At 35.8% G+C, this 144179-nt stretch overlaps 3 protein-coding genes across 3 annotated transcripts; all 3 read left to right on the plus strand.

The window, feature by feature from the left end:
* Positions 1-69290: 69290 nt before the first annotated feature.
* LOC132293933 (probable acyl-CoA dehydrogenase IBR3) lies at positions 69291-104602 on the plus strand. Its single transcript, XM_059791603.1, has 17 exons — positions 69291-69549; positions 69862-69996; positions 70175-70315; positions 70470-70601; positions 86346-86531; positions 86778-86855; positions 87108-87227; positions 90038-90136; positions 90238-90355; positions 91444-91709; positions 91864-92055; positions 92426-92568; positions 102841-102925; positions 103013-103222; positions 103507-103659; positions 103857-103961; positions 104075-104602. The coding sequence occupies exons 1-17, from the start codon at positions 69415-69417 to the stop codon at positions 104264-104266; spliced, it is 2490 nt and encodes an 829-aa protein (XP_059647586.1). The 5' UTR covers positions 69291-69414; the 3' UTR covers positions 104267-104602.
* Positions 104603-109893: 5291 nt separating this feature from the next.
* Positions 109894-113418, plus strand: LOC132270108 (probable pectinesterase/pectinesterase inhibitor 58). Its single transcript, XM_059771316.1, has 3 exons — positions 109894-110917; positions 111488-112163; positions 113160-113418. Exons 1-3 carry the CDS (start codon positions 109894-109896, stop codon positions 113416-113418), a joined length of 1959 nt encoding a protein of 652 aa, XP_059627299.1.
* Positions 113419-132577: 19159 nt separating this feature from the next.
* Positions 132578-133237, plus strand: LOC132270117 (probable pectinesterase/pectinesterase inhibitor 58). The gene has a single exon (XM_059771326.1). It carries the CDS (start codon positions 132578-132580, stop codon positions 133235-133237), a length of 660 nt encoding a protein of 219 aa, XP_059627309.1.
* Positions 133238-144179: the final 10942 nt, after the last annotated feature.

Consider the following 144179-nt stretch of genomic DNA (forward strand, 5'->3'; position numbering starts at 1 on the left):
ACTTTCAAAAATTATTGATCTTAAGTCTGTCCTTCATGTCCCTAAGCTTGCTTGTAACCTTTTATCAGTTAGTAAATTGTCCAAAGACTCTAATTGTCGTGTTATCTTTTTTGAATCCTATTGTGAATTTCAGGACCAGAGCTTGGGGAAGACGATTGGCAGTGCTAAGATGATAGATGGTCTCTACTATTTTGAAGATGATATTTCAAGTAATAAAAAGGCTCAAGGTTTGAGTAGTTTTCGTTCTATCCCTGTTAGAGAACAAATAATGCTATGGCATTTTAGACTAGGGCATCCTAGTTTCCCTTATCTTAAAAAATTATTTCCTTCTTTGTTTAAAGGATTGGATTGTTCATCTTTTTATTGTGAGAATTGTTTTTTATCAAAGAGTCATCGTACTACGTATTCTCCTAAACCTTACCAAACATCAAAACCATTTTATTTAATCCATAGCGATGTTTGGGGCCCTTCTAGGATCACAACTCTTTCTGGAAAAAAATGGTTTGTGACTTTTATTGATGATCATACACGTTTGTGTTGGGTGTATTTAATGAATGAAAAATCTGAAGTTGAAAAATTATTCAAGGATTTTTATATGATGATTGAAAATCAATTTCAAACAAAAATTGGCATTCTTCATACTGATAACGGCACCGAATACTTTAATGAAGTTTTAGGAAGTTTTTTAACAGAAAAAGGAATTTTTCACCAATCCACTTGTGTTGACACACCCCAACAAAACGGAATTGCTGAAAGAAAGAATAAACATTTACTTGAAGTTTCTCGTGCCATCATGTTTTCAATGAATGTTCCTAAGTATTTGTGGGGTGAAGCCGTTTTAACAGCAACATATTTGATTAACAGGATGCCTACTCGTGTTCTTAACTATTTTACACCCCTTGAAAGCCTTAAAAAATCTTTTCCTGAAACTCGGATTTATTCGAACCTGCATTTGAAAGTATTTGGATGCACTGTCTTTGTCCATTTACCTAGTAGACTTCGATCTAAATTGGATCCTCGGGCTGAAAAATGTGTATTTGTTGGGTATGCCCCGAATAAAAAGGGGTACAAATGCTTCAATCCGACAACAAAAAAAATGTTTATCAGTATGGATGTTTTTTTTCTAGAAAATCATCCTTATTTTCAGAAAACTTTTCTTCAGGGGGAGAAAGAGAGTGAAGAAAATTTTTGGGAGATTTCTACTAATATTCCCTTACCTAAAACTATTGTCTCACACTCTACTCCAAACACTGATCTTTTTAAACAAGAAAATGATGTTCTAGAATCAGGAAACCCGGGGCCTCCTAGTCCTAATCTGCCGAGCCTTACTGTATCTCCAACAGGGGGAGAAATCCTACCAACGGTTCCAAAAAAATCGAATCCTGAGCTTCTGGTTTATAACAGAAAAAAGACTCATCAAAAGAGTAGAGAGCCTACTATTGTACCTGAGCAAGGCCAATCAGAGGTCCCGAGCAATGACTCCCTGAACACTCAAGGTACTCTAAATCCTAACTTGTCTACAGTTGTCCCTACTATTTCTAATCGTACAGAGACACCTAGCCAAGTTCCTGTAGACCTTGATATCCCTATAGCTGTTAGAAAAGGAATCCGAACCTGTACCCAGCATCCCATTGCCAAATACTTGTCTTATGATAAACTTTCCCATAAACATAGGGCCTTTACTTCAAATATTTCTCACTTGTTTGTTCCAAGAAACATTCAGGAAGCACTAGATGATCCGAATTGGAAATCAGCAGTGTTAGAGGAGATAAATGCTCTTAAAAGGAGTGGAACGTGGGAAATAGTTGACTTACCCAAAGGAAAGAAAACTGTTGGGTGTAAATGGGTTTTCACTATTAAGTGTAAAGCTGATGGTAGTGTGGAAAGGTACAAGGCAAGACTTGTGGCGAAAGGTTTTACACAAACGTACGGCATTGATTACCAAGAGACGTTTGCTCCTGTAGCAAAAATAAATTCTATCCGAGTCTTATTGTCGTTGGCAGTCAATTCTAATTGGCCATTACATCAATTGGACATAAAAAATGCCTTTTTAAATGGAGACTTGGAAGAAGAAGTGTTTATGACCTTGCCACCTGGGTTCGAAGGAAAACACAGTCAGAGCAAAGTCTGTAAACTCAAAAAATCCCTGTACGGTTTGAAACAGTCCCAAGAGCGTGGTTTGAACGTTTTGGAAAGGCTGTGAAGAGTCATGGGTATCATCAGAGTCAGGCAGACCATACCATGTTCTACAAACACGGTGAGGAAGGGAAAATTGCCATTTTAATTGTGTATGTGGATGATATAATTTTGACAGGTGATGACATTGAAGAGTTGACCAGACTGAAGAAGAAACTTGCTAAAGATTTTGAAGTCAAAGATCTGGGAGCATTAAAATACTTCCTTGGAATGGAATTTGCCAAGTCAAGAGAAGGAATTTTCGTGAATCAACGAAAATATGTACTTGATTTGCTTAATGAGACAGGACTACTCGGGTGTAAAGCTACTGACACTCCAATTGAAGTCAACCTGAAGTTAGAAGCTGCCGAACCCGAGAATATGGTTGATCGTGAAAGATATCAGAGATTGGTGGGAAGACTAATTTACTTATCTCACACACACCCAGATATAGCATTTGCAGTCAGTATGGTGAGTAAGTTCATGCACTCTCCTGGACAGGAACACTTTGAAGCAGTGTACAGGATTCTGAGGTACTTAAAGGGCTCACCAGGTAAATGACTTATGTTCAAGAAACAAGGTCATTTACAAGTAGAGGTGTACACAGATGCTGATTGGGCAGGCAGTATAGTTGATAGACGATCTACCTCAGGATATTGCACCTTCGTTGGAGGAAACTTAGTCACGTGGCGAAGCAAGAAACAAAATGTAGTAGCGAGGAGTAGTGCAGAAGCCGAGTTCAGAGCACTCGCCCATGGGATTTGCGAAGCTATATGGTTAAAAAGACTCCTTGAAGATTTGAAGGTTATTGTTTCTCCTCCAATGAGAGTCTACTGTGACAACAAAGCTGCCATTTCAATTGCTCATAATCCAGTCCTCCACGACAGAACCAAACATGTGGAAGTTGACAAACACTTTATCAAGGAAAAGCTTGACTGTGGTATGATTTGCATTCCTTATGTCTCTACTACTGAACAAGCTGCAGACATCCTTACCAAAGGACTACACAAGAAACAGTTTGAAGTTTTAAGAAGCAAGCTAGCTATGGAAGACATCTACAAGCCAGCTTGAGGGGGAGTGTTGAAAAAGAGATATTTGGTTTTAATAAGACCATATTTTAGGGGATATGATAGGCGTGTAAATATAGATAGTCAATGACCAGATTTTAGGGGATATTTTAGTGTATAACCTATAGCTTCTATTAGTGCACAGCCTGTAGCTTCTGTTAGTATACAGCCTGTAATTACAGCCTGTAGTTTGCTGTCACAGCTTGTAGTCAGCTTGTAGTTTCCTTTTTTTAGCCCCTTGTATGTCCTATTTAACTAAAGCATTGTAAACCATTCAAAGGAGGGCAATATACAGATTTTCTTTCAATCTTGAAATCGCCTATTTCTTCATTTTTGGTGCATAACAAGTTCATATGCACTTTCTCGAGCCATTTCGGTCGATCGAAATGCTAGTTCGGTCGACCGTTGCCCTTTTGATTTCATTTGAACAGTCAAATCACACATTCCAGTAGCCATTTTCGCTATTTTGGCCCAGTTCGGTTGACCGATGGCTTATTTCGGTCTACCGAAACATTCTCTCTTTAGAAACATGTTTTCAACAGAAATTTTGTGAGTTTCAGTTGTCTGAAACTCTATTTCAGCCGACCGAAATAGCCCACATTCAGCTACCCTTTGGATTTTGTAACAGCACTAATGTTCTGACTTCAAACGACCATAAATTCCTCATTTCTAACCCAAATGAGGTGATTCTTGAGCCTAAATTCATGAATTTTGAGTCAGATTTCCAATGGTATCAATTTCATTCTTAGATTTAAATCACAATGGGAGTTATTCAAGTTTTAGTGAAGTAGTGTCGGGATTTGGTTCGAACCGGGAAAGGGTTTCTTGTGGGATTCTTGTCCAAAGTTTTTAGAACCTCTTGGAATGTTGTGAAATGATTAGTTTAGGTTGTGTGGCCCTCATTTGACTTGTTTAGAGTCAAATCTATCATCTCATTGTAAATTGACTATTTTGCCATTGATTAACGGGTTTTGCTCGTTTTTCTTTATCCTGTCGTTTTATCTTCGATCGGATTCCAAATCATGCGATTCTTGAGTCTATCTTGATTAGTTTTTCGTTGTCTTTCCAGTGGTGTACTCAGTGGCATTTAAATTCATATGTTCGTAAATGACTACTTTGCTCCTGGGGGCTTAATTGTTATTTTTTCGATCTTTTGCCTTCACACTTTGTTCCTTTGAGTTCCGTGACCTCATGGAAGGTCATCTTAGGGTCTTAGAGGTGTGTTGTGCTTGGGAGACCATTGTCTTATTTCTTGCTTCCGCATCTGGATCCGTTATCAGGTCAATTTTTAGTTCATCACTGTTGCTCTGGGTTGACTAAAACTCGGGTCACGACAATAAACATACTAAGACATGAAATTAATATATAATATGATATAAAATTGAATTAAAGACCATGTATAAAGGAGGGCGATGGATAATGAATCAAGAATAGTAAAGTTACGTGCAATTTGAAAGATAAAGATGGAGGAGAGAGTTAATCCCGTGAGCAGAGTTGATTTAGAACATTGCTTTGTTACTGCAATGACTGATTTAAGTCGTCGATCGTCGTTAATGGCTTATTTCAGACTTAATAGTAATGGGTTTGAGTTGTGAGAGACAAAAAGTCACAGCCGATCACCATCAATGACAGATTTTGAAATCAAAAGTTATGGGTTTCAGTTACGGAGAGAAACGTTGAGACATAAGGAGGGTTTTTAATATATTGTTGGGTAAATTGCTTTCATACCTTCTGAGGTTTGGGTCAATGCCACTCAGCGAAGGGTCAACGCACAAGTTTACATTGACACCCCTAAGGTTTCAAAAGTCATATTTACCCCTGAACCTGTTAATTGACAAAAATAACCCTAATCAATATTATGTATTCCCCTCTCACCCACCACCGCAACACCCATACACCGCCACACACACAAGCCACTGCAACCTACACCACAACCGCCACATAACACACACAACGCCACCCACCAACACACCTGCACAACACCACCCACCGCCACACCCGCACACTGCCTCTGGGTGAAAGAAGATAATCAGTCACACCTACTGTAATACCCTTAATTTTAAAAGGATAGTTTCGGTATTTATTTATTTGTTTTAATTGTATTCTTAATTATTTAATTGATTATTTGACTAATTGCTTATGGGTTTAATTGAATGAAGTTTTACTTGAGTATTTGATTATATGTCTATGTGTTATTTGTATTTGTCTATGTGTTAATTGTTTAATTAGATTATGTGCTAAATGGTATTTTGATTAATTGTAAATTAAATGTTTTATTTTATTTTATTATTATTATTTTTATTTTTTTCTTTTATGGTTATGGTTAGTAGTAATGGGCCAACCAATTGGGTCCCATGGACTACTTGGATAGGAGGTTGGATGGGTATAGATTATTACCCATGGATAGTTGTGTGTGTGTGTGTATATATATATATATATATTATATACATATATAAAAGGGAAAGTAATTTATTGATTACTTTTATGGTATGGATTATTATCCATGGATAGTTGTATATATATATATATATATATATATATATATATATATATATATATATATTATACATATATAAAAGGGAAAGTAATTTATTAATTACTTTTATGGTAACTTGGATAGTAATATTTAATCTAATGTATATGTTTTATATTTAAATAATAAAAATATAAATAGATTTGATACGTGTTATGTTTTAAGTTACTTTATAATATTATGGTAACTTAAGTATTATTGGATAATGCATTAATAAATAATGGGTAATTTATTAATTACTTTAATGGTAACTTGGGTAGTAATATTTCATCTGATGTATATATTTTATATTTAAATAATAAAAATATACATAGATTTGATACGTGTTATGTTTTAAGTTACTTTATAATATTATGGTAACTTAGGTATTATTGGATAATCCATTAATAAATAATGGGATGTGTATAATTTATTTATTTAATAAAGATATACATAAATTATATACGTAACATATTTTACTTACCTTTTTAATATTTTAATTTTAATATTTTTTTAAATTGACTTGAATTGGGAAAAAAGTTAGGGTTATTTTATTTAGCCTATAAATATATAGTTATGGGTTGTAAAAGGGGGTTATAAATATTCATGTGATTTATTCTAGAGAGAGAGAGCTAGAGAGGGTAGGAGAAAAATGAAGGAAAGAGGAGAAAAACCCTGTAGAGAGAAGATCAAAGACGAAAAAGTTAAACTTTCGATCCGAAAGTTTAAGGCAAGTTCTTCTTGTATCTCTTTCCCTTTGATTCGTGTTTCTGTACTTGCCTAGGAAATTTCAGGATTTATTAAACATATAAAATTAAATAATTATGCATGTTTAATTGGATTAGAACATAGGTTTGGTTCTTATCTGTTCATGTGTTATGAATTGATAAATGCATGATTTTGATTTGATTTCCGGTGTGAATTTTTACATGTTTAAATTATATATTTTTCATATCTGTGGAATGATGGAATGTGGAAACATGTCTAGGATTCCTGAACATTAAATAGGAAATAGGTTTGGGTTTAAATAAATTTAAATAGGCTCAATCATAATGATGCTTGCTATTTGAATGTTTTAAACAAACGAATGGATTTAATCTTTTAAAATGTTTTAGCAATTGAGATTAAATGTGTAGAATGAATTGGATATGGAGAATGCTTATTTGATGGTATAATAAAATATCATCATGTATAAGATTCAGTTTGTGTACGACATATGATATAGGAAGCTTAAATAAATAATAAGTCATTCCTATTTTGTGATAACTTGATATTATATTATCATAGTTATTTCTGGATTGTTTGATGTATTTTCTTAATCATTACATCAATTGTTGGATTGTGTGGTTTAATGCACCGGTATGGGACGGTGGCATTCTAGAGACAGATTAACTTATCAGTTAAGTCCTACCTATTTTATATAAGGGAATGGATTAACTAAAATATTAAGTCCTACTTATATTCAAGTCAGGTTAGCTAAACAAATTGAATGACTTATGAATGATTAATTTATTTTATAACGGAATGGATTAACTAAAATGTTAAGTCCTACTTATATTCAAGTCAGGTCAGCTGAACAAGTTGAATGACTTATGGATGATTAATTTATACTGGATAGGATGGTTACTAGATTATATATATATAAGTATGGTGTCATGATATGAGCTTGAGTCTCAGGATCAGTGATTAGGGCGTGTATATCGCCAGGGATGTGTAGTTAGATATAGTGTAGTTGTGTACCCTAGTAAGTCTAGATACTCATGCCCACTATATGTGCGTTTTGTTTGTTGCTTACTATTCAGGTTGAGACAACCTTATAGTCTAGTGAGGTTCCTTTAGTGTGTATATATATATATATATATGGACTACTAGTTACTGTTGGATTGACTAGGATGTATACGTGTATCGGATCTCTGCTTGGACTGTAGTAGAGTAGAACTTGTTTGTAGGTCTAACCTACCATTATTTTTCAGGTGTTCATCAGGAGTAGAGGTTGTTCGTGCTGAGCGGGGATCAGTCTACTTCATTATTCTGATGCTACATAGGAGTTCCTTTATGATTCAGTTTCCTAATTTAGATAGTTATTGTTGTCATTTGTTTAATTTGGATTTTCTAGGGGTCCACACAGTATGGATTCCCGAGTTGTATTTTAGAGGATCAGTTGTATCAGAAGAGTTTATTAATTAATGAAAATATATTCTGAGGTTTATTATTAGATTATCATTTTAGTTTCTTATCAGCATTTTATTTATTCTTCTTTATTCTTTTGTACTCTGTGTTCGTTTATTGCCAATTTTGTTTTTGATATCCTCAGGTATTCGGGCGTGGGCCTGGCCAACCCGCATTCGGGAATCCGGAGGTATCACACCTACACACCCCACCACAACCACCACCATACCTACACACCCATACATTGCCCGATCTTAACCCTACCCACGGTGAGATTACCAGGATTGGTGGTGAGCGAGGGTGCCGCCTGAAGGAGGGTTGCATCATAATCGACGGTGTTACTCAAATTACCGGGCACGATAGACGGTTGTGATACCCCTTGATTCTAGAGCCACAAATGATAAAGTTCGAGCACAGAATCGAAGGATATCGAACAATTAAAGTATATAAACGAACATAGAATACAAAACGAATTAAGAATAAATAATTAACTGAAAAGAAACTAAATGATAAATCCTCAAATTAATAAATAAATAATCCTCCAATACAATCAAACTCCTCTAATATTAGTAACCGTCTAGATTACAACTTAGGAATCCATCATATGGACCCCTAATAAGATCCTAACTAAAACTGAAGTAAACAAATTCATCACTGAAATAAAAGAAGAATCCTACATAGATGAGTGATGAAGACCGTCTCTGCTCAGCACGATTAAAACCATTTAGCATCCATTATAGCTGTTATAATAATTAGCAACAGTATAAAATGCATTCAACAATATATAAGTTATTCAAAATCTCATTCTATCCAATTTATTAGCATATAAAGGTATATTATGCATTCTGGAACATTCCTAAGTCCATTAAACCCATTTAAATTAATTAAAACAGATTTAAAACAATTTTGGGCGATTAAAACGAAGTACCTAGGTCGCAGCCCAACCGAGTCGACTCTTTCACAAAAGGAGTTGGCTCAATTGTCAACCAAGTCGGCTCCTTCTCAACTGAGTCGACTCCCTTACCAATCGAGTCGACTCTTTCTCAATCGAATCGGCTTCTTTAACCCCGGAGTCGTCTTCTTCATCTCCAGTGACGCTGCCTGCTCCATTCTCCTCCGTTAAGGGTCCGAATTGGTTGTACTAAGTCCCAAATGATCTCCAATAGTTATTTTAATCCTTTATGCATAATTTAAACAAATTAAAACAACAAATCATGCAAAAAAAATCAAAAACAAACAAAGATATACATATCACCATATACACCATAATTCATTTTTTTAAGCATGCATACATGGTTGATTTTATAGATTAATTATCCTGGAATTGTCCTAAGCATGTATAGAACTCGAGATCTAAGGGAAAGAGTTAGAAGGAGAACTTACCTTAGATTTCGGATTGAAATCTTAACCTTCTTCTTCTTCCTAGTTCTTTCGGCGACTCATTGGCTGCCGTCAAAGCCCTCAGCTACTCAGTCCTAATCCACGAACAACCCTCTCTTCTTCTTCCCCCATGGTTCAACCCTCCTGGCTGAACTCCCTCTTCCTTCTCTTAGTTTCTCTCTCTCTCTTTACTCTTTGTAAAACTCTCTCTTTCTCTAGGTATACAATATATCACGTAACATTATATAAGTCTCCTTAGACTTATACTAGTATATATATAAGCTAAAGAAAACTAACCCTAATCCTAATTTCAATCCAAGTCTACTAAGGGAAAAATAAGGAAAAGGTAAAAATATAAGAAATAACTAATTATATACGTGTATATATATAATCTTATATATAACCTTTATTATATAAATATATATATCAAATTACACACAGATTCAACTATCCATGGGTAAATATCCATACCCATCAAATCTCCTATCCAAATAGTCCATGCGAACTGATTAGGTAGTCCATTACTACTATCCATATCCATCCTTTAAAATAAAATAAAATAAATATTTAAGCACACAATTTAGATAAACGAATAGCACAAATAACACATAAACAAACAGCTAATTAATTAAGTAACACTTAAATCAATTAAACACATAAGTAATTAGCCAAATAAACAATTAAAAATGCAATTAAAACAAACAAATAAATATCAAGACTGTCCTTTTAAAATTAGGGGTATTACATTCTTCCCCCCTAACAAAAGGAATTTCGTCCTAGGAATTCACCCTTACCTTATTACATAATTTCTGAAAACTGTAAGCGAATGGCATCCTCCCGTTCCCAAGTAGACTCAACCTCATTATGATGGCTCCATTTAACTCCAATGTATCAAATAGTATACATGGTTCATATATTTAAGAAACACAATAACCGTACTACTAATAGGTTGTATCTAACAACAACTCAATCTTACCCAATATTTATTCAAGGGTAACGATCCATAATCTGCTAATTTCCATAGAATATATGCATAAAACTCCTATACACCCAGCGTTAATGATTTGGTAATGCTAATTTATAGACTACTGCCTTAATTTATAAACAAAATCCGCGAAAAGTCACTAAAAATTAACCTACTTCCAAAAAACGCATTTCTTCCTATATGGAAGACATCACGAGCAAACTACTTCCTGATAGAAAATCTAGTGTACGAGTTCGACTATTTACAAAAATCTGTTGCCACCTCCAAACTGAACGCAAACCATTACAAAGGAGAGTATTTTTCTCCGCCGTGTCTTTAAATGAAATCAAAGTCTTATTGTACAACCCTAACTTCCATTTCAAACCAACCAATAAGAGGTTTACACTGTGTAATATACAAAACCTCAAACGTTGTCACACTAATCCTCCTTGTGCCAATAATATCACAGACAAAATTCTGAAAAGCAAAGTAATTACTCCCAATTGTCCATGAAAACCTAGGATATATGCCTCAAGCATATCCTCCACGATCTAAGTAAATTTCTCGATCAAACCCTCCGTCTAGAGATATGAAGCAAAGTTGTTGCTCCAAAATCTTCATAAAGCTCCTTCAAAATAGCACTTTTCATCTACTATAATGGACATCCATATGCTATAACACCACTATCAGTGTAATGTAGAACTGATATGAAGCTCTAAAGTGAACACTTCGAATTAATGTTCACAAGCAAACTTACTCAATTCACCACTCTTAATCCATATGGAATTAAAATTCCAAATCAATGTCGATAATTTCTACCAACCATCCACCCCTGATTAGTCTCACTTCCATTTTATATAGGAAGTGGTAAAAATCTCTAATGATATCCGATTATCAATATTCCACCTTTCTAACAAGTGTTACACTTAGAGACAATTTTGTACATGTCCCTACCCATTCCTATTCACCAAAATTGACATTTAATGTCTTGATGTACCTTATAACCATCTGAGTGCACCGAGAAAAATTTATGAATTTTACATCTCAGTAACTCCGACCTCTATAACATCTCTTACTGAATCTACTAATCATCCTCCAGTACCTTAAACTCTATTCAAGTAAGGTAACACCTCCTCTAGGGTCAGCCCCGACATTCTAAGTTGATCTCCTTAATTACCTTGGTAATATCAAGTGTTGTTATTACACATGCTATAAATTCAACTGATATCTCAACATCTAATCGAAAGATTTTAAATATCACATCGATTATTGAGAGCATCCACTTCCATATTTGCTTCCACCAGACGGAACTTGATGCAAAGAGAGAGTCATCACTTCTATCCATCTAAGATGTCTCATGATCTGTTCTATTCGTATGGACTAATATCCTACAAGTTCAAAATAAATAAGAATTAAACTGATTTAATTTATTAGTCAAACAATATCCCGACTAGAATCCTGACCCTTGGGTAAAATCAGCAATCCCTCAACTAAATTCGTAGAAAATGCTCTCTCATTTTCACTTTAGTATAGGAAATGGCTATAAGGATCTGGTGATCTCTGATGGTCCATCTCGACTATCTAATAAATATTAGGCTTGGAGACAAAATCACCATGTCCTTCCTCCTACCCATCTTCCAAACATTTGCTTCATATCGTGACGCATCGTATCTCCCACCTGGATGACTAAAGAACTAAAAGTTGTGAACCTCAGTCTTTGCATCCTCCTTCCAATTTGTCTTTAGAAAGTATCGTTAGTCTGGTATCACCAGCTTTCGTCTACACCCATTGTTTAAATTGGAGCATCTTCAAAAACTAACTCTGTAACTAAATCCATGCACCATTGATCTGTGATAATCCTACCAATATTGAAAGTCAACCAGTAATCCAATTCATCAAAATTCAACTAGCTATAATTTTTCCACACACACTGTGCACCTTTTCTTATTATATAGGCGATCAGTCTCACCATCATGTCTTTGACACACCCTGTTCTTTTACACAAGTAAATAAATGTCAATCTGACTTCTTGTTCAACATCAAATGAATATGGAACCTTTCCATCCTCCTAATAAGTCATCAATTTCTTAGCAATAGCTAATTGTTACAAATTGTGACCTAAGAAAAAAAATTTCCATACTATTTATGCAAGTGAAGAGACTTAGTTCCCTTTTCCATGTGCAACACCGGCAACTCCTCCTAATGACACCACCTTGAAAATAAATTCTTGATTAAGAATAGACTGATGAATATTTATGCAGTCTACTATCCTTACTTGGTGTCATTCTAATAGGTACCTAAACCAGTACGAAATTCTCTTTCTGACTTAGTAACAACTTCTGGAATTTCCAAGAAGATGTTCTATGAATTCCGGCACCTCTGATAAACCATCGTGGCGTTACAGTGGTCTTTATTTACCATAACCTCATGAATAACGAAAATATTAACAACCACCATTATCATGGCGTTGTAATCAAATACGTATCCAGACCTAGCATCAAATATCAAACTAATCATATTAGATTAGTTAACTCGTATAAATGGTTTAACTATCCCACCTCAAATCATACCATAATGGTACATATCGAGGACCAATAAATTGGCTATAAATTATGTATATGTACCAAATCCTATGACCACATGCTCACAATCCTAGCATAAAATAGCGTTTTTACCCCATGGCGAAAATAATAATAATAATAAATAAAAAAACACACACACACAGAGTAGTTGGCTGATCACATACTTGTGTCCCCAACTAAACCACATACTAAAAATCCGAAATAATTAACGAAAATAAAACATGTATGACAAACACAATACCACAAAATATACTCCTACTTAAGATATCATTCTTTCCAGGGACAATCTCTCTGAAATCAACTTGCAAAATTATTTCACATAATTTTTTTTTATAGTTTTGTATATAATCATCCAACCTTTAAACATAGCTTAAAAGCAACATATGTTTGCTTAAGCAAATACCAAGGGCTCAACCCTCAACCTCCTTATACGCGGAATGTAAACTGTCTAACTTGGCTTTTATAAAGCGAATAGAACGTCACAGCACAATACCAATGCTCTCCTGAATGTGATATAAAATGTGATGTCCATCACTTTTTTAATTTTTCGGGTATTTCTCATTTTGGCATAAGTGATTATTTCATTACATCGGGTTACGTGCCATGCTTGTGATTGTGTGTCACAAAGGTTTTACAATGATTTGGAATGTTTTGTTGAGTTCGGGATGCATCGATATGCTTCGGGAATCATTTAGACAGTTTTTGAATTTTTGGCCCGAACGACCTATGTCGGTCCTACGCTGGGATTTTTGGGTTTTGAATCAGTTTCTTAATTGAAAAATAATTATCTTGGATGTCATTTATTTTATTTATAAGGGTGGGATGGTCATTTGATGATGGGATGGTATTTTGGTAGTTTAATGAAGAGATAGGGGCATTTTGGTCTTTTGGCAAGGTCACACTTTTGACCCTTGGTGGGCTTGTCACTTGGTGCACACTTGGCAGCCATTACTAAGTTGTTTATGACTCATGTATGCAGAACTTAGGCTGTATATTGCTTCGGCATTTTTCCTTCCACCTTCATCCATCATTATCCTCCATTGGAGGATATGTTTTTAAGCCCAAAGTTGAGAGCTTTGTGGGGTGAATTAGAGGTTTCCATGTGAATGAAAAGTGAGCTAGAGAGAGTAAGCTTTCCATTGGTGTATTGGGAGTGTCCATTCTTTCATCACAGCATTTCAGAAGTTGGTTGAAAGGGAGGAGTTTCATTAATAGGAAATGGGTGTTTGTTCTTCATTTTGGTGATTTGATCTATCCTTGGGATAGCTTGGAGGTGTTTGTTCTAAGGTTTTGAACTCCCTTGAGGTAGGATTGTCTAACCCTCAATTCTTTTGCCTTTCATGAGTTAATCTCTTTCAATTTATGTTGTAAAGTCTATTAAAATTAAACTGAAGCATGCTAAAACTATTTGGCTGAAATTACATGCTACTGTTTTGCTCAAATTCTTATAAATTCGTAATTTATCATTTAGAGATGATTTGATATTATGATAATATAGTTAATTAGCTTTCATTGAGAATTGGTTTCACATAAATTGGTTGAGAAATGAATTTACTATGAATTTTTGAAGTTAGAGTGTTGCTGCTAGAAATTTTGGGTTGGGACAGATTTTGTTCGAGTCTTTCTCATCAAACCTGCTTTAAATGGTAAGGTATTTTGGTGAAGGGAAATTTTATGTTGAAAATATAGTCTTTAAAATTTCAATGACCTTTGGATTCACTCAATTTGGATGAGAATTGAATTTTTTATGATTTTTCAAAGATGGAAGCTACAGGCTGGAAATCAGTTTCTGGGCAGATTTTATTTCAAAATTTTGAGTCAAAACTGTTCCAATTGGAAAGGGATTTTGTTAAACTAAATTAACACTTTCAAAGTACATTGTTTAAGCTTTTATTAGGCTTTGGAATTACTCAATTTGACTTAGAATTGAAAATGTTATGAATTTTCAAAGATGGAGGTAATAAGCTGCGTATGAATTGTTAACAACTAGTAGGGTTAAATGTGTTTTATGGGAATAAACGAGAATGTCGTCATAACGACTTGTTATAGAATTGTCCCTCTAGTTGAGTATCTTATATGAGTACGTTATTGCCATAGCAATGTTGTAACATCTCGTTCATTATGCATGGTATTGTGAGGATGTGGTGAGTTTCTACTTGCCTTAGGGCAATGGTTAGAGTTTGTGTTGTATTTATTATACATAGTATCTTATCCCAGTGTTGTTGTGTGAGTTTCATTACACAGTTGACATGGTATGCTATTAGGAAATTCATTTAGCATGGGTTGCATTGCATGGTCATGGGGGTGGAGAATGGAAATATTTCATTAAATGGTTTTGAAAACTGGATAACAGGAAGTTACCTTGTATCCATGAATTTTAGAAAGTGAGATTGAATCAATTATTTTTAAAATCAGACAAAGGAGTTGCCTTATGTTTGTGCAGTTAATGGGAGTCTAGAGGAAACGTAAGGAGTGGCTCTACACGTAGTTGTGTCACTAGAGCCCTAAATAATCACAAGGAGTTACATTGTATCAAGGATAGATGACCAACTCTGTTCTTGTGGTACTGGAGAGCAGCCCTGGGTGGATTACATTAACTTTTTGTGATGAAACAAGGTATCGGGAAGTGAGAAGTGTCAGTGGAATTAGCATTGGCATTGGCATTGCATGTCACTTCATTTATCATATCATATTAATAGTTGAGAGGAGTCATTACATTTCATGACACTTCATTTCATTTCATCATGTATATGTTGTTATTCAAACCATCATGTTTCCTGTTCTCTTGTTATATGTTTACTCCTTATAGGTTTGGTATCTTTAGGAAGTGGTGTGAATCCTAGTATTTGAAAGAGAAGGAAAGAAAATGGTACAAGGGTCTAGGACCAGCTAAGATATTAATTGGGAAGAATGTGGTAATTATGGAGTAATAGAGATGGATATTCTCAGTTTGTGTTTATGATTAGACAAGAGTGATTATCCTTTTGTATAGGTTCAGTAAATCATTAATACTAAAGGGTTCCTTAGGTATTAATAGAGGGATAGTCTTTTCACGGTACAAGGGCATACCTTTAGACTGATGGTTATGATAATTAGAAATGTGATACTTTGTATAGAAGGTTGTAATAAGGGAAATGGATTAGACTATGTTTATATGACACTTCATATTCTTCTGTGTTGACTGTTTTGTGAGACAACATGATTATGTGATGATTATTTTTTTCCTAATTTGTATGACTCCCTTTCTGATTCCTATTCTTTGTTTGCATTCATGGGGGTATTAAGGAGTGACGGTTAGGCATTTCCCGCTGAGCTGTGGTTGCTCATTCCTATTATATATACATTTTTTTCAGGTTATGGACAAGAGGTCGTAGAGGGAGTTCCTCAATAGCCATGGACGGATGTTGGGTTTTATTTTGTTGTATATCTTTGTATAAATGGAAAATGTATATTTTGAGACCGGCATATATATTTGTAAATATTTTTCTAAACAGATTTTGTTTAATTATTGTAATTAAAGGATTATGAGATTTTAATTATGAAACCTACTTTTATATTTTCAGATAATGTGTGGACAGGGAAATGGACCTTGTGTATGCATGTTGGGATAGGGAATTTTATTTAAAATGATTTTGAACCAAGGGATTTTTCTATTATCACCCATGGGCATTAAAGTTTTATTTAAAAGTTTTAGACATTGTTCCAAGGCTCGATCAGACATTTATTTGTTCTGTTTTATGTTCACAACCTGGATTATGGTCTAGGGGGCGTGACATAAAATCATATGTTTCGTTCTGATAAGAACTCCATCAAATCCCCAAACTTCTGAAGAGTACTTCTTATATATCTCTTTTAGAGATGATAAGAAAGTTTAACTATATGTAGATTGATCAACACCAATTCCACTAGTATCATTCGTTATACTATTAGTAAATTAGATCACCCTTGCGCAATCATTCATCCATTCATCTTCAAGATTTAGTACCCTCTTTCTTGGATACTCTTAATTCTCCTCCATTAGGATCCTCTTCGCTTTTCTCCTTTTTGAGAATAATTGAAGTTGTGTTGGTCCCGATATGTGGTGACCTAACACACATACTTAAATCCTTCTTTGGCTTATACTTTAAAGTAACGCTAATCGGAACTAAACTTTTGATCCCTGATTCTGCCTTCTGGCAACGAAATTGATAACGTACTATTTTACTTCTTTGGATCTTTATCACTTTCACCTTGGACCCCATCATTTTCCTAGTGACAGCCATTCTGTGACTACAGAATATAATTGACATCAACTCCTCCTAACAAACCATAAATAGAGTACAATGAATCCTAATATGCGCTTTAAGTTTTAGGAGACGCAACGTGGAAGTCACACAATGAAAGACACTCCTAAAGACACTTGAACCTGGAGTGCTCTGATACCAACTGTGATACCCTCGATTCTAGAGCCACGGGTGATCAAGTTCGAGCACAAAACCGAAGGATATCGAACAATTAAAGTATATAAACGAACAGAGAATACAAAATAAATTAAGAATAAATAATTAACTGAAAAGAAACTAAATGATAAATCCTCAAATTAATAAATAAATAATCCTCCAATATAATCCAACACCTCTAATACCAGTAATCGTCTAGATTACAACTTGGAAATCCATCATGTGGACCCCTAATAAAATCCCAACTAAAACTGAAGTAAACAAATCCATCACTGAAATAAAAGAAGAATCCTACAGAGATGAGTGATGAAGACCGTCTCTGCTCAGCACGAACAACCACTAAGCCTGGAGCTGACGAACACCTGAAAAATAATGGTGGGTCAGGCCCACAAACAAGTACTACTTTACTATAGTCCAAACAGAGACCCGATACATGTATACATCATAGTCAATCCAACAATATCTACATAGTCTGTATATATATATAGATATACACTAAAAGGCTCCCACTGAACTATAGGGCGGCCTCAACATGAATAATAGGCAACATGCAAAACAAAACTATAGTGGGCATGAGTACTTAAACCTACCGGGGCACACCACAATCCATTATAGCCTACTAACCACCCCATGCAATATACGCACCCTAACTACTGATCCTAAGACTCAAGCTCATATCATGAAATATATCTATACATATATAAAAATCCATCATATCCAAACATAAAGTAAACTATCTAACCATATCATCCAACTGATTCAGTGGCTTCAAATGAAATAGGTAGGACTTAACTTTTTTTAGTTAATCTGTCCCTAAAATGCCCCTATCCCATAATTGTAATGACCCAGTTATTTTTCTTCCTTTCCTTTTTTTTTTTTGGTTCTTTTTTTTTTTATGGATTTTCTTTTTCCGTTGATTTTTCTTTTTTGAGTTCGGGTTTTCTCCCTTGGGTTGTCTTGAGTACTCGGAAATAGTTCCCGAGTCTCTTTCTTTTGGACTAATATCATCTTGGTAAGGACCGTGTCGTCTTCACAATTTCTTTTTCTGGAATTTTTCATTTTTCGTCATTTTCCCGGTTATCGTTTCATTTCATGTAACCTCACTTTTTGTGCTCAGATTGATCCCGACTTTGTATACATTAATAACATTTGATTTCTATAAAATACATAGTTTTACTTTTGTAGAAAAGCATGCTACTTATTTACTTTTTTGTAAAGGGTATGGATGCATAGTTTCTTCAGAAACATTATTTATTTTTGGAGTTTTTGTGTAATTAAATAATGTGATTATTTTTCGTCTTAAGGACTATTTTGTAATTTAATTTGCAAGATATTTGGGGGAAGGACCTTTTTGCAATTTTTGAAAAGTGTGACAAGTGTCACACTTTCATTGGTCCACTTATAGGCAATTGTATGGTGACACTTGGATGCCATGGATGTTGACAAGTGGAAGGCCTAGATTGCTTTGTGAGGAGGCATAGGATGTTGACAAGTGGAGGGCTTAGATTAGGCCTTAAGAGGAGGCATAAGATGATGACAAGTGTAGGCTTTAGATGAGATCTTGTGAGGGAGCTTAATTAGTTGGCAAATGGAGGGGTGAGATGAATTGTGTGTGTGTGAGAGGTAGTGCTAGTGCATATAGTGAGTGGAGAAATACACCAAAATCCACTAACTTCATCACTTTCCCCACTTTTGCTCTCTAACCCTAGGCTCTTCTCTATTGTTGTTCTTGAAACCCTAGGCTTACCACCTTGAAATTGAACCCCTTCCCTTCACTTTTTGGCTTAACCTTTGGAAGGTAAAAGCTTCCCATCACCTTCATCTTCAAAACACTTGAAAGGTTTCTTTAAAAACCTTTGCTTTCTTTGGATTCTAGAGAGACAATTCTCTAATGAGGTAGGGGGTGTTTATATGTTTATAATCTTAGTGTTTTAATTGTTTTTGGAGTTTATATAACTTGTATGCATGTCTATATATGAATTTTTGAATTGTATATAGTACCCTGCATAAAAATAAGTTTTGACAAGATATTATTAAAGGCCTTGACTCGATTTTTAATATATATAAACTTAGAATCAATTGGAGTTGTTTTAAAATCTAGAGAATTTAATTAAATTTTACTTAATTGTTCCAATGATTTAATTAAATTTTTGACTTGATATATGTGATGACCATGGCATGGTCTTTGATATATATATATAATCGAAGTCATTTGGATGAGTTTTGAAATCTAGATAAATTAATTATTTAGTTTAATTAATTTATATTTAATTACTCCATTGATTTAATTAAGTATTTAACTTGATATTAGTAATGATCTTAGCATGATCTTTGACATATCTTAATTTGAAGTCATTTGGGGTAGTTTTGAAATTTAAGGAATTTAATTATTCAATCTAATTAAATTCTATTTAATTGTCCCATTGATTTAATCAAGTGTTTGATATTGTTTCTGTGCTTAAATCATAGATTTGGACTTCTTGTATATTTATGTGATTATGATTTAAGAGCATGTTTAATATATATTTATATATTACATAACATGTAGTAAATTGTTTCATTTACTACCTTTCTAAATCTTAGAGATTTTGTTGTTGTATTGATGAAATCTTGTAAAATAACAATAAAGTTACCTTTAAGGCTTATTACTAGATTATTGTATCCCTAGTAATTGTAGCTTGCATGATAGTAACTTGGTTTAATTTATATTTAGAAATTCAAAGCATGTGTAGCTTATAAATGTTGTGTAGAGGTTATTTGATTTAATAACTTGTAAATTCCTAGAAACATATCTTTTTATGTACTACTATATTTACCTTGGAAGTTTGTTACTAAGTTGTAGAATATTTAGTACTTGTAGCTTACTTGATAGTAATTTGATTTAGTTAAATTATAACGTTACTATAGCGTGTAACGAATCGTACATTGAAGATTCGACATTATATATAGTTGCATGTGTAACGAATCGCACATTGAAGATTCAATATGGTGTATGCCATTGTACACTTGAATCCTTAGGACATGGTTTGTGTGGTTTCACCCTACTTGTGCTTGGTAGGTAGTTTCATGCATTGTAATTGTATATGTCATGAACTTGTTAATTTTAGGAAAGCTTGTAAGGACATTGAAATATGTTACAGCTAGGGCTCGGCTCTAGTACGGGAGATAGAGAGCTCCCTACAACATATAGTGCGCACTAGGTAGTACTTTGTGGGTCGTAATAACCCGGAATAACTTGTACAGTCTTGAGACCACATGTCCTTGTCTTTCCACTACTTGATTTGGCATTCAATTCCAAGTTGTTAATCATGGATTACTTTTAGCTTGTAATATGGTGCTTGCGTTTTCAAATCTCATTAATATACTTGCGCTTGTATACTTGTTTCATGTATTTAAATTTCATTTAGTATACTTGAGTCTTGTATACTTGCTTCTTACGATTTTAATTTCATTTAGTATACTTAAGTTTTGTATACATGCCTCTTGGGCTTTAAATTTCATTTAGTATACTTGAGCTTTGTGATAAGCGCTGAAAAGTGCGCATTTAAACCACTTACGCTCAAGTATTCTAGAACCTTTATCTATCTTATTTTTTTGTTTTAGACTAATTTCATATTATTGCCCTTTTCAGGCGCTTATCCCCAAAATAAGTCAATTCAGCCAAATTAGAGCATAAAAGAAGCAATCTCAAGCTAAATGGAAGAAAGGAGCAAAAAGAAGCAAAGTGGTGGAAAACAGCAAGTTTCGATCGATCTCACAGTGATCGATCCAGCCTCATCAAGATGGATCTAACCCCTTGTCCTTATCCTCAAGAATTTCCATCTTCAATCGATCTAGCTTTTCTTTCAATCGATCGAAATTCTTTAATCTTTATCCCCACCTACCACTTTTGTCTTTTTCCCAAAATATCCCGAAAATATCTCAGATTTGTCTTATTCTAAAAAGGCACCGCCAAGGTTTGATTGATCCGGCTATACTTTGATCGATCTGATTATACTTCGATCGATCTCATGAAAATTCGATCGATCGAACCTCCTCAAGTTTGGAAATAAAACAGAGTCCAGCTTATTAAAAGATGGCTCGTGGTGCAATCATTGAAGGGGCCCTAGTGTATGAAACCTGATCATTGGGTGTGACATTGGAGCTACTTATATAAGGATTTTGAGCCATTTTTACATAGATACAATAAGATACAACAATAGACAACAATAGACCTTGGAGAGAAAGGTTGGAGCAATACTAGAGATTAGATAGACACACACCATTTTTGGGAGTTCTTCCATTCATCTAGGGTTTCCATTAAGGAGAAGAAGATCAATCCTACCATAGAGATGGCCCTTGAGGGTTAGATGACTACATCAATGAGTGGCTAAACATCTTCTTGGGACTAGAGTAAGCCCTAAGCATGCCTTCTAGATCTTGATGTTTTGTATTTTGAGGGGATTTATGTTATAATTCTTGTCTTGACATTTGATTTATATATGAATCTTGTTTCTACAATGATTTGTGTAGTTTAATACTTTCAATTGATCATTTCATTCTATTCATATGTCTATGTATGCTAGAATAGATGTTAATATATTTATCTCTAGATTTTGTTACGTTGATGCATGTCTATGTGTGTTAATATCATGAATCTAGTGATGGTCATGGCATGGTGCTTTAATGAATACTCTTGTGGCTTATTTGATGGTTTATACTCATTTCCTGATGGATTGTGCCTCTTCCTTAGTCTAATTAGTTTAATTTTCATGTCCCTAATTTAGTTGTAGTGTAAATGCCTTACTTTCCTAGATGGGAGGACAATCCATGCTTGTTGTTTGATGTTCCATACTTACAAATGTAAGTAGTATATCTCTCTAACCTGTTGATGTGTCTTAATTGTGAACTTAAAGGAATGATTAATGGCTTGATTTGATATGCTGTACTATTCATTAACTTGTCTAAATAATGTATACTTAATTAGCCATCCATGCTTGTTGATTCAATCAATCACACACACTAGTATTGCAACATATAATCCCCCTTATTTGTAGCACATTGAGTGTCTAAGAAGGTGATGTTTAGTTGTGACCTCTAAATCCCAAGATCCCTCTCGCCGGTTTCTCTACCCTTTACTTACTTTAATTGTTTTGTATTGAATTTATTCACATTGTAGTTTAATTAACCAATCAAACCACTTTTTGATCACTCGACTTACTAGTCCGGCCTTGTTTCCATATTAACATTGTCCCCAATCTTTTGGGACAATCCCTACTCACCCTAGCTATATTAGTACTTAGAGGTAGTAGTAGCACTTTACAAATTTAAACTTGGCCACTCTTTAACACATTTCAACTTGTTGGTTCACGACAACACCACTTTGTATACTTGTTTCTTATGTTTCAGTTTCGTTTAGTATACTTGAATCTTGTATACTTACCTTTTGCATTTTCAATTACATTTAGTATACTTGTGCCATATATACTTGCTTCGTATGTTTTGAAATTCCATTTAGTATACTTGAACCTTGTATACTTGCTTCTTGTGTTTTTCAATTACATTTAGTATACTTGTGCCATGTGTATTTGCTTCGTAGATTTTGAAATTCCATTTAGTATACTTGTAACTTGTATACTTGCCTCACATGCATTTAAATTTCATTTAGCATACTTGTACATTGTATACTTGTATGTTGCGCATTTCATTTCAACCGCGTATGTAGTTTGAGATGATCTTTTAGTTCACCTTGGAACATAGACGTTAGGTGGCATGAATCACATGGATTGATTTATATCAACTTGTAAAACTATTAAAACTTTAGGTTATGCGCATGTTCATTTCCTACGAATAACTTGTTTACTCACCCTAATTGTTTAGGATATTTTCAGGTACAAAAACCTTGTTTTGGGGTGCACGACATCTTTAGGTTGGTGTGATACTCCTCGATTCTAAAGTCACGGGTGATCAAGTCCGAGCACATAATACAAGGAATATCAAATAATTAATATTTAAACAAGCATTTGAATACAAGATGAATTAAGAATAAATAAATAAGCTGACAATAAAACTAAATAAATAATCCTCAAATAAATAGTAATTAAATAATCTCATAATAAAATCCTCTAATCCTCTTATACAAGTAATTTTTTAAACTATAATTCGGGAATCCATACTATGGACCCCTAATAAAACAGATTGAAAATAAATAAATAATCTAAATCCATAACTAAAATATAACGAGGAATCCTGCATAGAATCGGAAGAGTGAATAGACTGTCTCTGCTCAGCACGAATAACCTCTAGGTCTGGAACTGCCTGAAAAATAATGGTGAGTCAGGCTCACAAACAAGTTCTAATCTACTACATCCCAAACAGAGACCCGATACACGTATACACCCTAGTTAATTCAACAATAACTAAATAGTCCATATATAAATATTTACACACTAAAAGAACCTCACTAAATTATAGAGTTGCCTCAATCTGAATAGTAGGCAAGATGCAAAACGCACATATAATGGTCATGAGTACCTAGACCTATCAGGTCACACAACTACACTATATCTAGCTACACATCCCTGGCAATATACGCACCCTAACCACTGATTTTGAGGTTCAAACTCATATCATGGCGTATAATTATGTATATAAAATCTGTCCTATCCAACCATCAAAATAACCTATCTAAATATTATTTTAATAATATGTCATCCAACTGTTCCGTTGACCTGACAGGAATAAGTAGGACTTAATTACATAGTTAATTTCGTTCCCTTATAAATATAAATAGGTTGGACTTAACTATTCCGTTAATTCACTTCTAAAGTGCCTCCATCCCATAATGGTGCAAACGTTGATATCAATCATATACACATCCTTTGCATTTAATTGAGCAAAAATAATAATTCTAGGTATCAGGCATTTAATTTATATCGTAAAGAATTACCATGCATCTCAATTAATTGTACTCCTCCATAACCTGATTAAATTAATTTAAAATCCAAATAATTGATTAAAACAATTTAATCCAACCATATTTAATTAATTTAACCTTTTAAATTAAATTTCATACTTAGTATGAGTACTTTAAATCATGAAATCCAATTCTTAAGAATCTATTTACATTAAATAAATATTTAATACTGATCCATCAATCAAAAACAACAAAATTAGTTTAATGTCCCATCATTAATCAGATTAACATTAAAAATATTTAATGTACAAAAAAAATTATCTAATCAAAATATAATAACAAACATACATAGACAATCTAAAGAATTATTTAAATATTCAATCCAATCCCATTAAATCAATTGGTTTCCTTCTTCCTTGTTCGACGTGCATATCTTAGAAAACAAATTCTAATTATATAACACAGTAATTCTTTCTTAAAGCCATTGACTTTTCTTTACTTTCTTGTTCGGCTTGTATATTTTATGAAGCAAACAAATTTTGATCACAACTTCATATAACAAACTGAATCATGTAAAAAAAAAAACATGCTTAAAAAAATAACAAATATCCAAGCCACCAAACAGTGCTAAGTTCGGCATAAAAGAATAATTAAACCCATTATTAAAACACCTAATAAATTAAAACACATGAAAATTCAATTTTATCAAAATATGAAATTTCATCACAAACCCATTATTAAAACACATGAACTTTAATTTTCAAATTAATCCATGTAATTAGATCCAATTAATTTATTTAAAGAACCTAGAATTAATCTAGCATGCATAGGGTATGAATCAAAGGAGAATAGAAGAATTAAAACTTGTCTTAATGGATTTGATAAAAGCCCTAGCCTCCTTCTTTCTCTTTATCTTTCTCTTCTTTCTTCTTCCTTCTTTCTCTCTCTAAAATATATTACGTGAGTTATTTTCTACCCCCTTTTACAACCATATAGTTATATATTTATAGGTAAATAAAATAATCCTAATCCCCTTTTCCCAATTCAAGTATAATTAAAAGAAAAAGAAAAAGAAAATATAAAAGTTAACTAAATTTAAAATATTTAAAAGGTCACTAAATATATATCCTTTATTACTAATAAAAATATTATAAATAATATTAATTAATAAATTACTTCCCTTATATATATGTAGATATATATATATATATATATATATATATATATATATATATATATATATATATATATATATATATATATATACACACACACACACACACACATAACTATTTATGGGTAATTATTCGTATCCATTTAACTACCTATCCAAGTAGTACATGAGACCCAATTGGTTGATCCATTACTACTATCCATATCCAATTCCTTTAAAAAAAATAAAAATATATAAAAATAAAATAAAACAATTAAATTCCTAAACAAATACACATCATCACATACAATTTAATTTAAACAAAGAAATCGAATACACAAAATTTTAGTACACAATTTAATTTAACAAATAATTCAATTAGCCAAGAAACAATTAAATTAATTAAACAAGTAAACAATTAGCCAAGAAATCAAATAAATAATTAAAAATATAATTAAAATAATTAAATAAATACCGAGAATATTCTTTTAAAATTAGGGGTATTACAGTTGGCGTGATTTTATTTATGTCCTTCATGTAATTTTGTACACATACAAATGTTAGCATGTTTAAATTTCACTTTTGAAGTTGTAACGCATAGCTAGGTTTCATAGGTTGTTTTGACCTTGCAATTCGTAAAGTGTGCCTAAGCACACTATAAGGGATCCTTTTTACATGTATGAGGTGTGGCCAAGGGCCAAACACCATTTTGTTCATGTCTATGCATTTTGGTATTGAAATTTACCTTTAAAGGCAATATTAAGAAATTAGAGATTTTAACGTGTCATTTTCAATTCGTATTATGTAAAGAGTGCATAAGCACACTCCTTATGACTCTTTGTATATGTGTGACGTGTGGCCAAGGGCCAAAATGTCTTTTGCTTCCATTTGTATACTTTTGGTTTCATGTTTTCTTTTAAAAGCAATATTTTGTAAATTTGAGGTTTGACATGTCACTTTTTGCATTAGGTGTATTTGGGGGCCGTGGACTATTGTAGCATGGTTTAATAGGCATATAGCATTTGCGTGCATGTTCACTTGGGCATACAATACCCTATTTCATGAAATAAGCATCCATTGGACTCATTTTCACTTTATTTTGCGAAATCTGGTTTAAGGGGTATTTTGGGTATTTCACTTCAGAAATAAGAATTTCTTTCAATATGGTCGTATAGAAAATATAATTTTAGAAGGGGTTACTTCACAAACTTTTTGCAAAAAGGCTCATCTTCACATAGTTTTCAAGGTTACAAAAAATTGCATTTTTAGAATTTAGGCCATTTTCACTATTCACCAGCAAGTCAGCTTTTTGGCGACTGGTTGCCGCTTGTCATGGGGTGTTCCTAGGGTGCTGGGCGACCGGTTGCCTAAACCGACTATTGATCGCACCCCTTTGCATTTTTTTTTTTTTTTTTTGTTTCAAAATTTCGGAATTTGATTTATTTGTCATCCGGACTCCAAATCAAGTGATTCTTGAGTCTAACTTTATTATTATTATTTTTTCCGTTGTCTTTCCAATGATGTACACGTAGGGATGGCAATTCGTGTTCGCGGGTCGTAATCGCATCGTGTCAACTTAAGGGTATTATACTAAACAACTCAATCCGAATACGACCCATTTCTTAATCGTGTTAAGAACTCTCAACACTAACACGACCTATTTATGAAACGGGTTACATATGTAACCCGTTTAATGACCTATTTACAAAAAAAAAAAAATTTATGTTATTTAAATTATTAATAATACTCAATAAAATAATAAATACTAAAAATAATATAAGTTTTAATCAACCAAATTACTAAATAGTTTATAGTTTACAAAAGATTAAATTATGAGACACAAGTTTATATAGTAATTTTAGAACTTAAACAGAAATTTATTTACGACATATATAGTTAAACGTGTTTAAACGGGTTACACGGGTTGAATCTCTCAACTCAAACACGACACGATTAACTAAACGGGTTAATCGTGTTAACCCGTTTATGACCCAAACCCATTTAACTCGTGTCGTGTTCGAGTTGTGTTGGCGGGGCGTGTCAACTTTTGCCACCCCTATGTGTACAGTAGCACCCCATCTGTGTTTTGAAAAGACCATTTTACCCCTAGGGTTGTACTTACCCATTTTTAAAACTTCGTTTCCGTTTTTATTCTTTTTGAGTTCCGTGACTTCATGAAAAGTGTAATACCCCTAATTTTAAAAGCATAGTCTCGGTATTTAATTAATTGTTTTAATTGAATTTTTAATTATTTATTTGATTTCTTGACTATTTGTTTAATTGTTTTAATGGTTTATTTGAATTAGTTGATAATGTGTTTATTTGAAATACTTGTTTAATTAAATTGTATGCTTGATGGTGTGTATTTGGTTTCTTAAATGTTAGTTATTTACTTGTAATTAATTGTTAGAATTAAATAATTTAAATGTTGTCTTATTTGTTTAATTCTATTTTATTTTAATGTTTATGGTTAGTAATAATGGACCAAACCCATGGGTCACATGGACTACTTGGGTAGGTTTAAATGGGTATGGATACTTCTCATGGATGATTATACATATATGTATGGGTATATATGTATATAGGGATGTTATTATAATTGTAGCTATTATTATTAATTACTGATTAATAATTATATAATTAACATATCATATGTAATATTATCACGTTGAGGCAAACAGAGTATATATGTATATATATAAATGGTTATATATATATAGTTAATAAATAAAGTAATAATATTAGTTTTATTTTATTTTTCCTCTTACTTATATTTCACGCCTGTTTTAGGAATTGTAATGGGATTGGGATTAGGGTTTTATTTTATGCCTATATATATACATATTACAAGTCTGCATAGGGTTGTTACAAACCATTAAGCAGACATAGAGAGAGAATGTGAGAAATAGAGAGAGAACGTGAGAAATAGAGAGGAGGAAGGAGATTCGGCTAAGGGAGTGCAAGGCTGAACCCAAGGGAAAGAAATGAAGGTCTGTGCATGGGCTAGCACAGAATAGCAAAGAGGTTTGATGGCAGAGCAAGTCGCCGAAAAAACAGAGAAGTAGGAGTTAAGGTTTTGATCCAAAAACCTTAGAGGCAAGTTCTTCTCTTACTCTCTCCCTTTGATCTATGTTTCTATACATGCCTAGGATATTCCAGGAGACTTAAACAATTAAAATTGAATAATTATGCACACTTAATTGGACTAAAACAGATGGTGTATGATTTTAGATTCATATTCTTGTTTTGAATGATTCTGGAATTTTTGATGCATAATTGATGTTTAAGTTTATTCTTTGCATGTTAAAACATCTAAAATAATTTAGTATGGACGTATGAGACTTAGGTTGAAGCTTAGAGGCCTTAACAATGAAGTTTTAGGGTTTACAGAGGTTGAACAGACGAAAAAGATGATTTCAGCACCAACCAAGCCGACTAAGTTGGAACTGAGCCGAATCGATTGGTAATCCAGCCGACTGAGTTGGCAACTGAGCCGACTCAGTTGGCAACTTAGCCTGCTCAGTTGTAACCGAGCCTGCTCAGTTGGACCGCGACCTGGATTTTTGGTTTTAATTACCCAGAATTATTTTTAAACTTATTTTAATTAATCTAAATGGGTTAAATTGACTTTAGAAGGTTCTAGAATGCATAATATACTTCATATGCTTAAGGAATTGGACAATACGAATTTATAAATAATTTTTATAAATTATTTAATGGATGGTTAGTTATTTAATTGTTTTAACAATTGAATTAAATGTTTAAATGACTTTATTCATGATTAGGAGTTTATACAATTTATCTGAGATGTAGGTTAATTACGTGGAATGTAAGTTAACTACCTGCTATTTAAATTATTGTATTTACTTAAATAAATGCAAATGGTTATGTGTATGATTTATATCATGCTAGGTATGGAGTAATTGGTGTACTATTTTATTTGTGCATCATTTATTATGGATTGTATGGTTTAATGCACCGGTAGACGGTGGCATTCTAAGGACGGATTAACCAAAGAAATTAAGTCTTACCTATTTTGTATAAGGGAATGGATCAACTAAAAATGTTAAGTCCTACTTATATTTAAGTCAGATTAGCTGAACAAAGTTGAATGACTATCTGGATTGCTTGCTATTGATACTTAAGTCAAATCAACTGAATAAGCTGGAAGACTTATTGGCATTTTTATGGATGGATATGATAGGATTTATATATATATGTTTATGGTACCTCGATATGAGCTTGAGTCTTAGGATCGACGGTTAGGGAGCATATATGCAGTAGGATGCGTAACTGGCTATGATGGTAGAGGTATACCTTGTTAGGCTTAAGTATTCATGCCCACTCAGGTGCGTTTTGCATGTTACCTTCTATTTAGGTTGAGACCCCCTTTATAGTCCAGTGAGAGTCCTTTAGTGTGGATATATCTATGTACGAACTATATAGCTATTGCTAAGTTGAATAGGGTGTATACGTGTATCGGGGCTCTGCTTGGATTGTAGTAGAATAGAATTTGTTCGTGGGCCTGACCCATTATTATTTTTCAAGTACTCGACAGTTCCAGTCTTAGAGGTTGATCGTGCCGAGCAGAGACAGTCATCATCACTCTACCGACCTCATGTAGGGTTCTATCTATGTTATCTTCTTTTCAGTTTTAGTTTTCTAGTTGGGATATTATTAGGGTCCACTGGATGGATTCCCAAGTTGTAATGATATCAGAGGTTATGGATATTATTCATTTAGAGGATTATTTATTATTTAGCTTAAGGATTTATTATTTAGTTTCTCTTTCCGCTCTTTTATTTATTCTTAGTTATTTGTCTTTTGTATTCAATGCTTGTTTATTACTTAATTGTTTGATATCCATCAAGTTTGGGCTTGGGCCTGATCAACCCGTGTCTTGGATTCAAGGGGTATCATAGAAAATCACTTTAGCATCTTAGGGATGACGTATGTCCTTAGTGACCTTGGTTTTATCTTTTGCTTTCGCATATAATATTTGTTATCAGGTCAACTAAGGACATACAATAATGGTACATTAATCCATAAAATCCATAATCCAACAATTGATAAAATAAATATAATTATACATCAAATAATCCATACATAGCATGATATAAATCATCCTAATAATCCTTGCATGTAATCAAGCAAAAATGACAATTTAAATAGCATGCAGTTAACTTACATCCAAAGTAATTAACCTACATCTCATTTAAAGTATATTAATCCTCCTAAGCATGATTAAGCCCATTCAACATCTATTACACTTGTTATAATAATTAACAACAGTATAAAATGCATTCAACAACATATAAGTTATTCAAAATATCATCTTATCCAATTCCTTAGCATATAAAGTTATATTATGCATTCTGTAACATTCCCAAGTCCATTAAACCCATTAACATTAATTAAAACAGATTTAAAACAATTCTGGGCAATTAAAACGAAATACCCAGGTCGCAGCCCAACCGAGTCGACTCTTTCACAGAAGGAGTCAGCTCAATTGCTAACCAAGTCGGCTCCTTCTCAACCGAGTCGGCTCTTTTGACCCTTGAGTCGTCTTCTTCGTCTCCGACAACCTCTGTCTTCTCCGTTCTCCTCCGTTAAGGGTCCTAATTGTAACGACCCGGTCATTTGCCTTCCTTTTCTTTTTCCTAAAATTTTACGAATGAAATTTTTTCGTTTAATTTTCTTTTTTAAGCTCTGTTTCGTGTCGCTTAGTGTCATCTCGAGTGCTCAGAATTGGTTTCTGAGACTCTTTCATGTGAATTGACAACTTCCTTTGAGGACCGAGTCATTTTCACATTTTTCGTTTTTCGGACACTATACGCTATTTCGTCTTTTCCCTATTCTGTCATTTTCCCTATTTCGTCTTATCTCCGTTTGTCAGTTTTTGGCACAACCTCACTTCTCATGCTCGGAGTTGGTTTTTGACTTCACGTGCATTCATCTTGAGTGGTTTCCTCGAAATACGTATCTTTACTTTTGCAAAAAAGTACTCTAGTTGCTCCCGGTGTCCACAGGAGCATAGATATACAATTCTTCAGAATCTTTTTTATTTCTTAGGGTGTTTTTCGTAAATATCTTTTGAAGATATTTTATTTCAGGGGCATCTAAGAAAATATCTGTTGGAAGATATTTTCATTCTGGACCAGTTTGGCAGTTAACCTTTTTGTAGGTGTCATTGTGCAATTGACGAAAGTTATTGTAAAATGTCTCGTCTAGAGCCTGGATCCTCGTACAGGATTCATTTTCACATTTCGTTGAGTCATGGACTCTTAGAATTTCCTTCTGGTCGTTTTCCCCAGTTTTAGGGATTTCTGGCCCCGGTTGCCGCCGAACTTGTTAGGAGCATAACTTTCTGTTCGGGACTCAGTTTTTGATGCCGTTTCTTACGTTGTTCATATTTTCTCATTTTCAATCTTTTTGGTCATGGAGTTTTTCCGTTTGAGCGCGTTTGCTCAAAATCCACTTTTCCGGACCCGGCGGGGCCCTTTCGGGGCAATTTTTAAGACTTTCTATAAATAGAACACTTAAAGAAGAAAAATCAGATTTTGGTCATCTTCCCCACCTCTCTTGGCCAGATCTCCTAACAGCCATGGCTGCCACTTTTTCTCTCCTCCTTTGGTCCACTTTTCCTTGGTAGAAATCATTCGGTCTTAGCATTTATTGTTTCCCTCGACGTGCTCTACCTTTTGCCCTTATTAGAATCCATTTCCGACGATTTTTCGAGTTTGGGTTTGGAGTTAAGTTAAGATTTTTATGGGGTTTCTTGCGGATTCTTATTCACGGTGTTGTCCCCGACAAAATCTCTCGGTATCGTCGAATTTGGAGCACTTTTATTTTGGTGGGTCTTTGAGATTTCATCTCAAATTGAGGTAAGGGATGTTCTGGGTTTAAATTCTTATTATATAGCATGTTTGTGATAATTATACAACTTGTTTGCATGATTAAATATAAAATCTAGAGATTTTATTATTTATTTTTCTTGTACGGGATCTAATTTTCCTGGTTGCTCGTGACTTCGTTTAAAAATGTAGCATGATATTATATTGCCCCATGATACGCTCATTGTCGTGTATTAAAATTAGAGCATTTAAATAAATACTAAAGCTTTTATTTAATATTTATCTTAGGTGAAAGATTAATTCACATGGCCTTAACTAACTTGAAATCAATATGTGTTAGCATATTATATTAGGCCCTAGCATGCTCATCAACATAGATTAAATTGGGAGTAATCGGAGTTGTTTAAAAATCTAGAAAATATTTAATTCATTGATTAATTAATTGCCCCGAGTGTACTATTCACTCCATTTGATTTTCGACTTGATATTCATGATGTACATGTCAACTAGTTTCATATATATTAAATTGGGATTAATTGCATGAGAATTGCAACTTTTATTTTATTTTTAACTTTAGTGAAAGTTTAATTCACATGGTCGTAAATCGAATGAAATAAACTTGTAATGTGATATTTCATTAGTCCATGGCATGTTCTCTAAGATATGTTGAATTGAGAGCATTTGGTTAAGTTTGAAAATCTAGGGATTTTAATTAAATGAATTAATTAAAATCTATTTAATGGTCCCCTTAGCTTAATTAAGTTTTTAACTTGATAATTGTATTGATCATGACTTGTTTACTAGCATATATTAATTTGGGACTATTAGAAGTTGTTTTAGAACCTTGGGATTTAAATTAGCATGATTTAATTAAAGTTCTACTTTGTTGTTCTAACAACCTAATTGAGTTTTAGAATAGATATAGGTGATGACCTTGCCATATCCTTTAATATGTATTAAATTGAGATTAATTGGAATTGAATCGGAATCTAGAGAATTTAATTGTACTTATCTATTTAAATTCTATCAATTTGCTCCATGATCTAGTTGTGTTTTAGAAGTGGTTTCTATATTTAAATCATGGACTTAGACTTGTTGTATATTTATTTGGTTATGTTTTGAACATTGTATAATATAGTTGCTATATTTGTACTCATAAGAATATGTTTTCCTTATTGAATATATTATTGTCTTGTGTAATGATTTGCACATTTCGTATTTAACATCTTTCATGCATAGTGTGTAACAAATCGCACACTGAAGATTCGACATTCATCATATCATATTAGTTGTGGATTTAGAGCATGTATTATATAGGTTTCCAAATTTGGTTGTGCTTGGTAGATAGTTGATTATCTTGCATATTCCTATTGATATATGCATTGTTGCACAACTTGTTGATTTTGGAAACTTGGGGATGTCGTTATTTGACTATGGCTAGGACGTGGTTCTAGTACGGGGGATAGTCCCTCTATATAGTCTAGTGCGCACGTAGGAAGGTTACCCATGGGCTAGTAACCCTAAAGTAACTATGTTGTCGGTCTGATCCGGCGTGACGTCCGAGTATCCACTTTGTTTGACTTCGCATTTCATTTTCAAGTTGATAACTAGATGATGTTGTAACTTGTTGTTCCTTATTTGTCGTTCCATTTTAAGTTACATGATGTTAACTTTGCGAAATTGTGCTTTATGCATTGTACTGGAAGTTCTAATGTTGGTTAAATTGCATCGATATTGAAAATTGTGTTTTGATGTTCTAATAAAGCTTAGGATTGATCATATTGATTCATTTAGAACTTAGACGTTAGGTGGCATGAACCACCACTGTTATTTTGTTCTTTAGATTCTTGTCGTGTTCTTTAGATTATCCCAACCATGATTCGTTTCATACACGTATGTATATCATGATTCTTGTTGCTTAGACTTTAAGGTAGCTTAGGATGCTCCCCGAGTCTCATTTGGATATAGACGTTAGGTGGCATGAGCCCCTTTAACATGTTTCACCTTAAGGTGATAAATTTGTAAAATGTTAGGTCGATGCATGCTCATTTCTTACGAGTAGCTTTATGTTACTCACCCCTACGATACTGGGACATATTTCAGGTACAAGAATCAAAGTTGAGGTATTCATTATGCTTGGATGGTTTGTGGACTTGGAGACTTCTATTTTCGTGAAGGTTGGCTTGGAATGCCAATTGTAGTCTTATATGTCAACATGTGTACATTTGATTTCTTATATGTAATGTGTACATGAGTACACTCTTTATGATGTATTTGACATGTATGAGATGAGGCCGGAGGCCAATGATATGTAATTTGTATCTTATGTAAAGTTTGACTTCATGGAATATTATGAAAGTATTGAAAAATATTGAGTTTTTGCTTCACCATATTTGCATTGGGTGTGGGAATTCCATTTTGATTCTTCTATTAGCATTCAATCACCATGTATGAAGTGTGGCCAAGGGCCAAACGGCATTTTGAAACCATCTCATGATTTTAAATTCCAAGTTTTTGTTCCAAACTTCGTTTTTGGCATTTTGGCCGTATTTTTGGGTCATATTTTGTATCATTTTGGCATTCATTTTGGTCATATTTTGTATTGGCCATATTTTTGGGCCATGGACTATTGTAGCACATCTTACTAGGTAAGTTACGATTGCATGCATGGTCGTTTTCGGGCAAAGCTTCTTCTTTGGTAAAATGAGCCTCCTACGGACTCATTTTACACTTTTGTTGCATAATCTGACCTAAGGGTATTTTGGGAATTTTATTTGAGAAATAAATTCTGTTCTTCACATGGTTGAATAGAAAACATGCTTTTGGAAGGGGGGGGGGTTTCTTTTTCGTGTTTTTCCGGAAAATGTCGTCTTGGCATCGGAAATCGCTTACGAAGTTCAGCTTTCAGTTTTTAAATTTAGCAGCTTTTTGGACCCTTTGGACTAGTTTTCTTGGAAGGGAATTTTGGGCATTTTACAGTGATTTTTTTTCAATTTTTTTCGCGAGTCACGTAGAAAACTCGATTTTGAGGGGGGTTTCTTCTTTGAGTTTTTCCAGAAAATGTCATCTTGGTCCTCAACTTTCCATTTTTCCCGGAAAAACCCCTGCTGCTAGGATTTCTTGCTGCCCATTCTGCCTCCTTCACATATAAACGTTTAGATAGGTCCTTGTAACCGGTTACATGTGCATGGGCAGTGTTTTGGTTGAATTTTTTGGTCTTCTAACCAGTTATGAAGGCTTGGTAACCGGTTAGATGATTTAGGGTTTGCACTTTTTGACCGTTTTGCCCCTTCTTCTTCCGTTAGCCATATCTTCTTCATCCGGACTCCGAATCAAGCGATTTTTTAGTCTAAATTCATTAATTTTTCGTTGTCTTTTCAATAGTGTGCTCGGTGGTACCCACTTTTAAGCTAAAAATAATGATTTTGCCCCTAGGTTCATTCTTGTTCTTTTTTGAAACGTTGCTTCCCCATTTGATTCCTTTAGGTTCCGTGACCTCATTGAATGTCATATTAGTGTCTTAGAGTCATGTTGTAACTCTAGAGACCGTTGTTTTATCTTTTGCTTCCGCATTTCGGATTCGTTTTCGGGTCTCATCATTGACGCACCGGGTTGAAAAACTTGGGCCGTCATACTAATTGATTGTACTAAGTCCCAAATGATCCCCAATAGTTATTTTAATCCTTTATGCATAATTTAAACAAATTAAAATAAAAAATCATGCAAAGAAAATCAAGAACAAACAAAGATATACATATCACCATATTCACTGTAATTCATCTTTTTAAGCATACATACATGGTTGATTTTACAGATTAGTTATCCTGGAATTAACCTAAGCATATATAGAACACGAGAACTAAGGGAAAGAGTTAGAAGGAGAACTTGCCTTAGATTTCAGATTGAAATCTTAACCTTTTCCTTCGTAGTTTTTCCAGTGACTCCTTGGCTGCCATCAAAGCCCTCAGCTGCTCAGTTCTAATCCTCGAACATCCTTCTCTTCTTCTTCCCCCTTGGTTCAACCCTCCTGGCTAAACTCCCTATTCCTTCTCTTGGTTTCTCTCTCTCTCTCTTTACTCTCTGTAAAACTCTTTCTTTCTCTAGGTATACAATATATCACGTAACATTATATAAGTCTCCTCAAACTTTTACTAGTATATATATAAATTAAAGAAAACTAACCCTAATCTTAATTTCATTCCAAGTGTGCTAAGGGAAAAATAAGTAAAAGGTAAAAATATAAGAAATAACTAATTATATACGTATATATATAATCTTATATATAACCATTATTATTTTATATATATATATATATCAGATTATTCCATACTATTGTTAATACTAATAGTAAATTAATATTAATAAAAACTTATTATCCTTATATATGTATATATGTATATATATACATATTTAACTATCCATGGGTAAATATCCATAACCATCAAATCTCCTATCCAAGTAGTCCATGCGACCCGATTAGGTGGTCCATTACTACTGTTGATGTGAAAATCCTCGCGACTTGGAATGACGGCGTTTACTTGCAAGATAAAAGGACGTCACCTCGAATGGCACCGGTGGGGTGCCAGCCGAGGACCCTCCGACGATTAAGTTAGTACTTATAATCGTATCACATAATAATTATGTATATTTTGTTCTAGAGTTTTTTCTCGTACCTTCTTTAACGGCTTGGTGCCATATTTATGGCTGTCGATTGGAATCAAATTGGTCCCGCGGGAGATCTGCTTGTGCGAGAGAAGAGGAAATCGTTTGTTGCCAAATTTGTCAGGGATATTGTAACGACTCGAACCCGTAGGTCTGAACCGTTAGCCTGGCCCTTAACCGAACCCGGAGGTCAACTAGAGACAACACCATTCTTTTCTACGTCAATACATATTATACGTATCATTCCGGATTTATAAAAAAAATAAGTAATAATAAATAAATAAATAGATAATAATAAAATGAGATTATAGCTACAAAGTATGTCAAAACGGTCTACTAACCCATCAAACCCTGTGGAGGAGCGTCGTCCGCCACTTGCCATCCGTGTCCTGAAAAATATTAAATATAAGGGGTGAGCAAATTGCTCAGTAGGTGATGCTTAAGACACACCTCTTGTGACCATGTGAATCCAAACAATGAATAGGAATAGAGAATAAGGATCACACTATGCCGGGAAAGAATACAACATCAAATCTAATTTCAAAATAACAATGCTGTGCCATGATATGTGATGCCATAATTGTAGTTCCCCATACTTAAAATCACTTCCATTATTCACTTTTTAAACCGTTAATGTAACCCTCTTTAGTAACCCCTCAACGATGAGAGAATGAATGGCTACTGTCCCTGACCCTTGATACCCCCGCGGCATCATTTAGGGCCCAGATAGCTCAACCACGTTAGGACGATCTCCCTAGTTCCCTTTAGGCTACATTAACGCCACGGACTCTCGGTACCCCCTTGGCGTCCTGGTTTTCACAAAATTCTTTTCTCAAATTTTTTTCCCAACACCCCTTTTTCATTTCAACACATTTCTTTCCCATTTTTCTTACCCAATGCTATGCATGAATGGATCATGCCTTTCCATGCCATAATTGTTCACATATTCACATTTAAACCACATATCACACTTAAGAGAAATTTGTGTAATACATGTACCATGTTTTCACATTTTAATTACGGTAATTTAAATACACAAGGCATGGAATAAAATCACCTAGAGTTTTTTTTTTTTTTTTCACAACATAATAATCAATAACGTGTCACATATATTTAATAACACATAGGATCATGTAGCTTCACATAAAATTCAAGCATATCAATTCAACTTTAGTATGTCATCTTATACAATTCAAATAGGCAATACACATATAGTCAATTATCACAAGATGTACAATTATCATATTACATACACAAGACTCATATAAGCATAAACAATTTTTCATGAAATTAAAACATGCTTTTACATACCACATCAATTAATTCACATAATTGCATGCTTTAAACACACAATTAAGTCATTTAAAGGAGGATTCAACACAATTAAGCATGCTTTATAACAAAACACATAGAAAATTTCACAAATGAGCAAGAAGTTGTGGATTAAGAACCCCTACCTCAAGATTATGCAAAAACCCTCAAAATGGGTCTCAATTTTTGGACTTCCTAAAGTGGACAAAAGCTAAAATTTCTGGTATGAATTTGAAGATCTTGTCGTGGGCTTCGATTTGTCGTAAACGGCACTTAAAAATTCCAAGTAATGAATGAGAGATCTAACTTTGAAGATTGGAATCAAAGAAAAAGGAAAAAAAAAATCCAGAAAGAGAGGGGAGATAGAATCCAGCGGGAGAGGGGAAGAAAATGAGAGACTAAGTGGTAGTCTCTAAGCTTTTTTTTTTTTTTTTTTTGCCCTGGGGAACAGTGCCCGCGCGTACTATTTATGTGAACAATAACATTTTTTTTTTTTTTTCCTTAGGTACTGTTCCCTTGGGTAATCTTCCCTTGGGTAATTTTTTCCCTTAGGTTCTCTTCCCTTGAATAATGGTCCCTTAGGTATTGTTCCCTTGGGTACTATTTTTGGTACCCTTAGGTACTCTGCCCCTAGGTACTATTTTTGGTACCCTTGGGTATTCTGCCCATGTGTACTATTTTTGGTACCCTTGGCTAATCTTCCCTTGGGTACTATTTTTAGTACCCTTAGGTACTCTACCCCTGGGTACTATTTTTGGTACCCTTGGGTAATCTTCTCTTGAGTACTATTTTTAGTACCCTTGGGTACTCTGCCCCTAGGTACTATTTTTGGTACCCTTGGATACTCTGCCCTTGGGTACTATTTTTCGTACCCTTGGGTACTGCCCCTAGGTACTATTTTTCATACCCTTGGGTTCTCTTCCCTTGAGTAATGGTTCCTTGGGTACTGTTCCCTTGGGTACTATTTTTGGTATCCTTAGGTACTCTGCCGCTGGGTACTATTTTTAGTATCGTTGGGTACTGTGCCCCTACATACTATTTTTGGTACCCTTGGGTACTCTGCCCCTGGGTACTATTTTTGGTACCCTTGGGTAATCTTCCCTTGGGTACTATTTTTAGTACCCTTGGGTACTCTGCCCCTGGGTACTATTTTTTGTACCCTTGGGTAATCTGTCCCTGGGTACTATTTTTGGTGCCCTTGGGTGTGATACCCCTTGGATCCGAGACACGGGTTGATCAGGCCTGGGCCCAAACCCGAGGGAATATCAAACAATTAAAGTATTTTAAAGCGAACACAGATGACAAAATGAAACAAAAGTGATGGAATAAAACTGAAAGTAACATTAATTATAAAATCCTCCATGTATAACTGAAAATTGAAAATCCAATCCTCCAAAACTTCAAGGTTACAACTTGGGAATCCACTGATGGACCCCTAACCAAAAGTTCAACTGAAACTGAAAACTGAAAATAGATAATGCTAGAAATATCGAGAGAAGTCCTACGTAATCAGATGAAGGTGAGACTGTCCTCGACAAGCACGATCAAGCTCTAAGGCTGGAACCGTCCTGTACCTGAAAAGAATAATAAAGGAGTGGGTCAGACCCACGAGCAAGTTCTAATCTAACTGCAATCCATATAGTGACCCGATACGCAGATACACCGTAGACACCTCACAATATCCATCTAGTCCATACGTATAAATATATCCACACTAAAGGACATTCACCAGTCTATAATAGGGGTCTCAACCTGAATAGAAGGCAACATGCGAATATGCACCTATAGGTGGGCATGAGTACCTAGACCTAACAGGGTACACCTCAACCTATTATAACCAGCTACGCATCCACTGCATATATGCACCCTAACCAACGAGTCTGAGACTCAAGCTCAACTCGTGGTACCATAACCATATATATAAAGTCCGTCCAAATCCAGGGTATGCAGTTCAACTATTTATTAAACTGTCATACAATAAACCAACTAGTTAGTCATTCAACTTATTCAGTTGATATGACTTAATTACCATCCGTTAATCCAGGAAGTCATCCAACTTGTTTACAGCTAATCTGACTTAGCCACAATTAGGATTCGATATCTTTCAATCCATTCCATTAGTCCATTAGGTTAGGTTTAAGTGTTTTGAGTTAAACCGTCCCTAGTATGTCACCGTCCCATACCAGTACATACCATCCTCCATATCCATGTAAATTACAACATACATAACAGTTCAATAATTTACAGACCAAAAACTACCATCCAAACAATTGCAGAAAAATATTTAAAGCTTCAGCAATTTAAATCCAAGCATTTAACCATATAGTTGCAAGAGACGATTTAACAAATCAACAACTAACATCCAGAGCATGCATAGACCGAAGTTAATATGTCAGGGACTCCATCATGCATTTGAATAGGTTAAATAATCCTATTATTAACCAATAAATTGCTAAAACAATTCAGAAGATTGTTTAAATATTTCAGCAGTTTAAATCCAAGCATTAACCATATAGTTGCAGTAAACAATTTAATAATTCAGCAACTAGCCTCCTAAGCATGCATAGACCAAAATTAATAATTAAATGACCTTATCATGCACTTGAATGCATTCTAAAACAAGTTTTATAAACACATTATGTTCCATCAAATTGCTGAATTTTAATTCAACAATTAATTCAACTTCCATTTGTTAAGTGCCTTAATTTTTACACTGCTTGTCCCGACAACTTAGAATTAAACTTTACTCAATTTAGGGTCTTAATAACACTCAAAATTCATTCCTTGATCCCTCTGTAAAGTTCCAGATTCATTCAAACAGTCTCCATGCTCCAACAATGAACATAGTATGTAGAAAATTAAAAAAAAAAACCGTAAAATAAATCAAAATAACAAGGGAGCCTGCTCCAGAATTTGGAGCAGGCTCTTTTCCAGCCTAGAGCCGGCTCTAGGACTCCCTAGAGCCGGCTCCACTTTGTTGTGGGAGCCGGCTCCCACTTCTATGGAGCCGGCTCTCACCTCCTTTGAGAGCCATCGTCCCCGGTGCGTCGTTTCAGCTCTTGTGCTCCTTCTCCGGCTTATTCCTAACCCTCTGTTAGTTTTTAAAACCAAACTTAGGTGTCCTATTAATACCCAGTAGCATCCCAATGGCTTGATAACAACAATTAAAAACAATTACAGAGACTAAATTTGCTACCGAACTAACCTGCGTTAGGAACCAAACTGAAATTATAATTCTATTCCAACCTCTCTGTTTCTCTTCACAAACTGATCTTAGGAGTCTTATAACATCCCATTAACATCCCTAGGGTTTGTTTACAGAAGATAGAGGCAAGAATCATAACCAAAACTCAACAGATTTTTAATATGCTTTAATGAACAGAACAGGAAGCAACAATACACGAACTATAAACAGATTTGGATTCAATGCAAACAAATCATCAACAAGCATACATTGAACACATAAGTTTCCTTTACTAATTAGTTAATCCCTAGAGACTATCTAGGTGCACAGAACACGAGCCAAAGGGAAGGAGAAAGAGAAGAACTTGCCTGTGATTTCAATCTTGAAATCCCTGTGTCGTCTCTAAGTTTTTCCGGCAATTCTGAACGCCGCCAAGCTTCCTATAACTCAGTCTCTAATCCTTACTCAACCTCCTTGGTCCTCTCTGTACACTTCCTCTTAAGCCTCACTCTGTTTTCCCCACAACTGCTCTCTGTTTCCCTCTCTGTATCTTGGGTACGTGAATAGGGTTTTGTTTTTCCAACCCTTGATACAGAGTAACCATATATATATAGGCGTAAAAACATAAACCCTAATCTGTGTTTAATCAGAGACAGAGCCCTAATTCTAAACCTGGTCGGCCCATGAAACTACTTTTGTTACGGCTTACTTAAACGTGAAATTTCCAACCCCAAAGTTAACTGTAACCTAAAGTAGAATTAAATGGAAAAAACAATTACATATTTAAATCCACTTAACTAATTAATTTCAATTAAAAACCCAATTAAATAATTAAAAACACTTAATTCAATTTAAAACACATGACACATAGGTAAACAATTACATCAAAATAATAAATAAAAATAATTAATCCAAATCCAAATAATCATGCAAAAATACAATAAAAATAATAAATAAATGCCGAGACTATCCTTTTAAAATTAGGAGTATTACAATGGGTAATTTGCCCCAGGGTACTATTTTTAGTACCCTTGGGTACTCTTTTTCCTCCGGGTACTCTTTTTGGTACCCTTGGGTAATCTTCCTTTGGTAAGGAAATAAATTGTACGAGCTTTACTCAGGTTGTCACTCCTTTAATAAGGGAATTGAACTTTACGAGCTTTATTCAGCTCATCCCTTGTGATATCGCTCGAATCTGAGACACGGGTAGATCAGGCCCAAGTCCAAACCCGAGGGATATCAGACAATTAATATTTAACTAAACACAGAATACAAAATGAATTTAATAAATAAAAGTTTAAAAGCTGAAAAGAATACTAAAACATAATCCTTGAAATTAAAATACTTAAGATCCAATACTCCGAAACCTTCTTAAAAAGAATCCTCCAATAATTTTACAACTCGGGAATCCATCTCTAGTGGACCCCTAATAACACTCCCAAATTGAATGTAAATAAATAACTAACGATAAAATCCAAATCTAACATATGGAATGAAATCTTACGTCGTCGGTAGAATGGAAGATCATCTCTGCTCAGCCAGAACAAGCCCTAAGACTAGAAACGTCCGATACCTGAAAAAATGATAAGTGGGTCAGACCCACGAGCAAGTTCTATACTACTACAATCCAAGCAGAGACCCGATACGCATGTACATCCTAACCAATCCAATAGTAACTAAATAGTCCGTAGATATACATATATATATATATATATATATATATATATATATTCACACTATAGGACTCTCACTGGACTACAGGCCCGTCTCAACCTGACTAGTAGGCACCATGCAAAACGCACCTGAGGTGGGCATGACTACCTAGACCTAGCAGGGTACACATCCAACCATCATAGCCAGCTATGCATCCCAATGCATATACGCTTTCTAACCAATGACTCTGAGACTCAGGCTCATATCGTGGCACCATAAAAATATATTTAATTTCCATTCCAAACCAAAGTGTCACTCAACTTTTTAGTGATCTGACACAAAATACAGGTAGGACTTAACTTTTGTAGTTAATCCATCCCTTAATCCAGAGTAGGTAGGATTTAGCGTTTTTGAGCTAATCACCCTTGTATATCACCGTCCCATACCGGTGCATACAATCCATTCATCCAGTGTTGACAATATAAATGACAGTAAACATTTCAATATCAACATATCCAATATAAGTATAACAAGAATGTATAAATAGCATGCTTGTTCAATACTACCAATATATGATTCTCTAGAATTTAAAACGCAGAGATATAACTACAACCATTCTGTAACCCACAATAAGCATAATAATATCAATAACAGAATTAACAAGCTTACTTGTAATTACTCCACAACATCCCATAAGTTGACACAAACAATGCTTTGTAAACTAGTTTCTTATTAAGCATTAACTAAATTTATATTAGTTGACATGCTTAATCCCATACCACTGTTACATGATTTAAATATGAAATTCCTAATTCAATTGCTAAATTTAAAAATAAGCAACTTGAATTATCTGTAACAATATCGTCACACAAACTTTCTTAAGTGTTCCCGACCGTTCCTACCTTAACTTCTTATGGTGCTTTATGTATCACCATGTCTTCTGAACATTTAACAAAGGTTTATACATCACTGGACATCCCTAAAACAGCTCTTGAATCAGCCTGGAACCTTAAAAATTCAAACCACAGTAGCCTAGGTTCGCAGAAAAATCAAGAAAACTGGAAAACGTCGAAGGAGCCGGCTCCACACAAGGTGGAGCCGCCTCCACAACATGGTAGAGTCGGCTCCACACATGGTGGAGCCACCTCTAGAGCCTAAAGAGCCAGCTCTACCTAAGGTAGAGCCTGCTCTACACTTTGGTGAGCCTGCTCTTTTTGAAATAGAGCCGACTTTTCCCCTGTGTGTCATCTTCTCCAATTCCGGCGGTGTCCGTCAACTGTGTTCCTCCAAACTAAGTTTATGATTGATTAAAACTAAGTCCTAGGGTGTTCCAGAGTTAATTTAATTCATTGATCATTAATCAAATTCAATTGAAACAAGAATTAAGCAAAATAGTTTAAAAACGATTAGCATTCACATAAAGGAAGACATACTGTTTTGAAATAAATAACGGGGCAAACCAAATTAATTTATCTTGATTTCTTCCTAGGATTGTATTAGGAATGCAAAGAACACAGGCCAAAGAGATAGAGTTAGTATAAAACTTGCCTGTGAGATTTGGTTCAAAAATCTCAGTGTCTTTCTCCTAAGTTTTTTCGAAAATCCTTCAGTTTGTCCCAGACTTCTCTATACGTTTCTTGTTTCCAGTATGCCGTGAATAGGGTTCTAAAACCCTAGGCAGACGCTTATTACATATATTTATAGGTTTACTGGTTTACACAAAACCCTAATTTAATTCAAACCCTACATTAATCCTTAGTCGGCCTATAGAAAACATAATTAATGTTTAACTATGTCGGCTACATACGTGACGTCTAAAAACCTAATTTAACAAAAACACATTTAACCCATTATCAGAAATCAACTAACGAAAGATATAATTAAGTCAAATAGAATAAAATAATTCCAATTAATTAAACAATTAAAACAAAACAATTAAATAAAACAAGTCATTAAATAATTCACATCCAATTCACAATTAAATCACCAAATTCACAATTAAATAAATTAAATCGTAATTAAATAATTAAATAAATATCAGGACTATCCTTTTTTAAATTAGGGGTATTACATCCCTTTAGTAAGGGATTTTTATTTACTATCCCGTATTGTAAGGGGATATTAATTACGGGATTCATTCAACCTAGGTCCTTTTAGTACAGGACATTTATTTACTATCCCTTATAGTACGGGGATATGGATTACGAGATTCATTCAACCCTGGTCCTAATAATACAGTACATTTATTTACTATCCCTTATAGTACGGGGATATGGTTTCTGGGATTCATTCAGCCCGGGTCCTGATAATACAAGACACTTATCCCCTATAGTCCGGGGATATGAATTATGGGATTCATTCAGCCCGGGTCCTTATAATACAGGACACTCATTTACTATTCCTTATAGTACGGGAAATTGATTATGAGATTCATTCAGCCTGAGTCCTTATAATACAGGACACTCATTTACTATCCCTCATAGTACGGGGATATTAATTATGGGATTCATTCAGCCCGGAGCCTTGTAGTACAGGACACTCATTATCATCCCTTGTATCCCTTATGGGGGAAAGAGGTGTAGTCTGAAGAAGGGTGACCCCTTTAATACGAGAGGTAGTTGTCTTGTCTCTTCTAGTAAATGAAGGAAGCTTTAATTATATATAACACTGCGATGATAAAACCTACTTCCCTTAATATGTAGATCGACGATTAATATTGTGTGACCTACTATTTTGCCCCTGATATAGATGTTTATACAGGGAACGGGGTGCCTGGTGCCGCAACAATTTACAGTTTTCTAAAAATATTAGATTGTGTTAGAAATGATTACTGAAAATTAACCTGCCATGGATTATCAATCAAAAATTCTGCATAATCTGAAGTCAATAGGCAACTCCTGCAAAGGAAGAGAGGTGACGACTGTCGTCTGGTAGGTGGAGGCTTGGTGTCCAGCAATTGGCGTGATGGGGGCATGGTACCCAACAGTTGACAGATGATGGTTAGGTGGCTAGTACCTTGTTGGATCCAATGATCACCCTTTATTTAGGAACCTCCTTGGATGTACAGACCTCATGGGATCTGGAGGGACATTAGACTTCCTTGGACCTGAAGGCCTTGATACATTCTTAGGTGTAGAAGGCCACCCTAATTGCATGAACGGACAGAGTAATGAGACTCCGTTGCTAGGGACACTCTAATTGGTAGAGGTTTTACTAGTATGTAGAAACCCCCTTGTTAGTAGTGATCTTCTTGATGGGTGGAGACCAACTCATTTATGTAGGCACAGAAGGACTAAGCCTTGGTCTTCAATGATCAGGCCTTGGTAATTGGCTGCTACCAGATATGAGATAGAGTTTGGTCTTAGACGACCAAACCTGTAACGACCCAAATCCTCATAGATCCGGATCATTAAACGGGTCCTTACCCGACCCAGAATCATCCAATGGTAATACGGTTATTTCACGTTAGATTAAATATTTAAAGTCCAACATGGACGAGATGGTAATTTGCCACAATCCAATAATTTGAGACTCAAATGACACAATAGTCATTTACTCGGGTCTTATAAAAATAATAATAATAATAATAATAATAATAAAATCCGAAGCAATATACCCTTTTCTGGGGTTAAAATTTAATTATTGCATTACATTGAGTCATATAATGTGTAACAAGTACACTTAAGTGAGTGAGCGAGGGCAAAATGGAAAATAAGCCACAATTGATTACTACACAAGAACCGGTTGATGTATACACATCACACGTCAGCTGGTTTGGGTCACGTATAGTGATGTTGCCCACTGTCGAGATACCGGTCGACGTGTGGGAAGCTACACGTCGACTGGTTGGAGATGTGCACAGTGAGATAGCTACTGCCAAGATACCGGTTGACGTGTGGGAAGCTACACGTTGACTGGTTCATGTAACTCGGACGACGTATGGGATTTTACGTCTACCGGTTTGGGTTATTTTCACTCAATTGCCACTATCCAAAGAAAAATAGAATATACCACTTTTTGTAACCAACCACTCACACCACAACACTCACGTATGCATTCAAAAACATTTCAGCATCAACAATAACAATAACCATAATGTTAAAATAATTTACCACACGTTAGTTAATCCTTTAGTGTAATGAAAAGTTAATTACATTTTCCCCAATGGCCACACACAAAATGGGCCTAAATATATCACATACTACAAAACAATACATTTTTAGTCAACACTATACAAAATTAGGCCAAATTACAAAAGATAGCAAAAAAGACAATTTTCTACTCCAAGCTAAGGCACGGGTGGATTGTCTTCCGCTATTTCTTTTTCGTGCCTTGAAAAAATGTTAAATAAAGGGGTGAGCGTAAAGCTCAGTAGGTGGCACTTAAGACACGTCTCTTGTGTCCCCGTGAACCCACAACAAAGAATAGAACAAAGGGAATGGGGATCATACCATATCGGGATATTGTAACATATTAATCAATCTCAAGTGTAAACAATGTAATGCAATGGAATGCAATGCATGCCGATGTCACTCCCCATTTTCACTTTCAAACTGTTAATATAACCTGCCCTTTGGTGACCCCATAGCGACATAAGAGAAGGATTGGCTAGTGTCCCAAACCCTTTAGTACCCCCGTGGCGTCATTATGGGGCCCAGCTAGCTCAACCGCACTAGGAAAATCTCCCTAGTTCCCTCTAGGCTATATTAACACTCCGGCCCTTTGGTACCCCCGCGGCGACCGGGTTTTCATAAAACATTTTAACCAAAAACTTCATCCCAAAACCCCTTTTTCATTTCAAAACGATTCCTTCCATGCAAGCCCAATGATGTGTATATGTGTCTCGTGCTTTCATTGCAACAATACTAAGAAATTTCTCACAACACCATTAAACATATTCTTATACTTCATTTATAGCATGTTAACATCATAGTAGACTTAAGAACTCACATACAAGCATGCTTATCATACAACTTAAATTAATACACATCTTCATATATTCATACATGTTCAATCAAGTCAAAGTAAACCATAATCAATACAATTAAGCATGCTAGAACACAAATTAAGTAAATTAACTCACTAAAGCACAAGACTTCATGGATTAAGGACCCCTACCTCTTAAAATGCGAAAACCCTTAAAATGGTTTCAAATTTTGAAAATCAAATGGAGGCCCAAAGCTGAAATTGTTGGTACTGACGCGTAGAGCTCGTCGTGCTCTCCGTTTTGCCTCAAACGGTACTCAAAAACTCCAAGTAATGAAGGAGTAATCAAGTTCCAAAGTCTTAATTGAACAAAAAGAAAGAAAAAGTAAGAGAAAGAGAGTTGCGGGAGTGAGAGAGGTGAGACCATGTATGGTCTCTAATTTGCTTCAAAAAGGCTAAAGTGGGTCCCATCCTCTTTTTTTTTTCCCCCCTTTTTCTTTTCATTTTAATACACCACCATAGGAATGCTACATAATTCAAATAAAATAAAATGTATGAAATGCAAATGGACTCAACTAAAATCCCGTACGCAAAATGTGATGACGAAAATACCCTTGCATCAACGGAAGTCCGGAAAAAAAAAAATGCTGAAAATTGGAAACATCACAATCTCCCCAACTTAAAAGGATTTCGTCCCCGAAATCAGGCCATACCTGGGGAAGAAAACAACTCTGGGTACCTGGAGCAAATTTATTGTTCAAGCTCCCAAGTACCCTCCTCGACTCCGTGGTGTCTCCAAAGAACTTTTACCAACTGGATTGTTTTGCCCCTTAACATCGTCTGTCGTGTGTCAAGGATCTGCACTGGTCCCTCTTCATAGGAGACATCTTTATCGACATCTACATCAACCCAATCCAAAATGTGAGATGGATCCGGTTCATACTTTCGTAGTATCGACACATGAAAAACATTATGAACCTTGTTCATCTGTGGTGGCAATGCAAGTCTGTAGGCCACCTCTCTCACGCGGTCCAAAATCTCAAACGGTCCAATAAATCGTGGCTACAACTTGTCACTTTTCCCAAATCTCATCAATCCCTTCCGTGGAGAAACCCGTAAGAAAACATGGTCTTCCACCTCAAAAGATAGCGGTCGTCTCAGCCTATCCGTATAGCTCTTCTGTCGGCTCTGAGCCGTGAGCATTCTCTGTCTGATCAATTTAATTTTCTTGGTAGTCTCGAGTACAAGGTCGGGTCCTAAGGCGGCTGTCTCGCCCACCTCTGTCCAACAAACTGGAGACCTACAAGGTCTGCCGTACAACGCCTCAAATGGAGCCATCTCAATGCTCGCTTGATAACTGTTGTTGTAGGCAAACTCAATAAGCGGTAGATGATCTTCCCAGCTACCACCCAAGTCAAGCACACATGCCCGAAGCATATCCTCCAACATCTGGATAGTACGCTCCGACTGGCCATCTGTCTGTGGATGGAATGCCGTACTAAGATGCAATGTTGAACCAAACGCGGCTTGAAGTCCCTCCCAGAACTTCGAAGTGAACTTGGCATCCCTATCTGAGACAATGGTTACTAGAACTCCATGTAACCATACAATCTCCTTCACATAAAGGTTACCAAGTGCTTCTGCATCATCTGTTGCCTTAATAGGCAAAAAGTGAGCCGCCTTAGTCAGTCTATTAATGATGACCCATACGGCTTCATTGCCCTTCCGTGACCTTGGAAGACCTGTCACAAAATCCATAGCAATCTGCTCCCATTTCCATTGTGCTACAGGCAATGGTTGCAACAACCCAGCCGGTTCTGATGCTCGACCTTCACCCGTTGACAGGTAAGGCATCTAGCCACAAACTATGCAACATCCTTCTTCATCCCGTTCTACCAATACTGACGCCTTAAATTGTGATACATCTTGGTACCACCTGGGTGAACTGCAAAGCGGGAAGTGTGAAACTCCCGTAAGACGTCTTCACAACAAACTGGGGGAACCACCAATAAACCCCTGTACCGTAGACCCCCATTTGCATGCAAGGTCTAATCTTTCACTGTCTCACCACTGGAGATTAAAGTGTGAATGGCATTCAAATCAGAATCCTGTCTTTGTGACTCAATCACTCGCACAACAAGAGTAGGCTGAGCCACAAGACTAAACAAGAATGTCGATTCACCGCAATCATAGTCGTCAACACAATATAATCCCATCTCTGTTAGATCATTAATCATCTTCCATTTTCGAATAGCTAATCCGGCCAAAGTTCCACGAGATTTCTGGCTCAAGGCATCTGCTACCACATTTGCCTTGCCCGGATGATACTGCAGTTCAAAATTGTAATCTTCCAAGAACTCAACCCACCTTCTCTGTCTATTATTCAAGTCCTTTTGGGAGAAAAGGTACTTGAGACTCTTGTGGTCTGAAAACACTTCAAACCCTTTCGCCATACAAGTAGTGTCTCCAACACTTCAAGGCAAACACAACTGCCGCTAACTCTAGATCATGAGTAGGGTAATTGTACTCATGAGTCTTTAACTGTCGAGACCCATAAGCCACTACTCTACCATCCTACATCAATACACATCCCAAACCATCACGTGAAGCATCACAATAGATCACATAACTCAAGCCACGCCCAGGTATCACCAACACTGGAGCTGTAGTCAATCTTGTCTTCAACTCCTGAAAAGATGACTCACAGGCTTCATTCTACACAAACTTGATCCCTTTCCGGGTCAAATGGGTCATAGGTGCTGCCAAACGGGAGAAATCTTTCACGAATCTCTGATAATAACCCGTTAGACCAAGGAAACTCCGGATCTCAAAAACATTCTTGGGTTGTTCCTAATTCAAAACAGCTTCAATCTTTGATGGATCAACTGACACTCCACCTTCCGAAACAACGTGTCCCAAAAACTTCACCTCTTGTAGCCAAAACTCACACTTCTCATATTTGGTATACAGTCGGTGTTCTCACAAAATCTGTAAAACAGTACTCAAATGGATCTCGTGTTCCTCTCGAGTCCGTGAGTACTCAAAAAGGTCATCCACGAAAACTACCACAAACTGATCCAAGTAATCGTGAAAAGCGCGGTTCATCAAGTCCATGAATGTCGCTAGCTCATTAGTCAAGCCAAAAGGTATAACAAGGAACTCATAGTGTCTATACCGTGTACGGAACGCTGTCTTCGGGATATCCTCATCCCTAACCCGTAACTGATAGTAGCCAGACCTCAAGTCAATCTTTGAGAAACAACTGGCTCCCCTCAACTGATCGAACAAATCATCTATCCTTGCCAAAGGATACTTATTCTTGATGGTGACATGATTCAACTTCCGGTAATCAATGCACAACCTCAAAGAACCATCTTTCTTCTTAGCAAACAAGACCGGTACGACCTACGGTGACACACTCAGTTGGATGAAACCTTTCATCCTCAAATCATCAAGCTGCCTCTTCAACTCTTCCAATTCAACGGGTGCCATACGATACGGTGCCATAGAAATCGGCGTGGTACTGGGCATCAAGTCAATTGTAAACTCCACTTTTCGGTGTGGAGGCAACTCTGTCAAATCCTCCGGAAACACATCCAGAAAATCACGAACTACCTCCGGATAGTCTTCTCTTACAACATCATCTTCTTCGGCTAGAAGGCTAGCCAAGAAATAGTCTCCATGACTTCATCCTCGAATTCCATACAATGATGAAGGCTGGGAATCACCCCGGTCTCCTATGAAAAAGAAACAATCTCCCTCAGGAGTGTAAACTGTAACTCTTCCTCTGAAACAGTCAATCATGGCACGAAATAAAGCTAACTAATCCATCCTGAGGATGACATCAAAGCTAGTCATCTCAAGGAGGATAAGGACAAACACAAAGGTCTGCCCGGCTATCACAATGGAACAATCCCTCACAACTCTATTCAAAGACACTGAAACCCCAACTGGCGTATCAACACACAACGCCCGATCCATGAAACTGACCTCTAACCCTAATACAAGTGCAAATGATGATGAAATGAAAGAATGAGATGCACCAGAGTCAAATAAAATACGGGCCCAAGAACCAAACACTGGAAATATACCTCAAAGAACTGACGATCTAGGAGATGCATCAGTCGATGCAAGTGCAAAGACACGTCCCTGCGGTGCCTGTGCTTGAGAACTGCCACCCTGAATACCAGACTACTGCGCTGACACAGTAGGAGCATCCCTCCTAACGGATCGTGAACCCTGAGAAGACAGAGTAGGCTGTGATGGTGGCGGTGGTCTAAAACCTGACTGAAGTGTAACCGATTGTGACGGCTTCTGTGATACCCTCGGATTTCCGAATGCGGGTTGGCCAGGCCCACGCCCGAATACCCAAGGATATCAAAACAAATTGATGATAAACGAACACAGAGTACAAAAGAATAAAGAAGAATAAATAAAATGCTGACAAGAAACTAAAATGATAATCTAATAATAAACCTCAGAATATATTTCCATTAGTTAATAAACTCTTCTGATACAACTGATCCTCCAAAATACAACTCGGGAATCCATACTGTGTGGACTCCTAGAAAATCCAAACTAAACAAATGACAGCAATAACTGTCTAAATCAGGAAACTGAATCATAAAGGAACTCCTATGTAGCATCGGAAGAATGAAGTAGATTGATCCTCACTCAGCACGATTAACCTCTACTCCTGACGAATACCTGAAAAATAATGGTGGGTCAGGCCCACAAACAAGTTCTACTCTACTACAGTCCAAGCAGAGATCCGATACACGTATACATCCTAGTCAATCCAACAGTAACTAGTAGTCCGTATATATATATATATATATATACACACACACTAAAGGAACCTCACTAGACTATAGGGTTGTCTCAACCTGAATAGTAGGCAACACGCAAAAAGCACATATAGTGGGCATGAGTACCTAGACCTACTAGGGTACACAACTACACTATATCTAGTTACACATCCCTGGCAATATAAGCACCCTAACCACTGATCCTGAGACTCAAGCTCATATCATGGCACCATACTTATATATATATAATTTAGTAACCATCCTATCCAGTATAAATTAATCCTCCATAAGTCATTCAACTTGTTCAGCTGACCTGACTTGAATATAAGTAGAACTTAACATTTTAGTTAATCCATTCCCTTATATAATAAATTAATCCTCCATAAGTCATTCAACTTGTTCAGCTGACCTGACTTGAATATAAGTAAGACTTAACATTTTAGTTAATCAATTCCCTTATATAAAATAGGTAGGACTTAACTGATAAGTTAATCCGTCCCTAGAATGCCACCGTCCCATACCGGTGCATTAAAACACATAATATAACAATTGATGTAACGATTAAGGAAATACATCAAATAATCCAAAAATAACTATGATAATATGATATCAAGTTATCACAAAATAGGAATGACTTATTATTTATTTAAGCTTCCTATATCATATGTCCTACACAAATTGAATCTTATACATGATGATATTTTATTATACCGGCAAATAAGCATTTTCCGTATCCAATTCATCCTACACATTTAATCTCAATTGCTTAAACATATTAAAATATTAAATTCATTCGTTTGTTTAAAACATTCAAATAGCAAGCATCATTATGATTGAGTCTATTTAAATTTATTTAAACCCAAACTTAGTTCCTATTTAATATTCAAGAATCCTAGGCATGTTTCTACGTTCCATCATTCCACAGATATGAAAAATACATAATTTAAACATGTAAAAATTCACATAAGAAATCAAATCAAAATCATGCATTTTACCAATTCATAACACAAGAACAGATATGAACCAATTTTTTGTGTTTAATAAATCCTGGAATTTCTTAGGCATGTACAGAAACACGAATCAAAGGGAAAGAGATAGAAGAAGAACTTGCCTTAAACTTTCGGATTGAAAGTTAAACTTCTTCTTCCTTGATCTTATCTCTAAAGGATTTTCTCCTCCTTCCTTCCTCTTTCTCCTTCTCTCTCTAACTCTCTCTCTCTAGAATATATTACGTGATATATTTTCACTCCTTTTTCAACCTATAGTTGTGTATTTATAGGTTAAATAATAACCCTATTCCTTTTCCCAATCCAAGTCAACTTAATAAAGAAAAATAAAAAATGAAAATATTAAAAAGGTAACTTAAAATATGTTACGTATATAATCTATGTATATCCTTATTAATTAAATAAAATATATACATTAGATTATTTATTAATACTAAAGTTACCATAATATTAAAAGGTAACTTAAAACTTGTTACGTATATAATCTATCTATATCCTCATTAAATAAATAAAATATATACATCGGATTATTTATTTATACTAAAGTTACCATAATATTAAAAAAGTAACTTAAAACATGTTACGTATCCTTATTATATAAATATATAAAATATATACATCAGATTATTTATTAATACTAAAGTTACTATAATATTAATAAATTACTTTCTTTTTTATATATATGTATATACATATATATCTATATATATACATATAGAACTATCTATGGGTAATTATCCATACCCATCCAACCTCCTATCAAAGTAGTCCATGGGATCCAATTAGTTAGCCCATTACCACTAACCATAACCATAAAATAAAATAAAATAAAACATTTAATCATTTAATTTACAGTTAATTACAATTAATCAAATACATCATTTAAGCACACAATCTAATTAAACAAATAATACAAATAACACCTAGACAAAATACAAATAACACATAAATAAGTAGCCAATTAATCAAGTAACACTTAATTCAATTAAATACATAAACAATTAGTCAAATAATCAATTAAATAATTAAAAAATACAATAAAAATAAATAAATAAATACCGAGACTATCCTTTTAAAATTAGGGGTATTACAGCTTCTGTCGTGACCCTCTGCCACTACCAGTGCCTGTTCGCTGACTAGGACAGTCTCGAATCAAGTGACCCTGCTGACCATACCCATAGCAAGCCTTTAGAGCTGATGAAACTGAAGACGATCTCATGAGACAACTGGACTTGTAATGCCCAGGCTGCTGACACTGAAAACACACGACTCCACTCTTGTCAAACCCAAGCATAGGAGTGGTAGGAGCGGATCTTACAGACTGTTGCCCTTGAAACTGAGACAAACCACTCTTGTTCTTTTTCCAAGAAGATCCTTTTGAAGATGGCCCTGCACCTCTCTTTTGCTTCCACTGTTCCCTTCTTGCATCTTTATCTTTGAAATCAACCTCAAGCATCAAAACCCTCTCTACTGCCTCAGAATAAACTTTGACAAACTGTGCCGTTATCAACGGCCTCATCCTATTATTAAGACCGGAAACAAATTTCTGAGTCTTATCAACTTCATCTCTTACCATTTCCGGAACAAAGCGAGAAAGTGAAGTGAACTTGTTCTCATACTCTGCCACTGACATGTTGCCTTGGATGAGGCCAAAAAACTGGTTTTTTAACTCCTATCTTTTAGAAAGCGGAAAATACTTCTCGTAAAATAGCTCCTTGAACTTGTCCCAACTCATTTCTTCCACCTTGTGCCGATTAGTAACCATCTTCCACCAAAGTTTGGCGTCCTTAGCAAACTTGTAAGTTGCTAGGATGATCTTCAGGTGATCCTCTGTCACATTCATTGAGGTCAACTGAGTTTCAACTTGATCCACGTAGTCGTCTGCTACCATTGGATCCGCACCGCCCTCAAACATTACTAGCATCAATTGAGAAAACCCCTTAATGATCTTAAGACGCTTCTGAGCCGGCGTCTCCTCAACTTGAACTGTAGGTTGTCATGCCGACTGTGATTGAGCTGCAATCGTTGCCCTCACGGCACTTTACAACAAACGATTCAACTCCAGTGCCACAGAACCTTCACCCACTTCTACGGATGCTTCAACATTATCCCTCCTTGTGGGGACAACTCTCGGGGGAATCAAGTCCCTAAGAAATGTGTCCTCATCATTTAGCTCCTCCAGATTAGAGCTAGAGCTCTCGCCAACATCACCCCTAGTCGGCCTAGGGCCAACTTCACTGGTTTCCTCACGCCGTAACATCGTACTATAAAATGAGAAAATAGCTCAAAAACATGATGCTAAGGTCCACCGTGGACGACTCAACATAAAATGATGACGTACCAACACTTAGCATGCATAACTATACAAGAAACATTTTAATGTAACATTTAAGCACGTAAGCACATAAGCAATTAAGCATGCTTGTTCAAGAAATAAAACACGTAGCAAGTAGTCACGTAAACAATGCAAACAACTTCCCATGCAACTCTATGTAGGCCTTTACCCGTCGGCCTATAGGTTTTCGAACCAAGGCTCTGATACCATTCTGAAACGACCCAAATCCTCAAGGATCCGGATCATTAAACGGGTCTTTACCAGAATCATCTAAGGGTAATACGGTTCTTTCACGTTAAATTAAATATTTAAAGTCCAACATGGACGAGATGGTAATTTGCCACAATCCAATAATTTGAAACTCAAAGGACACAATAGTCATTTACTTGGGTCTTATAAAAAATAATAATAATAATAATAATAATAATAATAAAATCCGGAGCAATATACCATTTTCTGGGGTTAAATTTTAATTATTGCATTATACTGAGTCATATAATGTGTAACAAGTACACTTAAGTGAGTGAGTAAGGGCAAAATGGAAAATAAGCCACAATTGATTACTACTGTTGATGTATACACATCACACGTCAGCTGGTTTGGGTCATGTACAGTGATGTTGCCCACTGCCGAGATACCGGTCGACGTGTGGGAAGCTACACGTCAACTGGTTTAAGACGTGCACAGTGAGATAGCTACTGCCAAGATACCGGTCGACGTGTGGGAAGCTACACGTCGACTGGTTCACCCAACTTGGTCGAAGTATGGGATTTTACGTCGACCGGTTTGGGTTATTTTCACTCAATTGCCACTGTCCAAAGAAAAATAGAATATACCACTTTTTGTAACCAACCACTCACGCCACAACACTCACGTACGCATTCAAATACATTTTAGCATCAACAATAACAATGACCATAATGTTAACATAATTTACCACACGTTAGTTAATCCTTTAGTGTAATGAAAAGTCAATTACATTTTCCCTAATGGCTACACACAAAATGGGCCTAAATATATCACATGTTACAAAACAATACATTTTTAGTCAACATTATACAAAATTAGGCCAAATTACAAAAGATAGCAAAAAAGACATTTTTCTACTCCAAGCTAAGGCACGGGTGGATTGTCTTCCACTATTTCTTTTCCGTGTCCTAAAAAAATGTTAAATAAAGGAGTGAGCATAAAGCTCAGTAGGTGGCACTTAAGACACGTCTCTTGTGTCCCCGTGAACCTATAACAAAGAATAAAACAATGGGAATGGGGATCATACAATATCGGGATATTGCAATGCAATGGAATGCAATGCATGCCGATGTCACTCCCCATTTTCACTTTCAAACTGTTAATATAACCCGCCCTTTGGTGACCTCGCAGCGACATAAGAGAATGATTGGCTAGTGTCCCTGACCCTTGGTACCCCTGCGGCGTCATTATGGGCCCAGCTAGCTCAACCGCGCTAGGGCAATCTCCCTAGTTCCCTCTAGGCTATATTAACACTCCGGCCCTTTAGTACCCCCGCGGCGACTGGGTTTTCATAAAACATTTTAAACAAAAACTTCATCCCAAAATCCCCTTTTTCATTTCAAAACGATTCCTTCCATGCAAGCCCAATGATATGCATATGTGTCTCGTGCTTTCATTACAACAATACTAAGAAATTTCTCACAACACCATTAAACATATTCTCATACTTCATTTATAGCATGTTAACATCATAGTAGACTTAAGAACTCACATAAAAGCATGCTTATTATACAACTTAAATTAATACACATCTTCATATATTCATACATGTTCAATCAAGTCAAAGTAAACCATAATCAATACAATTAAGCATGCTAGAACACAAATTAAGTAAATTGACTCACTAAAGCACAAAACTTCATGGATTAAGGACCCCTACCTCTTAGAATGTGAAAACCCTTAAAATGGTTTCAAATTTCAAAAATCAAAGGGAGGCCCAAAGCTGAAATTGTTGGTACTCAAGCGTAGAGCTCGTGTGCTCTCCGTTTTACCTCAAACAGTACTCAAAAACTCCAAGTAATGAAGGAGTAATCAAGCTCCAAAGTCTTGATTGAAAAAAAGAAAGAAAAAGCAAGAGAAAGAGAGTTGCGGGAGTGAGAGAGGTGAGACTATGTATGGTCTCTAATTTGCTTCAAAAAGGCTAAAGTGGGTCCCATCCCCTTTTCCTTTATTTTCCCTTTTTCTTTTCATTTTAATACACCACACATGTACATAAAATACACCACCATAGGAATGCTACATAATTTACATAGAATAAAATGTATGAAATGCAAATGGACTCAACTAAAATCCCGTACGCAAAATGTGAAATGACGAAAATACCCTTGCATTAACGGAAGTCCGGAAAAAAAAAAAAAAAATGCTGAAAATTGGAAACATCACAAAACCTTAGTAGTGAGGGGACCAAGCATCGCTAGATGGAATATACCACATTGGACTGCCTGGGTCGATTTGCCAAATTATGATTATTGTCATCGTATATTGGGTGGCATCATGCAACCCATCGTTTTGCCCCCAATATGATGGACAGGTAGGGGTGCAACTTGGGTTGGGTAACCCGAACCCAACCTAATCCAAGCCCAATTTTTCATAGGCTTGGGCAATTACTTTTACAATTAAGGCTGGGCTTGGGTTGAAAAATCTCAACCCGAATTTAATTAGGGTTGGGCTAGGGTTGAAGTGCTAACAACCCGAACCAACCCGAACCCGAATTCTAATATGATTTTCATATATATTTTTAGTTTTAAATACATTATATATAATATTTAAAATGATTACTTTTTTTCTTTCCAATTTCTTTTGTTAAATCTTAACTTATTGTATATTAACATTTAGAAGAATTAATTTTCTAAAAATTTGTTTGCAATTTATTAAAAATCTAAAAAAAGTTTTTAAACTTTTTCTTGTTTAAGAGTAATTTAATCTAAAACTAATTCAAGATCATATTAAATTTTCGATGTAAGGATTAGCCATATGAGTAATCTGAATTAACCCGAAATTTTTATCCCGAATCTAAGCCCGAGTTGCAAGCCCGAATTTAAAAGTAGAATGATGTGTTGGGCTTGGGTTGAGTAGTTAAGATTAAGGATAGAATTAGGGTTGGACTTGGGTTTAGTATTTTATATGGTGGATTGGGCTCAAGTTATACCTCAAACCCATCCAACCCGCCCGAGTTACAGCCCTATGGACAGGTAATCATGTTGTAGAGACCCGTCTTTATATAAGAACATGGAAACCCATTGTCAACTGATGACTTTGGGATGGTTTTCATGATCGGAAACTGTCGTCTTGCCGTCCGAGCCAAGTCGCGTCAGGATTATTATTTCTTCAAAGAACTAATGGTTCCCACAGACGGCGCCAGCTGTTGATGCGAAAATCCTCGCGACTCGAAACGACAGCGTTTACCTGCAAAATAAAAGGACGTCACCTCGAATGGCATCGGTGGGGTGCCAGCCGAGAACCCTCCGATGATCAAGTTAGTACTTGTAATCGTATCACATAATAATTATGTATATTCTGTTTAGGGGTTTTTTCTCGTACCTTCTTTAATGGCTTGGTGCCATATTTATGGCTGTCGATTGGAATCAAATTGGTCCCGCGGGAGATCCGCTTGTGCAAGATCAGAGGAGATCGTTTATTGCCAGATTTGTCGGGGAGACAATTTACTCCTTTGACTTTCTCAAATTGTGCCAAGATTATCCTCACCCTGTTGAACCACGTCGTCATTCATTATCCTAGATAAGAAATATCATCATTCTTATTTGATGGAAATCGTTATCTCTGATAATAGAATATGTCGAAGAATTCTGACGGCTGGTCAAGGTAGGTTATTTTTCCCTATCAACTACTATCTTTATCCATCCTTTAAAATAAAATAAAATAAACATTTAATCTAGCAAATAAAATTACAATTAATTCGCATCAGTTAAACACACAATTTAAATAAACGAATAACACAAATAGCACATAGACAAACGGTCAATTAATCAAGTAACACTTAAATAAATTAAACACATAAGCAATTAGCCAAATAATCAAATAAATAATTAAAAATGCAATTAAAATAAATAAATAAATACGGAAACTATTGTGATACCCCTCGGATCCGAGACACGGGTTGATCAAGCCCAGCCCAAACCCGAGGGATATCAAACAATTAATATGTAATTGAACACAGAATACAAGATGAAATAAATAAAAATAATAAGCTGAAAGAATGCTAATTGAAAATCCTTAAAAATAATATAATTCTTGAAATTTGTTAAATCCAAACTCCATAGGTTTACAACTTGGGAATCCATCCATTGGACCCCTTATTAAAGATTCTCAAATTGAAACTGAAATAATAGAAATAAAGTCTAAAGCTAACATAAAGAAGATTCCTACATAGTCGGAGGAATGAATATCTGTATCTGCTTTGCACGTCCAAGCTCTAACCCTGGAACTGGCGAACACCTGAAAAATAAAGAAGTGGGTCAGGCCCACATGCAAGTCCTGATCTACTGGAATCCAAACAGTAATCCGATACGCAGATACATCCTAGAAAGACTCAACAATATCTAGAGTAGTCCATATAAGTATATAGTACACACTATAGGACGCTCGCTAGTTCAGTAGGTCTGTCTCAGCCTGAATAGAAGGCAACATGCGAATACGCACCCTAAGGTGGGCATGAGTACCTAGACCTACCAGGGAACAACTTCTATGTCTAGTTATCCATCCTAGGTGATATACGCGCCCGAACCATGGTCATGAGACTCAAGCTCATACCATGACACCATATAATATATATATAAAGTCCGTACCCCTCCTAATACAAAATACCATCCATCTGTGTAGTGGTCTGATATAAGTGTAACAAGACCATCTTGAAACCATAGTGGATCATTCAATTCACAATCGATATGACCCATATAGGTGATGGACTTAACCATTGTGATTAATCCATACCTTATTCTAAATTTAGGTAAGGCTTAGTGTCTGAATTAATCCGTACCTAGTATGACACCGTCCCATACCGGTGCATACCATCCTCCAGTTTACATAGTTAATAACACAGTGTATCTATTTATTAACCACATCTCAGAATAAGCATAAATATAGTTTAGCATGTATACAACCAATTTATGTATCCAATATAACATTTAGATATCCCATTGCAGTTCTTAATAACCATAAAAAAAAAAAAAAAAAAAAAAAAAAAAAAAAAAAAAACTGTACACTTAGCTCCTCCAGTTAGCGTAGTTGACGAAAACAGTATCACATACTAATCAACTATACTCCAAAATTTGCATAAATATAGTTTAACATGTGTATAACTAAATTATGCATCCAATAAAAATTTTAGAATCCCAGTTCCAGTCCTTTAAATTGACAAATCAAGATTATACAATTCATTTTTCCATATAGTACCATAACTGATGCATTGTATGTCAAATTGTAAACATCAGTTAATTCCAACTAAGAACACATATATTTTAACAGTCATATGCTCTTAACACAACTGATAACATGATTCATAATTTAAGATCATGCAGTAAAACCAATTGCTAAAACAGTAAGCAGTGTAATATACATATTTAACCATTCACCTACTAGCCCTCTATTTGATCTTAAATTAATTCCCATCCTCAATAACTAAATGTGAGCTTGCTTCTTAACATTATTATAAGTCTCAAACATATATTTACAACATTCAGTAGCTTCAAACAGTTCCAGAAAATTCAATTTCAGCCAAACGAACCACAAAAATCAGTTTCTGGACCTTTTAAGAGAGAGCAGGCTCTAGAAATTAAAGAGCCTGCTCTTTGTTCCTTCAGAGCCAGCTCTAGGCTCCTTAGAGCCGGCTCCATAACAACTAAGAGCCGGCTCCAACCTTCTAGGAGCCGGCTCTAAGGGGTTTTAAGAGCCTGCTCCCTTTTCCCCTTAGTAGCTTCGTCCGTTTCGTTGTCTTCTCTGATTTCTGTGAGTACCGGTTCTTGTAGTAACTTTTAGTGCATGTTTTGAGGTCTAATTCAGTTCCAGATTGATTGTAAAACAATGATATACCATCAAAACTTGAATTAAAAATAAATTACTACGCAACGGAGCAAGGTTACAGAACTACAGTTTATTTACTATCTTTCTGAAATAACGAAGAACAGGTTCAATTCCATGAATTTAAACATTGATTAAATATGCATAAAGGTTATAATTAAGCCTTAGTTTAATCCCTGTAGTCTTCCTAAACATGCACAGAACACAGATTAAAGAGATAGAGAAGAACAAGACTTGCCTCTGAGAGTTTGAATCAAAAACTCTAACTGTAGTCTTTATAAACTCCGGCAACGTCAACTTCTTGTTATCAACCTCCGCCACTCCTAGTTAAGACCAGAAATCCTCCTTGAATCTCTCCCTTAATCTCCTAAAGTTTCTCTCTGTAAACCACACAAGCTCCCTCTCTGTTTCTCTGCCCTCACAACTCTCTGTATGACTCTGTTACTGAAGGTGGTGAGCAGGGTTTACAAAAACCCTAGGCAGACGTATACCCATATATTTATAGAGTTATACCAAATCCTAAATTAATTCAAGCCCTAACTAATTCCTAACCGGCCCATAGAACTTAATTAAAACCTGTGTCGGCTAAATAAATTAAACCCTAAATTATAAAACAGTTAATTTACATAAGCACGTAATTAACAAAACTTAAGAAACATAATTAAATAACCAATTAACCCAAAGCAGTTTTATTTAAAACAATTAATTCACGAATAACAAATAATCAAGCAAATAATTAATTAAACAAATATTTAAAACAATTTAATTCAAGTAATGCAATTAATCAAGCAAATAATTTTATTTAAACAAACAAAATACAATTTAAACAAAAAATTTAGTAAAACATACATAAATAATTTAAATAAAGTCCAGGACTATCCTTTTTAAAATTAGGGGTATTATAACTATTCTTTTAAAATTAGGGTATTACAACAGTGTTGCTCGAATCTGCCCGAGCAAGTTGTAGGGATCAAGCGGCGGCGTCATAGGCTTGAGCCGCGAATCTGCCCTACGGTCTCTTTCTGACGCCGCAAAACCTGATCTCTTTCACGGCGGCTACTAGTCCAGATCTGTTGGTTTCTCTGGCTGTGTTGTCGCCTTTGTCGCTGCAGTTGCACCACCTTCATCTTAAGACTTTCGTTTTCTCTTTCAGTTTCTTCAAGTTCATCAAATCAATCATGAGTCTAAAAAGAATTAAGGTTTTTAAAGAGAGAAAGTTAGAGAGGGGCAGAAATACCGGTCAAAGGTTAGAGAAATAATGAAAACAGAGGTTATTGTGGTATTTCAAAATTTAGTTTACATAGTTATATTAGTAATTTACACTTTTTATGTATTTGTTGACAAAGTCAAAGGTTAAAATGGCCATTTTCTCGGATAGAGGGGGTGTATACGTAAACTTCTGAAACTTCAGGGGGTGTCAATATAAACTTGTGTATTGACCGTTCGTTGAATGACGTTGACCCAAACCTCAGGGGGTGTGAGTGCAAATTACCCTATATTTTTTTGGCAAAAGTGCGGAGCTAGGGGGCTAGGGCCATTGCCCCCCAAACTTTTTTGAATTTTTTTTTTTTATTATCCCTAATTATTAATTAATTTGTAAATTTTGTCCCTAAATCTATTAAAAAATTTAATTAGCCCTCCAATATTTTTAACACATATATTGACCAGCCAAGCCTTTTTGAAATTTCTATTAATAACCCCTAAATATTAATTATTTTGTAAATTTTATTCCTATATTTTATTAAAAAATTTAATTGGTCCCCCAATTTTAAAAAAAACACATATATTGACCCAAAATAAAGAGTTTGAAAATAAATTTAGTTTGTCTCTCCTTCAAATTTAAAAAATTTTCAACTTGCAATCTTTTAAGTATACTTCTAAAAGCTCAAATATTATGAAACAAAAATTTAAGCTCATTATTATTATAGTCATTTTTTTTTTTTTTTTTTTTTGTAAATAATAATTATAGTCGTTTTCGCAACCATTTGTTATTTTATTTATATATACAAGTACAATATCTATAATATTAATTCAAGAGAGAAAAAAATAAATATAATAACTAATATTCCCTCATGTTTAGTAAAAATGTTGGAAACAATTTTTGTCAAACATTTTTGTAAATTAGTATTTCCAAGAAAATATCAAAATTTATATAAAAATATTTATTGGTAAGTCCTAGGAATATTTGGAAAGAAGATAAACTAAAGTATTGTAAAACTTTCTATATGCTAATAGTTTTAGTTGTCACTTTCTAAATAATAAATTTTATAACTATTTGTATTTTGGTTAATAACTCAATAATAATCTCGTTGAATTTAAAATAATTTTTTTGACTTTAAATTCATTATATTTTTCTAATCTTTTATCTATATATATCCTTCCCAAGTGAAATCAAATTACTTAATTTTCTTCTTTCAAAACTTAGATTTTTAAAAAAGTGAAACAATTTATAAAGGAAAATTGATTTTCTAACATTGTTTATTTCTTTACATTTCTTCTCCATAATTTTCTTTCTAACGTCATTTTTTTTCTTCTTTTCTAAGTAGTATTTTTCTCATTTTTTTATTTCCTCAAGGTATATAATATATGACTAGTATTTAAAAAATATATATATATTACAATTGATTAATAATTTTTTTTTTAATTTTTGTTACATAGTTTAAATCCGCCCCCAACCTTAATTTTTTGGCTCCGCCCCTGGCAAAAGTGCAAAAAATTTCCCAAAACTATCCTAGTGTTGCAAAATGCCCCCTGAATTTTTTTTTTTTTTTTTGAGCCCCTTAACTTTCCCAAAGTAAGCTACTTACCCCAATCCCCCAGAACTATCCTAGAGTTCCAACTTTCCCAATGTAAAGCAACATACCCCCCTTGAGGGAGATTTCCGGCTCATGTGGTTTGTACTTTTACATAATGCCATTTTTGCCCTTAATATGACCCTTGTACCCATTTGACTATAAAAACTCTCTCTATTAGAAACAGCTCTCCAAAAAAAACGGTTTACAACAAAAATTAGTATCTTTGTAATCTTCTGATTCTCTACAAGATTTGAGCAACAAAAAAATGAATAAATAATTCCAAGTTGATCGGTGAAATTCTCAATCATCATACTGTAATAAGCTAAAAGATTGTGGTATAATTGAACACTGTTATATTGTCAAATAGCTCCATATAGTCATATATCTCCTCATTTTAAATTCATAAATATAATGCCCTCACATCAATACAAGGCATAATTATATCCATAATAGTAAAATATCATAATTATTTTCCTTATATGCTGAAATTTGACATAAATCCTTCATAAATGTGTGAAGCTTTAATTATGTCCATAACAGTAAACATCCTAAAAAAAAATTCATTGCCCTGTTCTTTAAACCCCCTTATATTCACATCATAAAAAATAAATGCTAACATTTTTTTTTTTTTCATTTTTAATTAGACCTTAATGACACAAGTTATCATTGACACTACCCTCTACTGAGTATTTTTTGTTACACTTGTTCTTTCTTTTCATTTTTTTTTTTTAACTCCATATTTTCTTAAGTGGGAATGAAATCCTTTTGATAAAAAGCGGAAATCGTAAAAAATAAATGCTAACATTTTTTTTTTTCATTTTTAATTAGACCTTAATGACACAAGTTATTATTGACACTACCCTTTACTGAGTATTTTTTGTTACACTAGTTCTTTTCTTCTTTTTTTTTTTTTAACTCCATATTTTCTTAAGTGGGAATGAAATCCTTTTTATAAAAAGCGGAATGATTTTGTAAAAATAATTATTATTCAAGAATGATCAGGAATGATCATTCCAACTTTAAAATTACTTACTAAATTAAAAAATGAAAAAAATGATTTCTTTCTCGCTGCCAAACGTCTAAAGGTTATTGGATAAGTCTTAAAGTGCTGACGAGTATATGAAAAAATTGGCGCATTGATAATTACTTTAATATTAATTTCTTTTTCATCATATACTATTCGAATATATTACATTCTTGTAACTAAGTCCGCCTAAATAGTTTTAAATTAAATTAACCTTTTAAACAATGAGCTGGCTTATATTAAATTTGGATTGCCCCTTCAAGTTACACATACTAGAGCAACACTACTAAATTGGTAATGAACCTGATAACCTTGTGCTTTTAGAGGAAAAATGAAAAAAAAAAATCAATCAAAAAAGTTATTGCCTTGTCCATAATGACAGTAACTTAGATGGCATAAGTTTTCCAAATGAAAAGGTTGAGCATTGGAGAGACATTATATATATGCATACAATGGTGTGTATTTGCGCTTGAAATGTTGGGAAAAAAAAATTGCTACAAATTTTACATTGTAACACGTATCTCATTGTTGTCTTTAGGCTTACTTTTATTGATACCTCGAGATTTGGATAAATCTAAGACACCTTTCAAAAATTACTTTCATATTTTACTATAAAAAATTACTATCAAATTATTCATCACTTTTTTTTGTTAAAAATGTGTGAAATGATAATTTTACCTCCATTTTTTAATCCATTTTAATTCAAAATATCAGCAAACTTAATGAACAATTTTGCCATCATAAAAATATACATATATACATATTTATTATCATATTTAACTTACATAGCATTTTTTTTCCCTGAATAATTACATAGCATATTTAATATATAGTTTCTTAACATATATATTTAAATAAAAATTTATATATAATATATATAATATTTAAACATATTTAATATAAATAAATAATTTTAAGTTTAAATTTATAATTAAATTAAAAACACATGAAATTGAATACTATAAATATAAAGTTTCTGAACATATATATTTAAATAAAAATTTATATATAATGCATTTAATTTTTTGTTATATAGAATATTTAATTTTTTTTAACATTATTATTTATGTAAATAATTAATTTTGGACTTAAATTTGTAGCATATTTAAAGAAAATATGTATATATTTATATATATATTTAGTGAGAAAAGAAGGAGAGAGATTTAGGGAAAAAAAAAAAGAAAAAGAAAAAGAAAAGAAGGAGAGAGAAAGAGGGGGTAGAAAAGTTATTTTATACATAAAAAAACCCTTTCATAAAGTGCTGTTTGAAAACTCAATTGACCGCTTAATTTTAAACGTTTATTTAATTAAGTGAGTTTGATAGAACAATTTGAATATTACTAAAATATCACGTAAATTAAATGCCACTCAACTGAGCGCTTAATTTGAATGTTGAACGCTAAAAAATTATAAACATAAAAAATTATTTTTTAATTAAGTACTAAAAATTTTAAATACTTAATTTTTAATTTTTATCAAACACAGAAAGTCAAAAGAATAATTAAGTCATTTTACATGCAAAAGTGATATGACTCGATTAAAAAATAACTTTTAGGGTTTGAGTAAAATTGTCTATACACTTACAATGTGAACCTATACATGAGATTTGTCCTCCATATATACCAAATAAATATTAGTACTAACTCATCTCCTTCGACCAAATCAGACATCCCCCAACCATTGTCAGCATATACCTTCGTGTATTTGTTTTACTTGGATTATTCCCATATTGCAAACAACGAACTCTGTAAACAAAAGGACAATAATCTATGACGTACCGAACATCCAAGCTCCGTTACTTTTGTAAATCACGTTATTGGGTTTATCATGCTACCAATTAAAATAACAAATCATATTATTTAGCCTTAAATTGCTAATAAGATTGGAATCCAATAAAATGCTGATGATAAATAGAAAATTTATTCTAAGAAATTTAATGTATACGTTATTATCTTTTCTTAGTTATGACTTTGTAAGAAATGGAAGAAATTAAATTCAATCATTTCAATTATGTCAAATTACTAAGGTCATATTTGTCTTTCACAATTACTATCATATAGAGATGGAGATTAAAGTAAATTAATTTATTTACGTTCTAAAATATTCTTAGTGTGTGTGTGTGTATATATATATATAGTTTGTATGGACTATAGAATGATATGTAATCAATAAATTTATATATCTATCTTGTAAAGAGCGGTGAGAGTTAATTTGGTTCAATAAAATAAATTGAAAAAAAGTAATTCACTGTCTAAATAGGTCAATGAATAAGTTAAAAGTGGTACGAGATGATTGAAGGTGACTTTGTTAACTTTATCAAATTAGTGGTGACAAAGTTTGACACAACCTGTTAATATAATACGAGTTAAGCGGATTTAAGTTGATCTTAAATGGGTTTAGGTTATAAACGGGTTGACACGATTAACTCATTTAGTTAATCGTATCGTGTTTGATTTGAGAGGTTCAACACCTGTAATCCATTTATACTTGTTTAACTATATGTGTCCTAACAAATTTTTATTTAATTTTCAAAATAACTATTTAAACTTGTATCTTTTAATTTATTGTTTTGTAGATTAGAGATTAACTTATATTTTTTTAGTATTTATTATTTGATTGAGTATTATTAATAATTTAAATAATATAATGTTTCGTTTTATTAAATAGGTCATTAAACGGGTTATATGTATAATTCGTTTAATAAAAAAGTCAAGTTAGTATTGAGGATTTCTGATACGATTATTAAATGAGTCATGTTCGGATTAAGATATTTAGTAAAATATCCTTAGGTCGACACGATACGATTACGACCCCATGAACACGAATCATCATGGCATTCAAACTTCAATGGACGTCATTGTTAAAAAAAAAAAAAAATGGTCAACATATTAATATCAATTTTCAAACCATATCAAATAATGTACTATTATATAAAAATAATAATGTATTAATACATTTTAAAATTTAAAAAACAAAACAAAAACACTCCTGCCAAATAGATTTTTTGTTTCAGCAATTTTGACAACATTCGAACTCTGCTAAATATGGTTTGTTTTAAAATTTCTTAAAATGAAAGATGCTGTCAAATATGTTATACATGTTTCTATTTTCGAAATTCCCATTACAAATTTTTGCCTCCAAACATGTTTTCATTTTCAACTCAAAATACTTTATAACAAAATAATTGTTTTATTTTAGGATAAAACAAAAAGTCAAAATCAAAGCACATACCAAACATCACCTTAATATATCAAACAATTTACCCTAGTACCAAATAAATGCCGTATAAAAACTTCTCCTTTGACCAAATCAGACATCACCACCATTGTCACTATATATATGTGTATATCCGTTACTTGGATTATTCCCCATTTATGATCCATTTCCCCAATGCAAGTTACTCACTCAGCATTTTGCAAACAACGAACTCTGTAAACGAAAGAACGATAATCTATGGCGTACCGAACATCCGATCTCGTTACTTCTGTAAATCCTGCTCATGAGTTCGATCTCGATGCGTTGTTTCGCTATTCATCAGCCAATGTCCAAGACTTCCCTCTCTCTCCTTCTAAATTCGCCGTCTCTCAGGTCGAAACCTCTCTCTCTTTGTTTGGTGCTGAGAATCTGAAAGAAACAAATTGAGGTTTCAAAATTTGGGCTTTTTCTTTGTTTGAAAACTCAGAAACCCTCTACTCAATTAATCTTAATTCAACTCATTTAGGATTAGACGAGGTGTAAAGACTTGAATTTGAAGTGGAATTCACTTATTTTTTTATTTATTATTGATTTTTCGTAACAACGGATTATTAAAATTTGAAATGTCTGATTGTTTCTTTTCTTTTTCAAAGAATTTTTTGTTCTGTTTTTGATCTTTCTTGATTGGGTGTTATTGTGAGTTAGTTCGGGCACGGTCAGTCGAATCCTACGTTTCTCATGGAAGTTAGTTCAGGCTCTTCTGTGAAGCGATATGTTCTGAGAAAGAAGCCCTCTGGGAAGTTACTACAATCTGCTCATGCCGTCGACAGAGAATTTCAGGTATACAGTGTGTGTGCATATATATATATATATTTATATTCTTTTATGAAGGGCAATTATATTTGTGATGCACTGAAATAATATGTGATTATGCTAAAGAGTAACATTACTTAACGTGAAAATGGCAATAAACTGAAGTTTTTTTAAAATGTAATGTATAAGATTTGCAATGTGACAGGTTCAACAGGCACTGGGTGTTCATACACAGGTTCCAGTTCCTAAGGTATTCTGTTTGTGTACGGATTCGAGTCTTATTGGAACTCCATTTTACATCATGGAGTATTTGGAAGGACGCATTTATCTAGATCCTACATTACCTGTATGAACTTTTACTCTGACACTTTATTTTAATCCTGTTTTTGTTTTATAAATTGAAGTTCTACTGCTGTTGTAAATTGGCTCATCAAAGAGACAATATTTAGGCACTTTGTTTCATTTTCATGTTGGATTATGTCATTGATGTGTTTGATCAGGGTTTGGCACCTAAGCGGAGGAGGGCACTATACAGTGCAGCTGCCAGAACTTTAGCTTCTCTACATTCTGTTAATGTGGATGCCATTGGTCTAGCAAAATATGGGCAACTCGGAAACTATTGTAAACGTCAGGTGTGTGGATATTCTCAAGATTTTAGGTAACCTAGTGCTCTTATATTTGTTGGTTAATCGTGTACCTTGAAATGGACTGTGTAATTGGCTAGAATTTCATAGAATGAGTTAGAGGGATCTTTAGAAGGAACCTCTGGTACTAGTGGCTCTGTCCTTAAATAAGAAATTTTGGATGAATGTAAACTGATAGCTTGAGTGGACTTATGTTGTGCCATGGGATATTGTATCATGCACATATAATATAAAAAGACTTATTGGAGTTCCTTTAATAAATGCTACAATTTTATTAACTTATAATTATGATTATCAGACAATGTGGGTCAATTGATCAAATTTAGGCACGTCATTTTTAAGAAATGTCTGAAATTAGGGGAATTCTCTTACTGTAAGCGACATATAATATTGACTTAAAATTCGCATGAAGAGATATTGTCGGATAAACGGCAAATGGGGTGGGCATAGGATATGTGTAACAAGCATGTTATAATTAAAAATTATTACATTATTGTACATATAATTCCTTTTTTTATGTTTGTTACATTAGTACTTCAAAAATTTATGCAATGCCTTCATTGAATACTTGTTACACAAATACATTATTATTTTTTTCAAAAAAATAAAAAGAAAGATATTTAGGCACATCCCTTTCTTGGGTTTGAGGATATTATAAATCCAAACTTTTGGACACATACCCGTATCCGAGACATGTTCTTGAGTGCATGTGATATAGTTCTTCCACTATATGCTACAACTATTATTGAGTTTGGTTGCCTGTCTATTATCCAGCGAACTAGATCTTTGGTTATATAATTGTACTTTGTAGATAAAGAACGTCCTAAACTAATCCATTTCAATCCTCTACCATTTAAAAATCCCAACACATTTTGATTTTAAGCTACTGAAATTTCATACATTTAGGGTTCTGTACCTCCTAGTATTCCATTTAGGTTACAATCCATTATCCACCAAGACATTTTCCATATTAGATTTCTTTCCGTTCAGCACCTCACTCATGTTACCATTCTAGTTAAATAGGATCCTCGATAGATGAAAAGGGCTGTACGAAGTACGACAACGGTGCTCCAGCCATCGTTTGTATGCTGAGGTTACAAAAAATTCCTCATAATTGAGTAATAAAAGGTGACGAAATCAAAAAGCAGGTTTGATTTTGAGATGGATGAACAAGGCATTTGGCAAAGGAGAGAGGCTTTGCAATGCTGTTTGGTGGGGAAATTTGATATAGAAGTTGGAAATCTTACACAAATTGAAGAGTAGGCAACCGGGCTTGGAAGGTAGCATGCGGAGTTTTAATCTCGCTTCTTGCCAAATACACTGTTACTATTTCTACTGCCATCTCATGTTGAAGCCATTAAGGTTTGATGGAAGGGACGAGGAGATGTGGGATGCTAATCTAAGATTGGATGTCTAGTTGTTTATTAAGATCACGATTATGGTGTTTTTTTTTTTTTTTTTTTTTTTTTTTTCTAATTAAGATCACGATTATGGTTAAGGAGGGTGAATCGATCCTAGAGGTGGTTTTGGTGTTATAGGGTCTTCGTTTCAGAAGAGAAGTTGCCCAAGACTGTGAGCCTCAATGGTAGATATGAGAGCTCTCTCATAAAAGAAGACGAGTGGTGGTAGATGCAACGATTGGTGGGAAGAGGATATGCAGGCAAAAGAAAGAAGATATTGTGGGGAAAATGCGATGGGAAAGAGGGGGGAGTGGGGATTGTGGGGAAAGAGGACATGCAAGGGGACATGTTGCATAAGCAGGTGGACGTGTGGCGATGAATGGGGTGCATCTGGTAACCACTTTAAATTTAAAAGGGGGGAAAGGTCACGTGTGTTCGAGGTGGCACTTAAATCTAATGTGGGCCTTGATTGCAAGTTCCACTATGCAAGGTTACGTGTGTATAAAGGGTAGATATGGGGATGAACGTGACAAGGAAGGAAGGGTGTTGCTTTCTATGTCAGAGAATAGCTGGGGCCGATTGAGTGGTAAAATGATGGAGCCTTCATTGTTTGTGTGGGAAAATGGGTGCAACTTTGATTGGACAAGGAGAGTGCAATGACCCATGGAGGATTTGAAGGTGCATAGTGGGAGTACTGTAGCTTGAGGGAAGGAGACACAAAGGAAAATTAGAGGGATGGCACTGCCAATGTACTAGAACACAGTTTAGAGGATGGATACAATACCTTGTCAGAATGGCATGTGGAGACATCCTCTAATGGTGAGAAGCAAAATGGTTGTGATGTCATTCCCCTTGCTACTGGATTAGAACAAAATATGATGGAGTAGGAGGAGGTGCAATCTCTGGTTGTAATGGGGTTTGGAGAGGAGGAGGAAATTTTGATTAGTGAGGGTAGAATAACTCAAACTGAGGAATGGATCACAGCATTGGAGAAATTAGTAATTGGGACTGACCTATGAGGGACGCAAAGGGAGGCTAAAGCTATGTTCCAAACAATCTAAGGTGTGTAGAATACTATTATGCTTCTTTTGATATGCAGAATGGAATGAAATGCAAGTGGGAATGGAATGAGAATATGAATGCAATGGAATGGTCATTCTCATTCCCATGCAAATATGAAATGATAATGACCATTTTAGTGTTTTGTTGGACCAATTTAAAACCTAGAATGGAATGAATCTCAAATTGAATTGTCCAAAATACCCGGTGACAAATAAATTAAATTAATAAAATACCTTTCTCCTATAATTTTTTTTCAAAAGAAATAGGGTGGTGGGGATGGCGGCGACTTTGGTAGTGGAGGTGGAATGCGAAGTGTTGTAGGTGGTGATATTGGAAGGCGGTTGTGGTGGCGGTGGAAGGTGGCAGTGGTATAGGTGGTGGTGGTGGAAGGCGGTGATGGAAGCAGTGGTGGTGGTGGTGGTGGTGGTAGTGGAAGGAGGTAGTAGTGTAGGTGGTGGATGTGGAAGACAATGGCGGCGGCGATGGCAGTGGTGCGATGGTGGTGGAAGGCGGCGGCTGCGACAGTTGTAGCAACGCCGACAACGGTGTAGGTGGAAGGCGACGACAGTGGTGGCGGTAACAGTGATTGTGGTGGTGGCAATGACGGTGGTGGAATGTAGTGGAGGTGGCGGTGGCATGGTGGAAGTTGGTGGCTGTGGCGGTGGCGTAACCGTTGAAGGCAGTAGAGATGGCGGTGGTGTGGTGGTCGAGGTGGAAGGCGGAGACAGTGGTGGTGGTGGCAGTGAAGGTGGTGGAGGAGGATGGTAGTGGCAGTGGTGGTGGTGGTTGTGGTTTTTTGACTTGGAATATGAGGGATTTTTGGGAACTTAAATTTTTTTTTTTTTAAAATTTAATTGGGAATGGAATGGCCATTCCACAGGTTTAGTTGTGGAATGAATTTTCATTCCAAGGGAATGGTTAATTCGACTTTAAATTTTATACTAAACAAAGGAATGGTTGGAATGGGCATTCCATTCCTGCGTACCAAACGCAGCATTAAGGGAAGCCAAGGCCTTGGAAGGAGGAAGGGAGGGCTATGTCGGGGTGAGAGGGAGTTAAGAAACTTCGTCACATATGTGAATTATGATAATAGAAGTGGAAGGGAGGGAGAGGGTGGAAGGAAGGGGGAGCTGAGGTTAGTTGTTTTTCCATGAACCTTAGAATAAGATTTTGGTATATTCACGGTTTGAGCGACCCGGACAAAAAGAAGGCGGTGAAGATGATGGTGAGAATGTTGGAAGCGCAGGTGGTGTGCCTAAAAGAATCCAAATTGGTTTTGCCTACTAGGGATATTATCTAGAGTTTATGGGGAGGTATATATGTTGAATGGGTGGCACCTGATGTGGTAAGTATCGCGGTGTCACGGGTCTAAAGTTTCAGCACCACTCTAGCTAAACCCGTGCGGCACCAAGGCGTTGCTTCTACCCGCGCAAGCACTTGATCAGCCTAACTCTCGTGCACACCTTAGCCAACACACTCCCCTCGTGCGCTTACTAGTGTTGTAGTGGCCCTCGCCCCTCACTCTTGGCTTGCGCACTCACACACACTTAGGCACAGTTTGATTGGCAAGGAAAGGGTACTTTTATTACTTCAAAGAATGTTTTGTACAAGGCTAGCCACTCACTCTCTACAAGGCTCTCAAGACTCACCCCAGGACTTGATGACTCCAAAATGAAGTCCTACTCCTATTTATAGGCATCCCCATCCCTAAGGACTGCTAAGATGCATTCTAACCAACGGTGGAGATCGATTCTCTAGAATCTTTTCCCACCTTCGTTACACTTCCATACACTTCTACAAGTATCTACACATTTCTACAAGATTCTACACAATTCTAGAATACTCCATACTACTCTAGATAACTCCGGAAGACTCTAGAAACTCCTTTCGCCATGCAGTTGCCATGCAGCATCCTACTCAGCGCTTGTGTGTCGCCTGCGTGGCATAACCTCCATCGGTGGGGCGTGACAGTGGGCAGGATTTAACGCTTTGGGATAAGTGGTGGTTATCTAAAGTGGAGGTGGATAAGGGGGAGATGGACCAGATGGTCTATATCTTGTCTATTCTTTATTGAAGAAGATGGGTAAAATGAGGTATTTTTTGGCTGTGTATGGGCCCACTGATGATTTCCAAAGGGGCCTAGTTCCTGAGGAGCGTGGGAATGTTTGCAGGAGATGGGAGTGTCGCATGGTGTTTGGGTGGTTACTTAAACATCTTCAGATTCCCATATGAGAGATCCACATAGGTATCTGACATCAGGTATGCATGAGTTCTTTGTGTTCATTGGCTGGAATCAATTGATTGACTTGCCTATGGAGGGTGCTCATTTCACTTGGTCCAATGGCTGAGAGGCGCCTACTCTTTTTAAATTTGATTGGTTTTTGGTGTTGGGAGATTGGAAAGAGGAATTCCCTGATGTTGCCCTAGTGGAGTGGCTATGGCTAGGCCTAGGTCGGATCATATTCCTATCTTGTTGGATTGTTGCGGGCTGTGGCAGGTGAAGTCTCCTTCTTGATTTGAGAATATGTGGCTTAGTGCAGAGGACTTTGAAGATAATGTGTATCATGGGTTGGGGGAGTACCAGATGCAAGGAAATCCTAGCTATGTTTTGGCCCACAAACTGAAACTCTTGAAGCTCGACATCAAGAATTGGAATTGGGAGATATTTAGTAATTCGGAGTGGAGGAAAAACCAGTTGATGGCAGAGATTGCAGATTTAGATCTGAAAGGAGATGGTGGACTAAGTGGGAGGCGGATCAGGTTTTGGTTGGATGCTTGGTGTGAGGGTAATCCTCTCGCACATATTTCTTAAACTGTTCAGGTTGGTGATTGACAAACATAGCATGGTGGTCGACTGTTATCGTCTTCTAAACGGGGCGGTGACATGGGATGTTTAGTTTGCTAGGCTGATTCGGAGTTGGGAGTTGGAAAAGGTTATAGCTTTCTTTGATTTAATCAATCGGTACACGGTGAACATGGAGGGCGATGATAGGTGCTGTTAGAGAGGAGCTATGCAGGATGGATTTGTGGTTAAATTGTTTTGTCAAATGCTTCAAGGAGATTCAGAGATCGCATTTCCATGGAAGACAAAAGCCCCTCTCAAGGTGGCTTTCTTCGGATGGATGGTGGTGTGAAGGAAGATCTTGGGCATGGACAACTTGAAGAAGCGTCGTTGGATCGTAGTCAATTGGTGTTGTATGTGCAATAGAGCTAAGGAGTTGGTGACTCATCTCTTATTGCATTGCCTAGTAGTGAGTGATGTTTGGGCTATGTTCCTTATCTATTTTCAGGATGTAGTGTGTATTGCCGGCGAGCATTACAGAAGCTCTTAAGTCTTGGAAGGGATGTACAGTGGGAAGTCAATCTTGTGAAGCTTGGAGGGTTAGTCCGTTATGTATTTGGTGGGGTTTATGGAGGGAGAGGAATAGGAGATCTGTTAAGGGTGTGGAAGCATCAATTTGGGTGCTGAAGTATTCTATTTTGTATTCCTTATTTTTTGGGTGAAAGGGTGTGTTTGTATATCTGTAGACTATTTTGTTGGTTTTTTGAATGGTTTAAGGGTATAGTGCTTTCTTTTGTGAATTTGTTCCTCGGCTGCGCTCCCCCCTTTGAGCACTCTTTAATAAAATTGTACTTATATATGTATAAAAAAAGTACTAATTCCAAAGGAAGTAAAGGAATCTGTAATACTTGTAACCGAACAACTTCTAACTTCTTTTTTTTTTTTTCATAATTGGTGTTGAATTGTATTAAAGATAAAGAGTGAAATACAGGAGCACAGAGGGCATACCCTCAGAGAACGGACCACAGATAAATACAAAACATAGAAAAGCCCACTTCCAATACACATCAAAGAATTGAAAAAACTTAAGGGACAATATCATTGAGTGTAGCATCTTGAACATCCAACACCTCCCATGGCATATGTTGTGCCACTGCCACTAGATTCTTAGAAATGTTGTCATGCAGTCTGGCATTTCTTTCTTGTTAAATACCCCAAAGAGCAGCAACAAACAAACTTTTTAGAGACCTTGAATCTTGGTAAAGCTGTTGAAACCAAACAAACAGAGCACTGACACTAGAGACCATAGCAAACTGCTCCATATTCCATTGAAGAACCTCCCCAAGCCAAGCCTAAAAACCCCGAGAAAAAGTACATGCCACAAAAATGTGATCTCTGGTATCTACCTCCCTGCAACATAAAGAACATCTAGCTGCCAACCTAATTTTCCTTTTCTGCAAATTCACCAAAGACGGCAGCTTATCATGCAACACAAAAACTGCGTTCACAGACCATCTAGGTCTGGCCTTACCCCAACACAAAGAGTGCCAAGCTACCTGTTCACCTGCAGTTTTACATGCCTGCCAGGCCTTCTTGAATGTGAAAGTTCCACCAGCCCATTGTAAAGTGTCTTCCCCAGCATAGAGAGGCACATTAAGCACAAACTCCCGAAACTGATGCAACTCAGTAGCCTGCAGAAACTGAAAATTCCAAGAACCATTAAGGATGAGACTATCCAATGTAGAGTTCCTATGTAAGGAGAGATTCCTGACGAGCCCATGTCCAAACTTCTGAACAATTGTTTGTCTATCACACCAAGGGTCTAGGAAGGTAGAAATAGACGCACCAGTTCCAATTTTATAGTACACATTCTGCAGCATAAGGTCTTTGACAGCCAACATGGATTTCCAAATAATAGAAGAACCCCTAGGGATAGCATTCCAGAAAGAAGAATGAGGAGCATACCTCTGTTTAAACCAAGGTACCCAAAGCCTGTCTTTGCTAATTAGATAGTCCCAGGCCAATACACACTTTGAGGCTACTTGAATGTCAACCAACTTCCTCACCCCAAAACCACCTTCAGACTTGGGTGTAGAGATCAAATCCCATTTCAGCAGATGCATTTTCTTGGAATGATCCTTAGTCCCCCATACGAAATCTCTACACATTCTCTAAAGTAGGTTTATGACAGCAATTGGGATGTTGTAACTACCACACCAATACAGAAAGATAGGAGTTACCACAGCCCTTATAAGCTCAGCCTTACCTGCCAGTAATCGAGTGTTCCAACATTGGATTTTGTGAGTGACTCTATCAATGAGAGCATGACATTGAGATTTCTTTAAACCATTGGGACACAAGGGTAGTCCCAAATACTTAATAGGAAATTTTTCTTCAGTGCATTGGAGCAAATTAACAATGGCCTGCTTTCTTCTAGTTGCTCTGGAGAACAAAACACTAAGACTTCTGTTTTACTAACTTGCAAATCAGTGGACACCTCAAACTTTTGAAATATACTTGCAAGGGCCCTAGCATTGGAAATGGAAGCCTCACATGCCACCAGAAGATCATCTGCAAAAAATATATGACAGGAAGAAGATTGACACCTTCTAGCTGCATGAGTCACTGATATCTCACCTCTTTGAACAACATTGTTGATAGTTTGAGAAAGGTGCTCAGTTACCAATGTGGATAGGAGAGGAGATAGAGGACAGCCCTGTCGAAGCCCTCTACCTGGTTGGATAAACCCAGTAGGAGATCCATTAACTAGGATATAGTATCTAGAAGTTGTGAGAACAGTTGAAACCTGGTAGAATGTTTTATATATATATATATAAGTGTTAGGCCATTATGTAATTACAGAAAGTTGATAGGGGCCCTTGTGTAGTTAAGTAAGACTTGTACTCTTTATATCAGCCTGTACACTTTATTAGGTTAGAAGATGATGAATATACAAGTCTGAAACTTCTCTCTCTCTCATATATATAACTCTGAACATGGTATCAGAGCGTACGTTCATGGGTGTGAGAATCGTAATTGGGTTCTTGTTGTATAAGATTTGAATTGCAGTTGTGGTGTTGGTGATCTCTATCGTCGGTTCCTTGTTTGTCGTCATCAGTAGCGGCTTGTTCATCATCGTCAAATCTGTAGCATCGTCCGATCTGGGAGTTGTTCGTCGTCGTCTCTGCCGTGTTCGTTGTCGTTCGTCGTCGTCTCTGCCGTGTTTGTCGTTGCCAGCAGCTTCTTTTTGGTTGCCAGCGAGCTCGCCGACCTCTGCAATCTTGATTCGCAGAGGTGAGGTTCATCTCTGTTGGCTGGAAGTTGCAGCGATCGCTGCTTATGGATTTGGCCGTTACTTGTGATTGGGTTGCCGTCGTCGCCGCCGCGTTATTCCCCGGCGTCTGTGAAGGTGTGAAGAAGAAGACCTCTGTTTGGCTACGCGGTTATAGCTACTTCAATCCTGGTTTGCTAAACCTGGATAGCCCAGGTTAGTCCAACCCGTTTGACCAGGTCCGTTGGCCAGGCCCGACCTGGTCCAAGACTCGACCCGGTTCCAGATCCGAGTCATTTTCCAGGTTCGGCCAGAATACAGAATCTGTTTTTTTTTTTGCCGTTCTTCTTTTCTGTTTTGCTGGATTCAACATGGCATCTAGTTCAGATTTACTTTCACCCACGAACAGTCTTAATTCTCCCATGACTTCAGTTAAACTCAATGGGAAGAATTACATATTGTGGGCTAAATCTGTTGCCATTTTCCTCAAAGGCAGAGGTCTTGGTTCTCATTTGACTAAAGAGAAACCCAAGGCAGCTGATGTCTCCTTTGATGCATGGGAAAAGGAAGATGCTCAGATCATTTCTATGATGATAAACAGTATTGAACCCCAAATTAGTTCAACTCTACTTTATTTGGATACTGTCAAGGAGATATGGGACAGATTGCTGCAATTGTATTCTGGGACAGGTAATATCACTCGTGTTTATGAGCTCTGTAAGCAGTACTTCAATCTTGAACAAGGTACTTAAAGTATAGAAGAGTATTATTTCAAAGTTATGGGAGTCTGTGAAGAGCTGAATATGTATCAGCCTATTACAGGTGATGTTCGCAGTATGCAACAACAGCGTGCGGACTTTAATGTTGTCCGTTTTCTTACTGGTTTATCATCAGCATATGAGCCTTTTCGTGCACAGATTATGAGCAGCCCAACACTTCATCTCTTGCTGAGGTGTTTTCTAGACTTCAGCGTGCTACACTTGCAAGTGATACCTCAAATTTGAATACTGGACAGAGTGGTGAGCGTTCAACATTAGTGGTTTCAAAGGGTGAACATAATACTTACCGTGGAGGTCATGGGGTGGTGGTCGTGATTCACGTGGAGGACGTGGCCGTGGCAGGGAATACAGAAAGTGTACCCATTGTGGTCTTTCTAATCATATTGTGAACTTTTGTTGGGATCTTCATGGGAAACCATCTAGTTATGCCAATCAAGTTTCCTCTTCTCCGAATGATGTTGCTTCTGGATCGCACAACGTAGCTGAATCAGATACAGTTCCTGTTCCACGGGATGAGTATACTCAGTTTTTATCTTATAAGCAAGCATCTAATTCATCTTCCAGGGCTACTTTTGCCCAGTCAGGTACTGCACACACATGTCTATTGTCTTCCACTTGCAGTCCTTGGATCATAGACACTGGAGCATCTGATCATATGACCGGATGTTCTTCTCTTCTATCTGATTTTCATTTTGTACATCCTTCTCAAAGTGTTACTCTTGCTAATGGTTCATCCACTCAGGTTTCAGGTTTCCCTTTAATTTAATGTCTATCAGTAAGCTTACTAAATCTCTCCAGTGCTCTGTTACATTTGATCCTACTTCTTGTGTGTTTCAGGATCTCAAGAAGACGAAGACGATTGGTACGGGGCATGAAGCTGGTGGCTTATATTATTTTGATTTCGAACCTTCTCCTGTGGCTCTTCAGTCTTCTCTGTCTCCATTCCAGTGGCACTGTCGCCTTGGTCACCCGTCACTTCAAGTTTTGAAGCGTCAAGTTCCTTGTCTTAGTCATTTGAAATTCTTGTCATGTGAAGTTTGTCAACTTAGTAAGCACCATTGCGTGTCTTTCAAGTCTAGGGTTAATAATCGTGTCGCTAGTCCTTTTCATTTGGTTCATTCAGATGTATGGGGTCCAATAAAACATTCTTCAATCAATAAATTTCATTATTTTGTGACATTTGTGGATGATTATTCTGGCCTGACTTGGTTGTTTTTAATGAAAGATTGTTCTGAGTTATTTTTAATTTTTCAAAAATTTCGCAAAGAAATCAAAACTCAGTTTGGATGTCTAATTCATATTCTACGTTCTGATAATGCTAAGGAATATTCTTCAACTCCATTTGATACATATCTTAGTGATAAAGGAATTATTCATCAAAATTCATGTGTTTATACTCCACAACAAAATGGAGTTGCGTAAGAATCGACATCTCTTAGAAGTAACTCATGCTCTTTTGTTTCATATGCGTATGCCTAAACGGTTTTGGGGTGATGCTGTTCGTACTGCCTGTCATCTTATTAACCGTATGCCGTCATCTGTTTTAGATGGCAAATCTCCACATTCTATTTTATTTCCTGATTCTCCCTTGTTTTCTCTTCCTCCTAGGGTTTTTGGATGTGTATGTTATGTCCATAATCTTGGTCCTGGTTTTGATAAATTAGACCCACGTGCCACAAAGTGTGTTTTTCTTGGCTACTCTCGCTCTCATAAAGGTTATCGCTGCTATAGTCCTGTTTCTCAACGGTACTTTATTAGCGCAGATGTAATGTTTTCTGAGTCTATCCCATATTTTTCAGATACTGATTCACTTCTTGATATCACTCTTGTGTCGCCTCCTTCTGCCGTTCCTATTCCCTCACTCTCTCTTCAACCTCGATCTCTTGTTCCTTTATTTGCCCCGTTACAGGTGTACACTCGAAGACCAAAGCCATCTGTTGTCATGCCTCCTCCATCGTCTTCCGAGTCTTTGGATCCGACGCCTTCCACTGTGTTTGATTCCTTGCCTATTGCACTTCGTAAAGCTCCTCGCTCATGTGTTACTCACCATCCTATTGCTCATTATGTCTCTTATAATTCCTTATCGCCATCATTCTCCTGTTTTTCCTTTAAGTTGTCTACTACATTCGTTCCTAAGACTGTGCAGGATGCGTTGTCTGATTTGGGCTGGAGGAACGCAATGCAAGATGAAATGGATGCTTTGCATAAGAATGGCATGTGGGATCTTGTTCCATTACCTCCGGATGTCACACCTGTTGGTTATTGCTGGGTATATACTGTGAAGTATCTTCCAGATGGGTCTGTTGAGCGTTTAAAAGCACGTCTTGTTGCCAAAGGTTATACCCAAACTTATGGTATTGACTATGACGCGACATTTTCTCCCGTTGCTAAGATTTCTTCTATTCGTGTTTTGATTTCTCTTGCTGCTAATAGACATTGGCCTCTGTTTCAGTTAGACGTTAAAAATGCCTTTTTGCATGGTGACTTAGCAGAAGAGGTTTATATGGAGCAATCACCTGGGTTTGTTGCTCATGGGGAGTATCTTCACACTGTTTGTCACCTTAAAAAGGCCCTGTATGGATTGAAACAATCTCCACGGGCTTGGTTTGGAAAATTCTCTGAGGTGGCGTTAAAATTTGGTCTTAAGAGATGTCAGACCGACCATTTGGTGTTTCACCGGCGCATTAAAGCTGGCTTCATATTTCTTATGGTGTATGTAGATGATATTGTGATCACAGGTGATGATTTTGAAGGCATTGCTAAGTTGAAGTTGTTTCTGCAATATTAATTCCACACTAAAAACTTGGGTAAACTTGGGTATTTCTTGGGCATTGAAGTTGCTAGATCTAAGAACGGTATAAGTTTATCCCAACGCAAATATGTGTTGGATTTATTAGAAGAAACAGATATGTTGTGTGGTCGTCCGGTTGATACTCCTATGGATTCAAATACAAAACTTGTATTTGATGAGGGCGATCTATTTAATGACCCGGGCAGGTTTCGCTGCCTTGTTGGGAAATTAATTTATCTCACTATCACTCGACCTGATATTTCATATGCAGTTAGTGTTGTGAGTCAGTTCATGGGAGTTCCTAGAATGCCACATTGGATTGCTGTTCTTCGGATTATACGATATCTCAAGAAAGCTCCAGGTTTAGGGTTACTATATAAATCAAATGGTTATCTCAGGGTGGAAGGTTTTACAGATGCTGACTGGGCTGGTTCTCCTTCAGATAGGAGATCTACTACAGGCTATTGCACATTTGTAGGAGGAAATCTTGTTACATGGCGAAGTAAAAAGCATACGGTAGTAGCTCGATCTAGTGCTGAAGCTGAATATAGGGCAATGGCCTATACCACTAGTGAGTTGATATGGATACAACATTTTCTAAAAGAACTTGGGTTGATAGTTGAGGCTCCTACTCAATTGTTCTGTGATAATCAAGCAACAGTTCACATTGCATCAAATCCTGTGTTTCATGAGAGGACCAAACATATCGAAGTTGATTGTCACTTCATTCGGGAAAAAATATTAAGTGGGAGCATCTCTACTCCATTTGTGAAGTCTGAAAATCAATTAGCTGATATGTTTACCAAAGCATTGGGTCATAATCGGTTAAGAACTATTTTGTTCCAAGCTGGGATTATTTGATATATATTCTCTAGCTTGAGGGGGAGTGTTAGAATGTTTTATATATATATATATATATACATATATAAGTGTTGGGCCATTATGTAATTACAGAAAGTTGATAGGGGCCCTTGTGTAGTTAAGTAAGACTTGTACTCTTTATATAAGCCTTGTACACTTTATTAGGTTAGAAGATGATGAATATACAAGTCTGAAACTTCTCTCTCTCTCATATATATTACTCTGAACAAAACCCAAGAAATCCAATGCATACTTCCTTAACACCTGCAATAAAAATTTCCATGAGACTAAGTCATATACTTTCTTGAGATCCACGTTCATTGCCATTGAAGCATGTCTTGCAGAATTAAAGTCTCTAATCAACTCATGGGCCATTACTAAGGCATGTTGAATGTTTCTGTCTTTAACAAAGGCACATTGTTTAACCCCCACTAGATTAGGAAGCACTTTAGACAACGTATTGTTCATAATTTTGGTAATTATCTTGTACAACACATTACAAAGTGCAATAGGTCGAAATTCCCCAAGCTTCATTGCATTCCCAACCTTAGGGTATAAGAGCAATGAAAGAGCTACTCACCCCAATTGGCATGGTACTGGTTCGAAAAAAATGTTGAACTGCTGATACTAGGTCTTTATTAATACTAGATCAAAAGGTTTGAAAAAACCTTGCAGGGAACCCATCAGGCCCAGGGGATTTGTCTGGATTAAACCTCATAACCACATCCTTCACTTCCTCATAGCCAACTTCCCTATCAAGCATGAGAGCATCCATCTCTTGAAGTTGATGTCTAGGACTAATAGCACACACAACAACATCTCTTTTAGAAAACAGATTGGTGTAATAATCCACAAACCATTCTCTAATGACTTTTAAATCAGTTGTTGTATCCCCATTATCATTCTCCACACTAGTAATGGCATTAAAATTTCTGTTTTGCTTCAGCTTGTGATAAAAATAGGCTGCACATCTATCATTATCCTTCAACCATCGAACTCTGGATTACTGAGCAAATAGAATTTCTTGATCACTGAGGGCAGCCTGAAGAGTTTCTCTAGCCCTCTGCTCTGAATCAAACATGGAACCCCTAGTATCAGCTAGAAGACCCAACTGATCATCCTCCAATTGCTTCCTAGCTTCAATAACCTTCTGTCTTACATCACCATAGCAATTCTTATTCCATTCTTTGATGGCAGATTTGGCATTCCTGAGCTTCTTAAGTATTATGTGGAAAGGACTACCACCCACCTCACTCTCCCAGGCTTTCTCAACCAAAGGATACATTGCATCTTGTATACACCACGCCTTAAGCATCTTAAAGGGTTTTGGACCAGAGGCAAAATCCTTGGAAATATGAACCAGAAGACCATAGTGGTCAGAGCACTTAGCAGAGCTATAAGAGACCTTAGTACCAGGCAATTGATCTAACCACATGTCATTGATAAAGACCCTGTCTAACTTTAACAAAAATTCTTCTAGAGGCCCTCTGTCTATTACACCAGGACCAGTCCCCATTGGAAGCAAACAACTCCATCAAGCCAGCAGTTTGAATACAATTGATTGAATTCATCAAGCAGGTTTTGAGGAACTCTGCCACCCCCCCTTTTATCACCATAAAAGCAAATAGCATTCCAATCCCCAAGGTCAATCCAAGGACCATTAGCAATAGTAGAGTAATGTACAAGCTGCTCCCAAAGCTCTTGTCTTTCTTTTCTAGTATTTGCAGCATCACTGGAGAGCACCAGAATTGCTCCCCAGTTTTAAGCAGCATGCTTTGTCCAGTGTCATGAACAGCAGTCACAGAGAACACCAAGGGATTCCATCCCACCCAAATCCTACCATAAGCATGAGAAGAATAGTTATTTAACCAACACCAATTACGCCGAATCTTCTTTGAGATGACATCAAACAAACTTAGGCGAACTTTAGTTTCTACTAAACAAACAAACTGAGAAGCCGTGGACACCCAAAAAAAAAAAAACTAATTTTTTCTAACCTGATAAAAAATCTCTCTAATAGAAGGAAAATTGGCTTCTCTTAGTTGAAAGGTGCAAAAATGAAGTGGGTTCAACTAAACACAATAAAAAGTAGTACTTGATCGTCTCATACCAATGGTGCAACCCGTTGTTCCATTGGTGGGGGACTACTTGGACGATCTCTTTTTTCTTCTTTTCTTACTTTAAGGTGCTGTCTAGGAATATGGCCGAACACGTTTCCAACATGGCTAAAAGTATCTTGTAATTTGAGTTTTTTCTTTTCTTTGTTGGACACGGCATGGACACGATGGACACGTCTGTGACACTTTCGGGACATGATGGGATAGGTCTGCAATTATATATGTTCTTTGAAAAACATATTATGGGTAGGTTTAGGAAAAAAAAAAAAACAATATCTATCCAGCTCTAAGCTTTAAATTAGTGATTACATTCAATCATTCATGATAATTTGGAAAAAAAAAAAAGCAAAAATATGTTTTGCATATATAATAATACATTATATTAGTTTTTTTTTTTTACGTATCTGTGCTGTGTTTTTGTCTCTCTCTCTTTTTATTTATTATATTAAATTTGTTGTATCGGTGTGTCCGTATTGTGTTGTACCTATGTCCTTGTCCATATCTGTGATTCTTAGGGTGTTGTTACCCATTGAAGTGTCTTTTGATGTTATTTGTGTAATTGCTATTATTAACTTTCTTGTTTATTAGATCTTATAACTACATGCAACTTGGTGGTGCTTATTCGCATTTATGAATATAACATTATCTAATGCAATATAATCACTTCAGATAGAGAGGTGGACCAAACAATATATTTCTTCAACTGGTGAGGGCAAGTCGGAGAGAAATCCGAAGATGTTACAGCTGGTTGACTGGCTACGGAAACATATTCCTCTTGAAGATTCCTCAAGAGCAGCTGCAGGCCTAGTTCATGGCGACTTTCGAATTGATAATCTTGTATTCCATCCCATTGAGGTGTGGTACTTCAAAAACTTTGAACATATTGAAAGCAAAAACTCAAGTCAATTTAGTTATTGGAATACTCATATTATTCATTGAGTGGACAATTTGCTTGTATGAATCATGAACTTGTGAATTTAAATTTTTAAGAAAATAGGATGTCAAGTTGTTTTGTTCTAGAGTTGGTTCCTAATGTGGTTTAAATCTCTACATATTTACTGCTTTACGTAAATTCCATCTAATTACTTGTTTATGCTGCAGGATAAAGTAATTGGCATTCTTGACTGGGAGTTATCCACCCTTGGGAACCAAATGTGCGATGTTGCATATAGCTGCTTGGTAATTAATTCATTTTGCAATCCTCAAAATTTTCTATGGAAGATGCTCTTGCGATTTGTTTAATGTAACTGCAAAGGTTCTTTTATCCTCATTAGTTTTGGAATTATTTTTATTGATTTGTTTAAACTAACTGTGAAATTCCCTATTAAATCACTTGATACTTAAAATTTTGTTAGAAAACAAGTGTAGAAGCTCGACAACTGACATTTTTGAGATAATTGATGTAATTTTTTTTTTTTCTTTTCTCAACAGCATTATGTTGTGAATTTCGGGCTTGATAACATACAACAGGATGAAGGTTTGGAAGTTACTGGTATTCCTGAAGGACTTCCTTCAGTGGCAGAATACGTGGCAGAATACTGCTCTGCGGCTGTAAGATCTATATTGCCAACTAAAATTTGGTAGTTCTCATGTACAATAATTAACAAATGCAAATGATCTTATATATAAAAAAGGATAAAATAGGTGCTCAGTAAAGCATTGAGCTTCTATGGTGCATACATTTCTCCAACGGAAATAGTTATCCATTTGATTAAATTTTTTTTTGATAAGTAAAATATATTAGAAAAGCATTCAAAAGGGGAACGCGTCCCTAATACACAAAAACGAAAAACCTAAGGACCAACAGAGTCCAACAGATCGAACAAATCATCAATCGAGGAGCAAGCGCTGCCTCTTACATAACAGAAAAGAGAACGAAGAATATGAGATTTTAAGTTTGCAAGAGATGATTCCTTTCCTTCAAACCACCAAACACAGTGTGGGACGATCCTCCAAAAATCACGAGCATGACCTTTAACAGGGCATCTTCTCTGTGCGTTGATTAATTGAATAGAGTGCTTAGGCATTACCCACTGAATGCCAAAAATACTGAATATGGGATTCCAACAATCATACGCGACAATGCATAAGAATGTGATCTACGGACTCACCGTCTGTTTTACATAAGCAACACCAGTTAACAATGGTATTGCCTCTCCTTCGCAAATTATCAAATGTCAAAACCTTTCCCTAGGTAGCAGTCCAAACAAAGAATGTGACTCTAAGAGGAGCTTTAGAGTGCCAAAAAGACTTCCATCGGAATTCTTGGCCAGCGAAATTAGACAAACACAAGAACATGGATCTTACTCCATATCTACCATGAGTGGAGGGGATCCGCAAAATATCATCACAACCTCTGCCAACATCCTTCTGTCTAATACAACAAGTCCAAAAAAATGCATGCTTCTGCCATCTCTCAATCTTGAAAAGAACGCCTAAAACGCATATCCCACATAACCCCACTGCTATCGAGTTGATAACAGTCCACTACGTAAGCATGCTTATTCTCAGCAATACTGAAGAGATGAGGAAGGTATAGAGGCAACAACTGATCACCACACCATAAATCTTCCCAAAATCGAACATACCTACCATTACGAACCTTGAATCTAATATGGGTGGAAAACACATCCCAACCCTTTCGAATGAATTTCCAAACGCCAACGCCTCCCGTGACAGAAACAGGATGAGAGGAAAACCCCCACTTTCCTCCCCAAAACGACACGAGACAACTCTTCTCCACTGTTGATGACGCTCTTTACCGAACCTCTATAACCACTTCCCCAATAAAACTCTATTGAAAGGGACCAGCTTTCGAATGCCTAAACCGCCTAATTTCAAAGGTTTGCAAACTTGCTCCCAATTAACAAGATGGTACTTGAACTCCTCTCCTCTTCCACCCCAAAGAAAGTCTCTCTGAATTTTTTCGATTCGTTCAGCAATAGAGCACGGGATTTGAAACAGAGATAAGAAATAGGTAGGAAGGGATGAGAGGGTACTCTTAATAAGAGTGACCTTCCCCCCCTTTGCCAATCTTTTTTCATACCTGTTAATCACCGGATCCCAACTCCCCACTCTCCTGGAGGAAACTCCCAAAGGCAATCCCAGATAAGGAGGTGGAAAAACACTAACTCCACACCCAAGAACTGCAGCTAAGGAGGAAATATCTGGAACATCCCCCACTGGGACAAGCACACTCTTTCCAACATTGATTTTAAGTCCGGACACCGCTTGGAAACAAGCGAAAATGCACCTTAAGTATCTGAGTTGGGACATCCCCCACACCGCTTGGAAACGAGCAAGAATGCACCTCAACTATTTGAGTTGGGAGACATCAGCATCACAAAAAACCAAGGTTTCGTCCGCAAACAACAAATGGGATATCTTAATTTGATGAGCAACATCTCTACCGACTATGAACCCCCTTATGTAACCCAGTTCCTCCTCTCTTTTCATTAATCTGCTCAATCCCTCCATAACAATAAGGAATAAAAAAGACGATAAGGGATCTCCTTGTCTTAAACCGCGCGAAATCGGGAAAAAACCAGCAGGAGATCCGTTCACAAGCACAGAGAACATAACGGACGAGATGCAAGATTCAATCCATTTTATCCACCTATCTCTGAACCCCATCGTCCGAAGCAAGTAAAGAAGAAACTTCCAATTAATGTGATCATAGGCTTTCTCGATGTTAAGTTTGCATAAGACGCCAGGAACTCCACTCTTCAATCTAGAGTTAACACATTCCCTTGCGATAAGAACGGAATCCAAAATATGTCGTCCTCCAACAAAAGCATTTTGTGACACTGAAATAATTCCATGCAAAACATTTTGCATCCTAAAAGCAAGGACCGTGGCAATAAGCTTATACATACCTCCCACTAAGCTGATTGGCCTAAAGTCCTTAATATCAGAGGCGTCGCCCTTCTTAGGAATAAGGGCCATGAAAGACGCGTTCAATGATTTCTCAAATGTGCCATGAGAATGAAAATCCTGAAAGGTGCCCGTCACCTCACTACGCACCACCTCCCAGCTCTCCTTAAGAAACTGCATAGTGAATCTATCTGGCCTGGAGCTTTATCACCATTACAACTTGATAATAATAATTATTTTATGTATTGTCATTCTATTAGTGGTTCTGAAAGTGAACTCTGGCTGCTATAATCAAAATATTTTATTTAAAGAATACATATGAATGTGATGAGGGTTAACTCTATTCGTCTTTAATTAAGACTGAAGGGATCTACCCCCCTGAATGTGTAGTTACTGACATGTGATTGGTGTCCATCTTAATGTTCTAATATTTGTCACCTAGCATACTTCCACTTACTACTGTTTATCTTACTGGAACTGCAATGTAGGGAAAACCATGGCCTGTTGATGAGTGGAAGTTCTATATTGCCTTTTCCTTGTTTCGTGGGGCATCAATCTATGCAGGAGTACATAGTAGATGGATTATGGTATATTAAACCGTCAAATCCAATCTGTTGATTTTGATAATTTGAAATTACATTGCCAATTTGGTACTTCATATATGATTTTATTCACCATAACTCTGCAGGGTAATGCTTCAGGAGGTGAGCGTGCACAACAAACAGGAAGAAAAGCTAATGTACTCATAGATGCTGCATGGTCATATATTCAACGAAAATCTGTGCTTCCTCAACGTCCTCCATCTGGTAGCTTTATCCTTAAACAATTTAATTGATGTTGTAGTATATTTATTTCTTATTATTATTTTTTGCCCTATTTGATACTCACACACACCCCCTCAAGGAATTGTTTGCACCTAAGAGATTTGAACCTTAGACCTGATGCTTCCTGAGGCACCATGGTCAAGTTCTTACCCACTTGAGCCAACCCTTTGGGGTTGTGTATTTATTTCCCAATTCCCGTAATAGAAATAGTAAGATTAGTAGATTGATGAGGTGTTAACTTTATGAAATTTCCTACCTTTTAGGAGAATTGCATAATGGAGAAATAATATATCTTATTTTATAGTCGAATCTAAGTATCGGTGCACTTGGAGAAAGAGGAACAACAATACTATTACACGCCAGTACTAATGGTACAATCCTACTACTGATAAAGTAATAAGCTGATTAATACCATTCCTAACACTAATAGGGTAGAACTAACGTCTCTGGGGAAGATTAAGTCATCTCAACATGCGAAGCGTTTAAAATACTACTATTATATAAACCATAAAGCCTGTTAAAGTAAATTACATCACAATAGTAATTAAGCGAGAACAAATACAAATGATTAGAACTCACAATTTTATTGCTAAAAACTTTTACACATTACAAGGCAAAACAAAGCACTTGTCAACCAATATTCATTATTCCACTCTTATTTCTACAAGATACTTTTAAACTAGTCTACACACACACACACACACACACACACACACACATATTCATATATATTTGTAGTTATATATACTGGGATGTTGTGGCCTGAATTTGGTTTCGAGTCGGGTTGCAACCTGCTTTTAACCCGACGACCCTATGATTGAGTTTTTCCGCTTGCGGGTTGTGGACCCTGTTTAGTACTCTCTTGTAGCCCGGTACATAAGGACGCTTAGGGTTTGGAGTGGGTAGAGAGAGAGCACTGAAAATTGCAGAGAAAGAGAATGGGAGCGAGAGCTAGGGTTTGGGGGCCTGAAACTTGTAATCTCTTGTTTTTCTTGCCATTCATTTGGTTAATTTTTTTTTTTTTACGCAAAACCAATGCCTAGTGTGCTGTTTCCTCCTCAACTATTCAGATGCAATAGAACAAGTTTACTCACAACAATTTGGAAATGGGAGCAAAGATCAAGGCCTTCCAAAGGAAAGGGGGAAATTTGTTCCTAGTAATAAGGTTTTGGAATTGAGAAAGAGATTGATTAAATTTATGGAAGATCACATATACCCCATGGAAAATGAATTCTCCAAACTCGCTCAATCTACCCTACGTTGGACAGTTCACCCAGAGGAGGAGAAGTTGAAGGAGCTAGCGAAAAGAGAAGGCTTGTGGAATTTATTTATTCCTGTATGTATCTGGTTCTTCTTCCATTCCATCTTTTTCCATTCCTTATTTTTGTCTTCCTCTTTAAAAAGCAAGTTTTAAGCTATTATATTAAGTTTGTGGAATATAATATATTGGCATTGAACATAATGAATCACGCTTCAATTTTTGCATGCAGTTAGATAGCGCTGCCAGGGCAAGAAAACTAATTTTTGATGGGAGAAATGAACTTATTGACAATTCAAACAATTGCTTATTGGGAGTTGGCCTCTCAAACCTTGAATATGGGTACCTTTGTGAGATCATGGGTCGTTCTGTTTGGGCTCCGCAGGTGTTTAATTGTGGGGCGCCTGATACTGGAAATACGGAGGTAAGAATGAACTTCAAATTCATTAGCATTCAGGAACAAATACATCAATGCAATTGCCACATTGGCTTTCCATTGTCTCTGAATGTACACTGCGTCCAAAAAAAATTATTGTATGAGATTTGCTCCAAAAGTTCCGAACAGGAAGGTAAAGGAAATGATGTTATTCATTCACGCGACCATTAAGAGATGATTTATTGATACATATAAAAAGCTTCCAGTGGTCCAGCTTGCTTAGTCATCAGTTTTCTAATTTGTGGAAAGGATTGAATTTTGTGCCTGGTAGTGTACAATATATTTGTGTATATTCACTATCTTTGTCCATGTGCATGCTTTATCAGATCTGGTCATTAAGCTTACTTTTTCATTTTAGGTATTATTGCGCTATGGCAACAAAGAGCAACTACAAGAATGGCTTGTTCCCTTGCTTGAGGGTAAGATACGGTCTGGATTTGCAATGACAGAACCACAGGTTGCATCTTCTGATGCAACTAATATTGAGTGCTCTATTAGGAGGTAATTCCATGCAACAACTCTGAAATTATGAACCTATAATATATAATTGTAGCCGCGGTTGAACACTATTTTATGGGATGCTGGCATCCTTCCTACAACTTTGTTCCGACCTTAAAAGAGGAAAAAGATCATGGTTGATAAGGCATTGATTTGCCCATAAATGAAAATGATGACGTTTTCAACATGGCGTCAGCTTTAATTATTTTGTGAAGTTTGATGATGAGTCAACTGGTTGCATCTGTATGGTCATAGTGATGTAGGACTTGAGGAGCAGCCTCAAATAACTAAAAATTGAAAAGTTCAAAGGTTGAAAATTCAAATAATCAGGTCTAGAGTTTGAGGTTTTTATTTTTAATTATTTTTATCCTTGTTTTATTTATGTATTATTATTATTTTTATTTTTATCAAAAAAAAAAAGCTAAAAAAAAAAAAAATGGAATGAGAGCAGCTAATTGGAGTCACACCAACAGGTCTAGGCATCGCACCTATCGAAGGTATCGCACCCTCACAATTTGTGAATCACTCACAAGGGTTTTTCATAAGATATTGATTATTTATTTTTCACTGATTCAACTAAGATTACACTTCATCCCTTTATAGGATTTCCACTCTTGCCTCTTAGACATGGACATGACTTTTAGCCGCCTAATAATTGAGGTAATAAAAAAGAATCACAATTATTCAATTTCTTAACTCATAACTTTGTAACATAAATAAAAACCAGCTGAATTGCATCATAATGCCCCACCAAGCTCATAAATGATGCAACTTGACCAAAACCCACAATTATTCAAGATTCCAAGTGGAACCCACATCATATATCATATACCAAACTAAGGCTTGAGCCTTAGAACCCGTCTTTCCACACGTGGAAGGCAGCTGCCACTGATCTCCATCACATAGACTTGTACAAATTTCTCAAGGTACTTGTTTCAATGTTATTTAGGGTGTGAGCAAATAATAATAAGCATCAGAAATTTCTAGAAGGGTATGCACCAACACCTCAAGCACTATTTAAACACATGGGAAATATAATTGGGCACCTATCCCTTGTATGGTAATTATCTAAGTTTTGCACTAAACTCTTCGCATGTTAGATTTTGGAGTACTAGATTGAACTCTTGGAACTGAAGACATTGGATGGTGTTACCTTAGGAAAGACTGGAACCCAAGACATTAGGTGGTTCTAAGAAGCATGACACTTCTATGAAGGTGCCGTATCTAACACCGTGTCAGACACCGACACTTCATGGACACTCCTAGACACGTTTTCGACACTTCATGGCCGTGTCCATAATTTAAATTTTTTATTATTATTTCTGATACTTCATCGGCAAATCTTAGACACTTGGCCAACACATCCTGGACACTTGGGTCAACACATGCCAGACACAAGACAATCTTAAAAACAACATTATACACATACATCAAAGTGTCCAACCTCCTTTCAGTAAACAATTTACATGAAACACATGTCAAATATGTAATTAAAAAATATAACTTTAATCGCAAGATAAGATAATAATATTATATATAATATAATATATTCTTTTTGTTATTTGAATAGCTTCAATTCTAGCCTATGTAACTGTTAATATAGGAATTATAAATTAATTAATGTTCTATTGTTTTTTTTTTTTGATAAGTAAAGTAGTATAGAAAGCAATCAAAAGGGGAATGCATCCCAAGAATACACAGGCCAAAGCTAAAGCCAAAAAAGGGATCCTAAGGACCCAAAGAGGCTAGAAAGTCATCAATCTCCTCTATAGATGTTCAATATCTGCCCATACCCCAACAAAAAATGAAACTAATAATATGAAATTTCAAATTCCTAAGGGAGACTCCTCTCCGTCAAAAGATCTGTTATTTCTCTCCTTCCAAATGCACGACCACGTGTCAGTGTATTCGTGTCGTATCGTGTCTGTGTCCGTGTCCCTGCTTTCTTAGGACTGTGGTCATTACATAGTGTTGGTGCCCCCACATGGGATGCCGGAGGGGGAACTCTGGGTACAAAGTGGCTGTTCTCAGACTTAAATGGATACGGTCTTTTACTAGTGCATCAATAATGGCTCCTTAAGACATTGTTCCTGTTCAAAATCTTATGAGAGAGAGAGAGAGAGAGAGAGAGAGAGAGATCAACCATTTCTTGTACTTCAACACATAGTAAACCTAATAAGCCTATGTAGGCTTATATGAAGAGTACAAGTCTTACTTAATAACACAAGGGCCCTATCAACTATATGTAATTACATATGTGTGTATATATATATATATATATATATATATATATAACATTCTAACACTCCCCCTCAAGCTGGAGAATATATATTAAATAATCCCAGCTTGGAACAGATAGTTCTTAACCGGTTATGACCCAATGCTTTGGTAAACATATCAGCTAATTGATTTTCAGACTTCACGAATGGAGTAGAGATGCTCCCATGTAATATTTTTTCCCGAATGAAGTAACAATCAACTTCAATATGTTTGGTCCTCTCATGAAACACATGATTTGATGCAATGTGAAGTGCTGCTTGATTATCACAGAACAATGGAGTAGGAGCTTCAACTGTCAACCCAAGTTCTTTTAGAAAATTTTGTATCCATGTCAACTCACTAGTGTTATGGGCCATTGCCCTATACTCAGCTTCAGCACTAGATCGAGCTACTACCGTTTGCTTTTTACTTCGCCATGTAATAAGATTTCCTCTTACAAATGTACAGTAGCCTGTAGTTGATCTCCTATCTGCAGGAGAACCAGCCCAGTCAGCATCTGTAAAACCTTCCACCCTGAGATGACCATTTGATTTATATAGTAACCCCAACCCTAGAGCTTGCTTGAGATATCGGATAATCCGAAGAACAACAATCCAATGTGGCATTCTAGGGGCTCCCATGAACTGACTTACAACACTAACTGCATATGAAATATCAGGTCGAGTGATAGTGAGATAAATTAATTTCCCAACAAGGCGACGAAATCTGCCTGGGTCATTAAATAAATCACCCTCATCAGACACAAGTTTTGTATTTGAAACCGGACGACCACCCAACATACCTGTTTCTTCTAATAAGTTTAACACATATTTTCATTGGGATAAACTTATACCCTTATTGGATCTAGCAATTTCAATACCCAAGAAATACCTAAGTTTACCCAAGTGTTTAGTGTGGAATCGATATTGTAGAAACAACTTCAACTTAGCAATGCCTTCAGAATCATCACTTGTGATCACAATATCATTTACATACACCACAAGAAATATGAAGCCAGCCTTAGTGCGCTGGTGAAACACCGAATGGTTGGTCTGACATCTGTTAAGACCAAATTTTAATGCCACCTTAGAGAATTTTTCAAACCAAGCCCGTGGAGATTGTTTCAATCCATACAGGGCGACAAACAGTGTGAAGATACTCCCCCTGAGCAACAAACCCAAGTGGTTGCTCTATATAAACCTCTTCTGCTAAGTCACCGTGCAAAAAAGCATTTTTAACGTCTAACTGAAATAGAGGCCAATTTCTATTAGCAGCAAGAGAAATCAAAACACGAATAGAAGAAATCTTAGCAACGGGGGCAAACGTCTCATCGTAGTCAATACCATAAGTCTGGGTATAACCTTTGGCAACAAGACTTGCTTTTAAATGCTTAATGGACCCATTTGGAAGATACTTCACAGTATATACCCAGCAATAACCAACAGGTTTGGCACCTGGAGGTAATGGAACAAGATTCCATGTGCCATTCTGATGCAAAGCATCCATTTCATCTTGCATTGCTTTCCTCTAGCCCGGGTCAAACAAAGCATCCTGCACAGTCTTAGGAACAAATGTAGTAGACAATTGAGAGGAAAAACATGAGAAGGATGCGATAAGGAATTATAAGAGACATATTGAGTAATGGGACGATTAGTGACACACAAGCGAGTACCTTTACGAAGTGCAATAGGCAAGGAATCTGTTGGATCCAAGGACTTTGAAGACGATGGAGAAGGCACGACAGCAGGTGGCTTTGGTCTTCGAGTGTACACCTGTAATGGGGCAGGCGAAGGAACTAGAGATCTAGGTTGAAGAGAAGGTGAGGGAAGAGGAACTGCAGAAAGAGGCGACTTAAGAGTGATATCAAGAAGTGAATTAGTATTTGAAAAATATGGGATGGACTCACAAAAGGTTACATCCGCGCTAATAAAGTACCGTTGAGAAACAGGACTATAGTAGCGATAACCTTTATGAGAACGAGAGTAGCCAAGAAATACACACTTTGTGGCATGTGGGTTTAGTTTATCAAAACTAGGACCAAGATTGTGGACATAACATACACATCCAAAAACTCTAGGAGTAAGAGAAAACAAGGGAGAATCAGGAAATAAAATAGAATGTGGAGATTTGCCATCTAATACAGATGATGGCATACGGTTAATAAGATGACAGGCAGTAAGAACAACATCACCCCAAAACCGTTTAGGCACACGCATATGAAACAAAAGATCACGAGTTACTTCTAAGAGATGTCGATTCTTACGTTCTGCAACTCTATTTTGTTGAGGAGTATAAACACATGAATTTTGATGAATAATTCCTTTATCACTAAGATATGTATCAAAGGGAGTTGAAGAATATTCTTTAGCATTATCAGAACGTAGAATACGAATTGACATCCAAACTGAGTTTTGATTTCTTTTTGAAATTTTTGAAAAATTAAAAATAATTCAGAACAATCTTTCATTAGAAACAACCAAGTCAGGCGAGAATAATCATCCACAAATGTCACAAAATAATGAAATTTATTTATTAAAGAATGCTTTATTGGACCCCATACATTTGAATGAACCAAATGAAAAGGACTAGAGACACGATTATTAAACCTAGACTTGAAAGACACGCGATGATGCTTACTAAGTTGACAAACTTCACATGATAAGAATTTTAAATGACTAAGACTAGGAACTTGACGCTGCAAAACTTGAAGTGACGGGTGACCAAGACGACAGTGCCACTGGAATGGAGACAGAGAAGACTGAAGAGCCACAGGATAAGGTTCCAAATCAAAATAATATAAGCCACCGGCTTCATGCCTCGTACCAATCTTCTTCTTCGTCTTGAGATCCTGAAACACACAAGAAGTAGGATAAAATGTAACAGAGCACTGGAGAGATTTAGTAAGCTTACTGATAGATATTAAATTAAAAGGAAACTTAGGAACATGTAAAACAGACGAGAGAGACAGGGAATCACTAAGTTGAGTTGTCCTTAAACCTGAAACCTTAGTGGATGAACCATTAGCAAGAGTAACACTTTGAGAAAGAGGTACATAATTAAAATCAGATAGAAGAGAAGAACATCTAGTCATATGATCAGATGCTCTAGTGTCTATGATCCAAGGACTGCGAGTGGAAGACAATAGGCACGTGTGTGCAGTACCTGACTGGGCAAAGGTAGCCGTGGAAGATGAATTAGATGCTTGCTTATAAGACAAAAACTGAGTATACTCATCCCGTGGAACAGGGACCGTGTCTGATTTAGCTACGGTGTGAGATCCAGAAGCAACATCATTCGGAGAGGAGGAAACTTGATTTGCATAACTAGATGGTTTGCCATGAAGGTCCCAACAAAAGTTCACAGTATGATTAGAAAGACCATAATGAGTACATTTTCTTGATTCCCTGCCACGGCCACGTCCTCCCCGTGAATCACGACCACCACGTGTAGAGCATCCCCCACGACCTCCACGATAAGCATTATGTTCACCCTTTGAAACTACCAATGCTGAACGCTCACCACTCTGTCCAGTATTCAAATTGGAGGTGTCACTTGCAAGTGTAGCACGCTGAAGTCGAGAGAACACCTTAGCAAGAGATGGAAGTGTGGGACTGCCCATAATCTGTGCACGAAAAGACTCATATGCTGATGACAAATCAGTAAGAAAACGGACAACATTAAAGTCCTCACGCTGTTGTTGGATACTTCGAACATCAGCAGTAATGGGCTGATACATATTCAGCTCCTCACAGACTCCCATAACTTTGGAATAATACTCTTCTATACTGTGATTACCTTGTTTAAGATTGAAGTACTGCTTACAGAGCCCATAAACACGAGTGATATTACCTGTCCCATAATACAATTGCTGCAATCTGTCCCATATCTCCTTGGCAGTATCCAAATAAAGTAAAGTTGAACTGATTTGGGGTTCAATACTGTTTATCATCACAGAGATGATCTGAGCATCTTCCTTTTCCCATGTAGCAAAAGAAGCATCAGTTTCCTTGAGTTTATCTTTAGTCAGATGAGTACCAAAACCTCTGCCTTTGAGAAAAATTGCAACAGATTTAGCCCACAGTATGTAATTCTTCCCATTGAGTTTAACTGAAGTCATGGGAGAATGAAGACTGGTCGTGGGAGAAAGCAAATCGAAACTGGACGCCATGTTGAATCCAGTAAAACAGAGAAGGGAATTTTTTTTGCAGAATTTGTATTCTGGACGAACTTGTCGAACGGGCCGGATTTGGTCAAACGGGCCGGATCTGGTCAAACGGTCCGGATCTGGGCAAACGGGCCGGATCTGGGCTATCCCAGGTTTAGTAAACCAGGGTTGGAATAGCATAACCGTGTAGCCAAACATGGGTCTTCTTCTTCACACCTTCACAAATGCCGGTGAACAACGCAGCGGAGGCGACGGCAACTCAATCACAAGCAACGGCCGAATCAATAAGCAGCGACCGCTGCAACTTCCGGCCAAAAAAGACGAACCTCACCTCTGCAAATCGAGACGGTAGATGTCGGCGAGCTCGCTGACAACCAAAGAGGAGCTGTCAGCGACGACGAACAAGGCTGAGACGACGACGAACAAGCTTCAGATCTGACGGTGACGAACGTGCCTGCAGATCTGACGACGGTGAACGATTAGCTGATGATGGCGACGAATAAGGAACTGCTGGCAGAGACCACCAACACCACAATCGCGATGCCGATCTTATACAAGAACAACCCAATTACAGACTCTCACACCAATGATCGTGTTGCTCTGATACCATGTTCAAAATCTTATGAGAGAGAGAGAGAGAGAGATCAACCATTTCTTGCATTTCAACACATAGTAAACCTAATAAGCCTATGTAGGCTTATATAAAGAGTACAAGTATTACTTAATAACACAAGGGCCCTATCAACTATATGTAATTACATAATGACCCAACACATGTATATATATATATAACATTCTAACAGTTCCTAATAATGGAATTTCTATGCACTTGGGATTTTGATACTTAAAAGTGCATTATTGGGTTATGAGAGTTTTATGTTGAGAGATTATGCATGTTAGTGCAAGCGTGAAAAAATCTCTCTATTTTACACGTATGGATCGTTGCAATGCAAGATCAAAGGTTGATGCGAACTACAAGAATGACCCCCCCCCCCCCCCCCCCCCCCCCCCCCCTTTTTATTTTTTTTTTCCTAGTTGGTACTCACACACATACTTGTCTCTTCTGAGATTTGGAACCCCTGACTTACCTTTGGGAGGTAAGAGACTGATACCTCTAGGCCACTGGCTTGTTAGTGAAACCCTCTCTTTTTGGTATATCTTAACCATTGCTTATCTTTTATGATTTTGTTCTCTCTTGAAAAAAAAAAAAAAAAAAAAAAAAAAAAAAAAAAAAAAGAAAGGTAAAGTACACCAACACCCCCTGAGATTTGGCATAAGGACAGGTAGATGAAAGTTGTCCTACTTTTGGACAATCACACCCCCTCAAGTTTGATAAAATGGACAAAGACACTCTGACAATGGTGAATTGACTTTATTGCCCTTTGATATAAAATTGACAAATACAATTGACTTAAATACCCTTGAATCAAATAAAGATTAAATGAGTTATTGGGAAAAACCCATTTGATAAACCCAAAAACCTTACCCACTTCTTCTTTTTTCCCTCTTTCAGACCCTAACCCAAACTACTGTAATACACACACATATATATATTGCCCGTAAAATACACATGCACACACATATATCATCACCACCACAAATCAGCCCCACTGCCGCAACATCATCATCCCTTAACATCATCATCAATTCATCACGGTGCACTTGAATTGCCTGGCGAGAATGAACCGAAAGGAATTATCTGCTGTGATCGGCGATGCACGAAGCTCGTGTGTATGCCAGAGAACGTTAACAATGGAGGACAGCAACAAGCTTGTGATTCAAACCCAGAATACACAAAATACCCATTTAATTTTTATGTATATACATCCCAATTATTATTATTTTTTTGATAAGTATATACATTCTAATCAAATAGATGTTCGGGGTTCAATTAATACAACCCAATGAAACCCAGAACATCTATTTAGTTTATATGTATATTCATTCGTGGGTGTTCTTTTGTATTGGATTGAGTTAAATTATTAATTTTTTTTGTCCCTTTTTGTGTGATGGATGGATTATGGATGGATGAATTGGAGTCAATGGATGGTTGAATTAAACAGATCCAGAGGACAATTAAAGGTGTGCGGTCATTGATGGATTATTGGTTGGCTCTTAGGCTTGTTCCTACTTGGATCTGGTTTTCCCGTAAGAAAGAGGAATGGGAGGGGGCGGTGGCGATGCTGTGGCCCTAGAATCCGAGGAGAAAGCGGACCGGTATAAGTTGTGTCGGGGGCACACTTCAAGAAGGAGAGAGGCACGGCGATGCTTTTGGGTCTGGGTTGGGGGTGGTGGTGATTGTTGTGTGTCTATATATATATATAGAAAGAGATGAAAAGGGCAATTTGGTCATTTAAGTATTTTGATATTTTATAATTAAAATAAATAAAATGGCAGAGGGTAAAATAGATTTTTCACATGTTTTAAGGCTATATTTGGATGGCAAATTTCACCAAGGGGTGTGATTGTTCAAAAATAGGCAAACTTTCACCTGCATGTCCTTACCCCAAACCTCATGGGGTGTTTCTGTACTTTATAAAAAAAAAAAAAATTTCAGTTGTTTGAGCACTTTTTTATATCGTCTTTACTTGTCAAAAAAAAAAAATCGGTTGTTTGTGGACAGTAATAACACTTTGTTACTCCTATCTGTAAATTTTAGAGAACTTAGAGGTTGAATATTGTGAGAATGAATTTTATATCCCCATGAAACATTGCATGCTACTCGTCTTATCAGGTGGAGGCTATGACAATTACCTCTTAAGGGGCACATTTGATAGATTATTTTTGAATCCTTGATATCTTTAACTTTCAAACATTTTAAAATGGAAAGGTAAAGTCAGAAAGAAGTAGTAAGAGACTTGGTGAAATAAGGAAATAAATTCCAAGTGAAATCCCAGCTGGAGTTTGTCTCCCGTAAATTTTGTTTAAATCACTTTTTCACTCCTAACCGTCAGGTTTTCCCCCCAAGTTACAGCTAGTTCATCTTTGTAGGTGCCTAAAGTGATTGGACTAAAATGTGAAATTTCAAAAATTGAAAGGATGTCACAAATGTTCCAAATGTCATCTATATATATATATATTTTCCTCTCCTGTTATAGACTTTGTTTTTCCTTGTTAAAGAGGATAACTGTAACGGGCCGGGTGCCTCGCGGTCCGACCCAAAAGCTTAAGCTATTAGGTGGTGGTGCTAACACTCAACCCATATATACCCAATCACTTCCTCATCAGATCTGATGTGGGATTGGATTTCCTCGTAACCTTCTTCCCTACCTGAACTTGCAACGCCCTCGTTGCAATTAGGCCACCACCCTATCTACCTGGGGGAAGACACCCGAACATGTCCAAGCTTGGCGATTGGCATGACATCGGATTAGGGATTGGGTTTGGCTCTGATACCAACAGTAAAGGATCTGGTGCTTTGCGGTCCAACTCAAAAGTTTAAGCTATTAGGTTGTGTTAACACCCACCCATATATACCCAATCACTTCTCCATCCGGATCAGGTGTGGGATCGGATCTCCTTGTAACAATAACCCTCTTAAATGATTAATGTGAAGTCAAAATTTTGCTATTTTGAAACCATGTCTTGTAAGGCAATTATGAATAGTAGTTACAAGCATCAACTTTCCAATGTTCTATGTTCAGAATGGTTCATTTAATCAAAATTTATGGTTTTTTTTTTTTAAAAGCCAAGAATCTCTTATAATTATAGTAAACCTCTCGCAGAATAGAAATCATACTTCATCTAAATTTCCTTAACTTATGCAACTGCAGTAATCATTCTAATTTACAAATATTTACGATGGAGTATCTGTTCAATTTGTTTATGACTACCATGTGTGCCTTGCACAGACAAGGGGACTCATATATCATCAATGGGAGGAAGTGGTGGACCAGCGGGGCCATGGATCCTAGGTGCAGGCTTCTTATAGTTATGGTTAGTTCTTCTCGCTTGGCACGGCAGAAGTGGTTGATTCATATTGTACGTCCTGGAGTTAAAGGCAGGTTTTTGACTATTATGCAGGGAAAAACTGATTTCAATGCCCCTAAGCATAAACAGCAATCCATGATCTTGGTGGATATTCATACTCCTGGTGTACACATAAAGAGACCACTCACAGTATTTGGCTTTGATGATGCACCTCATGGGCATGCAGAAGTAACATTTGAGAATGTATGTGTGCCAGCCAAGAATATTGTGCTGGGAGAGGGCCGTGGGTTTGAGATAGCTCAGGTAAAGTTGTTTAATGCCTACCTAAATCTAGTGGGTTATGAGATTAGTATAACAAATGTTGGTCTCTACCGTCAATTATCTTTATAAAATTCACAAAATAATTCCATTACTAATGAACAAAGTTGAACCTGTATTGACTGTACAGGAATTTTGAATGTGTAAAACTTCCATAAACATCCACAAATAAACATAACTTCTAATTTTGAATGTGTGCAGGAATTTTGAATGTGTAAACTTCCATAAACATCCACAAATAAACATAACTTCTAATTTTTATGTTGCAGGGTAGGCTGGGACCAGGAAGGTTGCACCATTGCATGAGATTGATAGGTGCAGCCGAGCGTGGTATGCAGCTGATGGCACAAAGGGCTCTGAAAAGGAGAGCATTTGGAAAATTGATTGCTGAGCATGGTTCATTCCTTTCAGATATTGCCAAGGTAATTTGAATAAAACGTCTAGCAAATGTCCAAAGATAATATACTTCAAGAAAATTTGCATTAATTTGCTTTACTCTGATAATGCAATCAAGTGAAAACAAAAGCTTCTCATAAGACTAGTAAACTCAAAGCTATTCGTTATAACGTCATTTATTAATTTATGATCTAGATAATGAAATTATTATTCTGTCTTTTAGTGTCGAATTGAGCTGGAGGCTGCCAGATTGTTGGTTCTGGAAGCTGCTGATCAGCTTGATCGTCTTGGAAACAAAAAAGCCCGTGGGACCTTAGCGATGGCCAAGGTATCTTTGTCTATTTGTAATTTGTTCTTTAGATCGTGGTATAAGTCTCTAGTATTGATTTATGACGATTCTTATGATATCCTTGTCAAATTGGTCCTCATTTTACGTTGCAGGTAGCAGCTCCAAATATGGCGCTGAAGGTGCTCGACATGGCAATGCAAGTACATGGTGCAGCGGGATTATCTTCTGATACTGTTCTAGCCCATCTCTGGGCTACGGCAAGAACATTAAGAATAGCAGATGGTCCAGACGAGGTCCACTTGGGTACCATTGCCAAATTAGAATTACAGAGAGCAAAACTTTGAAATTTTCAGAAAGTGGAGTCTTGACAAGCAGAGCACTTGTTGAACAGAACAATAAAATGAAAAATACAAGACAATATCAAATAATACATAATAGTCCGAAGTGGAAAGGAATGATATAATTCATCGCTGTGAGAAAAATAAATTAAAATAAGAGCGGACTATTATAGTGAAGGCAATAATAGAATTATTGTTATTGTAAGATTGTCATATGAATCACTGGGCCAATGTTCAAGAGCAAATAGTGGGTAGTTTTGTATTACCTACCGTATTTTACAGATGAGGTTGAACGAGTTGATTTGATTTTTGAATGCTAACATGTGATGGTATTGTATGAAATCTCTCAGCTTTAATCTCAAGTAGAATCTCCTCGTTACATATGAAAGATTGGATGTAAGAACAGACATCCAACACGCTCAAAACTCCAACATTGCTTCCATGGCCATTGGAACTGTCAAAATCTTGTATAGGATGAAGAAATACCTCTGACCTTTATTAGTAATATTACATAAATGATGTATTTTTCCAGATTTGGGCTCTTTTTGAGGTGAATTACTCAGCTACCCTTATTATTATATTATTAAAATATTCGAAAATGGCAAATGACCATTTTACCCTTTACATGTGCCTGAGACACTTTTTTTTCCTTCTCCAATTCTTCTCTCTCCTCTCTTCCTTTTCTCTCTTCCTCCTCCATCCACGACCTCCTCCACCCACGACCATCGCTGCCACTACTTCTACCGAACCACCCCTTTTCTCTCTCTTCCTCTTAAAAGGTGGTTGAGAAGCATGGACCCATGAACTAGACCCTTGTCAGCAAATCAATTCAGGGTCGATCGGGGAATTCGTGCTGTCTACGGTGGTGCAACCAGCTACTGTCGCAAGTGGAGCACCGCGTTCACGTCGGAGGAGGACGTGACAATCACCCCCCTCCAACCATACCACCACCCCCAACAACTGCCATCGTTTCTCTGCCGCTTGCCCCACCCCTCAATCGCCACTATCACTCAACCTCCCATCACCACTACGTTGCCCATCTCAAACTAACCCACTGGCCAACAATGAAATTCAGACCGCCGGTGAGGGCCAAATGTCTCAGTTAGAGGCACGCGCGACGGGCTTCTGTTGTGGATGCTAATGAGGTCGGAGTGAGTGTCGGGTCAGTTCTGGGTAGTGATCAGAGCGAAGATGACGGCTCTGGATGTTCTTCCTCTGGGTTTGGTCGATGTTTCTATTGAAGTGATAGAATCAATTGAATTGGTGATAAGGCAAGCTGGGAAACTGAGGTTTGAAGTCGACTCAGATGATGAATCGGCTCTGAAGGTGGTTGTTTTAACTTTGGGATTGAAAGAATAGGCCAGCTTATGAAGCACCCAAATTGAGCTTGACATTTAAACAAACAACTAGAAAACACCCAATGATCTCCACGAATCCGATACGAGTTCTTTTCTTTCCAAACCGCTAAAAATTGATGATTCCATGGTAGGGTGTATAAGTTGCTGATATTTTTTCTGGCTAAATTTAAAAAAATCACAATTTGGATGCTAGATCAATTGCTTCAAAGAATTGTTCATATTCGAATTTGATCCAAAACTTTCAGATTGGAAACCTCGCAACATAAGCTTGTGACCTTTGATAAACTGAATTTGCGGCCATTTCCAAATCCGGCCAACAGAAGATCCGACCCTATTTTTTGTTGGGCTTGTGGGTATTCAACCCAAAAGGGTTGACCTATTAAGTGGAGTGGCCCTTAACCTATACAAGTAAGGGTGCACAAAAGAACCGTGAAATTAAAAATTAGGAAGAGTTCATTTACGGTTAGATTCGGATTCGTGAGAGCCGAACTGAATCGAAACCGTATATATATTATATATTTATATTTAAATGTATACTATCAATATAGTAATTAGTATGTTTAGTACTGTACTAATTTTGGAAAAAAAACAGTATAGTACTACACTGTCAAGTCAAATGGAACCTCTAAATATAGAGGGAATACAATTTACCCGAATAGTCTGCATTTAAAATATATTTTGATATTTATATTATATTAAATAAAGTATAATGTTTTCTTTATCTATTTTATTTTTCATTTTTTTAACGATCTAAATCCTGTTTTTTTGGTATCTACCAAGTTTTATCAAGACATATTACAACAGTGCAACACGGCTCATCTTCCTCAGTTAACGGTTTCGTGGAACGGTTCGGTTCGATTCCATGGGATGATGAGAGAAAGGGCCGTCCCAGGACATACACGGTTCTAGTTCCAATTCCATTTTAAGGAACAGTCGTGACTGGTTCTGATTCCTGGCGGAACCGGATGAACATCATTATTCTGCTTTACGGATTTATTTCAATTGAAATCGAAATGCAAGCGGAATGAATTTCTCGAGATTGAATTAAAATCTCAGGGATTCGCTAAATCCCCCTGGGGACCTTTCTCTGATACCAGTTGTTGGGTTTGTGGGTATTCAACTCAAAAGGTTAACTTATTAGATTGAGTTACCATTACCCTATATAAGTCCCAAATTTCTTTATTTTTTTACGGATGTAGGACTCATTTAACTACACAACACTTTCTTCATTAGTTGGGTGCGAGATGGTGGGGTGACGATGATGGTGGTGAAAGTGCGACATGGAGAAAAGGCGAAGAGCTCACATCAACGTGAGAACAAAACGTCAAGCAACAAGTTCACCTCACATCAACTCTTTCTCATGTAGCACCACTCTTTCACTGAGTTAAAGGGAATTATTGTTACTTCAACTATATTTTTGACAAAAAATAGTGCTCAATAATTTTAGTTACTTCAACTCTCTCTCATGTAGCACCACTCTTTTGCTACTTGATAACGGTATTTAGACCAAATTCTCAAATCTATTTGTTAGGTCAAAGGATTCTTATACAGCGAATGTGACTTACCTTTGAGCTTATTTATTATATCAAATTCCTATTCATTTGATGTAATGAATGAGACATACCTTTAAACTTATTCCCTTTATCAATTAGAAAGAAGGCCTAGATATATGATATAAATGTATGCTTCCATCTTCATCAACCAAGCGCTTGTGATCATGTCTCTTTTTCTGTTTTATATTTTTCTATGGTGCACACGTTTTGGGAATCTTCTTCAACCAAGCACATGTTTTTTTACTATGGTGCACACGTTTTGGCCCTCTGAAAGCAAAAATCTAAATGTTAAACAGCCAGAACACTTGGTATGAAGGGAGGTTAAGTATTCTATACCTAATCTCCCGAACTTGCGCGGGATGGGGAGCGTAATTGATTGGGACACGAACCATTTTTCTTTAACTATAACCATCCTTTCTTTCCATTTCTTTTCGGATGAAGGAAGGTTCGTGCATATCCTCTGATGAAGGGGAGAGGTAAAAAAGAAGCGACCAGGCTCGGTCCCATGCTTAGATATATTGTAAGTAAGCAGAAGGTCGGCAAGGGTCAAATCCTGAGCCTCTAATTTCCGACGCACCAACAGTGCCGAAAGGATGCGAAAGAAATTAGGATTTACCTGAAGGGGGGCAAGACCTAGCTTGTTGAAAACTAAATGATAGAAGGGATGAAGAGGGAATCGGAGGGCGTTAAGATACCCTACCGAAAGAAGCAATTCATTCTCCTCAATTCCCTCGCCGGAGGTAAAATCGGCACCCTCGGGATATTCTGCAATTTCTACTCCCTCAGGAATATCAAATTCTTCCATTACCGAAGCAATAGAGAACTTGATGCGGCGAATAGAGATGATTGCTTTCCTCTCTTCATGAGTAAGAACGTAATCAGAGCCTGAGGTGGATGTCTCGGCTGGAAGAGGGGAAGTACCTAATGGATTCAACGAAAACCCTAGGAGGGGGAGCCCTAATGCGAACGGGGGAAGATGAAGGTGTGGATTCAGAATCCCCAATGTCTATACGTTCGAGAGTAGATTAAGTACTCATAATGAAAGATTGAAGAGAAAGATGCGAAACTAACCTGACAAAGCGATGGAATGAAGAACGCAGAAGTGCAGCAAGGGCGAATGTAACTCTTGCAAAATCTTGTATGACGGAGTAATAATGAAAGACCTTGAACCGTTTCTAAAGCAAAGTAAAAAAACCGGTTTCAATTCCCTCTTTAATAGGAGCCGTCACTCAATTAAAAATGAAATTTGGGGCAAAGTGTGGAGGGAAAAAAAACTCCCTCCAATCAAAAGCGCACACGTCACCACTACACATATCGACATTCCAAGGACATATAAGGCCCATCAGGCTCAAGCCCAAATTGAGGGTATTTACAGCCCAAGACTATTGTTATTTGTCCTCCAACCTCCATCAAGGCCGAATCAAGAGGTCATCAGCCCAACTTGTTAATATTTAACATCCGGTCCGTTACTCAAGCCCAGCCGGATCAAAATATGTTCAGCCCAGTTATTCAAGAATGCACAAGTCCTACCAGTTGAAGGATTTACTGTAGAAGGAAAATTCTGAGATAGGAAGTTCTGTACAAGGCAAGTTCTATGTATGAAAAATTAGACAATGGAAAGAACTCTATTAGTAAAGAATGTTTATATAGAAAGAATTGGAGGGCAAGCAACGCGAGTCCTACCATAATTTTACAATCTTTTGTGTATAAATAGAGGCTAAGACCTCCAATAAAGGAACCAAGCAAGCAATTCTACGCTTCTCTATACACTGTTCTTATTTATTCTTACTGTTTTTTGAGTGTGTTGTTCTATTTTTTTCAATCATTATCGGTTGAGCGAAATTTTGCACCTACACATACCTTTAAACTTATTCCCTTTATCAATTAGAAAGAAGGCCTAGATATATGATATAAATGTATGCTTCCATCTTCATCAACCAAGCGCTTGTGATCATGTCTCTTTTTCTGTTTTATATTTTTCTATGGTGCACACGTTTTGGGAATCTTTTTCAACCAAGCACATGTTTTTTTACTATGGTGCACACGTTTTGGCCCTCTGAAAGCAAAAATCTAAATGTTTAATTGAACATCAAGGAGAGAAGTTTGAGCTCGATCCGTTTTCATATTACCTAAAAAAAACAGATTGAGGTGGCTCCCCTGTTTACACTTAATTGTCATACATTAGCTGCCATAATCTAAACAGTAATAGAAGTCTACGAGCTAAATCACTATTATTTTATCCGTTCACTTTTAGTCGTAATTAACAAGTTAAAGCTTTTGTACTAAAAATTAACAGTTTAGTTTGCACTTCTTGGCATTGAATGGTAGGCATTGAATGATTTGTCTTCAGGACTGAACTTAAAGAGTAAATTCAGTAATGCACTTCCAAATTTAGTGAAAACAACTGTTTGTGGTGTTGACACCTTCCAGCCTCACATTTGTTAACAGCACTAACAGTCCTCAACTCTCTCTCTCCTCTCTATAATATATTGATACATACATACATACATATATCTACACATACATACATATATATATGCATGCCTCCATTTTCATGTCCCCAAACTCACAAGGAGCTCAAGAATTCGGAAACAAAGAGACCCAATAGCTCTTTTTGAGTCCTAATTCTCTCTGACTATATATCTCTATTTATACAAACACACACATATATATAGAGAGAGAGGATTCATATATATATATATATATTTTATTGGCGTTAAAAATGGTCACTAGTAAGAAGACGACGACCATCATCTGTGTGGTGTCTTTTGTCATATTGATAATTGTGTCGGCCTGCGCTATCGGTGCCATTCGCAGCCAAATTAACAAAGCCAAAAATGCGGCTGACAATGCTGTTAAATTCACACCCAAGACCAAAATGATGGCAATCAAAGCCATCTGCCAACCCACAGATTACAAGGAGACTTGTGAAAGCAGCCTCTCTCCGGCAGGAAAATCCGGTACCGGAGACCCCAAAGAGCTTGTCAAGCTCGCTTTTGAGGCCGCGGTGGATCAACTCTACGGCGTGATCATGAAGTCCACAGAAGCTCCCCAAAATGTCACGGACCCTTTTGTAGTTGAGGCTTACAAGACCTGTCACGAGCTCTTGGAAGACTCCATTGACGATCTCCGGAAATGTTTTCACGTGTTTGATACTTTTGATATCAGCGAATTGGATGATTATCTTGAGGACCTCGAGACATGGCTCAGTGCAGCCATCACTTACCAGGAGACTTGCATGGATGGCTTCGAGAACACTGCAGGCGATGCCGGGGATAGAATGAAGGCCAAGTTGAAGATGTCCGGTGAGCTCACGAGCAATGCCCTCGCCATTGTCTCAAAACTCTCCACCGTCCTCAAATCTATTCAATTGACCCCCTTCTTTGGCCAGCGACGGCTCCTTTCGGATTCAAAACCAGAGATTTTCAATGGGTACCCTTCTTGGATTGGTCCTGGGAAACGCAGGCTTCTTGAAGCAACTCCGGCGATGATGAAACCGGACATTGTTGTGGCTCAGGACGGGTCGGGGAAGTACAAGAGTATCAATGAAGCCCTCAAGGATGTTCCTTTGAACATCAACAAGACCATTGTTATATACATCAAGGAAGGTACCTATCAGGAGAATGTGGAGCTTAGTAAGAGCATGTTGGATGTTGTGTTGGTTGGAGATGGCGCGACCAAAACAAAGATCACCGGAAACAGGAGTCATGGCAGCGGTTTCAATACATATAAAACTGCAACTCTTGGTAAGTCATTTCCTAGTTGGTTCGTTACATAAATGCAGATTTTATGCTGATATTTTTAGGGTCTTCCTTTATCATTTTACTCTAATTGTCCCAAAATTTTTATCCATGTCCTAAAATACATGTCATCTTCCAAAAATGGATATACTATTTTTTTATTATAGCATTCCAAAACTATCCATCTTTTAGCATTGACATCATTAAAAATAAATGTACTAATTACTCATTTATCTTTTAAGAAAAATAAATTTTAAAATTCACTTTTATCAATACAATAAATCTTAATTTTTAAAAAAACATGGTAAAGAAATTGAATTTTCCAAACAACCCAAAATTGTTGAAACATATAGGAAAAATAATATTTAGGCATAAAATTTCAATCAACCGCTTTGTGTGGTGGGATCCACTTTGGCCGCATCACACAATGCATCCTATGAAATGCAAGAGATTCGGCCAAAGACTTTTAGCTGAAGTAGCATTGTCTATATAATCGAGGAGTCACTTTTTACAGCTTCTTGTTTCATAACTTCTCTATTACCAATCAACAAATGTATTTATTTGAAAATGATGCAGCTGCAAATGGAGACTGTTTTATCGCCAAGGACATTGGAATCGAGAACACTGCAGGAGCTATAATGCATCAAGCAGTGGCACTCCGTGTATCAGGCGACATGTCCATCATCTACAACTGCCAAATCCACGGCTATCAGGATACCCTCTACGTTCATACTCACCGTCAGTTCTACCGTGATTGTACCATCTCCGGTACCATCGACTTCATCTTTGGCAATGCTGCAGCTGTCTTCCAAAACTGCAAGTTGGTGGTGAGGAAGCCGCTCCACAACCAAGCGTGCATGGTCACGGCTCAAGGAAGGACCGAGCGCCACCAGACCACGGCCATCGTCCTCCAGAACTGCACCATCACTGCTGCAGTGAACTTACTGGCTTCTGGGAAGCCAGCCAAGGTGTTCCTCGGACGACCATGGAAGAAATTCTCGAGGACCATTATTATGAACTCGAATATTGATGGTCTGATCGAACCAAAAGGGTGGCACACTTGGCATGGTGATATGTATCTTGACACTCTCTGGTATGCCGAGTATGACAACAGAGGTTCCGGTGCAATACTGACTAAGAGAGTGACATGGCCAGGTATCAAGAAGATTACTTTAGATGAAGCCTCCAGTTTCACTCCCAAAAAATTCCTTCACGGCGATGTATGGATTCCGGCTGCCGGAGTGCCCTACACGTCTAGCATGACCACATGAGCAGCAATATCCAACTAGCACCTAAACATATATATGTCAAAACATGTCATATGTTATAACCGAAAATGATAAGCAAAATTCGGAAGCAACACGCTAAAATACGCCTTATGTTCAGAGGATGAATCACGACTGATATATAACATATGATTGTACATATAATCTAGATTCGGATTAATTTACCATTATTGTTGGCCAAAAGTCAGAATGCATATTGTTTGTCTCTTACTCAAACAAACACATTGAGACACGTCTCATTTTCAAAGGATGAATCACGACGCGTATATGAGGCATATAAAACATATGATTGTACATATAATCTAGGTTTGGATTAATTTACCATTATGTTATTAAGGATTTCATAATGCTCATTTTCAAAGGATGAATCACACAACTCATATATAACATATGATTGTACATATAATCTAGGTTTGGATGAATTTACCATTATGTTATTAAGATTTCATAAGGCCCATTTTTCACCTGTAAGTTTTCTTTATTATTTGGTATACTATTCTGAATTCTTTTGTAAACATTCACAAAAATTAATATATTGTATTTATTAGAATTTTTGTATTGCTCTCCAAGGGCTTGAACTCTTAAAGGTCCTAACTTTTATCTTATTGTCGCGCCTTAATTTTCCTTACAATACCAAAAATAAGACTTTTTTTTTTTTAATGTAACAAAATGTAAATAAGGCCTAAATAATATATGGAGTCTGATGGGTAGTGTGGAGCCTGATAAATTAATATTGTACACCAAGGCCCAACTCTGTGAATCCAACTTGTTATGTCGCTCTAGTGCGAGGGTGTTTATTCATTATGAACTCTTTGTATTGGTGGTGCCCTTTTTTTTTTTAGTGAAATCCTTATAATCCTTGGACGCAGCCCTAGTTTTGGCTGAACCAAGTAAAATTTGTGTGTCCTTTTTATGTGTGTTTGATATGTTGTTCCTTATTTTCTGCTTAATTTCAAAATTAGAGTCATTAGGTTCGAGTGGGGGCGATGGGTACAGAAGAAGGAAAGATCAAGATCGACAAGTTCAAATGGTGAAGATTTTGGGTTATGGAAGATGCAGATTGAAGATTATTTGTATCAGAAGAAACTGTATCAGCCTCTTTCTGGAAAGAAACTAGAAGAGATAAAGGACAATTACTGGGCCCTTCTTGATCGGCAGGCATTAAGGGCTTGGCAGCTCATTCAAAATGGATCTGAGATTTGTGTTGAATTAGATTACTGACTATGTATTGGGAGGCTGTTTGCTTTCTATCTTGACTTTAGTTGCATGTTAGTCACATTAATGGCCGTTATTGGGCATTCGATTGACACTATCACACAATGTTGTATTCAACATAGTAATGGGGATGAAAACATCAGGTTTGATGGCTGCCCTTTCAAATATGTATAAGAAAGCCATTGCGTTTAACAAGGTATATTTGATACGATGATTATTCAACCCTAGAATGTCAAAAGGCACGTCACTGATTGACCATCCAATACAAGAAAAACAGTTTTTTACCACGCCCTTTCTACCACGGTTTTAAAATAACCGTGGTAAAAAACACTTTCTACCACGGTTATAAAATAACCGTGGTAGAAAATTTATATTTTACCACGGTTATTTCAAAACCGTGGTAGAAAGTTTATTCTACCACGGTTATTTTAAAACCGTGGTAGTAATTATATTTTTTACCACGGTTATAAAAGCACCGTGGTAGAAAGTTAATTTATTTCACCACGGTTTTCCATTAACCGTGGTAGAAAGTGAGGTTATTTCACTAAATTTTTGCGGGATAAGGTCGCGCCCTTTGTGCCGCTTTTTCTACCACGGTTAATGGAAAACCGTGGTAGTAATTCAATCTACCACGGTGGAGCACCGTGGTAGAAATTGAATATAGAAGGCGGGTTTTATTCCCGCTAGTTTCTTAAAGAAAAAATTAATCTTTTTTTTTTTTTTTTATATACATAAATATATATAGCCTCGCACGTACACAGACCACATAGTTTAGGGCAAATCATTTCAGCTTCTCCTCACTTCGATCAGCATCCCAAATCGCCTCATCTTCTCCTCACTTCGATTAGCATCCCAAATCGCCTCCATCTCTATTCTCGTTCTCCTCACTCCCAAATCGCCTCCATCGCTATTCTCGTTCTCCTCACTTCAGCATCCCAAATCGCCTCCATCGCTATTCTCGTTCTCCTCACTTCAGCTTCCCAAATCGCCTCATCTCTATTCTCATTCTTCTCACTTCAGCATCCCAAATCGCCTCCATCTCTATTCTCGTTCTCTACTCTGAAGTTACCCTCTCTCTGTTTCTGCAAGTGTAAACTAAAAAATCTACAAGAATCAGAACCCATATCGACATATCATATATTATTGTTCAAAATCAAAACCCATATCCTTCAGTTTCCAAATCCCGCTGTTCCAGTTCAATTGGGTTCGCCTTTCGCAAGCTTCAGGCTCTGTCCCGGTGTCTCTCAACTCTCAAGCCATCTCTCTGCAGCTACGAACTTGTATGTATGGGTTTTGTTTTATTATTTTTTTTCTAAATCAATTAATAAGGTCTGTAATTCTTGTTTTGCAAACTAAATCCTATTTGGTGAAACAGGATCTCCCTTTGCAGGATTTGAAAGACTAATTGGTAAATTTGGGTTGAATTTGAGTCTTAAACAAGCTGAAGGCCCTGGTAAGTCATTCTTCAATTATTCAATATAAATTTTTTTAGGGCAAATCATTAATTTCAGCCTCCCCAATCGCCTCTATTCTCGTTCTTGACTCTGATTTTGGGGAATGTGGTTTGGAATTTAGGGTTTTATTGGTTTGATTAGCCAATCTTTAAGGTTTTTATTGGTGGTTTAGTGAATCTCTGCTCTTTCTTCAGTTGTACAATAAATCTAAAGAGTGGGTTTGGTTTTTGTCATTCTAGTTTACAATGCATCTCTTAGTTCTGGGCCAATCACCTATCTCTGTCTTTTTGTTTAGCAAATGTATCCCGACATTGTTATTGTCCTTAATTTGTTGAGATGAACCTTTTCCTACATAATTACTTTCCAAAGCTTCTATCCTTCTTTTCAAATGACAGAGAAATGAACATGTTCTTATCTTCATATTTAGTCATTAAGGATTTTCTTCCCCTTAAGAGAACTACCATAAGTCATATGCATAAAAGACAAACAGGCTAAGACCAGTCAAATTTCTAGAGACACCATTAATAGTTGACAGGTAAATGATATCTATTACATTTCAGAAGCAATTGGAATTGGAAACATAATTAGAATAACCATAATAAACATTGACGGCAGAAAGAGATGAAACATAAACATTAAGCACCCGTTTCCAAATAGCAGAGTTCCAATTCGTCATATTCACATAATGAATCTTCATGAAGATGAGCCATCTCAAACATGAAAGCCAAGCTTTACTATAAATAGAGAAAAAAAACACTAGATAACTCGAAATATTCTAGAAAGAAAATACTCTGAATAAGAATGTTATGTAATTATGAACACATGGCTGAGAGGGCACGAGTTAATGTTAGTTGGCCGGCCACCACCTATGTTCAATGGGAGGCATATTCTTTCTTTTCTAGTTGAAAACTTCTCCAGATGTGCTATATAATTCAACTAAGTTTACATGAGCAGGGATCATGAAAATCCACAATACGAATTTTCGAAAAGAAAAAAAAAAAAAAAATCCACAATACTGAAGTAAGATATCTCCTTACAGCCAAGTGCCCGTACATAACAATCTCTTAGTCACTATAAAGATAGTTTTACCACTGCAACTACCTTTAGAATGAAAAAGTTGCAAAAGTTCCAAATGAGCATGAAGCGTTGTTCACTGAGCTTGCGAATCTCATCCTCATAAAACTAAATACGCCTGTCAAGTGTGTTCCTGATGCATTCCACTATTTTGGATTCCAAGTCATCCCAGAAATTTGCTTCGGGTCCATGTATATCAAATTTGCAGCACTTGAGTGAAAATATATATATATATATATATATATATATATATATATATATATATATAAATATAAATATAAATAAATAAATAAATAAAATTTAGACCATCAGGGAGAACAAGGGGCTTTTGTAAGTACTCCTTTTATATTTCCCTTTAGTTTATTAAAATCTTTTAAAATCACCCTTGACCTTAACCTTATGAAATCATGTTAGTCAAAATATGATGCTTTTTGTACCAATCGTGGGCCAAAATGTTTTAGATGACTCAAACACAACACTGTTGAGATTCAGATCCAGGCCAAAGAGCCATTTCAATTTGAAAGGAATCTAGGCAGAACGAGGGAACTAGCAGAAATGCAATGAAATAGAAAGGGGTAATTACACCGGAAAGGAAAAGAAGAATAAGATAAAGATGATTATGATGATGATGATGATGATTGAAAGGACAATAACCATGAAGTGATGAAAATCAAGTTTTTAAAAATTGATTACCTTTTAAAATAATCCTTTACGTAACTTAGTGACACTTACAATTTCCTATTTTTCTCTTACAAAATTTAAATGATGACACTCAGATCTTAATGAAGATAGCTATTCTGAATTTCATAGGGGAAAAAGAAAAAGATAATTGTTCTGAAAGGAAGAGTATCTAGTGGATATATGATACGTGAACTAGATTATTCAAAAATTAAACTCAATCTATAATTAAGAAAAACAAAAGAAGCCATATAATTGGCAGCAGTAGGCTTACCTTTCCTTCTTCTTTGAGCTGAAATCAACTTCAAGTTTTGCATATACTTTTTTGGCCAGCTTGGGGGCCTGATCATTGTGGGGTTGAGCTTTAGACACAAATACAATATACCATTCCCGTTCATCATAACCAGATGTAGCAACCTACCTCAATAACCAAACCTCTCGCATCCACCCTACATATAGGAACAATTTCGGCACGATGAAATTGCTTCTTGATCTGCGAAATAGTATATAATACGCATAAACTCTTTGCAGCTCAACACGCAAAAGGTTTCTTGAAATACTATCTAACTTGAAAGGAGGACACAACTAAATCTTTATCTAAACAATTATCAGTTGGTGGCCCCAATGCCAGTTACAGAGAGTCTAAAACAGCATCGCACAACCTGTCAAAGTTTAGCTATATTGATCACTTAAAAATGTATGGATATCGAAGTATTAAGTATCACGAGTGTTAATACACCACAATGAGACTTAGATGAAATTATAAAAATGTTTTATTTTTATTTATTTATTTATTGTTTTGTTTTCCTGATGTCCGTAGACCATGTGACCTCTGTCATGGCATCCTTTTGATTATCTACCACTAGAGAATAAATTATGGAAATATGAATATGTATGATGTATTTAGTATTTTTTTATAGTACATTAATTCTGTGTGCATTCTTATATTCTTTGAGAGTTTAAGCGTGTAATATTGACCTCATTTCTTTTTTCTCTTTTTCTTTATTAAAATTTTGATCAGTAAAATTGGCCTCATTGTCAATTTTGGATAGTTTATGATTATGTCACGACACTAGCAACAAGTTGTTTCTAACAAGCACAAGTTTGCAATAACTTATAATTTTCTTATATTAAACTTCTTTTCTTTTCTTTTCTTCGTCTTCTTTTTATCCATCTATATGTGTAGCCCAAGTGAACATGGAGAATATATGAATGAGAATGATAATCTTTTGGTGAATGAAGAACATAGGAATGAAGAAAATCTTAATGAACATGTAGATTTAATGAATGAAGATAGGAATGAGAATCAAAATGAAGAAAATGTGAATGAACTTGAAGATTTGATAAATGAAGAATTTTTGTTTTGTTTCCATGATACACTGAACTTGCTTTGTTTGAGTTAAGACCATAAGACTTGATTCAAAAGTACTTGTACATGTTAATACTTGCTTTGGGATTATTTCCATGATACACTGAACTTGCTTTGTTTGAGTTAAGACCATATTAATACTTGCTTTGCTTGAGTTAAGACGAAGAGTCTTTCAAAGTACCTTTATAATGCTTTACATTAATTCTCTTACTTCAACTATCTTTGTAGGTCAAAGCTAGGATTGCGGGTTGCAGATACATTTTTTGTTGCCGCTATATTTTTTGGATGGTTGATGAAGAAGAAGAAGTTGCAAGAAGATATGAAGAATTTTTGTTTTATTTTGGTTAAGTAAATATGTAAGGTGTGGATCATGTACATGGTTAATTTTTATATTTGTATATGGTTAATTTTTGTATAAAATAATGATTTGGAATTGGTTATATATATATATGAATTGTAAATTATTTTGGTTATAATGTTATTTTTTATATATTTAGGGTTCCGTAACGTTAGTAGTAGTTAAAATAATAATAATAATAAATAATAATAATAATAAAAGAGCCTTCACAAGGGCTAAAGTATTATTTTTAAAAAAAAATTATATAATACTTTCTACCACGGTTATGCACCGTGGTAAAAAATCTATTTTTCTTCTGCGAATAGACTTTTTACCACAGTAAAGAACCGTGGTAGAAAAAATACTTTCTACCACGGTGTAAAAACCGTGGTAGAAAGTCGACATTCTACCACGGTTTTGCACCATGGTAGAATGTCTATTTTCTACCACGGTGCAAAACCATGGTAGAAAGTCGAACTTTCTAGCACGGTGCAAAACCGTGGTAGAATGTAGACTTTCTACCACGGTGCAAAACCGTGGTAGAAGGCCAACTTTCTATCACGGTGTAAAACCGTGGTAGAAAGTCGATACTTTCTACCACGGTTCAAAACCGTGGTAGAAAGGCTTTTCCACCGTGGTAAAAAGTCATTTTTCTTGTAGTGATCTAAACGATCGAGTTTAACATTATTACAACTCAGTTAAGGTCCATAAAGATTGAGTTTGATGATGAGGCTAAGGTTGTGACAACCCAAGTTTTATAAACCCGGTGCGTCAGTGATGACCCAAAGATGACCTGATAATGGATCTGAAATGCGGAAGCAAAAGATAAAAAGTGACCTCTAGAAATGTATGTCATCCCTAAGGTACCAAAATGACTCTCCATGAATCCATGGGACTTAAATGAGTCAAGTAATGAAGCAAAGATATCAAACCCAAAAAGAAATGAACCAAGGATAAAATGGTCATTTCAAACTGAAATGGGTGCCTCCATTGGAAAATGAAAAATGAACGAAAAATGAACAAAGTTAGACCTAAGAATCACCTAATTCAGAGTCCCGACGGAAAAGATATGAAAAATAGAATAAAATGGTGTCCTCCATTTAAAAGATAACAGACCCTATCTCACTAAAACTGCGATAACTCTCACTACGGTTGGAGTTTTGGTGTGTGGTTAGTACCATTGGAAAGATAACTTCAATCTCTTGAATTTAGACTTAATAATGACCTGATTTGGATTTAAAACGAGTGAGATATGGCTCTCTAAAGTTGGTGAAACAAAGCTGTCTAAGAAAAACTGAAATGGAAAGGTTCCAGGGAAGATTAGCCGACCGACGGCAAGGACCAGACGGTCGAACCTCAATCATCAGTCGACTGAACCCCAATCATCAGCCAACTGAAACGACCTTTTTCACTAAGAAGGCTACTGGAATTGGTCTCGAGGATGTGTCAGCCGACTGATGCACCTTATGATAGTAAAAATAGCTACTGTCAAGTGTCTGAAAGATGCTTGGTTCAACTCTAAAGCTACACATGCATCCTAAATACCCCGAGATAAGTTTAAAAATATTTCCTAGCCTCATTCAAGTATACATAACATGCTAAATCAAAAGGGAACTTCAAATCTTACTCCAATGCATGAATTTTGCATAAAAATTCATAAATCATCCAAAAATAGTTCAAAAGTTTAAATTTGAGAGTTTTGTGAGATGTGAGCATGCACGCAAACGTAAAATGATGAAGTAGACGCGTTACAATGGCCTACGGCCTCATTACAATCCATTTACAAAATTTGACATACCAACCTCCATTTTTCACAAAATAGGTTATAAAGGCAATACTTGAGTTTCAAAAATGTGCTTATAAACATTAAGGTTAATGGCCATTGGCCTTATGTTATACATACAAAATAAGCATCGTCAAGTGTACTTAGATACACATTACATATCAAGGAAGCCATTTTACCTTTAAAATACCATACATCCATGGTATACAAAATATATCATCCAAAAGTAAGCATGCTAAACATTTGCATGTTAATACACCAAAAATATTCCAAAATGCTCATAAGCCTCTAAGGATGGTGAGCATCCGAGAATATAGTCTCCTTACCTGTAAAATAACCCATACAATTAGGGTGAGTAATTAAGTTATTCGTAGGAAGAAGCATATGCGTATACCTAAAGTTTTAATATCATAGCAAGTTCAATATAGATGAATACAAGGGATCATTCCACTTAATGTTTATGTTCAAGGTGTTCTAAGGGATCATCTTAAACTAACTTAAATGATTCTATTACAACACAATATCCATATCAATGTACTTAACAACATCAATTCGCCAATAACTAAAATTGCAAGTTATAATTAAACATTGGTTGCCAACTTGGAATTTAATGCGAAATCAATTAGAAGAAAACTTGGACATCAAATCCCGGATTAAACCAAGACCTAAACGGTTATTCCAGGCACTAACTCGCTGGGTATACCACCCTAGTGCGCACTAAAAATGGGGAGAACTCGTACCTCCCGCACTAGAGCCAAACTCTAGCCATGTCATTTGTAACTATGTCCCAAGAGAATCCAAAATCATAATTAAGTTCAAAACTTATACACTATAATTAAGGTATATAAACCACCTTCCATGCACAAGTATTTTGAAACCACACAAACCATGTCTTAGGGTTCCAAGTCTAAAATGATATACCAAATGACAAGTCCTCATCATGATATAATGCACAATACAATACCACCAACTTATCAATTTAGTTCATGCCTCAACAATAAGCTTTATATACTAAATCTTAACATTATAGTAATAAGCTTCTAAAATAATTACAATTAGTAATCCACAAGAACATAGAATTATCATCACAATAATATAGCAATTCAAGTCACTAAGAATTGTATATAACATTAATAATTTTACAAGAGTTCTATATCACTACCACATGTGAAAATACTAGAATTTAGTATATTACTAAATCATATAATCCTTCTACACAAGATATATACATATCATACATGCTTAAATCAATAAACTCTAAGTCAAATGTGAGGGTTTCTTATAATATGCAAGACTACAATATTAAAAGCATGTACACAATATATATTAAACCCCAAAGGATCATAAAATACTTATAGCATAAATATACTACCACCCCTACCTCAATAGAGAATTGAATCTCTATAATCCAAAGCAACCAAGCATAGAATGGAAAACTAAACTATAGTTTTGTAGAGTGAGAGGAAACTTTTACTTTCCAAGGTTTAAGGTCTAAGGTGAGTGGAAGGAAGACAAAATAAAGTAATTAGCTCTAAGCCAAGCTTTTCTTCAATGGTGGCTAGGTTAGGGTTTTGAGAATAAAGGAAATGAAAAAGGTGAAATGAAAATGGTGAGTGAAGGATTTAGTATTCCTCCACTCACTAGGTGCTCTTACACTAGCTCTCACACACACACACAATACAAGACTTAATTTGGTGCCTACACTTGTCACCAATCCATGGTTCCTTTTAAGACTTAATCGAATACCTACACTTGTCAACCATCCAAGCCAACAAGTGTACCTATTCTAAGTCAACAAGTGGGTGAATCTCCACCCTCCACATGTCCCAAGATTATGCTTCCAAGTGGCTTCATGAGAGTGTGACACTTGTCACACTTTCCAAAAATTACAAAAATGTCATTTTCCAAAATATCTTTCAAATTAAATTCCAAAATGGTCCCTAAGACGAAAAATAATTACTTTACATAATTACACAAAACCCCAAAAGTCAAGAATGTTTCCAAGAAACTATCCCTTTATAAAAAAGTAAGCAACTAGAATGTATTTTCTACGAAAGTAAAAATACAAATATCTTGGAATTTAAATATCATGGATGCATGTAAAGCCAAAATCAAGTCCAAGTACAAAAAGTGAGGTTATGCAAGGAAAAACGATAAATGGGAAAAAGACAAAATAAGGAAAAGACGAAAAAAAGAAATTACCGAAAAAAGAAAGGAAGAAAAATGACCGGGTCATTACAAAGGCACTGCTTCTTTTATCATCTTTGACAGAAAGCTTGAACAATACTATTACAATAGTGGGCAATTCTTCAGGGAAAACTAAATTGAAGTTAGGTGATGTTCGAAACTTGGTTCTTAGTGAAGACATTCGCATAAGGGAAACATAGAAATCATCTAGATTTGCTCTGAATACCGAGTGCAGAGGAAGAACTTATGAAAGATTAGGCTTAGGCTATAGTAAATCAAAATCCAAACACATGAGCAAGTAAAAAACTAGAACTTGTTGGAACTATGTAAAGGAGGGGCGTTTAAAGTTTGATTATCTGGCACCGAAGAAGAAGAGAGAAGAAAAATAGGAATCTGTAAATGCCGCTACAGAAGAGGTTATTAATACTATGATTTTGAGCCTAGATCGGTTGAGTTGTAGGTTTTGGACTTAGGTGCATCTTTTCACTCTACTCTACATAATGAAATCATAAAGAATTATGTCAGTAGTGATTTCGGGAAGGTTTATCTGACTAATGATGAACCTTTAAAGATTGTGGTAAAGGGGATGTTTGGATCAAAAAACCTAATGGAGTTGCATGGAAGATTCAAAATGTTAGGCATGTTCCTGGCTTGAAGAGAAATTTGATCTCTGTGGGACAACTTGATGACGATGGGCACACAATTATCTTTGTGGGTAGTTCCTGGAAAATCACCAAGGGAGTAATAGTCGTGGCTTATGAAAGTAAGATAGGTACTCTTTATATGACAACAAAACCCAAGAACACCATTGTTGTTGCTGATGTTGGCATAGATTCAAACTTGTGGCATTGTAGGCTGGGTCATATGAGTGAGAAGGGGATGGAGGTACTTTTGTTGAAAGGAAAACTATTGGGTATTAAATCAGTTTAAATTGGTTTATGCGAGGACTGTATTTTCGAGAAATAGAAGTGTCAATTTTTCAGAGGCTAGCAGGATATCTAAGACAGAAAAATTAGAGTTGGTTCATACAAACGTGTAACAACCTTTTCCAATTTAATCTCTTGGTGGCTCATTGTATTATGTTACCTTTATTGATGATTCAACAAGAAATGTATGGATTTATTTTTTGAAAAATAAATATGAAATTTATGATACTTTTAGGAAGCGGATGGCCATCGTGGAGAATAAAACATACGTGAAGTGTTTGAGGTTTGGTAATGGTGGTGTGTAGAGATCGGTTCCTTTTTCTTATTTTTGTGAATTTTTTTTTCATTATTTTACTGAGTTCGGGTTTTGTCGGACCGGATTGAGTCGAGTACTCAGGAATAATTCTCGACACTTCTTTCATTTGATATTTGTATTGTCCTTATTTTTATTTCGCCTTCTTTTATTAATTTGGGGTTATTTGTGTGATTATATTAGAGGACATTTTCATTTGTTGGGGGGTTTTTGTGAAAATATCTTTTGAAGATATTTTTATTTAGGGGTTTTTGAGAAAGTATCTTTTGGAGATATTTTTATTTTAGGTCAATAGTGCGATTATCTTTTGATCTTTGTGTAATTAAGGAAAGTTAGGGAAAAGTATCTCATTTTGGGCTACGATTCTTGTACGAGATTCCTTTTAGCATTTCGTCGAGCTATGGACTCATATAAATGTCTTTCAGACATTTTTTTTCGTTTTAGGATTTTTGACCTAGGGAGTCGCCGTGTGGGTCCAGGATGGATTTTTCTGTTTGGGACTTATTTTTCGATGCTTTTTCTTTCGTTATTCATCATTTTTTATATCGGTGCTTTTACGTTTTCAGTTTTATTCCGTTTGAGCACGTTTCGACGTTTTTCACTTTTTGGGGCCGCGTGGGGCCCATTTAGGAGATATTTTTGAAAAAGTATAAAAGGAGGGGGGAGAGAGAGAGAAAATTAGATTTCTTTTCTCCCTTGGCCGCATCTTCCTCCCCTTTTTTCTTTTTCTTTGTCCTTTTTCTTCTCTCTTCATTTTGATCTTCTTCATCTTTGATTCTTCCTTCGTTGTAGGAGACTTTTATGTCAGCCTTGGTAAGGCCTTGATTTCTATCCGATTAAATTTTCTTTTTGTCTATTTTTGTGTTTTGGGTTTAAGCTCGGGTTTGGATTTGGGTGACACCTCAAGAGGGTTAATTGTTTTCCTCATAGTCCTCAACATAACTCCGAAGTTTCGTTGCATTTGGAGCGGTTTTATTTTGGTGTCATTTGAGATTTTCATCACAAATTGAGGTAAGGGTGGCTTATGCTTGTAATTTTCATTTTCTTTGGGTCTTTTGGAGTGTAGGGAAATTGTAAAGCATGTATATTTGTTAAATGGAAATGTGATGTAATGACCTTGTCATTTTCCTTCCTTTTTTTTTTTCCTGTTACTACGGATATTTTTTTTCCGTTGATGTTTTTCTTTTTGAGTCTGAGTTTTGTTCCTTTGGGTTGTCTTGAGTGCTCAAGAATGGTCTCCGACACTCTTCCCTTTTGAGATTTTGCTTCGTTTCGTGAGGATCATGTTATCTCCTCACTTTTTTCGGACATTTTTCTTTTTTGTCTTTTTCCCGTTTGTCACTACTTTCGTGTAACCTCACTTTTTTGCTCGGATTTGATTTCCGACTTCACGTACCTTCATTCTAATTGGTTTCCGTGAAATATGTATCTTTACTTTTGTAAAAAAATACGCTGGTTGTTCATTGTGTCCGTAGGGGCATTGATGCAAAGTTTTTTTGGAAACATTTTTCTTTCTTGGGTTATTTTTTGTAAATATCTTTTGAAGATATTTTATTTCGGGGGTTTTTAAGAAAGTATCTTTTAGAAGATATTTTCATTTTGGGTCATTTATATAGTTATCCTTTTGTTGAGAGGCTTTTGTGCAATTAACGAAAGTTAAAAGGGTCCTGTTTTGGGCCTGGATTCTTGTACGGGATTTATTTTAACTTTTTGTCAAATAGCATACTCTTAGAATTGCCTTCAGGTCATTTTCCCCAGTTTTAGGGTTTTCGACCCCAATTGCCGCCGAACTTGTTCGGGGTATATCTTTTTGCTCGAAACTTGGTTTTTGATACCGTTTCTTCTGTTATTCATTTTTTTTTTTTTTTTTTTTTTCATTTCGGTTCTTTTTCGTTCACGGTGTTTTTCCATTTGAACACGTCTGGATAGATTTCATTTTTCGGGGCAGCGCAAGACCCGTTCGGGACACTTTTTGAGAATTCCATAAATAGGAGGGATGAGAGAGAAAAAGTTAGAATTTTCTTCTTTCTCTCCCATGGCTGCCGGCCATTTCAGTCCCCTTTTGGGCTGCTACCTTCTCTCTTCCTTTTTGGATTTCTTCCCCTTTGATTCTTCACTTGCCAATGAAGGCTTTATCGTCGGCCTTGACGATGCCTTCATTTCCCTTTTTTTAGAATCCGGTTTTGACCATTTTTGAGTTCAAGTTTGGATTTTGGTGTTGTCGCAAGAGGGTTTGTTGTTCCCCTTATTGTCCCCGTCGTAACCCAGGAGTATTGTCAAATTCAGAGAGGTTTCATTTTGGTGTCATTTGAGATTTTCATCTCAAATTGAGGTAGGGGATGTTTATAGGTTTACAATCTTGGCGTCTTAATTGTTTTTGAGGTTTATATAACTTGTATGTATATCTTTGTATATATCTAAAAATTTATTAAATTATTCTTTGTATGAAATTTTAATTCACATAGTTGTATCTAGTGTGGAATTAACTTAAGACATGATATTAAATTAGGCCTTGACTTGTTCATTAACATATATTAATTTGAGAATATTTGGATGAATTTTGAAATCTAGAGATTTTAATTAAATGAATTAATTAAAATCTATTTAATGGTTCCATTAATTTGATTATGTTTTTAACTTAATATATATAATGACCTTGACTTATTATTTAGTATATGTTAATTTGGAATCATTTGGAATTGTTTTAAAATCTAGAGATTTAATTATTTTATTTTAATTAAATTCTACTTAATTGTTCATATGATGTAATTAAGTTTTTGATATATGTATTGACCATGACATGAATTTCGACATATAATTATTTGAAGTCATTTGAAGTTGCTTTAAAATTTAGAGAAAATTAATTAATTATTTTAATTAATTTTTATGTAAGTGTTCTAATCATTTAAATAAATATTTGACTTGATATATAGAATGACCATGCTATGATCTTTGACATATATTAATTAGGGATTATTTGGATGAGATTTGAAATCTAGAGTAATTAATTATTTTATTTAATTAATTTTCATTTTTACTGTATTAATAATTTAACCATGTATTTGAAGATGTTTGTATGTTTAAATTATAAATTCAGACTTGTATTATATCCAAGAGATAATGTTTTCGATATTGATAATATTGTTGTGATGTAACGAATTGCATATTGAAGATTCGACATGTGATGTTATTGCAAGTGTAACGAATCGCACATTGAAGATTCTGTTGGCCTAAGGATTTTTATCTAAAGGTCAATCTTATGTTTTGATGATCACAAACCATTGATGGTGTTTAAGTACTAATATTTTCATTGAGTGATATATAGTTGATCAATATTCAATCCTCAATGTTGAGCTAGAAGATCCATTCCAAGTATTCCAAGCACTCAAGCAATGGATTCAAGGAAGCCTCAAAGTTGCAAGAAATCAAAAAAAAACTCGGACTTCAAAGATCACATAAAGCATTTCAAAGAAACAAAGCAAGTCTTCATCAAGCCTAAACGATCATGGTCAAAGAATGAAGAAAATGGTAGATAGGATGGTGAGAGCTTAAGATTTAATGTCAAAGTATATTTGAATATATTTTGAAGCTCAAAATTATAGGACCATGCATATCATACATCATTCATATGCTCCTATGACCATTAGCAATAGACTAGGAACTTCATTTATATATATTGTCATATGAAGTCTTTGCTAAGAAAGAGTTAGTTCAAGCTTGATAAGCTTTGAAAGAACTCATTGTCTAAGCTAGAAATTCTAGGACCATGCACATTAATCATTATATTTATTTTGGTCTCTTGAAAGTAAAGGAAAATGCATTGAAATTAATTTTTCATCTTTAAAGCCTTTGTTGCCAAAATTTGGTAAATGACTCTAGGACACAATGCACTTGAAACTTATCATCTTCATATGTCCCTAGACTCTTAGAAACATGCCTTGAACTAAATTGAACCATTCACCAAAGTCCTAGGTGCTAGAAAGATGGATATCTCATAAGAAGCAATTTTCAGCCCAGAAAAATTTCAGACCAGCTTATACTAAAAATGCTATAACTATTTGTGTAGTTTGAATTTTTATGTAAGGCCAGTGGCATTAGAAAGATGACTTCGAGCCCTTGAGTTTAGACTCAAATTTTACCTAAATTGGATTTAAAAGGACTAAGATATGAGCTTCACAAAATACATGATTCTAGTATGCGAAGTTTCTGACCAGGTTGCACTAAAACGGCCATAACTACTTTTGTGGTTGGAATTTTTGAGTAAGGCTAGTTGGATTAGAAAGCTGACTTCAAGGCAATAAATTTAGACTTAAATTTCACCTCATTTGGAGTTTCATGGACTAAGTTATGTCCATTTGAAGTCATACACTCTTTTCTATCCAATCCTAAAGCAGCCTTCATGTAAATAGAGCCAGCTCTCTCAAGGCAAATGGAGCCACCTCCATTCAAAAAAAGGAGCCTGCTCCATTCTTTTAATGGAGCCGCCTCCATTCAGAAATGAGCCTGCTTTATTTTTTTGGAGCTGCCTCCATTTGAAAAAGAGCCGCTTCCACTCAAAAATAATGAGCCTACTCCTTTCACTCCAGTAGCATTTCTTGGCTCGTAGAACAATCCTTCAGAAAATAGCCTGCTCCACTTTTTTAATGGAGCCGCCTCCATTTGAAATTGAGCCACCTCCACTTTTGCAAAGAGCCAGCTCCTTTGAGGGTTTTGAATTACAACGGCAATTTTTCTGCATTTAATTCTTCCAACCACTTCTAACAGCTATATTGAGCTGCGATTTTATATATATATACAGAGGGGTTGTCTGCTAACAAATTAACACCATTTTAAGAGACATTATATTACATTGAAAAGAGAGCTTTTGTTCTGATCTTCTCTTCATCTCTCTCATTCACTCTTATTCCATCTTGAGAGATTCCAATAGAGATTAAAAGGGCTTTTGCTCTTGTTTTAATCTTCATAGAGTTTTTGCTCTGTTATACTACTTGTGAGAGTATTCAAGAACATTCATTCAAGTGCATCAAAGAGAGCTTTTGGCTCTTCCATTATACAGAGCTTTTGTTCTGGTTTTACTCACTCATATAGTCTCTGTTCAGACATCGATCTTCATCTCATATACAAGCTTCCATAGCTGAATCAGAGTGAACTTCAGAGAGCATTTCGTGAGCCTTTGCTGAACTTTTATTCTAGTATTTCATCAGAGCTTTTGTTCTGCATTTTCCTCATCATCTCTTATATATTTCATACTTAGAGTTTGAGCTTCACTTGATTTCATATATACTCTATTGTGAGGTTTGATTTGTATCAGTTCTTGAGAGGATTTCTTGTACTACAAATTCTATTTACAAATCTGCTATAAGCCTAAGAGGAAGAGTTTCTCTTAGCAAAGAAATTGTAAGGGCTGGTGTGGCCTATGTAAAACTAAGAGGGTGGTCTCTTAGTAAGGATATTGTAAGGGTTGGTGTGACCTAAAGGAAGACTAAGAGAGGTTTTCTCTTAGCAAGAAGTTACTTCTAATCAAGGTTTGCTCTCCACCCATAAGGAGAAGTTATATTGGATTGGGAAGTCTCAAGAGGGATCTTGAGCCGAGGAGTAAGAGTTTCCGAACCTCGCAAAAATCGCCGTGTTATAGTTTGCAATTTCTCTTCCCTTATCTCTTTTACAATTGTGCTATAAATTGTTTACTTTCATATCTTGATTTCATATGTTGATTATTGCACAATAGGTTATATTATTGATTAGAAATTGTATATCTATAATTTACAAAAATTGGCCATTGACTCTATTCACCCCCTCTCTAGAGTCAATTCTTGAGTAACAGATTCGACATGTGATGTTATTGCAAGTGTAACGAATCGCACATTGAAGATTCGACATTTTCTATGCCATTGTAGTTGTGGACTTAGAGTATGCATCGTGTGTTTCCAAAATTGGTTTGTGCATGGTAGATAGCTTATTACCTAGTATATATATGTTGGTATATACGTTGTTGCTCAACTTATTGATTTTGGAAACTTGGGATGTCGTTATTTCGAATATGACTAGAGTATGGCTCTAGGGCGGGAGATTAGCTCTCCCCACACGTGCGCACTAGGATAGTTCCCGACGGGCTAGTAACCCAAAATAGCTATTATTGTTCAGTTTAATCCGACGTGATGACTAGGTATTTCCACATTTGTTTGATTTCGCATTTTAGATTTCAAGTTGATAACTTTGATAATGTATATCTTGTTGCGGTGTATTAGATGTTTCAATAATGTTAAATTGTATCATTTAATTGTTTCATTTTAGATTTCAAGTTGATAACTTTGATAATCTATATCATTTTAGAAACTTCTAACTTATAAATATCTCTATCAAATTCTGTAAGTTTCAATTTCTCCAACAAATTTTCAAAATCCATTTTAAAGTTAAACCCATCAACATACATGCTTGTGACAATATCAAAAATAGAAGGTAAATGCACAACATCAACAAAAGATAAATTTTCAGACATGATGCAGAAATCACAACAAATCAACAAATATGATCTACTCAATATATCGAGTAACCCGTTCTGATGTCAATTGTGAGTTACGCAGTGCGGAATGTGTCAGTTGATTAATTATGATTAACTCTCCAAATGACCTAGATGAGATGATTAGGTTAACTTGCCCAATTTTTGTGATTGATTGATTTACTCACAAATGTGTTCAATTAAACATCCAAAACCACAAAAATAAATACTAAAAAGTAAAGCAAAGTTAGAGAGATAACACCAGGATTTTAGCGAGAAAATCAATTAGAAAACCTCGAGGATTTTTGCGTTGTTCTGAGTGTAAACAATCCACTATGTATGAAGTAAAGTACACCGAACTTTGACTCAGGCTCACACCCCTTCACTCTACGAAGATCCAATCCGCTGAACTCCTTTGGCTTTACGACCTCCCGTCCAACAGCTCTTGACTTCAGACTTATGCCTCAAACCTTGTAAAAGGATTGCTGGTAGATCAACAACACTTCGCAAGTGCCTTGACCCCTTCAAAATGTGATCAGAAAATCTTCTTCTTCAAATCTGAATTTTATGTGAAGATAGATAAATCTCGCTTCTCTAAATTTATAAATCTTTAATTATGTTCCAATTCCGATGGGATAGAGATCGAACAACACTTTTAAATCACTCTTATGTTTATGTGTGTGCTCTCAAAACAAAATCAGAAAAATCAAGCTTGTTTTTCTAAAAAATCTCTCTCAAAGGCTCTCTCAAAATATTTGAATTTTTGTTCCAAAAAATCGTATTTAATTTTGAATAAAAGCGAGATTTTATAGAAGTTTGGAAGACTTAAAAATACTTGAAAACCAAGTCAACTTGGTGTATGCTTAATATAACAAAAGTCTGTCCAAAATAGAAAGCCAAAACAGACCAGGGAAACAAGTAAACCATATTGGTATGAGGGACTTGAACCGGTTTAAGTAGGCTAGAAGCTAAAATTTAATTTCATCTTTACACTTGAACCGGTTCAAGAGTGACTTGAAACGATTTAAGTTGGATAGACTTGAATATCGAGGATTTAACCAAAATTTGAACCTGTTCCACGAAAACTTGAACCAGTTCAAGTTTGGCAGAATGTAAAATCTTCTAAATACCTAATTCTGAATCTCCTTAGTGTCCTCACATACTCTCTTACCTTCATAAAACATTGTTCTCATAATCTTAGAGTGCATCTAAGTATGAACACTAGAACTTCTTCAATTCGATCCGCTTCCAATCTTGAGTCTTGACAAATCAAATAAAAAATTTACAATTTGATTGGACTTATTTTAATAATGAAATTAACCAAAATACAAATTGATATTTCACATGTAAATCTTGCACTTGATTTCAGATGATTAAAAATATGTATTTATTTTATATGGCTTTAATTTCATACGTTCGAAAACGTTTGCTTCACGAAGCTCAATGATTGTGTCAATTATTGAGATAGCTATTCAGCATATTCACATTTATTTTTTCCTTTGATTAATTTGCCATTAATTAGTCTCTCTTTTAATTAATTATCTTTTTATTTTCACATCAATTATGACGGAGCGAAAATGCTCACAAAAAAGAAGTAAATAACTTTAAATTCGTAAAATTTAGAGAAAATTTAATATTATATTGATAATTGTTTAAAATAAAATTTCCTTTAAAAAAATTATAAAAAACAAAATAAGTAAAAAACTTAAAATAAAAAATTATTAAGCAAGATAAAAGTGTCCTACATCACCCAAAAGTATTAAAAAAAATGTATAATTGGTTCAATATACAACTATCAAATAGTTCATAAATTAAAAGGAGACATTATGTATCACATTTTCATATCAATTTAACGGCATATTGATTTAAGGGCTGAATAGGTGAGCTGGCATTACATAGTTCTCATTCTAGTTTTTTGTTTTTTCTTCTTTTCCTTTCTATAAAATCTGAATACTCCTTCTGGATCACATGCTAATTAAGTTTGTTATAAAAAAATGCACATAAATTGATTAGCATTAGCCATTAAATTCTAATCGTAATTTGAGTGGGTAAATTTATTTCTTTCTTTTTTTCAAAATGAATAATGTGTTTATTTGCAATACTTTTATATTTGCTGTTTTTAAAATTGAATGGTAGTTAATCAAACTAGAGGTCTTTTAACTAGAAATTAAGAATGATTAAGAGTGAATATCGGACTTCCAAATTTGGTAACTACAAACAAGTCCCTCTCGTGTCTAGACTTCCTGCCTCACATTAGCGAATTGACTATGTCCTTTGATTTGTCTGCCTTTGACTCTCTCTTCCCTAAAATAGACACAAGTTAAAAATCAGTCAGCAAAAGGGCTTAAAAATTGTAAAACAGCAGGGAGACTCCAAGACCTCTGTGGGGTTCCTCATTCTCTCATCAAGGGAAAACAAGAATACAGTAAGAGAAAAAACATATATATATATATATACACGCACATACATATATATATACACAAAGTCATACTGTGTTTCATTTTTTTCCTTGGTGTATAGATAACATAAATTGTTTTGGTTCAAAATGTTTGATCAATACAGTAAGAAAAAGAAGATTGCCATCATTGTGGCTATTGTCGTCCTAGTGTTAATCGTTATTATTGCCATAATTGTTGCCACCAGGCCCAAGAAAACTCATGCTAAGAAGTCCAAGAAGCTCGTTGAGGGCATCTGCCAACACATGGACGCTTGTGAAAATGCTCTTTCTCAGGTGGCCGGGAAGACCAGTGACCCGAGAGAGCTCATCAAGCTTGCATTCCATGAAGCCATAAAGGACATGGATGTCGCGATAAAGAACACCAGTATTCTTCAAAAGGCTGCAGGAAATGACCCTAAAACTATTGAAGCTTTAAAGGCCTGTAATAATCTTCTAAACAACTCGAATGGTGATCTCAAGAAGTGTGCAGATAAGCTTGACACTGTAGAGTTTGGAAAATTGATTACCTTTTATAAAGACTTCAAGAGATGGATTGGTGGTGCTGTCAAGAACCAACAGGCTTGCTTGAATGGTTTCAAGAACATTGCTGGTGATACTGGAGAGAAAATGCAGGAGATGTTGAAGACGCCGATGGAGCTCACCAACAATGGCCAAACCATGATCAAGGGACTGGCCACGGTCTTACCGTCTTTAGACAATCTCGGTTTGGGCCGGCGACTACTTTTCGTTCAGCACGAAATTTTGTAAATTTATGCATAGGTACTAGTGACAAAAATTTCAATAATGGCATTTTTGTCGTTTTCATTCAAAGCCCAAAATTGGTAATGGGAAGAGAAACTCTACAGATTAAGAGTGTTTTTCTATGGTGTATTGCTAGGATGACATCCAACTAGTCATGTGTTTCAAAATAACTTTCAATTATTGAGAAATACCTATGTGAGACATAGAGTAGTCATGTTGTCGTTAATTTGAAATTTTTTATTTTTTATCTCCTAATAATTAAATTCTCTCTTAAAAAATAAGAAATTTTCAATAAGAAATTGAAAAAAATTATAAGGGGGTAATCTAATGGTATGACTCTTATTTTACATTTTGGAGGTTACAAGTTCGAATATTTAAAAATCACCTCTACAGATTGATGTGTAAAACAAAGGGGTTGCATGTACTTAGTAATGGATTTTGGAATACTTGAAAAGGCATAATGATCAAGGGATTGGCCACGGTATTACCTTCTTTAGACGATTTCGGTTTGTGCCCGCGATTACTTTCCGTCCAATACTAAATTTTGTAAATTTATGCATAGGTAGGTACTAGTGGTGACAGAATTTTCAATGATGGCATTTTGGTCATTTTCATTCAAAGCCCAAAATAGGTAATGGGAAGAGAAAGTCTACAAATAATGTTTTTAGATGGAGTACTGTTACAATCGATGACAACCAACTAGTCATATGTCTCAAATAACTGTGGCCCTCAGCCATTATGTCACACTTAGAGAGACAATCGAGTAGTCGGGGTGTCAGAGAAGTTCAGAATACCCGAAGTCAGCAAATAATGTTTTTCTGTGGAGTATTGTTACAATATGACAACCAACAAGTCTAATAATTAAATAGCCACGGCCCCCGGCCATTGAGACAACCGAGCATTCAGGGTGCCATCAAATTTGAAATTTCCTTTTTCATCTTCTAATTATTAAATACTCTCTCACAAAATAAGAAAATCTCAATACGAAAATTAAAAATATTATAAGAGGATAACTTAATGGTAAGACTTTTATCTCATATATTAAAAGTCAAATCAAAAGTTCGAATCCTTTTAATATTACCTTTATAGATTGGTGTATATAAAACGAAGGGATTATATGTATTTGGAGTAGTTTAAGAGGCATAACACCACAATTGTTAGGGGGAGAGAGAATCCAATGGTTATCAAGACTACAAGCAATATATATAAAATCTCCCTTATAAAATTTCCTTGATATTGGTCACCAGCTTAAATATGATTGGCTAAGTGACAAAATTATTAATATATTTTTTTTTTCTTAGTTGATATTTACGCACTCCCCTCCAAGAAATTGTTTGTACTTAGTAGAAATCGATCCTGAGACCTAACATTTATGAGGTACCAGGCCCAAGTATTTTCTAACTAGTCAAACTCCTTGGGGTTCAAGTTGTTGGGAAACGTGCTAATTTTAAAAACTTTTCGAGGGATTTTAATTCATAAATCTTGATTCATTATATAGAGACAAGTTTTATGCAAAAATAAAACATGATGTATCATTCAATTAAAAGATTGAATACTTACATCAAGATTTGAGTAAAACTTAGATCTCTCCTCTAAAGTGAATGTTCTCACTTATTGTAGATCCCTTTTGCTAGACACTTTTTCTATGGATCTCCATCTTCTTGGTAATGGTCTTACCTTTAGGAATCACTCATAAACCTTCATGAATGACCTTGGAAAACTAGGCTTGTGGGAGCCTCCATTAGATGAGAACACTAACCCTAATTTTTTAGAGAGAAAATTTATTCCTTTTTCCTTCTTAAAAAAATCTCCCTAAATATACATAGACCATATATATTTATAGGCAACATAAAAATAAAGAAAAGGAAACAATAAATCCTTTTCAATCTCTAATTCACATGTCTCAAATCTAATTTGATTCCAATATCAAGTTGGGCTATGAGTGAGAATCCATTGGGCCTATTATTTTATTGGCTACAATGAATTAATAATTGGCCCGGTCCATGGACCCAATTCAATTAATTCATAAATTAATTTCTACTCCACTAAAAGAAATTAATTGAACTCCAATTAAATAATAAATAACCTCTAAGTCAATATTGCACTTTGACCCCTCTATGCATAATTTGTTATCGGATAAATAAAGCCATCAATCCGACTACTTAATTAATATATTTATTTTGGTACTATTGATTATTTCTGGCTCGATCACAATAAAATATTTGTTTGACAAAAATAATAATTTAAATAAATAAATATATAATAAATCATTTTGTCTAAAAACATACGAAGGCCTTCGAATTTACTTTGTGATCAACCATGATCAATACAAAATAAATACAAGTAACAATGATGCAAAAATTGAAAATATAACCCTCTAACTATTAATTACATAACTAACCAAAGTGTCGGTCTAAGGATCCCGAAGAATCCGCCGAACAAATCAAAGTAATTATTAATTAATAAAAGAGTCTATAATTTTCTCATGCTTACGAGTCAAATGCCATGACGGTGATAGGGAGCAATTGCATACGACGGCTCTCGCAATATATCTCAACCTAACGCGGATCCAGTTCAAATCTTAATTAATTATGAGTCCATCCATAATTACCGACTATGAACCATTTATGATTACTATTTATATATCATACATTGATTGCCATCATATACATATATATAAATATCTCTTGTAATCAAATGGACACTATCAATTCTATAATGAATCGAAATATAATACATTGAATTCACCAATTGTATAAAACATAAATATTTCAGAAACGTTAGGAACATATGCCACTTTAATCCAAACAGGAATTTGCTATGCCAGTGTATATAAATCCCAACAGCTCCCACTTGCCCTCATAGCCAATTCAAATTGCACCTAACTCCAATGTTATCCAGATGATGATCAAAATTATTGATCAATGACACCTTTGATAATGGATCAACAAAGTTGTGTTCCAATGCAATGTTCTAGTTACAAGTACATTTTCTTGCCGGACAATATCATGTAGAACATGATACTTCCTCTCAGTGTATCTTGTTCCTCTATAGAACCTTGGGTCATTGGTTTGGACTACTTCTACACTATTGTCGCAATATAGCTCGATAGGCAAGCTAGTATGCTCCACAACCTCTGAATCAGTGAGATCAAACCAATAGGCTTCCTTTGCAGCCTTTAAGGCTGCAATATATTCCACCTGCAGGTTTGAGTCAGCAGTTGAAATCTGCTTAACAATCTACCAACTGATTTCCCTTTCATTAAGTGAACATACACTAAGTCATGAACCTCATAGTATCTACTTCTGATTGAAAATCAGAATCAGCATACCTGACTAGAACCATATCATTACATCCATAAATGAGTATGATATCATTGGTTCTCCTTAGGTACTTAATGATATTTTTCACAACAAACCAGTTATCAAGTCCAGAATTGGACTGATATCTACTGACTATCCCTACTATGTAGCGGATGTCCTGTTTGGTATAGACCATGGCATATATGAGACTCCCATATGCCAAAGCATATAGTTCCAGTCTCATTTGCTCAATCTCCTCTGCTAGTCTTGGAAAACTATTTACTAGAGAGAGCAATCCATATTAATAAAGCAAGAACTCATTCTTTGAGTTATACATAACAAACCTGGTCAAAACTTTATCAATGTAGGATTATTAAGATAAGCCTATTTTCCTTTTAACCCGATCTTGCAAAAGCTTGATCCTAGGAATATAGCTTACATCTTGAAAAATCCTTCATTTAAAAGTAATTGAACAATTACCTCTTTATTAATGACAAACCTTCCACATCATTCTATATGAGTAGGATGTCATCAATATATATAGAATCAGAAAAATAATGACATTCCCTTGTACACTCATGATTTATTCACTAAGAAATATTCTGGTATCTTTTTGTAGATTAACTTGCCTTCCATAGGAATCATCCTACAAGAAAGTTCTACAAGATCCCAGAATTTATTAGAATACATAGATTCTAACTCTGATTTCATAGTAACTCGCTAAAACGATCTGTGTCTATATCGGTTCACGCTTCCGTGTAGCTTACTGGGTCCAACTCATGTTTAACAGGGATGTCCATAACGGTCTCACCTAAAAACATGATTCTGTCGGATTAGATAATTATCCTCCCACTACATCAATGTACCGATGAAGGAATCTGTGTACTAGACGATGCTGACGCATCAATAGGGAATTCATCTATAATTCTAAATCTCTATACTAAGTGTGTTCATATGTGGTACATCTGGTACTCATACCATATTCTCTAACACTATGCTACTAGGTATGTGATTCATAATATGATTCTCCTATAGATAAACAGTGAGTGTAATAATCAACTTTTATCATTGATATCATAAAATAATTCGTCCTAGTGACTTTTAGAGTAGCTATCAAATCGATCATGCGTATGATCTGTTTCCAACTTACTTGTCCATATCAAGCGTACATGTGCAAGACTACCCCATATGCGCATGTGATTCAAACTAAGATTTAGTCAAAAACACAGCTCAACGGTATCCTTGAGACAGAATAAGATGGAATGCAGTTCATAATGCGCATCGATGTCATTAACGTTAAACTCTTAAATGAAAGAGATAATGTGGCATAACTGATCATAGATCTAACCATGTTAAGTGGAATTCTGTTATTCCTATTTGACACCTAAATGCATTTAGTGTCAATTGCGGAAAACTGGTACACAACACCCTCATTGACCATATAGTCTTTGCACTATCCCAAGAAATACTCATATCCTCGATCAGATCGAAATGTCTTGATAAGTTTATCTAATATGTGCTCCACATTAGTCTTGACCTTCTCAGAATATACCAAGAGTTTAAGACTTGTGTTGCATCAGATAAACTTATCCAAAACGTGAGTAATCTTGCTTGGATGCTCATAAGACCACACGTGTCAGTGTGTACCGACTCTAATTATCCTTTATGCCTATTTCATCTGGCTGATTAAGCCCTAAGAATTATCTATCCTTCAAAACAGGGTTTACAAGTTTGGTTTAGGCTCCTCTGCCTCACTAGGTAATTAACCTTCTTTGACCAATCTTTAAATCTCATTTTGACTGATTACAACCCAAAAATAGACGCTAAAAATATAAGGAGTCAGGAATAACAATTTTTCTCTTAACATTCAATCTAGAAGATGCAACATTAGTTTCTATATCCTGCAAATCTTAAGAGTTTGTGATTATAGTATATTAACCATCTTTCAATGCACCAGAAGCAATCGCATATCTATTCAATTTTATAAAACCAGTTTTACTAAATAACAACATAGTTTTTATAAACCACAAGTGAAACAAGAATTAGATAGCGTCTAACTTCTGTGCATAAAGATAGTTCTCTAATACTAATATTCTCATACTCTCTAATTTCAGATGTAATACTCCCATTGACTTAGCTACAACCTTGTCATTGGGTCAAGTACAAATATATTCCATATCATCGAGGCTTCTGGATTCCTGAAATCCTTGCAACGAATTGCAAACATGTTTAGTGGCTCTAGAATCTATCCATCAGGAATTTTCCTATACCACGTCATTGCTTAGACAGTTCGTCCTTGAGTGTCATAGTTAGCGGCAAAAGAAACAATTTCCTTCGCCCTCAACATACACTGCCTTATTCCCTTTAACCTTTTAGATACCCATGTTTTGTGTAAGCCTAGTCCTATTATCATCCTTCTTCTTTGCTTTGCCCATCCACTTGGGCCTAGAAGAAGATGGTATAGACTAGGTTAGATTGATAGGAACGCCCATACTCTTGATTATCCTTTCATCTGTTACCAATTCTATAAGAATATCAGCAAATGTGAACTCAAACTGATTCCTTATTTAGTTCACTCTAACAGAGTCGAACGAGTTTGGTAACAAGGTAATAATCATGTCAACTTGAAACTTACCACCCAAGTCAACCCTATTGATCTCCAGCTAATTTTTAAATAATAAACAATCATTTTCCAAAATTCGATTTCATACTGGAGTTCCTTAGGCTATCTTGATGCTATTCAAGTCTGACATAGTACTTTGGCATACTCTCTATCTAATCTCACCAAAACATCTTATTGACATTTAACATGATACTTGAAGAAAATAAAATAATGTAAATGTTAGCTTTGGAGCGTATTCGAGGTAATCTCTAGAATATTGCACCAAGTCATCTCATTTGCCTTATTTCACTTATTCAAAGCATTAATGTTCTCTTGGGTATCTTAAAGTAAAAAGAATTAGATTTAGGAGTAGTAAATACATTTGTACCCTTACGTTGTGAATAAAATATCTAATTTCCTTTCTCAGTCAATATTAATGAGGTCCAGTTACATTGAATATGTAAGCAAGCAGATAAACTGGATTAGACATAATTAATTTGAATATAAATGCATTCATACAATATGCAAGGTGAATTATTAATACTGTCATGCATATTTAAAATTAAAATGAGTTTGTTAACCACATAATATAATAAATCTCAATCGAACAAGAGATCATTATCATTATTGGTGAACAATCACTTTTAATTAATGCGGGTCCCTCAACTCTGTAGCATAATAAATCAACCAATTAATATGTCAATAACTTATCCTGTTGGAGGAGTTTATTATTACTATTGTTGAGATTCATTTACTATTAGGTGAACACTTCCATTAAAATAGTATGTGGGTCCCTTAACCACTGCATGAAAAATCGGATAACCAATACACCAATAGCTTATTCGGTTGGCGAAGTTCATTACTGCTATTGGCGGGCAGAACCCATCATCTCCATATCTCTTAAGACAATGCCTTGTCTATCTATATGAAATGATTCCCGATTATGTTTAGCCTTTCTAAAATCACCTAGTGTAGACTACTCCGTTGGGGAGCTAACACTATTGATTTTAGATTAAGTGTATAACGTTATTAATGCTCTAATGAAAAATAAAACATTTAAATATCTTGTCATTATAATCTAGACTCTTTAAATCATGCCTAGGGCCTTATTTTTAAAGATCTAATTACAATGAACATTTAATATTATTATTTTCATGAGACAACCATTCTTGTAATATTAAGACTCTTCAAATCATGCGTGGGGCCTTATTTTTGAAGATCTAATTACAATGGTGTTAATAACGAAGGCCATGGGGCAATGTATAAAAATTCCCGCTCCCACTTAATTTTTAATCATTCATAATTAGGGTTTTCATTTTATTCATTTACATGATATAATGTATGCAAAACGTCTTGATTTTAATCCAATTAAATTTAGAAAATAATTGGACTTTTAAATGATTCACTAATATTTAATTGGAGGCACACTTTAAAAATAATTTTCAAAAATAATTTTTCGTTTCCCAATAAGTGTCCTTTAATTAATTAGTAATCAAATCCAATTAATTTTCATAATTTAATTAATATAAATCAAGCCATTTAAATAAATATCATGGATCCAATGCATGAATAATAATTAATAAACAATTATCTATTCCATGCATCACATACATCAATTAATGACAGATCAAACAAATAAAAATGGCCAATGGAAACAGCTTTTAACATTTAATTGCTCTATGTATTGCCTGAGTGTCTTTCAATGCCTTGTAAACACCCGCAGGAGGCTGGTACTCGTTTGGAGAAGCAAAACACCGCTTGGAATGCGCCCGGAGGGCCCCACACGCGCTCACACGCGCCGGGGGCAAGCAGCAGGACACTGCACGGGCCTCCACGCGCAGGCACGCGCTTGGGGCGCGTGGAACTCGCCTGCACGCACAGACGCGCCTACACACACTTTGTAGATGCTGCAGCGCGTGATTCCAAGCGCCTGTCTTGTAGTTGCGCTGCATCACTCGGCGCGTGCATCTCATGCGCATTCCCATTGGGTGCTCATATAGCGCACCATGGAATGCGTTGCATGGGATCTTTTTCGCTTCTGATCTTTGATCTAAAGGCTGCTGGTGTGCGTGCATATGCACTGCGCCACACCGGATCATCCGTCCACCTTCCAGCAATGTCCCTCGCCGCCGGCATTACTCCGATCGCCGGTAAATTTCAGAAAATTAATAAAAAAATCCCAAAAAATTATAATTAAGCCCAAAAAATTCTAGAAAAATTCTGAAAAATTCTAGAAAATTCTTGAAGCCTAATTTAACCCTTTTGGACCTTCCTGAAGCTTCATAGCATCCTTTGATGAAGATTACATGGCCTTAAATAAATTTACAATTTGAAATACAATGGAAAAAATTAAATTACATCATTGAACTTTCAAACGGCTAAATTAAAGCCTTAATTACATTCATTCAAAGATAAAATTACATTCCAATAACCTATAAGCTTCATCCATGGCCCAAACATTTATCAACATTCATTCAATCACAAATATACATACATCATGATCATATAAAAATATATACATATGCATATATAAATTTGAATCCATGAATGATGATTTTCATAAAATCATGATCTCTAGTAATGAATCAAACCATGCTCTGATACCACTGTTGGGAAACGTGCTAATTTTAAAAACTTTTCAAGGGATTTTAATTCATAGATCTTGATTCATTATATAGAGACAAGTTTTATGCAAAAATAAAACATGATGTATCATTTAATCAAAAGATTGAATACTTACATCAAGGTTTGAGTAAACCTTAGATCTCTCCTCTAAAGTGAATGTTCTCACTTATTGTAGATCCCTTTTGCTAGACACTTTTTTCATGGATCTCCATCTTCTTAGTAATGGTCTTGCCTTTAGGAATCACTCATAAGCCTCCATGAATGACCTTGGAAAACTAGGCTTGTGGGAGCCTCCATTAGATGAGAACACTAATCCTAATTTTTTAGAGAAAGAAAATTTATTCCTTTTTCCTTCTTCCAAAAATCTCCCTAAATATACATAGACCATGTATATTTATAGGCAACATAAAAATAAAGAAAAGGAAACAACAAATCCTTCTCAATCTCTAATTCACATGTCTCAAATCTAATATGATTCCAATATCAAGTTGGGCTATGAGTGAGAATCCATTGGGCCTATTATTTTATTGGCTACAATGAATTAATAATTAGCCCGGTCCATGGACCCAATTCAATTAATTCATAAATTAATTTCTACTCCACTAAAAGAAATTAATTGAACTCCAATTAAATAATAAATAACCTCTAAATCAATATTGCACTTTGACCCCTCTATGCATAATTTGTTATCGGATAAATAAAGCCATCAATCCGACTACTTAATTAATATATTTATTTTGGTACTATTGATTATTTCTGGCTCGATCACAATAAAACATTTGTTTGACAAAAATAATAATTTAAATAAATAAATATATAATAAATCATTTTGTTTAAAAACATACGAAGGCCTTCAAATTTACTTTGTGATCAACCATAATCAATACAAAATAAATACAAGTAACAATGATGCAAATATTGAAAATATAACCCTTTAACTATTAATTATATAACTACCCAAAGTGTCGGTCTAAGGATCCCGAAGAATCCACCGAACAAATCAAAGTAATTATTAATTAATAAAAGAGTCTATAATTTTCTCATACTTAAGAGTCAAATGCCATGACGGTAATAGGGAGCAATTGCATACGACGGCTCTCGCAATATATCTCAACCTAACACGGATCCAGTTCAAATCTTAATTAATTATGAGTCCATCCATAATTACCGACTATGAACCATTTATGATTACTATTTATATATCATACATTGATTGCCATCATATACATATATATAAATATCTCTTGTAATCAAATGGACACTATCAATTCTATAATGAATCGAAATATAATACATTGAATTCACCAATTGTATAAAACATAAATATTTCAGAAACGTCAGGAATATATGTCACTTTAATCCAAACAGGAATTTGCTATGCCAGGGCATATAAATCCCAACACAAGTGACAAAATTATTAATGAAGGTCCTTAGTCGATTGCTGTGAAGACCATCGTGCTTAAAAAATGGAATTCAAATAAGTAAAAAACAAAGATGTCTTCAGCTCAAAATTGCTAACCAATGTGGCTAGTGTAGTAGGACCATTGTATGCTAACCAAGCCACATAATACAAGAATATGATCGATTTTACTGAAATTTGCATTGAGTGGGCTGCTCTTCATTCTTATTGATAGATTAACATTTAACCTTTGAAGGAAGAAAGCCACATTGTTCACTGCTCAGCCATGATTATGGAGAACAAAGACGAGTATTTCATATTCTTTGTTTATGGAGCCAATATTTCCAAGTTGGGAAGGATAAGCCTTTGGCAAAGCATAATTAATCAGTCCCAACTTTTTTCCTTAAAGTCGTACAGGGACTTCAATGCAGTGCAACATGTACATAAATGAGAGATATGGTCGACCATATTGATGGACTAGTGTTTAATCTACTTTGAAAGATCTCAAATACACAAGAAGAAAAATGGCTTTTAACAAAGGGTGAAAAACAGTTCTACAATGGGCATGACCAGTTGTGGTATCCCCTATTGTTGTTGACTCAGGGTTTTCTACGACAGTTCCAACACGTTGTGGAAAGTGAACTTTCGACAAGGGGCAATGGTCGTTGTAGAAAGTTCTATGACGGACATAACCCCTCTTAGAAATTTAACTTTCCATAACGATTTTTGCCTGTTTTGCGAGGGACTTTGCCCCTTGTGAAAAGTGATTTTTTTTTTCCACCCAAAAACAAATTATATGCCTGTTTTTCATGAGACTCAAAATTATATGCCTGTTCCACGAATATTACACAACCAAAACTCAATCCAAAGCCATATATTGTCACACCAAGCCTTGTGCAAATTAACAACATCAACATATTTGATGCATGCAAAAAAATGGCTCAAGCATACAAAAAATAAAAAAAGGGCAAATCCCACCAATCACAAAGAAATAAATTTCAAGAAGTCTTATATTCATTA

The sequence above is a fragment of the Cornus florida genome, unplaced genomic scaffold, assembly GCF_030987335.1.
Source record: "Cornus florida cultivar Cherokee Brave unplaced genomic scaffold, ASM3098733v1 CherokeeBrave_3.0.0_Hap2_Chr01, whole genome shotgun sequence".
Lineage (NCBI taxonomy): Eukaryota > Viridiplantae > Streptophyta > Magnoliopsida > Cornales > Cornaceae > Cornus > Cornus florida.

Excerpts from the sequence above, each read along its gene's own strand:
- LOC132270117 (XM_059771326.1), top strand. The coding sequence starts at position 132,578 with ATGTTTGATCAATACAGTAAGAAAAAGAAGATTGCCATCATTGTGGCT.
- LOC132293933 (XM_059791603.1), top strand. The coding sequence starts at position 69,415 with ATGGCGTACCGAACATCCGATCTCGTTACTTCTGTAAATCCTGCTCAT. Across the intron at positions 70,602-86,345 it reads GAAACTATTGTAAACGTCAG|ATAGAGAGGTGGACCAAACA; the intron begins GTGTGTGGATAT and ends TAATCACTTCAG. Across the intron at positions 92,569-102,840 it reads ATTGAGTGCTCTATTAGGAG|ACAAGGGGACTCATATATCA; the intron begins GTAATTCCATGC and ends TGCCTTGCACAG.
- LOC132270108 (XM_059771316.1), top strand. The coding sequence starts at position 109,894 with ATGGTCACTAGTAAGAAGACGACGACCATCATCTGTGTGGTGTCTTTT. Across the intron at positions 110,918-111,487 it reads ATATAAAACTGCAACTCTTG|CTGCAAATGGAGACTGTTTT; the intron begins GTAAGTCATTTC and ends AAAATGATGCAG. Across the intron at positions 112,164-113,159 it reads GCTGCCGGAGTGCCCTACAC|AGTCATTAGGTTCGAGTGGG; the intron begins GTCTAGCATGAC and ends TTTCAAAATTAG.